Source organism: Zea mays, chromosome 4, assembly GCF_902167145.1.
Source record: "Zea mays cultivar B73 chromosome 4, Zm-B73-REFERENCE-NAM-5.0, whole genome shotgun sequence".
Taxonomy (NCBI): domain Eukaryota; kingdom Viridiplantae; phylum Streptophyta; class Magnoliopsida; order Poales; family Poaceae; genus Zea; species Zea mays.
Window position 1 is genome coordinate 5,448,108 of NC_050099.1, and position 142,188 is coordinate 5,590,295.

Below are 142,188 nucleotides of genomic sequence, written 5' to 3' on the forward strand. Positions count from 1 at the left end.
CCTTAAAGAAATTCTTATGACGAGCTCAAAATGAGTTCGAATTGAGAATCAAAAATATTAGAAGCAACAATAGAACGAAGTTCAAGAATTCACAAATAGAAGGATTTCTTGAGGAAGAGGGCATCAAGCATGAGTTCTCCTCTCCCTACACACCTCAACAAAATGGTGTAGTGGAGAGGAAGAATAGAACTCTTTTGGATATGGCGAGGACCATGCTTGATGAGTACAAGACACCAGATCAGTTTTGGGCGGAGGCGATTAACGCCGTTGCTACTCCATCAACTGACTCTACCTTCACCGAATCCTCAAGAAAACATCATATGAACTCCTCACCGGTAAAAAGCCCAATGTTTCTTATTTTAGAGTTTGTGGGAGCAATTGCTTTATTCTTATTAAGAGAGGTAGAAATTTTAAATTTGCTCCTAAAGCAGTAGAAGGCTTTTTACTTGGTTATGATTCAAACACAAGGGCATATAGAGTCTTCAATAAGTCCACTGGATTAGTTGAAGTTTCTTGTGACATTGTGTTTGATGAGACTAATGGCTCCCAAGTGGAACAAGTTGATCTTGATGAACTAGATAATGAAGAGGCTTCATGCGTCGCGCTAAGGAACATGTCCATTGGAGATGTGTGTCCAAAAGAATCCGAAGAGTCTCCACAAGCACAAGATCAACCATCATCTTCCGTACAAGCATCTCCACCTACTCAAGAAGAGGACATGGCTCAAGAAGAAGAGGATGAAGGGGGAGATGAAGATGATCAAGACAAGGAAGATGATCAAGAGATTCGGGATCAAAGACCGCCACACCCAAGAGTCCATCAAGCAATTCAAAGAGATCACCCCATCAACTCCATACTCGGTGATATACACAAGGGGGTAACCACTAGAACTCGAGTTGCTCATTTCTGTGAACATTACTCTTTCGTGTCCTCTATTGAGCCATACATGATAGAGGATGCACTAAGGGATCCGGATTGGGTGGTGGCAATGCAAGAGGAGCTCAACAAATTCACAAGGAATGAGGTATGACATTTAGTTCCACATCCTAACCAAAATGTTGTAGGTACAAAGTGGGTATTCCGCAACAAACAAGATGAGCATAGTGTGGTGACCAGGAACAAGGCCCGACTTATTGCCAAAAGGTTATTCATAAGTCGAAAGTTTGGATTTTGATGAAACATATGCACCCGTATGCGGACACAGCGCGCTGCCGCCTCCGCGGCACGACTCGCCCAACGCCGAGCCGGCTGCCCGCTTGACCGCCTCTTCCCCTTCCTCGCAAGTGGAGCACCAGAAACCACCACGCCCCTCCCTCTTCCTCTCCCCCACTCACGCTCCCCATTGAGGCATGCTTAATCCAAACTATATTCAAACCTTAAATGTTGGGATTAATTTCGTTTGTCGCATAACAATTGGAAAATTAAAATTTTAAAACCTTATTCAAACCTGTATTTCAGATTTGAATTGAAATTTGGAATAGAAAACGAATTTAGAATGGAAAAAAAAAAGAAAAGAAACTCACCCGGTGCTCTGGCCAGAGTTAATTTTTCTTCTTTTTTTGGAGGGGCTCCCCATGTATCATGTGGCTCGCAATCTACACGCTCAAAAGGTTCAGCCTCTCCTTGTTGACCGACACCTAGCAGCCTCTCCCCATACAGGTTGACGTCTGAATAGCTAAGCGCTATAGGACTTGGTTTAAACTTATATATTATTTGATATTAGAAGTTTTTTTTCTTGTTTCTTTTTAGCTATGAAATGATTCTGGAACACGTACAGATATTTGACGAATTCTGATCTGCTATATGGTATTTTGAAATGTGTAGTTTTCGGTGTGCTTAAAGTTCAACGTCGCATAACATGTATAGTATGACAACGGGATTTTGAATACAAAAGCAAGAGAAGGCCAACTGAGCCACCGATCAATATTTAAAAAGTAAATAAATTGCCTAATAAATTAAGATTAAACTGACGGGAATAAAAAAAACCCATACATAATAGGAGTATAGCTAGCTCTGTCCAACAAGTCGTATCTCTCGCTAGCTAATTAAACCACTTGTTTGGTTTGCTTTTTCTTGGTGAGCCCAGGTGGGAACCTCCTCCGGTTACCCGACGATGACGACGAAGGTTGTTGATCGGCGTAGGCGTAGCCTTTGTTGTAGTAGTCGTTGAGGATGCGGTCCCTCTCCCGCAGGAACCGCGCCTCGGTCTGGTTGATCTCTCTGCAGATGTTGGCGAGGTAGTCGTCGATCTGGCCCATGGGGACGGGGAAGTCGCCCTGGTACGCCAGCTCCTCCGGGGTCAGCAGCTCCTTGGTCCTTCGGCTCAACCTGCGGAAGGCTTCCTCGGGCATGTGCACGGTCTGGTACCGGATCAAGGAGTCGATCTGCTCCTGCGTCATCCGCTGAAGCCGTGGGTTCTTCTTGGCTTCCGCATCCGCGGCCGGTGCCATGGCCTTCTCCTCCTCCTTCCTCTGGGAAGAGCTCGAGCTTGACGACATGGCTGGCTGATTGCAGATGATCTGGATGCAGTCGATCTCTTGGCGATTGGAGCGGTGCTCGGGTCGTAGGGCTTCCCCCTCCTCTCTGCTATATATATGGCGATGGAGGCACAGGCCAGGCCAATGATGGAGGCACTTCTCCCTCCTCTCTGCTATGGCGATGGGGTGCGTGGCTGCAAGGCGACGAGTTCCAGGTCGAAGGTCCGTGTGCGCGATTGCATATATAGGGGCAAGGATGAATCGGAGGACGAAAGGGATATAGCTAGTTCGTTGGGATCCCGATGGCTTCTCCTGGCTTCACGCACGGTGAGTCTGTTGCGACTTGCGAGAGCACCGGGTGAGTTTCTTTTCTTTTCTATTTCTTTTTTTCCATTCTAAATTCCTTTTCTATTCCAAATTTCAATTCAAATCTGAAATACAGGTTTGAAATAAGGTTTTAAAATTTTAATTTCCCAATTGAGATAGATGCGACAAACGAAATTAATCCCAACATTTAAATTTTTAATTTCCCAATTGAGATGCGACAAATGAAATTCATCCCAACATGATACAAAGTTTTTATCTTCGTATATAAAAACGATTCTATTTATTTATTTATTCACCCATTATTAATTAGTTTTAGTAAAGTTTGAATCACAAATCCAAACATAATGCACAAACAATAAATCCAGCATGATGCGTTAATTAAAACTTTTATTTATCCTTTATATGATAAGAAACATGCTTTAGGATAAAACTCAGATCCAAATAAACTTTTATTATTATTATTATTATAAAATAATAAAGCCTATTATTCAGGGTTTACATAAATTGACCTAAAAATCTCTGTCATGGCGCTTAATGGTAGGCAGGCAGGATTTATTCAGTACTATGTACTCAACTAGCTCGTCATCTTATTTGGATTGCTTGGACTTGGTGGCCCCAGGTCGGTGCTTTTTCTTGGTGACCCCAGGTTGGAAGCTCCTCCGATTAATAGTTTCTTTTTTTCCTCATTTTGTCTCTTTAAATTGACTAGAAGTCTCAACTGTTACCATGGAAGTTATTAAGCTGAGAAGTATATGATGGCTTCAAGTCCTAAACAGAAAATTAAAGTTACTATAGAAGTAAATTCAAGTCATCAAAAAATAGAAAAAATATTAAAGAGAAAATATCAAGTAAATTGAATCGTCAATGATGTGTGTGTCAAATTTATGAAGTTACTCTTTAGAGTTTTAGGCCCTGTTTAGCGGGGCTCCGAGTCCTCTAACAATAGCTCTCGCTCTAGCTCCTCTGCAGAGCAACTCTTTCGCAAAACGGCCCCTTGATCTCACCACTTGCTACCTCACTCCACTTCACTCAAAGGCTAGCGCGGCTCAGCTATAGGTGTACATTTAGGCCGGCCCGAAGCACGAAAAAAAACACGGCTCAGACACGGCACGACCCGAAATATTTTAGTGCGGGGCCGGGTTTGGGCCGAGGTCGCGCACTACACCAAAATAAGCAACTTCCGAGAGGCAAATAACTTCCTACGGTTTTTTTTCAAAACCGTAGGACATTAATAATTTCCGAGAGGCGACTAGTGCCTCTCGGAAGTTAAATTAAATTCCGACGGCCGGCCAAGAGTCTCTCGGAAGTTAAGTTAACTTCCGACGGCTGGCCCGTGGCCTCTCGGAAGTTACATATTCAGACGTTGACCGATCGAGGTAGGCCTTAACTTCCGACGGTTTTGTACAGGGCCTCTCGGAAGTTATCATTTTTAGGCTAACGGCGCGCGCCCGTCTCTGTCCGTCTCCCATTTTCCAGCGTCCGCTACGCCGTCATCCGCGCTCCATCGCCGCTCCACCGCCGCCTGCTCGCCGGAACGCGCCGCCGCGCTCCACCGTCGCCTGCTGCGCTCGCCCCACGCGCCGCCTGCTCGCCGGAACGCGCCGCCGCGCTCCACCGCCGCCAGCTGCGCTCGCCCCGCGCGTCCGCCAACTCGGCCGCGCGCCCGCCTGCTCGGCCTGCTCCACCGCCGCCTGATCGGTCGCGCGCCCGCCTGCTCGGCCGCCTCCCCGCCGCTGGGTGCTTAGCCGCCCCACATCCCGTCGTCTCCTGCTCGCCCACCCGGCTCCGCCAGCCGTCGCGGCACGCGTGGCAGCCGTTGTCGTTCCGCCCCGCCCGCTACTCGCCCGGCCCGGCTCCGCCAGTCACCGTCGTCGCTTCAGGTAACTACTTCCGAGTGTTTATATTATATTTTTTATATTAAATATGCTAACTTCCGAGAGTTAACTGTTTTTAAACCGTAGAAAGTTATGTTAATAGGGTTAATTAACTTAATAAGCTAGGTGGTGCATGTAATTGAATTATGTTAGTCTCTTGTTTGTTGCGTGTTAGTAATATTTTTGCAAAATTGTCGTAGTGTTGTGAAACCTATGTGTCGCCCATTCCGGATAGGCACGAGTCACATGATACACATATGACTCGTATTGGTCCGAAATTGTCCCTTTTTTGGACAGCCTGTTAGTGGATGATAGAGCTATGGATTTATGACGATGACGGGTCCGAACAAGATTTCGGTGACATAACCCTGTTGTTCTCTATTGCACTATTTATGGGCATGCAAATGGAGAACAACAGGGTTATGCTGCTGAAATTTCGTTCGGACTCGTTGCTCGTCATAAATCGTTGCTCTATCGGTCACTCATGGGTGGGTTTAGGAACTATCTTTTCCTATAGATGTAGTGACAAGATCGATATGCGTTTAGTACCGGAAAAAATTTATGAATCATGTGTTCTACTATTTTAGAATCAAATATGGTGGGTGAGGGCCGTCGATGGATGTATAAAGGTTGGTGTATGAATGATCCCTCAGCAGATTGGATAAGAAAGACAGAGGATTTTATTGATCGTGCTTTTGCTATATCAAGAACCGGCACGGATGTGCGTTGTCCATGTAGTATGTGTCGGATTTGTAGATGTCAAGACAAGAGAACTCTGTCGGGGCACCTTTGCAAATATGGCTACATGCCTGACTATGAAGTCTGGGTGTATCACGGCGAGGACTTTCCCTGTGAAAATTCGCCGGAAGCCAACAACACTGACGACGTGGAGTACGATAGAATGGACGAGATGCTTGAAGATTTAAGGGAGGATCCTGATTTGGTGTTTCCACCAAATCATGAGGAGCCGCCTCCTCCAGAGGTTAAAAAGTTCTTCGACCTCCTTAAGGCTGCAGAAGAGCCTTTGCACGAACACACAACAGTTTCAGTCCTCGCTTTCGTGACTCGACTTATGGCTATCAAGTCCAAGTTCGTGTTCTCGAACAATTGTTACAACGAGCTCTTGAACTTAATCAGTGAAGTGTTTCCACCAAATCACAAGATGCCGAAAGACGTGTATCAGTGCAGGAAACTGCTCTCTGGTCTAGGTATGGACTATCAGAAAATCGATGTCTGTCCAGATAATTGTATGCTGTTCTGGAAGGATCATGAGAATGATAGTAAAAGTGTCTAAAGTGTGGCAAGTCGAGATATGTAGAGGTTAAAAACGATGATGGTGAAATGGTCACATCAACTGTAGCCCAAAAGCAACTTCGTTATATGCCTCTTGCGCCTCGTGTTAAGCGTTTCTTTCTTTCGAGGAACACAGCTAGGCACATGAGATGGCATAAAGAACGTGAACGAGGGGACACTCATGTGATGACGCACCCGTCTGACAGTGATGCGTGGAAGGCTCTAGATGACTTTGATCCAGAATTTGCTAGTGAAGCGAGAAATATTCGAATTGGGTTGGCGACAGATGGTTTCACACCTTTCAATACGAACGCAACATCATATTCTTGTTGGCCTATATTTGTTATTCCATACAACCTTCCACCTCATCTGTGCATGAAATATGATTACATGTTTCTTTCCCTAATTATTCCTGGTCCAGACCATCCTGGGAAAGGGCTGAATGTGATGATGCAACCCTTGATCGATGATCTCAAAAAGTTATGGAAAGGAGTCGAAGCATACGATTGCTACAAAAACGAGATATTCACACTTCGAGTTCCAGAGTTACAGGGTCAGGCAGTCGGCGTACAGAGGAATGAGGTAACCAATATATTTGTTTTGTAATGTAATATTTGTATGAGTTTGAATAACTAAATTATTAATTTTGATCTATAGGATGAACCTGAAGATGAGGAAGAGACAGAGGAGTGGAGACAAGTGGAAGATGTTGAGGATGTCCAGGGTAGAGAGGTGGAGACAGGGTGGGGTGAATGGCCCAATGATGGAGGGTCAGGAGTTGGGGGAGCTAGTGGGTCAAGGGAAGGGGAAGCTGGTGTTTCAGGAGGAGGTTCTGGAAGCGAGGGAGTTGGAGGGTCTTCACGGGTCCGGAAGCCGCGGAAGACTAGTTGGGTCCCCCCTCCTAAAGAACCAGTTAACAAGGTTGAGATAATCCCGAGTGGAGATGGGTAAGAGCATCTTTGCTTTGTTCTTATGTCTTCCACATTGAGGATAAACAATTATTTTTTGAATTTGACAATTGTGCTTGTGTTGTTAGGGCTTGGCTGGATAGTAGTTTCACCGGCAAAGATCGTGTAAGGCAAGTAAATAAAGTGTTGGGCAATATCTGTCGTATGAGATGGCCTGGATTGGTGATTGAGGATGGTATTGAGGTCCCTATCACAAGATGGGATCAATACGACCTTGCGGTTAACGCGCAACATGGGAATGTGCAAGGTGCAGTTTGGCACGACTTCTGGGTATGTTTATCTATCTTCTTGCCAAGTTATCAGCTCAATTATTGATTCATATTATGGATTCTTGACTATGTTTTTTTCAGAAACATTATAAGTTGCCTGATGGAGATACTCATACCGAGCATGCACACTCCGTGTTCCATAGGAACGCGGTAGATGTTGTTGCGGATATGATGTACTATGTTCGAATCCAGGTGACTAATCAAGCTATGTTGAGTAGTGAAGGACGACATGCAGCCACTAAGAGCGAAGCGTCACAGTATGGACTTTCTATGACTGAGCAAGATTTTCTTTAGGTAATTGATGTTTGTGCTTGTGTTAGAAAAGTTTTTGTTGCTTGTATATGATACAATTACTTGTAAATGAATTGTGTTTCCGTAGCATTCGATTCCATGGATAGCCGCCAATGGTGCTGCTTGGCGTGCCTTATGTCGTTATTGGGCTTCTGATGATTTCAAGGCAAAGTCTATGCGACAAAGTTCCAATCGTGGAACCAAGTCGTATCACAAGTATGGAGGTGATGATCACTTTCGTTTGGCAAAACGAATGGTAAGTGCAATTTATTTCATTTTTTGTTGATTGTAGTTGACTTGCTGTAATTTCTGATTATAATGTTTGTCAAATGTACGTACAGGAAGCTAGCAGTGGTGTAGTGCCCAGTGATGTTCAAGTATACCTGAGGGGGCACAGAGGACCAGATCCTGCAAACCCAGATATGTTGTGTATAGCCAAAAGGCAACAGATCGTCTGGTGAGTGTTTTGAAATGTTTGGTAGATTTTGTTCATATGAAATTTTGTATGTAAGATGACATTGTTCTTTTGTATGCAGGCTGCATATGGTGAGGCGATGTCTAGTCAGCATGGATCGGACTATGACTGGAGGACTGCACCTATTGATCCTCAGGTTGTGTATGCGAGTGGTGGAAAACCCCATGGAAGGTATGGAATCTACATACCTTATCTTGTTTCATCGGTTTAAGTACAATACATTTATTTTGAATCTGTTGTGATGTTACTTGTTTGAAGGTACTCGATGTTCGATAACATCATCGACTCGAGCCAGGTGACGGTTCAGAGAGGAGGTTCGTCGAGGTCTGCTGCTCGTAGCTCCCGTCGCTCTACTCAGGATACTGCAGAAGTTGAGCGACTACGAGAAGAGCTTAGCAACATCAGGAGCGGCAAAGGGTTCAGGAGGAATACTTGAGGCAACATGCTGCACAACAAGAATACTATGCTACTCAGTTTCAACAACAGCAAGCACTGATACAAGTAAGTTCAAAAAGATCTTTCATTTTAAGTTATGTATTGATTTAAAACACTGACATTAATGTGTTCGGCGATTTGATAGCAACTAGCACAAGCCCAAGGGATACAGGTTCCGATGGCCCCCCCCCACCTCCACCTCCCATACATTTTCCTTGGCCTTCACCTCCACCTACCGAACATCAGGTATGCAAATTTTTCATTATTTACTTGTTATATTATGGTGTAACTCCATGAATGTCATTTGTATAGGTATATGAGACCCCTCCAGCTACCTTGCCGGTGCAGCAACAACATGATGGCTTAGACTTTGTCGATGCGTTGTTCGCCAGTGGAGGTAGCGAGCATCACTTTTCGCTGATTCCTGATGTTGATCGACAGTAGTGGACTTCCATTCTATGTTTTTTGTGAGACTTGAAACTTGTGTCTTGTGAGACTATTATGTGGATGTAACTTGTGTCTTGTGAGACTTGAAACTTTATGGACTGTTCTGGCCAGACTATTATGACTTTATATGTGACATGTGGTATATTGTGGCTTTTAAATATATTGTGGTATATTGTGGCTGTCATTTTTGTATATTCTGATATATGTGGCTGTCATTTTGATATATGTGGCTGTTATTTTGATATATGTGGTTGTTAATGTGGTGGATAATGAAAATTAAATTGCATTTTTTGTGCTGGTCATTTTAACTTCCGAGAGTACAACTAAAACGGTCGGAAGTTAGCCTTCACACGGCGTCAGCGCAAAACGAACGGCGTCAAACTTTAACTTCCGAGAGGACCGCTTTGGCTCTCGGAAGTTAGCGTAACTTCCGAGAGGGAACTTTGGCTTTCGGAAGTTAGCGTAACTTCCGAGAGGCTCTTGGAAGTGAGCGTAACTTCCGACTAAAATCTTACGAGAGGATAACTTCCGACGGAATTATCTATCTTCCGACGGTTTATATAACTTCCGAGAGTTTAGCTCTAACTTCCTACGGTTTAGGCCCTAGGAAGTTAAGCATTTTGGTGTAGTGACGGTCCATGGGCGGGCACGAGCACGACCCGTTTAAGGCAGGCACGAGCACGTCTGTAGGAAGCGTTGGAGCCGTGTGGAGTAACCGTCTGTAATTACCAAACATATTACAACATAGCACAGTAATAGTCTGTAAGTACCAAACATGACATGCGGCAATTAGTGTGCATATATTAGTTTATACATGGACGCTGCTTGAATTGCTGCAGTGATCTTTGGAGGCTGAGGTCATGTAGTGTTCAAGGGAAAAGAGTATAACAAAGGTTGTAGACTGGGATTAGGATGTTAAAGGTCAGGGCACTGATAATTCTAGGATACTAGATGGAGGCGTTGACTTTCAGTCTGTCTATGTAGAAGCACACACTTCATGTTACTGAGGCAGCAATTTGAGGCATGGGTGGAAGCAGGTAGAAACACATGCTTCTAGACATGTAAAAAGGCTAGTAATTAAGAGTAAGCAGCTTCAGTGATAGCAAATGTAATTAGGTGCTTTGATTTAAATATAGACACTTTTGGGGTATAGATTAGTTTTTAACTCCTATGTACATGTATTAGAACTTTTGTTAGGAAAATTACTTGCAGACAATATGGAAAAAAGAAGTTCACAAGTCACAGGTGGCACACAACGACGTTAATAATACTATTTTAACTGTAAGTGGAGCAAGTACGGCATTAGCACTATACTAAACTATTAAAACATATTCAACTATAAATTACATCAGTCAACGGATACGTAAACCAGGCATACATGGTATAGAATCGAGGCACGAAATGATCACAACTAAGGGTCTGTTCGGTTGTACCGGAATGAGCCAAGATTTATTCCAGCTCATCAAAATCTATATAAATTAGAGAAATAATCCGGCTAGAAATTAATCCGGAGCTCCAATCCGAAACAACCGAACAGGGCCTAAGTAATCGAGCAGCGACAGCCTAGATAACTTTGTTCCTCCAAAAAAAAAATCTAGTTTCAAGGAATCGGTTTGTCACATAGTCAGATTATGTTGTGTCAAGGGAACCGAGAACATGGTTTGTGTAATTAGGGCATCTCAATTAGATATTTAATTTGTCTAATACAAAAGGCGTTTATATGAATTACAATGTTTTCACAATGCCATTATGCCTGTCGAGAAGATGCAGACGTAAAAAAAACCCTATTTTATAATAAAGATACAGACGTAAAACTGAGTAGTGTGTCTAAACTAAAGATACTATGGGTAAAACTGAGTAGTGTGTCCAAACTAAAGATACAGACGTAAAAAATATTTTATAATAATAAGCAGCAATTCCTCCATCTCTCTTCTACTAACAAATAACAATGCCGCGTTATTTTTTTTTTCTTATTTGGTACCTTGCTTTATCAATGGACATATTGTGTTGGGTTGATGGGAGCGTCCTCTTTCAACTCTCTTTGTAGCTAGGGATGACAATGAAATAGCTCCCCCGTGTCCGTCCCCGTGACGAAAAAATTTCTCTGTGGTGGTCCTCACGTACGTTTGCGAGGGAAATTTCTTCCCTATCTCCATTCCCGTGGGGATAAACCGGACAGAGATTCCCGTACACGTTTAAATTATAATTAAGATATACATTTTTCGTTATTAATGCAAAACATTTTCACTTAAATCATTACGTGTACATCAAAATGAACATACTTGTTCAACGAGTGATCTTTTGACAAAGTAATTATTTATTTATTTTATCATTAAATAGTACGCAAAAATATCGTCACGTACAGGTTTAACGGGTCCCCGTGGAAAAAATGGATGAGAAATGCTTCTTCATCCCTGTTTACCCGTCGCGGGAAGAATTTTCCCGGTTTACCTCCTTATGGGGAAGAAACCTCCCCATCTTCATCCGCTTCATCCGCTAATGAAAGAATTCCCCACGGGAAATCTCGGATCGAGATTATTGCCATCTCTACTTTCTATTCTTTCTATATATTAGAGCATGGAGGAAAGACGCGCAACGAGGCTATCCACATCGCCATTTTTCGTCCGCTTCATCCGCTAATGAAAGAATTCCCCACGGGAAATCTCAGATCGAGATTATTGCCATCTCTACTTTCTATTCTTTCTATATATTAGAGCATGGAGAAAAGACGCGCAACGAGGCTATCCGCATCGCCATTTTTCGTCCCCTCCACCAGATCTCTATTTAACGGACACAATTCAGTGTCAGTTCTTTCGTCAGCTCCAAAGACGCGAAAGTTCGAGACGAAGGCGAACGGGCGACAAAAAAAAAAAGAATACGCCTCTTCATCCGTTGGCATCTCCGTCCCTGCCTCTCTCACCCTCATCATGCCTCCTTCCTCTCGTCATCACCATCGTCATGTCCGTCCCGGGCCCTACTTTATCCGTGGCAACGCAAACCCTACCGGATGCGAGGCGAGTTCGCGAGCTAAAGCGACGCGCGGGCTGGAGTCCCTGAGGGTCTGCCAAAGATGAAATTGAATTTAGCCCGTCACCCAGTTCAATTCACTTGACCAATTTTCAAGGAAAGTGAAAGAAGTTTCAGAACTTCCTCTAGAAATTACTCTGAGCGCCTTTCACTCATCCATATCCACTCTGTTGGACGCACAACATTTCACTTCCTTTGAAACATAAATATTTGATGGGAGACGGGAGGAAATGCCCTTACTGATTTCGATTGAATATACACAACGAATAGCTTGTACAGTACAGATCAAGGCACAAAGAATGTAACAAAGAAAAAAAAATATATACACAAAGAGTCATGTTACAGAGAACGACTCTGGATTTCTAAAATGTTTTTAATTCCTTAACGAAATTCGATTGTTTTTGCTAATTTCTTTGGAGGGAAACATATAACCAATGCCCAGGTATCCTATTCCTAGTAGGAAGTAGTAAAATAGGGTGTCAAACCGCTGACAAAGAAGGTAATGGAGAAAACAAACCAAGTTACACAAAAGCTCCTAGTCGTTGGCTAATTAATGTGGTTCATTCATAACCCTTCTTTGCTGTGCTGTAAGAATAACCTGTGCTGCGCGGGCGACAGTTACTAGTTGTTGTAGATATGGCTCACCAACAAATAGCCACCGAATTCATGCGCAAATGAAGAAGGCAATTCAACACTCACCTGTCCGAGCCACCACCTCCATTCCCTGACCAATCATCCATTGGATCTGTGCCTCTGCCCGTACTCTCTCTCTATCGCCTTTTAAAATTATAATAAAGTGTGACACAACATCTCCAACAGTAAAATATGACACAACATCTCCAACAGTAAAGTATACTATTTTAAAATATAATAAAGTCCAGCTCATAAAAAACAGCTCCAACAATGTTCTATTTTATATTTTTAATAGATCCAAATATACCGCACCTCAGACTAGTGAGGTATTCTTATTTTCTATGTCGTTTTCAACATTTTCTTTCTCGATAATGTAATTTATTTCCTAAAATGCATGATTTAGGGTCTAATTGTTGGAGAGCAATTCATTTTTAAGTGCCCTAAACATTTTAAATAATATACTATTTTATTTTTTAGATAATATTTTAAGTCAGATGCTATTAAGAGCATCTCCAACAATGCCTTAAACTAATGCCTCAAATTGAAATATAGGGCTCTACACAGGAAAAACCATTCCAACAGTGCCTCAATTCAACAAATTTTGTCAAAAACTATAGGGCACCCTCTCAAGTGCCTCAAATATACTACACCGTAGTGGACTGCCCTATAATCTAGATTTAGGGCTTTACTGTCGGAGAGGGGTGTTTTGTTGGTGCCCTAAATTTTATAAAATTTACTTATTTTTAAATTATAAGGCATTTTTATAGGTCACGTTGTTAGAGATGCTCTAAGTGCATCACAATTTTATTCTAGACTAGGGGGGAAAATCATTAGTACATTTCATATTCATCCAAAACACAGAAAATGAGTTGTCCGACGTGGCACGCCACAGCCACACCCATCGCTTCACTCCACCACCTCCTTCCTCCTTTTCCCAGCGCGCATCCATCCACCGCCACCCCGACCTCCCTGCAATAATAATTACGGAGTATAATAATAATAATAAAAAACTCCGAATCCGCCGCGCGCGCCCCGTCCTCGTCGCCGGCGGAGGCGCCCGCCACCGCCCACAGCAGCCTATCGCCGGAGAAGGAACGCCGCGGGGAGCTTTTCCACTGCCATCTCCCGTCTGACCCCTCCGAGATCGGAAGCGGCGGCCATGGCGATCCCGCTCGTGCTCGTCGTGCTCCCGCTCGGCCTCCTCTTCCTCCTGTCCGGCCTCATCGTCAACACCATCCAGGTAATCCCCCCCTCCCCCTCCCTGCCCGCCGGGGCCCAGCTCGATTTGTTTCCCATTTTGGGCGATCGAGGTGACCCGATGCGGCGGCTGAGCATGCAAGATATTCTATTTTGTTTCCTTCCAAGACGTCGCCCTCACCCCGGACATTTTAGTTTGGTCGCTCGATGCTGACGGTCGCGCGTTGTAGGGGCATTCCAGCTGATGTGTGTTTCGATCTTCTTATAAACTCAGACTGTCACGGTTCCCCTCTGTGATGTGATTTCTTTTGGCCCGATGGTTCCAGGCGTATTTTACTCAAAGACGTGTCTTTTTTTTGATGGAAAGTCTCATGCCGATTTGTTAAATTTTCGTAATAATTAACCGCTCTTGTAAATAAAGATGGAGTAATTTACCACTTCCATTTGAATACGGTCAGGAACGGCGCACTACACCAGTATAACTTCCGATTCCGAATCTTATTAAGCTTTCCTTGATCCGTTTGTACTGCGCGTGGAAATTTCAGGCCATCCTATTTGTGACAATAAGGCCCTTTTCCAAGAGCTTGTATCGCCGGATCAACAGGTTCTTGGCCGAGCTGCTGTGGCTCCAGCTTGTCTGGGTGGTGGACTGGTGGGCAGGCGTTAAGGTACAAGCAGATATGACCAGCAGCAAAGCAATTTTATTTTCGCATTTCAGTTCTAGTAGACAGATTGACTTGTGACATATTCTCCTTCGGTATCAGAAATCAAAACTGCATTTGTGCCTGGAAGTTGCAGCATTCTGTTGGTTTCTATATTCAACCTTTCTTGTAGTGTCATATACTCATATGATGCATTTTGAAATGTTCTCCATAGTACTAATGAACAAGCTGAGTTAAATAGCTGATTTCAGTGCTGCACCCTAATTGAATCTGTTATTTTTTCTCTCGATGAATAGTGGCAGTAAACTAGATCAACTACGAAAAAAAAACAAATTCTGATGAGTAACATTTACACATAAATGGCTCGAATGTGCATCAATTGAATTGCAGACCGATGATAATTTTTCTACCTTTTATCAGTAGATCTAAATTAACATACTTCCTAAGCACTTAACGTAAAAACTTTAATGTTTGAGTGACTAGCTAGTTGCCCGTGCATTGCTATGGTTTCTATATATCACTAGTACAATGCTCGTGTGTTGTGCGGTACACCAATCATATTTGATGGTATAGTGCAACAGTTGTACGACACCCGAGGGTCGAGTGACAAGCCAGGGTGATGGATCCAAGCTAGTGTGATGGATTACAAAAAATAAACTTAAAATTAAAGTGAACATATGGCCCACAACCAGATATTAAATTGCATATACTGCACTTTATATTAGCCAAAAGGCTAAGAAAGATATGAGTTAAAAAGGAGACCAACCCCTTTTGTATAGTTTGCTCGGTCGCTCATCCCCCTTCAGCTAACGAGGTGGTACTTTCTGGGAGCGTTGCGTTGTGTATGGTTTCGTGTCATGTTGGGCTTGAGTGTTTTCTTATAGCCTATCTGGGAGGTAACAACCTGGTTGTGAGGCGAGACGTGAGGAGAAAAACATATTTACTCTACGCGCTTCGCGCGTGACGCACGACACACGAAACTCGTGCTTTAAAGGAGTAGAGATATACAGTTTCTGTGTATAACATAAACCAACATGAGCTGCAGTGGTTAGAGACTAGTGCTTTGTTCCTAGAGACCATAGTTCGAATCCCAGTGGGGGTGCCTTTTTGATATTTCGTGATATTTTGCTGAGCATGTGAGAAACTTTGGCAACGCGCGTGGAGGAGGGGAGCGGTTGCATCGAGTGGACGTACCAAGGGAGAAACTTCCGTTTTATATTAGTAGAGATGTTTATGAAGCAAGCATTGATTTTTTCCTTCCTGATCCCAGAATAACTTCAGCTTATGCTCTGCAGGTACAACTACATGCGGATGAGGAAACTTACCGATCAATGGGTAAGGAGCCCTCCATTAATATTTCCATTGTTTGCATTCACCTTCATGCAAGCTTAAGGAAAAAAAGATTGGATTACAAGCTTATCTGAATAATTTCACAGGTAAAGAGCATGCACTCGTCATATCAAATCATCGAAGTGATATTGATTGGCTTATTGGATGGATATTGGCCCAGGTTATCTCCCATCTTCTGTATAGTTGTTAGAGATTTACTTTGCTCACAGTTCATACTGTTTAGATTTATTTGTATTAGCTGATAAATAATATGAGACTCTTGTTTTCTGGTCCATGTGTTCAGCGCTCAGGGTGCCTTGGAAGTACGCTCGCTGTCATGAAGAAGTCATCCAAGTTCCTTCCAGTGAGTTATTAGTTCATATGTATATTTCTGTAACATGTAGTTTTACAATTCATATGCACATTGGAGTTCTATTTGCAGCATAATTAAGCAACATAAACAAATATATTTTGGAGTAGAGACTTGTTTATCTAGTTTCAAAAAATTATAATGCTACATTGCTTTGTCATGTTCTCACTATAATAATTGAGGGCTTTAGCAATAGCACGACGATCATGGGGCAGCAACACACAGTGAGGGGGCTTTTTCGTAAGAACATGGGGGTTCGAGCCCTGATTGGTAGCCTCACACTTGGGAAGTCTTACCATCACCATGCTTTGAGCACCTTCTCAGAAAGTTGCCCAATATGGAGTGATAGGTAGATCTGGAAATAGAATGACAGAGCAAAGACCGCGACAAGTATGATTTTCTGTTGGTAATGAAAACAAAATGAATTTCCATGATTAGTTTCAGTTATGTGGAGCTTTTCTGTGGTAGCTGTTAAGGCCCATTAAGGCCCATATTATTGTCTGCCTATATATATGCTACAGTACCCACGTGGGTAATCATCTCGCCTAATCAAGGTTAGTCACATGGTATCAGAGGAGGTTAGGGTTAGGGTTTAGTCTAAATCCGGCCCTGATCCACTTTTTTGGGCGCCGTCGCGCCGTCGCTGTGCTGCCAATCGCGGCCAGCATCCTGTCCGCCATCGCTGTCCCCGTCCTCGATCCGCCGCCAGGAGATCCGGCCACCTTCCCTGTTCGCCGCCAGGGGCGTGCGGCCTTCCGCCGCCTGGATCCGCCGCCTGGCTGTCCGCCGCCAGGGGTGTTCGCCGCCAGGATCCGCCGCCGCCAGGGCGGATCTCCCCCATCTCAGCGCCGTCCGCCGCCTGGATCCGCCGCCTGGCTGTCCGCGCCAGGGGTGTCCGTCGTCCGCGCTAATCCAAGGGGCAGGGCGTCTTCCACTGCCAGGGGCAGTGCGCCAGGGGCAGGGCTGCTCCCTCTGCTGCCAGGGGCAGTGCGCCAGGGGCAGGGCTCCCTCTGCTGCCAGGGGCAGTGCGCCAGGGGCGGATTTCTATCTCTGCCTGCGCCGTTCTACTGCCTGTGACAAGTTCCGCGGATCCCCGTCTGCTGTCGTTGCACGCAGGGCTGCAGATCCGCTGCTCCCACCGGAAATCTGCACCGACCGCGGATCTGCGACGTCGCTGCTCCTAGGTCTTTGGTCTCAGGTTTCCTATTCTCCTTGATTTTGATTCAATTCAATATGACGACAAATGCTATTGTGGTCAATATCACTCTTGATGGTCAAAATTATCCGGAGTGGGCTTTCTGTGTTGAGACTGCACTTCGGGGACATGGATTACTCTTTCATTTGACTGATGCGGCACCCGTTCTTGCTGATGATCGTCGCAATGCTGCTGATATCAAAACATGGCAGCTTAATGATGGTAAAGTGATGGCTGCTATGGTGAACAGCGTCAAACCGTCTATGATTATGAGTTTATCTAAATTCAAAACTGCTAAAGCCATCTGGTCTCATTTGAAGGAGCGTTTTGTTCAGGACAGTGGTGCTTTATTACACACCCTCATGCAGCAGACACATGTTATTGAGCAAAATGATATGAGTATTGATGAGTACTACTCAGCCTTTGATCGCCTGATGAGTGCTTTGACATCAATGGTGCCTGCTTGTACTACTGATCCATGTCCGGCTCATAAGTTTATTGAGAAGTTCTTCACTTACAGATTTGTTATGGGTGTTCGGGCTGAGTTTGATTCCCTTCGTGCTCGTTTACTTCAGGGCTCTGACACTCTCACTATGGCTAAGGCGTTGTCTGATTTACTTGCTGAAGAGACTCGTCTTAATTCTCTGTCCTCTACTGGTGGTAATCCTCACAGTGTGTTGGCTGCTGCCCAGAAACCTAAGAATATTTTTAAGCCTTGTGATCATTGTGGCAAGACCAATCATCGATCTGAGCTTTGTTTTGTCAAGTTTCCTGAGAACTTGACTGATTTCCGTGCACGACGTGCTGCTCGTGGTCGTGGTCCAGGACCATCTACTAGAGGCTCAGTTGCTGTTGCTGCCACTTCGTCCGCTTGTACTTCATAGTCGGCCTGGGTACTTGATTCAGGAGCCTCCTTTCATGCCACATCTGATCAATCAAAGTTGGCTTCTACTACACCAGTCACAGATGGTGCTTCAGTGCAGACAGCTGATGGTACTGTATGCCACATTACTCATAAGGGCTCTCTTTCTGATTCACACTTTACAGTACCTAATATTTTCTTTGTTCCTGAGCTATCTATGGACCTTCTTTCAGTAGGTCAAATTACGGATCATAATTGCTTTGTCGGGTTTGATGACTCATCTTGTTTTGTACAGGACCTTCGCACAGGGGAAGTGATTGGGACTGGCCGTCGCCGTAAAGCCGCTCCTCGCCTCTACATCTTGGACTCTTTGCGGCTTCCTTCCTTGGCTACATCTCCAGCGCATGTGCTTCCAGCTACCCTTGCTTCTGTTGCGTCTTTTGCCCAGTGGCATCATCGTCTAGGTCATTTGTGTGGATCTAGATTGTCTACTCTAATAAAGTCAGGTTGCTTAGGTCATACTTCGGTTGAGTCTGATTTTCATTGTAAGGGTTGTCATCTTGGAAAACAAATACAACTTCCATATTTTACTAGTGATTCTCATTCTGTTGAACCCTTTGATTTGGTTCACTCTGATATTTGGGGTCCTGCACCTTTTGTGTCAAAAGGTGGATATAAATACTATGTCATTTTCATTGATGATCATTCTCGCTACACTTGGATTTATTTCATGAAACGCCGCTCTGAGCTGATTTCTATTTATAAAACCTTTGCTCGCATGATTCACACTCAATTTTCCACTCATATTAAAACCTTTCGTTCTGATTCTGGTGGTGAATATTTATCTGATAATTTTCGCCAGTTTTTGACTTCAGAGGGTACTCTTGCTCAGCTTTCTTGCCCTGGTGCTCATGCACAGAACGGTGTGGCTGAACGCAAACACCGTCACATTATAGAAACTGCTCGCACTTTGTTGATATCTTCTTTTGTCCCTTCACACTTTTGGGGTGAAGCAGTTTCTACTGCGGTTTACCTAATCAATAGACAACCGTCATCCAAACTCTCTGGCAAAACACCTGGTGAAGTTCTTTTCGGAACTCCTCCACGATATGACCACCTTCGAGTTTTTGGATGTACGTGTTATGTCCTATTATCACCTCGTGAACGTACTAAATTGACTGCTCAATCTGTTGAGTGTGTTTTTCTTGGATACAGCCCTGAACATAAAGGTTATCGGTGTTATGATGCATCTTCTCGTCGCATGCGTATTTCTCGAGATGTGAGCTTTAATGAAAACCGACCCTTCTTTTACAACTCTTCCACTCATTCTTCTTTTTATTCCACAGAGTCTACCTCCTTCATGAGCCTTCCTCCCATTTCTGAAACTTCATCAGTATCACCACCTACTGTTTCTACCCCAGATGTTCTTATTTCCATCACACCACCTTCCACTTCCACACCATCTCAGTCTTACGCTTCCAAACCACCTGTCACTCAGACTTACATTCGTCATCCTCGCTCTACTCCCACGGCCAGTCCTGATGATGACCCTGTTACTGATACTTGTACTAACAATGATGACTCTCATGTTGTTTTTAATCAGGGGTATCATCTTCGTGACCGTGGCAATATTGCAGCTCTAGAACGTTATGGGTTTCCCCGTGCTGGTGCAGTCATTGCTGAACCATCATCTTATAAAGAGGCTTTTGGTATACCTGAGTGGCAGCTTGCTATGACTGATGAATTAAATGCTCTTCATCGCACATGTACATGGGATGTTGTTCCGTTACCTGCTGGTGTTGTACCTATCACGTGCAAATGGGTCTTCAAGGTTAAAACCAAATCTGATGGGTCTATTGAGCGATATAAAGCTCGTCTTGTGGCTAGAGGTTTTCAACAGACTCAGGGTATTGACTATGATGAGACTTTTGCACCTGTGGCCCATCTGACTACTGTCCGAGCTTTACTTGCTGTTGCAGCCTCATCTTCTTGGACTATCTCTCAGATGGATGTCAAAAATGCTTTTCTTCATGGTGATCTACATGAGGTAGTCTATATGCATCCACCTCCTGGGATAGAGGTTCCATCAGGGCATGTATGTCGTCTCCGTCGAGCCTTGTATGGTCTCAAACAAGCTCCTCGTGCTTGGTTTGAGAGATTTGTTTCTGTCATCAAGGCTTGTGGTTTCTATTCTAGTGATCATGATCCTGCATTGTTCATTCATGTTTCTTCGCGAGGACGCACGTTGCTATTACTATATGTTGATGACATGTTGATTACAGGAGATGATCCAGAACATATTGCTCATGTGAAGGCGTATCTGAGTAAGGAATTTCAAATGTCTGACTTGGGGGCCCTCAGTTATTTCTTGGGTATTGAGGTTTTGCAGACTCAAAATGGTACTTATCTTTCTCAGGCCAAGTACATACAAGACCTTCTTGATCGTTCTGGTCTTACTGATACTCGCACTGTTGCCACGCCTATGGATCTTCACTTATCTCTTCGTCCGACTGATGGGACACCGTTAGAGGATCCATCTCGATATAGACATCTTGTTGGCAGCTTAGTTTATCTTACTGTCACTAGGCCAGATATTGCTCATGCGGTTCACATCTTGAGTCAGTTTGTCTCTGCTCCTACATCAGTTCATTATGGGCACTTACTTCGTGTACTTAGATATTTAAGGGGGACAAAAACACAATGTTTATTTTATGACTCAAACTCCCCACTTCAGCTTCATGCTTACTCTGATGCTACCTGGGCCAGTGATCCTACAGATCGTCGTTCCACCACTGGTTACTGTATTCTTCTTGGATCATCCCCTGTTGCTTGGAAATCCAAGAAGCAAGCCGCAGTATCTAGATCTAGTACTGAAGCAGAACTTCGAGCCCTGGCTACTACTACTGCTGAGATTATCTGGATTCGTTGGCTCTTGGCTGATCTAGGCGTTTCTTGTGACTCGCCTACACTTCTTCACTGTGACAACACTGGAGCTATACAAATTTGTCATGATCCAGTGAAGTGTGAACTCACAAAACACATTGGTGTTGATGTCTCATTTACTAGATCTCATTGTCATCAGAAGACCATTGCTCTTCAATATGTGCCCTCAGAATTACAGCTTGCGGATTTCTTCACAAAAGCACAAACTAGGGCACAACATCAGTTTCATCTAATCAAACTCAATGCTTCAAATCCTCCACTTCCGCCTTGAGTTTGACAGGGGGTGTTAAGGCCCATTAAGGCCCATATTATTGTCTGCCTATATATATGCTACAGTACCCACGTGGGTAATCATCTCGCCTAATCAAGGTTAGTCACAGTAGCAGCTAAAAGCTAACATGCCAGTTTGCAGTGTGTGCTGAGTGTGTTTGGGAGGAGCTTCTTTAGCCTCTTCTTTGTACATTTCTCTCTTATAAATGAAATGACACGCAGCTCTCCTGCATTGTGAGAAAAAAGGTCCTGCTTGAATTGATAGAGCCTGTGTTAACTATTACCCTTTCTTCTGACTTCTGTAGTAGATGTTCTGGCACATGATTTGGCATTCTATAAACTGTTTTTGCTTACTTTTGCAGGTCATTGGCTGGTCAATGTGGTTTGCAGAGTACCTCTTTTTGGAGAGGAGCTGGGCCAAGGATGAAAAGACACTAAAGGTAACTCTCCACCTTACCTATATTGGGCATCCTAGTTTTCCTTTTTTTCACATAGTGAGCTTTTTAATTTTGCATACAGTGGGGTCTCCAAAGGTTGAAAGACTTCCCTAGACCATTTTGGCTAGCTCTTTTTGTTGAGGGTACTCGCTTTACTCCAGCAAAGCTTCTCGCAGCTCAGGAGTATGCGGCTTCCCAGGGCTTACCAGCTCCTAGAAATGTACTTATTCCACGTACCAAGGTACTTGCTGTTCCCTCACATGATTCTGACATTTCAAATGTTCAGTATCTTTTCCTATGCTAAACTTCTGTTTTACTGATTTAGCCTACATGAGATATATGTTTCTAATTTTAACTGGGCATACCCCAAAAACTATGCTTTTCACATGAGTTTTCGTTACTGTCTTAGTTCAATCACAAAATTCACCTGTTGAGCATAATATTCGTAATGATTTGTATGAAGTGACTAACTGCCAGCAGTTTTCTGCATCATATATGTGCATGCCTTAACGTAGAAGTAATGACATATGGGGGAAAATGTTTCCATTTTCTTATATATGCAAACTTGAAAGGAAAACTGTAGGCTTCTCTTCTTGTACCCTGTTGACACAGTAACAATCATAAACCTAAATCACTAAGCATGAGGTTCTAACATGACATTTCAGAGTAGGAGATGATTTTATGTAATGCCTCAGTGGTCTGTTAGTGACATTTTTGTATAAAATGGCTACTGAGGAAGTATCATTGTTATCATAGATTTAATCTTATGTATTTCTGATGTCATTTTCACATGTTTTAACAATAAAGTTATGTACTAATACCTCCTGTAAATAAAACTCCAGGGATTTGTATCTGCCGTAAGTATTATGCGAGATTTTGTTCCAGCCATTTACGATACAACTGTAATAGTTCCTAAAGATTCCCCTCAACCAACAATGCTGCGGATTTTGAAAGGGCAATCATCAGTGGTAAGTTTGCTAACTTCATGAATAACTCAAGGTAGACCAAAACAGAAATATACTTGCATCAACTGAACACTGAAATGAAATGAATTTTTCACTACTACTAAAGTGCTTTAAATCAAATTGGCTACAGATAAAATATGGCATGGAATTTCAGTGCCCAACCACTTATTGTTAGGTCAACTAATTTACTACTTTTTTCTCTCTAGATACATGTCCGCATGAAACGTCATGCAATGAGTGAGATGCCAAAATCAGATGATGACGTTTCAAAATGGTGTAAAGACATTTTTGTGGCAAAGGTACTGAACTATATAATGCTATTTTTAGACGTGTTCTAATTGGATCTTGTTGAAAAGTAAAATGCTGCTTATATAGTTTGATCAATTATTTTTTAAGTAGAATTTGCCAAAAATTTTCTTAAAATACTACTTGCCCCACTTTTCATTTCAGGATGCCTTACTGGACAAACATTTGGCAACAGGCACTTTCGATGAGGAGATTAGACCTATCGGCCGCCCAGTGAAATCATTGCTGGTAAAACCCCCACTACAGTTGCATGTTATATAGTCCGCAATGGCATGTCACTGGCTCACTGCCTCGCTGCCAGTGGCAACCTCACAATCTGTAGATGGTCATTGTGTTTGCTCAATAAGGAAAAAAGTTTCTTACTGTCATGGGAAATTGGTGTTTTGTGTAAAGCTTGTTAGAAAACAGGGTTGTGCCAGTGACCCAGGTTACAAAAGGCAAGCAAGTGTCATGTAGAATCTTGATTTTGCCAACTCATGATCTTGCAGAACCAATCAAACAGTATTACGAATTTATCTATTCCCCAGCTTCGCTGGCCATTTTGCCGAGATTGAAAATGCTAAATACAAAGCAAGACATCTGTTTTGAGTGAACCGAAGAGGTCATGGGTTTACATCAGAATGATCGCATATTAGTTTGTGTCCCATACTCAATTGCCAGTTGTAGGGGAGGGTGGTGGTCATGTTTTTGGGGTTATATGAGAGCGCATAAGAGGTCACTGTGCCGGTGCTATATGCCTTATTAGGAGTACTACCGTGTGAAACCTCTGGCAGTTGTTGCATTGCAGCTGGGAGCTCTTCCTTGGTACTTATGGTTGAATCTGTTGCCCATTCCATAGCTCAATGAATCCGTTTTTTTTTGCCGAATGTGCATCCTATAAATGTATTGATATGTCTTCTGGGCTCTGGCCATTGACTTTCTATTCCCACTGATGGAGCAGGTGACCCTGTTTTGGTCGTGCCTCCTGTTGTTTGGTGCCATCGAGTTCTTCAAGTGGACGCAGCTCCTATCGACATGGAGAGGAGTGGCATTCACTGCCGCAGGGATGGCGCTCGTGACAGGGCTCATGCACGTCTTCATCATGTTCTCCCAGGCTGAGCGGTCGAGCTCAGCCAAGGCGGCACGGAACCGGGTCAAGAAGGAATGAAAACGGAGGGTGGAAATGTGATTCTGGGCTCTATTTATGGGCAGCTTTCAAAATGACTCGATTCATATTAATGTATACAGCACCAAATTCCAGACAGAAACAGGATGCTCTGCTCCTCTTGTATTTGTGTGCAGGAAAGAATTTTAGGGAGTTCATTTTTGCCCCCCTCTTTTGGGCAGAGGAACTGTAGGACATGAACTTGATGTTGGTACATTTGCCCTGTAGACATTCTGGAAGCCTTTCAGTAGTTCATTTATCAGTAAAGCTTGCATCTTTCATCCATGTAGTTGTGCACCTTGTCTGTCACTCATCACAATGTTGTTGTGTTCTAACTGTTCTGTGATGAAAAGCAAGGGATACAGTATGTTCAATAAAGCAATAGAAATGTTTTGTGATGAAAAGCAGAGGATATATTGGCGGCACTATTCAAGTAGTAGATGAGAAGAATCCAGAAAGACTCAAAGGTTTCTGGTTCCTATGTGTAATGTTGTGCCTGTCAGAAAAAAGAGAAAAGGGAGCAGCTGCTGCAACGCTTTCCATTGGAAATTCTGATTTCAGATGACAGTGCCCTAGATGCTTACGGATCGTGCCGACATGACGAGACTAATTGGAGGCTCTGCACATGAGAAATCCACATCTGATGCGAAGGATTTGCAATGCTGTCGGCAAATGATTGGAGGCATTTTTGTGGGGGCGAATTGGGATAGGGTGCATTATTAATCTGTTCACTGTAGATAACTCTCATCTTGGATAGTTCGTGTGGTATAATTTCGACGTATCAAATTCAGTCGACAACTCTAAACATATGTGCTAAGAGAAGTTTTCTTTTGAGTAAAATACGTCATCTCCAAACTTGGCTGATCATCGACTAAAATCGGTCTACTCAAACTAGATGTCAATATCGCATGCCACGTTGGAGCGTGTCACACCCGGGTTTTGGGGCACCAAGACCCGAGCGCGAACATAATCACCAGGTGTGCTGGGACCAAATCTCACACATATGATGAATCATGGCACAGGATCGAATGTCACAACTTTACTATATAATAGGAGTTTTATACAAAATAAATAAATAATTACATTATAAGGAGACAACGGTCCAGCAACCCAAAGTTGACTGGGAGACGACGGCCTAGATCTCTCACGAACTCATCGCAGCATCCTCCATGCACCTCATCCTACGGTACCTGTTCTTGACCTGTGGGGGGGTGTGAGACAGCAAGAGTGAGCTCACATACGTTCATCGCTCAACAAGTTGTGGGGAATAATGTGCATGAACTCGCCAAAGGTGGGAGCTCACGTGAAGTGTAAGGCTTACCAAAGAGGATGGTGAGAGCTGAGCATTGCTTTTAAAGTTGGTCAAAATTTTATTAGCAATTACTAAGTATAAGTAAATACCAACCCAATTAAGTAGTAGAACAAAAGTAACAACATCACCTGCGATGCAATGCATATGACAAATTGAATTTAGTTCCATAAGTTAATCATCAGAGAGTCCTGAGCTGCTCATGACCGTGAGCTCGGCTAGTATACCAGTTTTACACTCTGCAGAGGTGGTACCCTTTACCCACAAGTCATGTTACCCATCTGCCAAGGGATCGCGACTTCTCATACACCTCTACCGAGGAGGCGAGGCAGGGTAACACTACGAGGCCTTTACAAAGTTCCACTAGCTTCAGAAAACCCGCTACAGTTTATAGGAAGCTCCAATGCAGGGTTCTTGCCTGACCGCCATCGCAGCAAAATCAGCCAAGGACCTCCCTACACTGACCACTCCCCTACTGCCCTTGCCCCTTTCGGGTAAGGTAGTCCTCCACTAGCTTTCCTAATTAATCAGCCAAGGGCGTCCATAAACCCTTGTGGTGGCACGTGTTTCTCAAGTTAAGCTCTATGTTCCAATTAACATTAATGATCTTTGACATGAACAGTAAATAACAACGGATAACAAAAGTATAATCATGAATAATGTGTATCTCAATGCCCAAAACCACATATAGCACTAGCAAGTACTACCCAAAAAGTTCAGTGGTAAACAAGGCATAAAGATAGACAAACTAGGGTAACCTATTAGGTCCCATCAAAATTAACCTATGCAGATCATTATGATTAATTAGAACATGAGTGGGTAAAAGAAGTGATCAAGGGCACAACTTGCCTGGGACTTGAGATTCCAGGTACCAGGATGATTCTTCAGATCCTCGCGACCTCACTACTAATCGTAGCAATACAAACAAACATGGTATAGGCAAAATAAACATCACACCAAACATAAGAACAAACTACGTAATAATACTCTACGCGTCGCTACGAGATCGTGGGAACGATAATCACTAAATTCGGAGTTACGGTTATGAAGTTAGGGTTTCCTAAAGATACACGTGGTTAAATATAGAATAGATTAAGGGCAACATTTTAACCTATATTTCATGACAAAACAAAGTTACAAGATGATAATAAATGTTATTGTGAGACTAACTGTCGGCGTTTCGAGACCGGGGGGTCCCTAAGCCGACGAGTGAGTGTGCCGCGTGCCCCAGCCCAGATGGGTCGAGCGCGTGGGCGAGCGCGAAGGGGGGAAAGGCGAGGTGGCCGGAGACGGGCGTGAGAGAGGTGGAGATCCCGCGGCCTTCGTGTTCGTCCCGCGCCCAGGTCGGGTGCGCTTGCAGTAGGGGGGTTACAAGAGTCCACGCGGGTGAGGGAAGCGAGCGGCCCCAAGAGAGCGCCTGTCCCGTCCTCGGTCCCGCGCGGCCAACCTTCTCTAAGAAGGCCCTGGTCCTTCCTTTTATAGGCGTAAGGAGAGGATCCAGGTGTACAATGGGGGTGTAGCGGAGTGCTACGTGTCTAGCGGAGGGAGAGCTAGCGCCCTAAGTACATGCCAATGTGGCAGCCGGAGAGATCTTGGCACCCTGCTGGCGTGATGTCGTGGCTGTCGGAGGAGCAACGGAGCTTGGAGGAGGGACAACTGTCGGAGCGGTCGAGTCTTTGCTGACGTCCCCCTGCTCCCGTAAGGGGGCTGAGAGCCGCCGTCGTCACAGGGCACGCGGGGCGCCATCATTGCCTATCTGGCGGAGCTGGCCAGATGGGACACCGGTCTTGTTCTCTGCGGCCCGAGTCGGCTCGGGGTAGGGTGATGATGGCGCTCCCTGTTGACGTGGCGGGCCCGCGCCCGAGGCCGGGCGACGTGGGGGCTCCTCCGAAGCTGGGGTCGAATCTGTCTTCCGTTGCCGAGGCCGAGCCCGAGCCCCTGGGTTGGGCGAGGCGGAGGTCGTTCGGCAGAGGCCAGGGCGGAGTCCGAGCCCTGGGGTCGGGCGAAGCGGAGTTCGTCGTCTTCCGGGTCTTAGCCCGAGTCCGAGCCCTGGGGTCGGGCGGAGCGGAGTTCGCCGTCTTCCGGGTCTTAGCCCGAGTCCGAGCCCTGGGGTCGGGTGGAGCGGAGTTCGCCGTCTTCCGGGTCTTTGCCCGAGTCCGAGCCCTGGGGTCGGGCGGAGCGGAGTTCGCCGTCTTCCGGGTCTTAGCCCGAGTCCGAGCCCTGGGGTCGGGCGGAGCGGAGTTCGCCGTCTTCCGGGTCTTAGCCCGAGTCCGAGCCCTGGGGTCGGGCGGAGCGGAGTTCGCCGTCTTCCGGGTCTTTGCCCGAGTCCGAGCCCTGGGGTCGGGCGGAGCGGAGCTTCCTATGGCGCCTTTGGCAAGGCCTGACTGCCTGTCAGACTCACTCTGTCGAGTGGCACTGCAGTCGGAGTGGCGCAGGCGGCGCTGTCCTTCTGTCAGACCGGTCAGTGGAGCGGCGGAGTGACGGCGGTCACTTCGGCTCTACCGGGGGGCGCGCGTCAGGATAAAGGTGTCAGGCCACCTTTGCGTTAAATGCTCCTGCAACTCGGTCAGTCGGTGCAGCGATTTAGTCAGGGTTGCTTCTTAGCGAAGCCAAGGCCTCGGGCGAGCCGGAGATGTGTCCGCCGTTAAAGGGGGGCCTCGGCCGAGACGGAAGTCCCTCGAGGTCGGCTGCCCTTGTCCGAGGCTAGGCTCGGGCGAAGCGTGATCGAGTCACTTGTATGGACTGATTCCTGACTTAATCGCACCCATCAGGCCTTTGCAGCTTCATGCTGATGGGGGTTACCAGCTGAGAATTAGGCGTCTTGAGGGTACCCCTAATTATGGTCCCCGACAGTAGCCCCCGAGCCTCGAAGGGAGTGTTAGCACTCGCTTGGAGGCTTTCGTCGCACTTTTTTGCAAGGGGACCAGCCTTTCTCGGTTGCATTTTGTTCCGGTGGGTGCGCGCGAGCGCACCCGCCGGGTGTAGCCCCCGAGGCCTCGGAGGAGTGGTTTCACTCCTTCGAGGTCTTAATGCCTTGTGTAATGCTTCGGCTGGTCTGGTTGTTCCCTCATGCGAACAGGCCGTAGCCCGGGTGTACGGTCGGGGCCCAAGCTCTCGGGCTGGTATGTTGACGCTGTCAACGGTTTGGCCGGAGCCGGGTTTGCGAGAGCAGCCCCCGAGCCTCCGCACAGGGCGAGAGGACGATCAGGGACAGACTCGGCTTTTTTACATACGCCCCTACGTCGCCTTTCCGCAAGGAGGAGGGGGGGGAGAGCGCCATGTTACCCTCGATGGGCACCAAACATGGTGTCTCCGGTGAGCTGCAAGCGGGTAATCCGAGTGGACGTCCGTGCCCCGTTCGTTGGGGGTCGGCTAGGGGCCCAGAGGCACGCCCAAAAGTACCTGCGGGTGATCTGCCGGACCCGGTCCCCTGGCGACGGGGTCCGAGGGCTCGATGCCTCCCTCCGATGGGATTCCGTTACAAGATCGCTCCCGCTGGTCTCGGAAATGTCCTAGGGTACCTCGGGAGCGCAGCCCGAGCCTCGGTTATGTATCGAACGTACCCCTGGTCATCCCTCGCTCGGCGTCTGAGGCGACTGTGAACCCTTCGGGGGCCAGCCTTCGAATCCCTGATCAGTAATGGGCGTGGAGCCCGAGTAGCCTGAGGCAGCCATGGAGCCCTTCGGGGGGCTGGCCTTCGAACCCCTGACCAGTAGTGGGTGTCGGGCCCACACGATCTGAGGCGACTGTTGAACCCTTCGGAGGGCCAGCCTTCGAACCTCTGATCAGTAGGGGGGGCTCGGAGCCCGGTTCCTTCACAGAGAAGGATCCTTTTTGGGGTATCCCCCTTTCCCGGTCCCTGTTGCAAGAGATAGAGAAAGAGGAAAAAGGAAAAGGATACGAAATCGAACGACGTGGCGTACCTTTTTTGGCGCGGTTATTACGGCGAAGGCGAAGCGTCGCCCGCTTCTCCTGCCAGAAGCGCCGCCTGTCCCGCCGCGGAGTTAATGCGACGGGGCGAGTGGTTGGCGGGGCGGCCGTTGCGCGTGCGCGAGCCGTTCGAGGGACGGCTATTTCGTTTCACACTTTTTGAATCCCGCGTCCGGTCCGGGCGGAGCGCTGGAAACGGTCTCGCCCTGGTCTTTATATACCCGGGAGAGAGCCTGGTGACGGCTCTTCGCTCCGCTTCCTGCCTCTTTCTTTAGGTTTTCGCAACCCGAGAGGCTTTGACCAGAGAAGAGGAAACCGCCCTTCCTGCCCCTTGCGCCGCCATCCCTTCCGTCTTGGTGATGGCTGACCGGGTGACCATCATCTCCCCGCGCGATCCGTGGCCCTTTTCCACGGTGACGGCGAGCGATCTGGAGGAGCTGGTCGGCGAAGGTTTGCTTCGCCCCCTCACCGACGGGCAGCGACCTGAGTGGATTCCTCCCACGGGCGGAGTCGCTCCATCCCCACCGCCGGGGTACGTCGTGAGCTTCGTCTCCTTCCACGAGCGGGGATTCGGCATGCCGACTGGCCGCTTTATGCGGGCAATCCTGTTCCACTATGGGGTGGAGTTGCACAACCTCACCCCCAATTCCATCTCGCAGGCCGCTATCTTCGTAGCGGTGTGCGAAGGGTATTTGGGGATCGCCCCCCATTGGGATTTGTGGACCCATCTCTTCCTCGCCGAGCCTTTCGCCTTGCCGACGGGGGAGAGGAGGGTCCGTGCAGCGGTGCGGGCCGGCGGCTGCACTCTCTTGCTGAGGCAGTCGCGGGCGTCGCAGTACATTCCTGCCATCCTCGCGTCCTCGAACAAGGGGTGGCAGCGCCGGTGGTTCTACCTCCGGAATGACGGCGAGTTGCTCCCACCGTTCTCCCAGCGAGTAGTCACCGCCGCCACCGACGCCTGGCGTCACGGGACCCCGCACGAGAGACAGAAGAATCTCGAACCCCTTCTCGAGGCCCTGAAGGCGTTGCGGGAGGGGGGACTCACCGCTGCGGGAGTGGTTGCCGCCATCCACCGTCGGAGGGTGCTTCCCTTGGCGGAGCGGCGGCTGCCGCTTTGGGAGATGACCCCGGAGGCCGACTGGGAGGGCTCGCGAATGTCCCCTGATCCTCTTCCCTTCGACGCCCTTCAATGGCGGGTGTCGGCTACGATGGGGAAGCCGGACTCCCACGCCTACTCCCAGCTTCGGATGCGCCCCGACCAGGGGTGCGTAACTCTGGTGAGTGTTCACTTCCTCCTTCTTCATACATCGGGTTGCTCCGGGTTCTTATGATCGGGTTTCTTTCTCCTTTTTTTTAGGAGGTGGGGTGGCACAAGCCCTCCCTGCCACGGGTCCCGGAGGACGCGGTGGACCGAGCAGCGCGGCGGGTCGCCGCGGAGGAGAAGAAGAAAAAGAAAGACGCGGAGAAGGCCCGGGCCCGCGAGCGGAGGCGGGCTCGGGATGCCTTGGAGAAGCGCCGTCGCCAGCAGGAGAGGGAAGGACTCCCGAGGGAGCCGTCACCGGAGACGCCCGACGACGACGATGACGACGATGATGAAGAGGAGGATGACATGGCCGCCCGTCTCGGTCTCAGCCCCGGCTTGGGGTGTGGCCAGGAGCCGTCGAGCCAGCCCCCGAGCGGGCCGACACCGTCAGCCCCCGGAGTCGGGGCGTCGGGGTCCCGGCCCGAGGCACGGGGGCGATCCGAGAGGTCACCTGACCCCTCAGCCGGAGGAGCTGAGGTGGCTCCGGAGGGCCAGGTCAGGGCGTCTGCTCCCCAGGGGCCGCCGCTCGTGCCGGCGGCGCATGGGGGTGACCCTCAAGTCATCGCGGCCGTACCCGGGCAATCTGCTCCCCGGGCGTCCAAAGCAAGGGTGGCGCTGAAGGTGCCGGCGAAGCGGACCTCGGCGACCGTTTTGGGAGCCGGGACCCAAGAAGGCTCCCCCCAGGCGCGGTGGATCATGGCCCGAAGTGGGTGAGTATCTCGGAATGTCTTCGTCTTGGCTTCCCATTCATATGTCTCGGCTGTGATTTTCCCTTTCTCCTTTTTTTTATCCAGCAAGCGAAGCCATGGCCAGACCGACCTGGCACCCCGGAAGGCCCTTAAGACGGCGCCGGACTGCGCAGCCAGCGCCGCTCCGGGTCTTGTCGTTCAGCCGACCCTTTCGCAGGGCGTTCCACCGCAGGGGGCTCGGGCGTCGCCTGTCTCTGGGGAGCGGACTCCCAAGGCTGGCTCTTCTGCCGAGGCGGCCATCGTGATAGGGGAGGCGGCTGACGCCGACGTGGCCCCGAGCCCGCCTGTCGTGTCGGCCACGCCGGCGCCCACCGCTACCGAAGTCGCCGCCATCTCAGTCGGAGAGCGACCGGTTGCTGCCAGCGTCGGGATGGCTGGTGTGACGGCGCCCAGCGTCTCGGAAGAGGCGCGCGTGGACGCGCGATCCGTTTAGCCGGGGGGCAGCCTCATCGTTGTGCGGCAGAGCCCCGAGGCCCGGCGCCAGTTACTCCGATTCCGGACCCGTGGGGCCTCGGATCCCGTCTCCGTTCTCGACGATGAACAGGAGGACCAGTCCTGGGATGAGCTCCGCGAGCGTGCTGAAGCAACGGTGGGGTCGCTCCGGTCGTCGCTGGAGGTTTTCTGCAGGGATGTCCCCAAAATCCTCCAGGTAGCGGTTTCAGGCATACCTTTTTCTTTCCGTGAGCGAGACGTTCGTCGTGATGCCATGTTTCCTTCCTCCAGGATCTGACGGACCGGAGCGCCGCCAAATCGTCATTCATCCACCGCGAGGTCGATGTCTGGGGCTCGCTGCGATCCCTGAGGACCTCGCTTGCCGAGGCTACTGCGCGCCTTTCTCAGCAGGATGCCAAGGTAGCGGACCTCCAGTTGCTCTGCGCTGACCTGAGAGCCGAGGCGGCAGCAGCGCGCGCGGAGGCGCAACGGCAGCGGTCGGAGTTCGCCCAGGTCGTCGAGGAGCGGGACCAATCTCGGGGCCGAGCTGCCGAGGCCGAAGGCCGGGCTGAGACCCTCGCGGCCGACCTAGCCGCAGCCCAGGTCGCGGCCTCGGAGCAGCGTGCCCGAGCCGGAGGTGCGTCTTGGCCGTCCCTGATTCCTGTTCTTGTCGGTTTCCTCTGCTTGCGCTTGAGGTCGTAACTCTGGTTGTTCGCAGAGCTCGAGTCCGCCCTTGACGAGTCCGCCAAGGCGCTCGCCGAGGCGCTTGCCGGAGCTGCCGAGCAGAGGGAGGATGACCTCGCGGCCATGTCCGAGGCCGTCTCGGATGTTTATCGGCTCCTTGGCTTCGGCGACGTCCCTTCAGGAAGCTCCCCCCAAAGCCGCCTTCAGGCCTTGGGCGATCACGCGCGTGGCAGAGTCCGCGAGGCGCTACACCACGACGTCAGGCGGGCCTTCGCCGTGCTCGCTTCCCACTACGTTGTGGACCTGGAGCGGGTTAGTGAGGGGTATTGTCTTCCTGACGAGGACGAAGCTGCCTTGGCGGAAATTCAGCGGCTCGACGCGATCGCCGCGGGTCCGAGCGCGGCGCTGGCGACCACCTTCGAGGCAGAGATCCTTCCCCCTGCGCCGTCGCCGGAAGCCGAGATGGACCTTACCGACGGCGGGGACGGAACTGAGGGCGCGGCTCCTTCCCAAGGCGGCGCCTAACTCTTGTTAGAACAGCTTCTGTTGAATGTGTGTCTTACCGCGGCCGCTGAGGCCTGAACACTTTGTTTTTCTTGCATGAAGTCGTACTCTTCTTTCTTTCAGTCTGCGTGTCGGGCCCAGCTTGTCAATAATGGGGTGGCTTTCCGAGTTGGGTCATTTTTCGTGGCAGGTGATGAGTGAGGCGTCCCTAGCCTGGAGGCATAGGAGTTCCTCGGCTCAGTCGGCCTTGCCACTTACATGTGCCCACGTTCGCTCCTCGGGACCCTGCTTCTGACATAGCCGGGAGAACGCAAAAGCCCCTTTTTGATTGAAAAATTTTGATGCGGAGAAGTACACCCGATCTCGACGCAGAGGGGTTCCCCCTTTTTAGCCCCCGAGGGAGGGTCGGGCTCCGCCGAGGCGAGGCCGACCCTTCCTTGACGGCCGAGGCGCAGAGGCTGCCTGACGGGTCGGACTCAGGCCCGAATATCCAGCGAGTGCTCGGCGACGTCCCTCGGTATGTCGGACATGTCCGAGGGACTTCACGCAAAGACGTCGGCGTTTGCGTGGAGAAAGTCGACGAGCACCGCTTCCTATTTGGGGTCGAGCCCGGGACCGATCCGGATCTGCTTGGAGGCGTCGCCACTGGGGTCGAGAGGGACGGCCTTAACCGTCTCCGCTGGCTCGAAGTTGCCGGCATGACGCTTCACATCTGGCACCTCTTTGGAGAGGTTCTCCAGGTCGGCGATGAGGGCCTCGGCGTACTCCACGCACTCCACGTCGCATTCGAACGCGTGTTTGTACGTGGGGCCGACGGTGATGACCCCGTTGGGGCCCGGCATCTTGAGCTTCAGGTAGGTGTAGTTGGGGACGGCCATGAACTTCGCGTAGCATGGCCTCCCCAGTACCGCGTGGTAGGTTCCTCGGAACCCGACCACCTCGAACGTCAAGGTCTCCCTTCGGAAGTTGGAGGGCGTTCCGAAGCAGACGGGGAGGTCGAGTCGTCCGAGGGGCTGGACGCGCTTCCCTGGGATGATCCCGTGGAAGGGCGCAGCGCCTGCTCGGACGGAGGACAGATCGACGCGCAGGAGCCTGAGGGTCTCGGCGTAGATGATGTTGAGGCAGCTGCCCCCATCCATCAGGACCTTGGTGAGCCTGACGTTGCCGACGATGGGGTCGACGACGAGCGGGTATTTCCCCGGGCTCGGCACGTGGTCGGGGTGGTCAGCCTGGTCAAAGGTGATGGGCTTGTCGGACCAGTCTAGGTAGACTGGCGTCGCCACCTTCACCGAGCAGACCTCCCGGCGCTCTTGCTTGCGATGCCGAGCCGAGGCATTCGCCGCATGCCCACCGTAGATCATGAAGCAGTCGCGGACCTCGGGGTACTCTTCTGCTTGGTGATCTTCCTTCTTGTCATCGTCGTGGGCCCTGCCACCCTCCGCGGGTGGCCCGGCCCTGTGGAAGTGGCGCCGAAGCATGACGCACTCCTCGAGGGTGTGCTTGACGGGCCCCTGATGATAGGGGCACGGCTCCTTGAGCATCTTGTCGAAAAGGTTAGCACCTCCGGGGGGCTTCCGAGGGTTCTTGTACTCGGCGGCGGCGACAAGGTCCGCGTCGGCGGCGGCGCGTTTCGATTGCGACTTCTTCTTGCCTTTCTTCTTGGCGCCGCGCGGAGTAGACGCCTCGGGAGCCTCTTCCGATGGGCGGCCCTGGGGCTGCTTGTCCTTTCGGAAGATAGCCTCGACCGCCTCCTGGCCAGAGGCGAACTTGGTGGCGATGTCCATCAGCTCGCTCGCCCTGGTGGGGGTCTTGCGACCCAACTTGCTCACCAGGTCACGGCAGGTGGTGCCGGTGAGGAACGCGCCGATGACATCCGAGTCGGTGATGTTGGGCAGCTCAGTGCGCTGCTTCGAGAATCGCCGGATGTAGTCCCGGAGCGACTCTCCCGGCTGTTGCCGGCAGCTCCGAAGGTCCCAGGAATTCCCGGGGCGCACGTACGTGCCCTGGAAATTGCCGGCGAAGGCTTGGACCAAGTCGTCCCAGTTGGAGATCTGCCCCGGAGGCAGGTGCTCCAACCAGGCGCGAGCGGTGTCGGAGAGGAACAGGGGAAGGTTACGAATGATGAGGTTGTCGTCGTCCGTTTCACCCAGTTGGCAGGCCAGGCGGTAGTCCGCGAGCCACAGTTCCGGTCTCGTTTCCCCCGAGTACTTCGTGATAGTAGTCGGGGGTCGGAACCGGGTCGGGAATGGCGCCCGTCGGATGGCCCGACTGAAGGCCTGCGGACCGGGTGGTTCGGGCGAGGGACTCCGATCCTCCCCGCTGTCATAGCGTCCCCCACGCCTGGGGTGGTAGCCTCGGCGCACCCTATCGTCGAGGTGAGCCCGACGGTCGCGACGATGGTGCTCGTTGCCGAGGTGGCCCGGGGCCGCAGGCGCGGTGTTGCGCCTGCGCCCGGTGTAGACCGAGGCTTCCCGCATGAATCGGGAAGTCACGGCATGAGGTTCCGAGGGGTATCCCTGCCTTCAGGAGGCAGTGCTCTCGGCCCGTCGGGCCGCAGCGCCTTCCAGGAGATTCTTGAGCTCTCCCTAGATTCGCCGACCCTCGGTGGTTGATGGCTCCGGCATCGCGCGGAGGAGCATCGCTGCGGCTGCCAGGTTCTGACCGACCCCGCTGGATGCGGGCGGCGGCCTGACCCTGACGTCGTTGGCGACGTGGCGCTGGAGACCTTGGGGCAGGTGACGTATTTCTCCGGCCGGGGGTTGGCCCGCCCATACCTGCCCGACGTCCCGACGGATCGGCTCAAGCGCTCCTGCTCCCTCGTCGAGCCTGGCCTGCGCCCCGCGGACTTGCTTGAGCTGTGGGTCGTGACCCCCCGCCGGAACGGGGACCACAGCTAGCTCCCGCGGGATGTCGGCGCGAGGCACCGGCCTAGGAAGATCACCGTCCTCCGGCATGCCAAGATGGTTGCCTTCGGAGGGATCCCCTAGCTCGACGTGGAAACATTCGCGGCTTGGGCCGCAGTCCTCGTCGTCAAGGCTGCGGCTACCGTCGGAACAGTCGGAGAGGCAGTAGTCACATGTGGTCATGAAGTCCCACATGGCACTGGGGTTGCCAAATCCGGAGAAATCCCAACAGATGTCGGGATCGTCATCTTCCTCGGACCCAGAGGGCCCGTAGGTCGAGACGTCCGTCAATCGGTCCCAAGGCGACCGCATACGAAACCCCAGTGGGGTTGCACTCGCCTCAATGAGAGCGCCCGCCAAAGCAAGGTTGCTAGGCGGGTTGAGGCCGAGTCGAAATGACGTAAGATGGGAGTTAGTCAGTACCTTTTGGTCGACGAGGAGCGACGTAGTCACATCGGAGACTGGTTGCACCGTCGTCTCAGGTACGAGGGCGACGTCCTGCAAGCTTTCCGCGAGCGCGCTGGCGTCGTCTTCTTGCTCAGGATCAGCGTGTCGCGGGGGACGGCGCTTGCCTTCGTCTCGAACGCGAGGTCGACGCCCGGCGTGCCTTCCGTCGGGGCGTCGGGGGCGTCGATTCGCTCGACGGCTGACGAAGCGCGGCCTCCCGCTTGGCCTTGGTTGCCCCGCCTCCTCCTCCGTTGGCGGGGGAGAGGACGGAGCGAGCCCGAATGTTGTTCTTCCACCACGCGGGGACGATGTCGTCGATTCCGTCGCCGGCGGGCGGGTTGTCGGCCGCCATTGTCGTTGTCGCGCGGCGGTGGAAGGAGTATCATGTCGTAGCCGCCGTCGAAGGACATGAACTGAAGACTCCCGAAACGGAGCACCGTCCCGGGCCGGAGAGGTTGCTGGAGACTGCCCATCTGGAGCTTGACGGGAAGCTGTTCGTCAGCACGCAGCAGGCCCCTACCTGGTGCGCCAACTGTCGGCGTTTCGAGACCGGGTGGTCCCTAAGCCGACGAGTGAGTGTGCCGCGTGCCCCAGCCCAGATGGGTCGAGCGCGTGGGCGAGCGCGAAGGGGGGAAAGGCGAGGTGGCCGGAGACGGGCGTGAGAGAGGTGGAGATCCCGCGGCCTTCGTGTTCGTCCCGCGCCCAGGTCGGGTGCGCTTGCAGTAGGGGGGTTACAAGCGTCCACGCGGGTGAGGGAAGCGAGCGGCCCCAAGAGAGCACCTGTCCCGTCCTCGGTCCCGCACGACCAACCTTCTCTAAGAAGGCCCTGGTCCTTCCTTTTATAGGCGTAAGGAGAGGATCCAGGTGTACAATGGGGGTGTAGCGGAGTGCTACGTGTCTAGCGGAGGGAGAGCTAGCGCCCTAAGTACATGCCAATGTGGCAGCCGGAGAGATCTTGGCACCCTGCTGGCGTGATGTCGTGGCTGTCGGAGGAGCAACGGAGCTTGGAGGAGGGACAGCTGTCGGAGCGGTCGAGTCTTTGCTGACGTCCCCCTGCTCCCGTAAGGGGGCTGAGAGCCGCCGTCGTCACAGGGCACGCGGGGCGCCATCATTGCCTATCTGGCGGAGCTGGCCAGATGGGACACCGGTCTTGTTCTCTGCGGCCCGAGTCGGCTCGGGGTAGGGTGATGATGGCGCTCCCTGTTGACGTGGCGGGCCCGCGCCCGAGGCCGGGCGACGTGGGGGCTCCTCCGAAGCTGAGGTCGAATCTGTCTTCCGTTGCCGAGGCCGAGCCCGAGCCCCTGGGTCGGGCGAGGCGAAGGTCGTTCGGCAGAGGCCAGGGCGGAGTCCGAGCCCTGGGGTCGGGCGGAGCGGAGTTCGCCGTCTTCTGGGTCTTAGCCCGAGTCCGAGCCCTGGGGTCGGGCGGAGCGGAGTTCGCCGTCTTCCGGGTCTTAGCCCGAGTCCGAGCCCTGGGGTCGGGCGGAGCGGAGTTCGCCGTCTTCCGGGTCTTTGCCCGAGTCCGAGCCCTGGGGTCGGGCGGAGCGGAGTTTCCTATGGCGCCTTTGGCAAGGCCTGACTGCCTGTCAGACTCACTCTGTCGAGTGGCACTGCAGTCGGAGTGGCGCAGGCGGCGCTGTCCTTTTGTTAGACCGGTCAGTGGAGCGGCGGAGTGACGGCGGTCACTTCGGCTCTACCGGGGGGCGCGCGTCAGGATAAAGGTGTCAGGCCACCTTTGCGTTAAATGCTCCTGCAACTCGGTCAGTCGGTGCGGCGATTTAGTCAGGGTTGCTTCTTAGCGAAGCCAAGGCCTCGGGCGAGCCGGAGATGTGTCCGCCGTTAAAGGGGGGCCTCGGGCGAGACGGAAGTCCCTCGAGGTCGGCTGCCCTTGTCCGAGGCTAGGCTCGGGCGAAGCGTGATCGAGTCACTCATATGGACTGATTCCTGACTTAATCGCACCCATCGGGCCTTTGCAGCTTCATGCTGATGGGGGTTACCAGCTGAGAATTAGGCGTCTTGAGGGTACCCCTAATTATGGTCCCCGACACTAATGCAACTAGAATGAATCAAAACGGAGTTACGATTATTGAGTTACGAATTTCTGAAGTTAATTAGCACCTAGAATAGATTAATTCAATTGAACAATTTTATTTCAAGTTTCATGGTTAAACAAAGGTACTAGGTGATAAACAATATTAATACTAAATTATAGAAACGGGAATGGGTCAAATCGGAATAAAATTGAATTAGTTATGAGTAAAACAAGGTTCTAGGATTATTTATATATTAAAAATCATTTTAGAATTAATTTTACCATTAAACATCAATTCCAGGACCGCGCCTGCTATTCCATAGAAGTCCAGGGGTAAAACTATAAATTCCAGGGACTTGAAAGTAATGTATTTCCAAAGCAGACGGACGGCGGGTTTATTTCAATAAATCTCAGGGGCTCTTTAGTAAGATATCCATGGTGAAGGGGTATGGTCGCGGCTGAACCGTTGGATCAGAAATCGTGGGCACAGATTAGATCATGAAGCGGTATGCACCACGGACCGTCGGATCAGACATCAGCGGCCACGATTTTATTAGACTGGATCAACCTACACCCGCCCGATCACAAATCTACGTTCCACGTGAATCCCGACTGAAGCGTTGCGCGCGATCTAATCGCATCCGCACGATCCAGATCGAACGGCGCCCGATCAGCACAGGACACAATCTAATCACATCCACTAGCCACAGATCGGACGGCTGACGCGCTGTCATCCTCCTCCCGCTCCCCACACACGGCGGTGGCGCTGACCCGAGGCCCAGACCTCGCCGGAGCGGCCAAACCCCGTTCTAGCGCCTCGTTACTCGAGCGATTAGGTGCTACGCGAAGCCAAAGGAAGGGTGAACTTGATTGTGGTTTCGGTACCTTGAATTGAGATGGCAATGTCCCCCAATCACGCACCGCAGCGGCACCACGGCGTTACATGACGACCGACGAGCAATCAAGCGTGATTCCGCCACCATCGCGCGCGCAAACCCCCAGGGGAGACCCGACGAGCATCCTCCATGTCCTGCGGTACGCCCCACGGTGGCGCCATAGCTGCAGGGGCCCTCCTCTCCATCTCGCGACAAGGGCCATCGGTGGTGGGCATGGACAGCAGCGGCCGCGGGTCTGGGTTTCGGCAGCCGATAAGGGAAGGGCGCAGGGGAAACACGACGCCTGATTTGTATAGCACGGGGAAAGGAGTCCGCGCGCGAGTAGGCCGAGGTTTCCGGCAAGATTGGTGCGCACCAATTCGATCGGTCGTGGTGAAGAACCCTGGATTTCCGGTGAGTTCTGTTAAATCGGCGCCAAGAAATTCGCCATCTGTTAGCGCTAGAAACGGAGGAGAGATAGGGCGAGAGAATCGCGAGGTTTCGGTAATCTCGGACATGGAATCCGCAGCGTTTGCTGCATCGGTTGCGGGAGGAGATGAAGCTGCTCGCGTAGAGGGGTGGAGCTGCCATGCGGGTCCCACCTAGAAGTGCCCCAACAGGAAAAGAAAAGGAAGAGGAGCAGAGTGGGCTGGCGCGGTGCAAAAGTAGTATTGGGCCGAGGCGCGCAAGAATTCGGCCCAAGGTGAGTATTTCTTTTTTTTCTTTTCTTTATTGTTTCTATTTTCCTTTCTTATTTCAATTTCACATCAAACCAAGTTTTAAATTCTAAATTTCAAATTTATGCACAAGAAAAACTTCACATGATGCACAATTTCTACATAGTATTTCTTCATTTATTTTATTATTATATTAATTAGGTAGTGTTTTCAACATGAAGTACACACACCACATTATAGCAATATATTATTATTTGAGTGTGTAGTCGAATTAAAGGTATATTCAAAAATTCTCCCTTTGTTTTGATAGGAACATTTTTCCAATGTCTAATCTTTATTATGATTTATTTTAACCATCGTTATTTTATTATGATCATTTACCTTTAAAAAGCGTGAATTATAAAGTTTAATTATTTATCAAGGGTACTTTGCTCAGATTTCTTCTACCAATCCCAAATTTAGAATTTGGGTGTTACAGAGCGCAACAATGAAAGTTCGAGAACCTAGATGTTATAGGAATGCTAAGTTCTAGAATATAAGTGATACAATATATCACTCAGTGAAGATCACTAGCGGTGTGCTGTCGGAGTCGCAAGTTGTGGCTGAATTAGAGAGATTGGTCTCAGGCAATTGGAATTGGGTTGTGGAGAAATCTGGTCCGAACTGTTTCAGGACAAAGTTTCCATCGCGAGAGGACTTGGACCATATGTTGGAGTGGGGGTGGTCCAAACAAAACACAATGCGGCCATGAATATTGAAGAACCTGTCGCTGCTAAGATGCCAAAGGCTGTACTTAAAAAAATATGGCTCCAGTTTACGGGTTTACCTTCTGAAATGAAACAGTATTTGTTGATATGGGCTGTTGGATCAATCTTGGGCCGGGGTGACAAAGGCTGTCGATATGAAGTTTACGAACAAGTTTGATGTTTGCCGTCTTCAAGTACTTGTTCTTGATCCGAACCTCATTCCTCAGTTTGTGGATATTGTCATCGGTGACCATTTATATGAGCTGCAATTTCGGGTAGAGGAAAATGTGGACTCTGATAACCCGATTCTGATGGACATGGATGATGAGGGTTTTGGAGATGATGAACCTTATGGTGCTGATGGAAATGGGCCTGTCCCACAGGATAAGGAAGGGGGCACTAGAAAGAAAAATGATTTGGCGAGTAGCTCGACTAGTAAAATTGGTGGCGACGGTCAGAATGGCAGGCGGGTGCTCGAGGCTGTCTTGCAAGAACAATTTGTTCCTGCAGACACTGTCACTCGATCACATGGAGACTAGATCAGTTGTGGTGTGGTGCCGAGGTCGCCCATTTCTAGGGGCTCGACAAGTAACTCTTTGGGTACAGTGAGCAGGGAGACGACTGGGGTCTTGACACCTAAAGCTTCGATGTTGGCTGCTGTCCCGGAGAGTCTTCTTGGCAATGCGGTATCGAAAATAAGAAAAAGGAGAGCAAATTTAAGCACTGGGGATTCTATTGAGCGAGCTACCAAGCTGAAGGCTGCTAGGAACCTGGATAAATCTTTTACTGAAGGTACGCAACATGTTGCACCCTCTTGTTTCTTGCCTAGTGAGAAAATCCTTTCCAACCTTAGACATATCGGTTTCAAATTTTCTGATTGCTCTAGTGACTTACAGAAGTTTGTGGATTTTCTTTCTAACTCTGTAAATTCTTGTGCTTTAGTACCGAGTGACACAAATGTGATAGATAGGGCTATTGCTAAAGAGGAAAAGGAGTTTTATGAGGAGAAGGAATTAGAAAAACTTATGTTAAGCAGCCTGTGTAGTGACATCCTAGAAGAAGTTATGGATACAACCAGTGAGCAGTTTATTCGGGCTCGTACTGCAGTATCTCATAAAAAGAAAAGAAAAGGTAGGAAAAAATCTCGCTCTGTTTCAAAATGAAGGGTGTTTTTTGGAACAGCAATGGGTTTAGAGACCCCAAAAAATTTTGGTTCATTTCAGATTTGTCTAAAGAACTGAACCTCTCTTTTATTGCGATTTCGGAGACAGTACGTAAATCGTTCACCGAACCTTCCCTTCGTAATTTATGTGGAGGTAAAATTTTTTTGTGGCACTATAAACAACCTGAGGGACGCTCTGGTGGTTTGTTATTGGGTGTTGATTTGGACATTTATGATATTGGGGCTATAGAAGAAGGAGATTTTTTTGTTAAATTCACTTTGTGCAATAAAAATGATTGCTTCAAGTGGGCTTTAACATTGGTCTATGGCCCGGCTCAATTAGAAAAAAATGAGATGTTCTTATCTGAAATGGTTCGCATGGGCAACCATGAGACGCTGCCTCTTGTGATTGGTGGTGATTTTAATATCTTAAGATTCTCTAGCGAAAAAAATAAAGACAATTTTGATCATCGATGGCCATTTCTTTTTAATGCCGTTATTGATGGTCTATGTCTTAAGGAACTAGAGATGACTGGTCGCCAATTCACTTGGGCAAATAACCTCGAAAGACCTACGTATGAAAAGTTGGATAGAATCCTGGTAACCACAGAGTGGGATCAAAAATATCCTTTGTCTTCTGTGAGGGCCCTAAGCCGTGACATTTCCGACCATACTCCTCTATTATTGAATTCTGGGGAACAAAACTCTAGTTCCTCCCAACACTCTTTTAAGTTCGAGCTTGGTTGGCTTCTGAGGGACGGGTTCTACGATATGGTTAGAGAAGTTTGGTCATACGAGTCTAGGGGTCAATCACCTATGGAGAATTGGCAAGCTAAAATTAGGAAGCTTAGGCAGCACTTAAGAGGGTGGGCAAAAAATGTAAGTGGGGCGTACAAAAAAGAAAAGAAAGGAATTTTGAACAGTTTGGATGTGTTGGATAAAAAAGCAGAAGTATCTGTTTTGTCAGCACAAGAGCTTGACTTAAAACAATACTTGCAAAGTAGACTTGCAGAATTACTAAGAGAAGAGGAGGTAAAATGGTATCAAAGAGCCAAGACTAAGGGTTTGTTACAAGGTGATGCCAATACAAAATATTTTCACTTAGTGGCAAGTGGTAAACATAGAAAGTCGAGAATTTATCATCTTAAAAATGGGGACCAGGTTATAGAAGGTGATGCACTTTTGAAAGAGCATATCACTTCCTACTATAAAGGTCTTTTTGGTCCACCTGAAGCATCTGGGGCGTCTTTTGACTCGTCTGTAATGGATGATATCCCGCAAGTTTCTCCGGATGAGAATTCATTTCTAACGACAGTGTTTACTGAAAACGACATTAGAGAAGCAATTTTCCAGATGGAACACAATAAGGCCCCGGGGCCAGATGGCTTTCCGGCGGAATTTTATCAGGTGTTCTGGAATGTTATAAAAAATGATTTGTTGGCTTTGTTTGATGCTTTCCATAAGGGGGAGTTACCTCTTTTTAGACTTAATTTTGGCCACATTATTCTCGTGCCTAAAAGTAAAGATGCTATGTCTATTCAACATTATAGACCTATTTGTTTACTAAATGTTAGTTTTAAGATCTTTACCAAAGTACTTACAAATCGAGTATCGGGGGTAGCAAGTAAGGTAATAGGCCCTTCCCACACAGCTTTTATACCAGGCAGGAATATCATGGAAGGGGTAGTGGTTCTACATGAGACTATTCACGAGCTGCGTAGAAAAAAGGATTGTGGGGTGATTTTGAAGCTTGACTTTGAGAAAGCTTATGATAAGATCAAATGGCCTTTTGTACAATAAACATTACGTATGAAAGGTTTTTCCGAAAAGTGGTGTGCCTGGATTAATTCAGTCACAACAAGTGGTCATGTTGGCATTAAAGTGAATGACCATATTGGTGCAAATTTCCAGACTTATAAAGGTTTACGCCAGGGGGACCCTCTTTCTCCTATTTTATTCAATATAGTTGTAGACATGCTTGCTATTTTGGTAAATAGAGCAAAAGAGGAGGGTCAATTCGAAGGACTCATCCCGCATTTAGTGGATGGGGGTTTATCCATTCTGCAATATGCGGATGACACCGTCCTTTTTTTGCAACATGACTTAGCAAAAGCGGCAAATTTAAAGCTCTTATTGATAACTTTCGAACAAGTTTCAGGGTTAAAGATAAATTATCATAAAAGTGAGCTTTTTGGTTTTGGTCTGACTGAGGAGGAAGAAACACTCTATCTCTCTCTATTTAGATGCCAAAAAGGCAGTTTTCCTTTCAGATACTTGGGGATCCCAATGCATTATAGAAAGTTAAGTAATAGTGATTGGAAAACCATAGAGATAAAGTTTGAAAAGAAATTGAGCAGCTGGAAGGGAAAACTTATGTCGGTAGGTGGCCGGTTAGTCTTGATTAATTCTGTTCTCACAAGCTTAGTTATGTTTATGTTGTCTTTTTTTGAAGTGCCTAAGGGTGTACTGGAAAAAATAGACTACTATCGCTCTAGGTTCTTCTGGCAAGGAGATCATCATAAAAAAAGTATAGACTTGCACGTTGGGATATTCTTTGTCAACCTAAAGACCAAGGAGGTCTAGGTATTCAGAACATAGAGGTTCAAAATAAGTGTTTGCTTGGTAAATGGTTATTTAAATTGATTAATGAGGACGGTCTATGGCAGAATTGACTTAGGAACAAATACCTCAAATCTTGTACCTTGTCAAAGGTAGGTAGAAAACCTGGTGACTCTCATTTTTGGTCTGGGCTACTGAAAGTTAAAGACCAATTCTTTGGTCTTGGTTCCTTTATTCTTAAAGATGGGAAGCAGATTAGATTTTGGGAGGACACGTGGACGGGTAAACAACCTCTAATGATGAAATTTCCGTCCTTATATAATATAGCTCGTAAAAAAAGTGATACGGTGGCAAATGTTTTTAATAGGATTCCTCTAAACATCTCTTTCCGCAGAGCGCTGGTGGGTGGTAATCTTTTATGTTGGAATAGATTGGTCTTGAGTATTGCTCATACTCATCTATCCACTGGGAGAGATGAGTTCAAATGGAATTTGTCAACCTCGGGGCTTTTTACGGTTCGTTCGATGTACAATACTCTTATTAATAATCCCAAGATTTTCTATTTCAAACCGCTCTGGAAGATGAAAATACCTCTGAAAATTAAGATCTTTATGTGGTATCTTATTAGAGGTGTAGCTCTCACGAAAGACAATCTAGCTAAGCGTAGATGGCAGGGAAGTACAAAATGTGTGTTTTGTGATTCGAATGAATCTATACAACACTTGTTTTTTAAATGTCATTACGCTAGATTCTTTTGGAGGCTTTTATTTTGGTGTTTTGGTCTAAGTACCCCGAGATCATTTAAACATATTTTTGGATCTTGGTTGCATGGGGTGCACCTCAAAGTTCAAAATCTGATTATTACAGGTGTTGCAGCTTTATGTTGGGCTATCTGGATAAGTCGGAATGACTTAGTGTTTAACAAAACCCCGATGGTTACTTATTTGCAGGTTCTGTTTCGGGCGACCCATTGGCTTAGGTTTTGGGGGATATTTGCAGAGGGTTGAAGACCAGGAGATAATCAAGGAGACGTGTCGACGGATCGAAGTCGCATCTATGCAATTTTTTTCTTATTTTGGTTGGAGTTTTACGAACAGGATTACATAATGAGATTATAGTATGTCTATTGGGTGTCGTGTTTATTTTAATGTTTGTGGTGTAAGATTGCACTCTATGTTGGGAGTGTTGATTTTTTGATGTTACTTTGTTTGTAAGGCTGTACCCTCCTTTCATAGAGGACAAAGCCGGGACCTGGTTTCCATTATCTAAAAAATATATCAAGTTTGTGGACCCAAGTGAGTCCAACATGGCACACCACATCGGCATTCGATTTGAGCAAATTTGATTTTGGATGGCAGGTCAGATCCGACGATCTATTTTTCTAGTTTTAAGAGTTAAGGGACTAAGTGACACATATATGATACCACAATTTTTAGGATGACTGATGTATTTTACTTTTTTTTTCTTTTATTCAGCTAACCGATCGACTTGATGCATGAATGATTCCATAATAAGAACTACATGTTTGTAGTCTTGTGCACACCAGTATTCTCTAGAAAAAAATAGTTGGGCTCAGCTGTCCTCGATCGGGTCAAATTCAACGTACGTACGCACGCACTAGCTCATGAATCATGATCACGGTCCCCCTTATATATGGAACCAGTTTCAAGATCCAAAGAGTTAGAACCAATTCCAAAGCTCTCTGGTCCCCCTGCGTACGTCTCATCGTCTAATGTGTCCTCGACTCGGTTTTGCACTTTTTGCCTTTTTTTTTTCTTCTTTCAAATGCGCCCAATCAGACGATCCTACACTGCACCATATATAATATCCTTTTAAATTTGATCATGTTCTAAGAATGGAATTAGCTAGCAGCCATAGCATATGTTTTTAATCTGGAGATTGTGGGGGCATGGGTGTGTTTATGCATGCATGTATGGTTAATTCGTAGAAGGCCAAAACAAAACATATATATTCTAGTACCATTTGGTAAGGCTTTCTCCAACGGTGCCCGAGAGACCTCCCGTGGCGCAATGGTGTCTATGATCTTCCCCTTCTGCTTGGTTTAAGTACTCTAGTAATGAGCGGCGAGACTAAAGTAGATTGAGATGTATTAAGAGAAGATTTAATCTATTAGAGATTTAAACAACTCTTCGATCCCTCCAAATCACTACAGCCCATGAGTATCTAAACTAGGCCTCCGTCGTTCAACAATACCCTCCCGACCTCCGTCACGAGCGTGTGATGGGAAAATCCCCTCGTGGAGAGGGAGAGCTCTAATCTCTCCATCCCCACTAATTAATTATATTTACTATTAAATTTATATATATTTTTTATTTTAATTAGTATGTAACAATATGTATTATTGTACTACATATATTGTACTAATTATTAAAACTCCAAAAACTAAAGTAAAAAAGTTAAATAGCTCAGCTAAAGAGTAAAGAGGGAGCTGAATATGTGGAATGGTCGGAGAGGAGGTGAAATATGGGAAGAATAGTTGAGAGAGAGGTATTTAAGACTATCTCCAGCAGCTCACCTGTAAACATACTCATATTCAAACTATATTCTACAAACAGTGTAATATACAATGTAAAATAGTGCAAAACAGTGTTTTTAGTGACCATATGAATTGTTGTACATTGCACCTATATGGTCACTAAAAATACTGATTTGATATATTTTACACTGCACATTATACTGTTTGTAGAGTATATTTTGAATATAGATATGTGTATGGATAAGCTGGTGAAGATAGTAATATGAATAGAAAGTACAAATAGGAGGATTTGAGAGTGGGAATGGTTGGAGATAGCATAAGGCTTCTATGACACCCGCTTCTGCACACATTTCACTAGCTTCTAATTTATGAAGGGAGAAATATCCAGCTAGCCTAAATAGTGTATGTTATGTCTCCAACAACTTATCCATTTCATCTCTCATTCCATATTTTAAACTTTAATATGTAAACAGTGCAAGACATCCTACAGTTGTGTTAGGAGGAGCCGAAACGTGGAGAGTTCTACCAAAGGAGGTCATTTTCCAATAAGTGTACTTTTGTCTTGCGCATTCCATTCCATCTTCATGTTGGTGATGTCCTCCTAAGCATCCAACCTTTAACTTCATCATCACCAAATAATGAATAATGGTCATCAACATGTGTAGTTAACCATGCTACCTTGATACCAATGTATGTCTTCATCTGGCTCAATTTATATGAATGGTATGGCCCACTTCATATTTTCCACATGACCATCAAGGTTTATTAGTAGCCTTGCTTGTTATTCACCATTGCCTTAGTTTATCGACATCAAGCCATCTATTCTCACTTCATCACCTCATGGTCCATCATGTATCGTGCCTGATCTGAGCTTCCCTGTGCATGCAACTAAGATGCTTTTTTAGCCTGCCCTCCACCCTGCACTCCACCCTGCAGATGCAGCCCACGCTAATTGCATATAGGTTATCAAACACTAGTTTGTGCTTGGTCAATGCATGTGGAGAACCTGGATGAGCACGCGCAGACAACCAAACACGCTCTATATGCACAAGCCATATCTCCTCCATGGCCTTTAGCCCTTCAAGTCTTGCTCAACCTAGCTTGTGGACTAAACACCTATTCATCTCACGCAAAACTTATTACAGTGCACTCAATCATCAAAACTAAATCGAAACTTTTCTTAGGGATAGACAAACTGTTTGGATTAGACCAAATTTTAGCACATTTTTTAGCATTACAATAACACAAATGAAGATCATACTAAGATTCGAAGTTTTACTAAGTTATATAAAACAAGGGTTGGTTGGCCAGACTGCTTGCCTAGCGGGTTCGAGCCAGACCTATAATAGACCATCAGTCTAGGGTAATTCACTTGGAAAATTCAGCTCAAGATGACCCAACTAGTCTACGTCGTATAGGCTCATAGCATTATTTTCATGCACCAGCAACTCCCATTAGGTTGAACGTGAATAATAACTTTTGACCTAAAATCTAATTTAACCTAAAAATTACTTTAACATTCAAAAACCTACTCCCTCATCCTATAAATAAATTAAATTTTTAGAGTTGTCTAAATCAAACTTTTAAAATCTAAGCAAATTTATACAAGGAAAAGCTAAGATTTATGAAACTAAATTATCATCATCAGCTAAATCATTAAAAACTTATAATATTTTTAGTAGTTTTTTCCATAAATTTTGCCAAACATAAATTAAGATATGTTTTTTTAAAAATGTTTATTTATGGACGGGGTGAGCAACATAACTCGACATGGGCGTGGGAAAAAAAGATATTAGTGGCATTTCCCTTTCTTCACTGGTTCCCCCGGCATACTCTCACTCACTCTCTCCCTCTGTCCCTCCTCGTCGTTCTCCCGTGTCCGCCGTGCACTGTCTGTCTCTGGTGGCGGCGACTGGGCGGCCTCCGCCGCTGCCCTACGCCAGGATCCCAGGCTGCATCTTCCGTACGCCAGGTTTCCAGGCTGCACCCTTCTCTTTCCTTGCTGCTGTGGGAGGTCGAGTACTCGTTGCGAACCCAAGCTATTTGAACTCGGATCTAATCTGATCCAATTAATTGCAAGTGTAGTACACATTTATTTTTCCTACAAAGTTTATTTAACTTTTTGGCAAAAAAAAAGTATTGGGCCATTTGGGTGACATGTGTACACTCATGTCCTTCACTGTGTCCGCCCCTGGTTCTAGCCTCATGGCAGAGCCGTTTCTTGATCTGAGCAGGGGCGAACTGTTTGCAGGAGGAGGGCCTCGCCGCAGGTTGGGTGGGAGGCGGAGATGAGCCGGGGGCGGTCGCCGGAGCCGCTGGATTTCTTCATCTGGACTGTGCAGGTGCTGCGACTTCTATCGTTCTTCGTTCTTAGTTTCAATTTGGTGAGCTATATTGCTATTTGGATGTCGAAATGCATAATTGATCTCCCTGCGAATTTGCTGTGCAACAAATGAAATATGAAGTGTGATGCTCCAATCTTGTGTCACTTGAGCTAATAAGGGAGTGGGAATGTGGGATAGTCATTCTTCAATATATATATATGGCACCTTTTGCCTTAACTTCTAATTTCCTCCAACTACTGAATTTCTTTTGTGGGGTAAGATCATACATTTCTGTTGTTTATACGTTGTTTGTCTTCTACGGTTAGCGTACTGGCCAGGCTTCCCTTTTCATTGTATAAATGGTACAGGAAGTACACAAATCATTTATTTTTACTAAATCTGGTTTCTATGGATCATGCTGGTTGCTGGTCCTTCCCCGAAATTTACTCCCAATTATTGTTTTCATAAAAAAATTAGTGTGCACATTGTATAAGGAAACTAATGAGTGTGAAATAATGTGTACAAAGGCTAAATGGTCTTTCTCTGACAGTAGACCCAGTCTAGATCATTTAGATCCAAGTACAATGAAGTCGGCCGTAACTGTGCTGCAGGATGTAGGGTTATGGTTGGAGGAAATAAATCTTGGAAGCTACCGCCAGGCTTTTGAAGAAAATGGTGTCAATGGAGAGTATCTAGAAAGCCTGTCGGTGTTCACCACTGAGCAGATTCTTCGCTTTATAAGACGATGCCATATGAAATGGGGAGATTTTATCACCCTCTGTAAAGAGTTGAGACGCATCAAAGGTTCGAATTTCTTCTGCTTCTAGTATCGCGCTTCAGAAAGGGTTTGCCTGTGCATATTCCTATTATATTATTTCATTTCAGTCTTCTTTTGAGTTTGCATAACTTCTACCTTGAACAACTGAAATACTATAAAATTCTAGCACCCTAATTTTCAGGCTTATATATCTCTTGAAGCAAAGACATCCCTGCCATGTGGTAGTGAAATATGTGCTCTTCAGTGAGCAACTCCTTTTTGAGAACTTGGACCTCATGCTGGCAACTTAGGGGGGAAAAATTCAGGCTATGGTTTTGGTGACATTTTAACTAATGCTTAGTTATTGTGTGGCAGATGTTATGGTTTAGTCATAGAATGTTTACTGTCATCGTCAATGATGTCAGTAGGTAACATCGTTTCCTTGTCAAGCACCTGCACATGCACAAGTGATTTGATTAGGCATAACTCAGTCACCTGAAATCTAAGATGACCATGACCGTGACATCTCACTGTTCAGTTATGATAGGACAGAAGCAGCACAGTTATAGTGCCACAGCCACACGTCTACCTTGATTTTCTAAAGCTCCAATCTTTTAGGGTGCAACTTGAGGCCAGTAAGTTTAGCACAGTCCAAGGCTAGTATACAAAGTAAAAAAAAGAAGGAAATGCAGTCACCAAATCATTTACTTTGAGAAATAAAAGTAATGGTGCAAGGCAAAAGGGAGATATCATGAAAGAAAGCTACTTGTCTATCTTAATCTGTAAAAGTATGGTTAGTGTTACCAGTCAGATTGCATGCTTATTATCTTTTGTCAAATACTTTTTCCTCCTGGAACCTGAAACGAGTGAGCATGTATTTGGCTCTGCTGCAATCTGATGATAATTGTATAGTATTCTTCTGCCTGACCTGCATCTAAAGTAAAAAACACATGCTTGATTATATCGCTTCGTCTAACTGATCCCAGTCACATTTGCTCGCCAGTTGCCTGCCTGAAAGGGGAGCAGGAGGTCCGCAGGCCGTGGTGGGCGCCGTCATGCCTGTCGGTCGTGTTCACGCGGGTGGCCAGGCACAACCGGCAGTCCCGGGTCGTTTCCTTGAAGCTGGAAGCTTAGCAAGTTAGCAGGCTCGCCCTCAGCCAGTGGAACTGGCAGAGTCCCGCGTCGTCTCCAGATGCTGGAAGCTTAGTAGCAGGCTCGCCGTCAGCCACCTTGCAGTAGCAGGCTCGCCGTCAGCCACCTTGCCTCGCGCCTTGGCGCGCTGCCGCCATCCCCGTCGTTCCAGTGTCGTAGGGCACACGAGCTAGGGCGCCTCTCTCTGTGTACCATATAGCAAGCAGCAATGGGTCTCAGTGTTCTTGAAAGGTGCTCTCGCGTTACAGTCGTCGTGTGTTGGCATGCGTGTGTTTTCGTTGATTTGTTTATTTTCTTCACGTATAGCTAGGGGTTGTGGGTTTGAGTTCGAGATGGTAAGATGTTGTAATGTAGACGATGAATATACGTATGCTTTGCGTGTTGTGCAGATGGCTGCTGTTTAAAATGGCCCCCTTTTTGCTTAGCTACGAGAGAAAAGAGATGGCATTGCTGGGAACAGCAGAGCGTGGATTAAGGATCATGAAGGATCGTGATGCTGATGAAGGTCTATTGCTTTGATTGGGCACAAGGTTGTGGTTCTACAAGATAAAGATCATGATAGATTGTGATGCAGATGCCGGCCTTAGTAAAAAGTTCCTGCTAGTTTCAGCTGCTGGTATTGCTTATCTAGTGAACAAATTATGGTCCCGTTTACATCTCATGGTCTAAGGCCATGTTTGTTTAGCCTTTAGATTATATAATCTAGCTTAATAAGTTGAACACCGGAGGATGTGTTTGGTTGGACGGACAAGTAGAGATAGAAGGGGCGGCCATATTTATTTTATAATGCTTGAATGAGAGTCACGCGAGGTGAGATGAATATCAGATCAATTTTTTTATATAGAACTGTCCTGTTTATTATTATGAAATGTTATCTAGACCAGTTTATTTTAATCTAATAGTTATCCAGCTAATAAATTATTAGCTGGATTGAGTCAGTTAATGAACTAATTATTAGATGTAAGTTATCTAATAATTAGGTGCAGTATTAGTTGAGGACGTTTGAAACCCAACAACTAATTTTTAATAGCTAATTATTATTTTTAGAGGTTCTAAATAGGACCTTAATCTGCTGCCTTAAAGTACCACATGGATACTGCAGTTGAGTTATGTTTGACTGTACAAGAGTCGTCCAAAGCAGCGATAAATGAAGCAAATTTCCTTTTTTTGTCGTGCTTCCTGGCTGATTCGAACTTTTCAAAGTCCATTTTTCTTAAGCTTGGCTAGAAATATTCATATAAAATATTTATTATCCAAAAAAGCCATATATCATGGAAGTCTTTTTTTGGAACCAATTAAGTATTGTTAATAATTCGTGTATAGTATTTTGTATCTAAGATTTTAAGTTGATTAAGGGTCTATTTGGATCCATATGTCAAACAGTCGTGTTTTAAACACGAGGACTGACAAATTGTTTTCATATTAGTCATTTGACCTTACTAATAGATGGTAAAAGCCTGAAACCATCCCCAGCAGGCTCCCTCTCCGTATCCGCATTGACTCATGTCAATTTTAAGAAATCTGCTAGACCAGTGAACAGTGCCCTAGAGCATGCAAAATGGGGATGGAGAGTGTGATGAGGGAGGCATAGGAGTTGGTCTAATAGATAACAAAAAGAAAATAAAAAAAACATCTATTTAGTCAAGACTTGAAACATATTCTAGCTAACTGTTGTCAGTTAATTATTTATCGGCCGACAAACAATTAGCTAGGAGGATCTGACAAGTGCTACAAACCCTTGTAGCTAAAGCTCGAGGCATATAAGATATTTTGGTTTAACAATCCTGTGGTTGCGAAGTCTTTGGTTAATAAGAACGAGTAAATGTAGAGAGACGCCAGCGCGACGGCCGTGTCGTTCACGCTCGTCGTAGCGGACGACGAGATCAAGTCGATCGCGGGCAAGTGAGAACGAGTCCACGGCACGTCGTGGTGCTCGTGCAGGCGGGGGAGACGGGTTGCGAATTGCGATGACGAACCGCCATTATGGCACCCTCTGCGGCCTGCGCGGTCAACGGAACCACTTCCACGCAAAAAAAAGGCAGGCAGATCACACCGCATGGTGGCACGCCATTTTTCCCCCCTATATAAAGCACCAATCTCCTTCCCCGAATTCGGGCACGGAACACATCCATCCCTCGCTCTCTCTCGCGCGCGCGCTCGTGCTCCTTCGTGCTGCTCGCCCCGCCCCCGCCGCCCTGCCCTCCCCACCGTCGTCACCGGCGTGGGGGGAACGACATGGTAAGCGACTCCGACGTCCGCGGCGCGACCCACTACTCTCCTTCGCCTAGCTCGCCAATGATTCTGGTAGTAGTACTAGTATCCACACAAGCTAGCTGATTCTGTTTGGGGGGCAGACTACTTCCAGGCGCCTTGCGGACAGGAAGACAGCCAAGTTCCAGAAGAACATCACGAGGCGGGGTTCCGTGCCGGAAACCGCCGTCAAGAAGGGGAAGGGGAACGGCTACGCTGCCGGCCCCGTAGTGCTCGGCTTCTTCGTCTTCGTCGTCATTGGGTCATGTACGTCATTGGGTCGTTAATTCTCTAAGGCCAGAGAGATGAAGAATTGTACTACTAACACACTTTTGCCTCTCTGCCTCTTTCTTCTGCCTGCCTTGGCAGCGTTGTTCCAGATCATCAGGACCGCGACCAGTGGCGGCATGGCTTGAGAACCCGTCCCCGGTGCAGAGCAGAGAGATCTGTTTGTCGTTTGTACATGCATGCGTCCAGCTAGAATCGAGTTTAATTTCGAACTGAACCGTAATGCAGAACCATGTATGTAAATAAAGTGCTATTAAATGGGTAACTGGATATAGTGCTATATATATACAGTGTTGGAATACAAATACCTTTTTTTCCCCTTACGCGCGGCCTGTACGTGTGCCAGTTTTGCTCGACTGTGTTTGGCTTGTGATGACGACGACGGCTGAAGTTTCATATGGGATTTGAGTCGAAACGGACCCTCGTTTGACTAGTTACGATGAGCAACGAGAGACGGCAAGTTACGTATGGAGACGTGCGCTGGAATAGATTCCAACAAATACTGTGTAAAAGTACTGTCCAAACACCTCTAGTTTAATACTCTAACTAAGTGTTATTAGCTAACTCACTGCTAACAGTTAATTCATTAACAGGCTCAACCTAGCTAATAATTTATTAGCTGGCTAACTATTATCTCTAAAGGTTCCAAACAGTGCCTTACAATTCATTTGTACTATGCTTTTGCAAGTAATTAGATCAACCCCGCCAGACCCCAAAATCTCTTTACGTTCTTCGTAGTAGTTTTTTTTTCCTAATGGATTCTTTAATCAGACCTCCAAATATGATCTATCCCTTTACCTAAATTCTCCATGACGAAAACTAGAGTGATAGGATAGGCTGAACCTTTATTGGAAAGTGAAAACAGTATATAAAATGACTTTTAGTTAAATATACCTTTGTTGATAATAAACTTATGGGGTCCAAATTCTGGTGCAGCTTGCTATCTCATCACATACACTAGAATAATATACACGTACGCATATCCACATGCATCTTGCTGGCCACTCGAGTTATAGAAAGTTGCATTTGTGTGCATCCCACGCCAGCCAAACACTGCCGACGAGCAAAGAAAGCAAATATAATAAAGTCATGGCGGACGAGACAGAGACAGCGGCGCCGCTGCTCCGCTCAGCTCCCCTCGTCGCCGACGCGCCACGCCGGAACAGGTTCGCCTTCGTCTGCGCCACGCTCGCCTCCATGACCACCATCCTGATGGGTTACAGTACGTGAAAAGGAAAAAAAAAATCTCAGTAGTGATCACAGATTCACAGCTTCCTTTCAAGTTTCAATACGATGACATTCACCACCGGACCATGGCCATCCCTGCTTGCTTGCTCCCCGCACAGATCTCGCGCTGATGAGCGGCGCGCAGCTGTTCATCCGGCAGGACCTGGGCCTCTCCGACGTGCAGGTCGAGGTGCTCACGGGGTCCATGAACCTGTTCATGCTCGTGTCCATCCTCGGCGCCGGATGGGCGGCCGACCTTCTGGGCCGCCGTGGCACGCTCGTGCTCGCCAATGCATTCCTCATGGCCGGAGCGCTCGCCATGTCGGCTGGCGGCAGCTACGCCGCGCTCGTGGCCGCGCGCTTCGTCACCAGCGTCGGGGTCGGGTTCGCCCGCGTCGTCGCGCCGGTGTACAACGCCGAGATCTCGCCGGCGTCCACGCGCGGCGTCCTGTCGTCTTTGCTAGATGTACGTATATGTATATATACACGTGCCGGCATCGTTGTGTGGTTCCGCCGAGTTCCGTTCCTACCCTCTTTTCAGCTGCCTTTATTTGTGGCCGATGCACGTCCGTATGCCGGCCATCTTGCAGATGTTTATCAACGTCGGCATCTTGCTTAGCTACGTGTCGAACTACGCGTTCGCCGGCCTGCCAGTGCACACCGGCTGGCGCGTCATGTTCGCCGTCGGCGCGCTGCCACCGGTGTTCCTGGCCGCGGGGGTACTTGCCATGCCAGAGTCGCCGCGGTGGCTGGTGATGCGCGGGCGCTACGGGGAAGCGCGCGCCGTGCTCTTGCGCACCACCCCAGCTGAGGCCGACCTCCGACTCCAGGAGATCAAGGAAGCCGTCGAGGCGCCGCGGGCACCTGCTGACAGCGGCGGCGGCGGCGGCGTTGGCGTGTGGAAGGAGATGCTGTGGCGGCCGACGAAAACGGTGCGCCGGATCCTCGTCTGCGCGATCGGCGTGCTGTTCTTCCAGCAAGCCTCCGGCATCGACGCCATCGTGCTGTACAGCCCGCTGGTGTTCCAGAAGTCCGGCATGTCGTCGAACAGCGCCATCCTCGGGGCAACCGTCGCCGTGGGAGTGGTGAAGACATGCTTCATCCTCGTGGCGACGCTCCTGTCCGACTGCGTCGGCCGGCGCCCCCTCCTCCTCGCCAGCGCCGCCGGCTCTGCGGCGACGCTGGCCTCTGTGGCCCTGACGCTCTGCGTCGGCAGCACGTCCACGGTAAGCACTGCGGCGTGCGTCGCGTCGGTGCTGGCCTTCGTGGCCGCGTTCTCGGTTGGGTTCGGGCCGCTGGCGCCGACGTACAGCTCGGAGATCATTCCGCTGCGGCTGCGCGCGCAGGGCACCGGCCTTGGCACGGCAGTGAACCGGCTGACGTGTGCATTGGTGACCATGACTTTCATCTCGCTCGCCGACTGGCTCACCATGCCGGGGTGCTTCTTCCTGTATGCTGGTGTGGCAGCAGCCGCGTTCGTGTTCGTGTACTTGGAGCTGCCAGAGACTAGTGGGCGGAGCTTGGAGGATATGCACGAGCTCTTCGCCGCCAAGTGATCATAGTCCCCCTCTCTCTCTCTCTCTGCCTAAATTGGACAGTGAACTGAACTGAGGTCTTGTGTTTATTAATTGATTTGAGGTATGATTATTCAACTTCAACCTAGAAGCGGTCGGCTTGCCTCTATACATTAATTTGAGTAAAATGCCGTCTCCAGACTACGCGAGGTGGGTGCTGGAACTTCCTCAATCAGATGTGGATGTGGTGTACCATATTAGAGTCATTTGAGTCTTATAACTCGACAAGTTGTATCACTTGGGTCCTAGAACTTGATATGCTATGTTAATTAGGTTCTTAAACTTGACATGTTGTATCACTTAAGTCTCTAAACTTTTATGAGTATGATCCAACGTGGCACATCACGTCTCGACATCGGATTTAAGCAAACCTAGTTTTGGACAGTTTGTATAGACCGACCAAATTATAGGATCCGTTCTCCTGGCTTTGAATTAGAGGACCCTGTAACACAAGGTACCAAATTGCATTTTACTTAAACATTTGCATCATGAGTGAACACAACCTTTACAAAACAGTAAATGTGGATGGACCCATAAGGCCATAATTAATGTGTTTGTTGAAGCATGACTTTCGCACTGATGTTTGTAGTTGGCCATTGCTTGGAGTTAATAAATAATCCCTCTGTTTGGCCGACCAAGTGGGTCATATTTAGGTTGGCTTTACAATCCTCTTATTCCTCTATCTATGTGACTTTAAACACTAGTCAGTTGTTGTGGAGTTTTAATTAACATATCTCGTGGTTTGTGACCCACTGTGACGATTGGGTGCTCAAAGTTGCCTTTTAACTTTACAGGGCTTCAAGCATTGATAAATTTACTGCTTCATACAAAATTTCAATATGAACCAATGAACAGAATTTCGCTCTAAAATGCTACATACTTGTGAATAGGGAACTGATCGACAGCAATTTTCCTTGACACAAGAACTTACAAATAGGATGCATACTAGTATAATGTCCGTGCATTATTGTGACGACACATAAATATTCTATAAAATATTAGGACACAATGCTTACATGAAAACAAATAATATATATTATCATCGATCTTAATTTTTCAAAAATTCTTTGACAACAACCAATATAAAACTAAACTAGATTATAAATTCCGTCAACATTGTATATACAGAGGACCGAATTTAAGTGATGTTTTTGTAGATGGAGAAGATATATAGATGATAAAATCTTTTAGAGAGTGTTGTAGAGGATGAGAAATATTATTTTTGATGGTGAGATTTAGGAAATATTGTTGGAGACAGTTTAAGATGGCCAGACTAATTGGCCTTCTAGAAAACCTTATGTGACATGTTTTGAGAGACGGTAGCACCTGGAGTGGAGTGTGACTGCTGACTGCAGACCGACATCCATGGCCCTGAAGCGTGGATCAGAGGCAGCAGAGGTGACCTTATGGATAATAGTTGTCAGTTTGTTTGGAAGCCATCAATTCCTCACGTCTGGCCGCTGTCTATACTGGGGTTAGACCACGACTGGGCCCCACACGTCAGCGGCAGCTGGTTGGCAACGTCCTTAAACGTCACGGCAGAGGATCCTTTCCTCTAGATATTAAAATTGAAAGAGACGATGCAGGCATATCACAAGGAGAACTGACCCGGCCGGCTTCGTTTGAGGTTTGGTCCATCTTTTTTCTATTGGTTTTCTCAGTGTGGGTTGTTTCCTGACATTGCCTTCTGTCAATATCTGGGTGTTAAGTTGCCCTATAGTACCATAAGAGATCTAGCTAATACTCCCTCCGTTTCTTTTTATTTGTCGCTGGATAGTGTAATTTTGCACTATCCAGCGACAAATAAAAAGAAACGGAGAGAGTAACACAATAAAACTGAGGAAGAGAGAACTACCAGTCCATGACCCATGAATAAGGGAACCTTCTGTTTCATAAAGATTAGAAGCTCCAAACTTCTGAAGCTGTTCTTTCCCCCCGAAAGCAAGGTAGGAAGGAGATCACCTTGCACACACTTGCATGCCTTGCCTTTGACTTAATTTGTGGCTGGGCTCTTTCATGTTATTTTGGAAAGCTAAAGCAACTAATTAACTTCCATGATCATCAGCTTGTGTGGTATTATGTCTCCGATATGATCCTGTGCAGGTTAAGCAGTTACAACTAGTAGTAAGAGTATTTTGTGTTGTTTAGACTCTGATCACTCAGTGGGCAAGTAAGCCTTAAGTTAATTTGTTTCAGTAGCATAGTCAATGTACATAAAATAACTCCACATATTGTGATTATTTACTAGAAAACACTTCCAGTTTAATTTGGAATGCGATTTACTTGGTCGTTTGGGATTTACTGGGAATTAACTAATGCTTTATTTAAATAGTTGTGTCCACGCAGGTACCATACCCACGATTATTACCACTGGCTTCGTACATCAGGATGGATGAACAAGAAGGTCTTGCTGCTTCAAGAAGTTTGATTGTCCATCCACGCCCCTAAACCATGCATCTATATGGAAGCCTTTTTCTTTTCTGTGTGGGTACATAGCTTTAGAAAGGAAAAGCTGCAGTCTCACTCTCGCTATTTATTCTTCCAACGCTCGATTCTTCCTGTCTCTACTCTTCCTCCCCTTTCTTCTCCTCCATGTCTCGAGGGCTCAGAAGATTATATATTAACCATCTATATGGATGCAGAATATATACGAAACAACAGTACTCTTCTCTTTATTACTCACTCCATCCGAATTTATAATTTGTTTGACTTTTTTTTCAACATCGCTGAAAACTATTGATGACCAAAGTTTGAGAAGGTTTGTGGGATCTTAATTACTCAAAAGGTTATTTTTATGGTTCAAGGTCGCCAAGATATTTGACAAAACTTTATCAATCTTTTAGCACAACCTCCACATACAATTTTTATGATTTTCTGATTTCGTTTGTTTTTTATATAATTTAAAAACAATTGAACCATAAGTTCGTGATCATGTTTTGTGAACATGGTTTTCTGATTATGAGAAGATGTTATTAACTTTCTAAACTTAGGAATTAAAAAACAAATTTTTTTTAGCTTTCTATATAGACTCAACTTTTCTGATCTTTTGTCTTTCAAAGCTGAAAAAAAATCTACTCATTTGTCTTAGCTTCTGGCTTTTCACACTAAAAAGTTGTGCAGAAACAAATAGGACCGTAGGTGACATGATCAGGAACAGAACCCTGGCGTGCTGATGTCCTCTGCTGCTGCGTGGGAATAACTGCAGCTAGCAAGGCTGGAAAAGTGCGAGCTTTTTTTCTTTCTTTCTGGGTCTGCCTGCCTCTGAATGAATGAATAAATTGGCAATAAGTTAAGTGGAGAATGCATGGCATGCGCTAGTCTTTTTTATTTGTCTATTTACTTCAATGCAACTCCTCAACACCAAGTGTGCAGGTAGGGATGGCGATGCTACTGCTAGTGGCACACCAACACCATCATCAAGTACTAATGCTCCACCTGCAGCAGCACAACCACAATCAGGTATAGACAATGTCATTGTGGAAGATGATGATACTGTTATTGTTGGGACGAAGAGGAAGCTGAAATCTGATGTTTGGCTAGAGTTTGAACAAGTAACTGTTGGTGGTAAATTAAAAGCTCAATGTAATTGGTGTAAAAAGCAATTAGTTGGAGATAGTAAAGCCGGTACAACTCATTTGCGTAGTCATCTTGGAAGTTGTCAATCACGGCAAGTTAGAAAAGGATTAAAGCAAGCAACCTTGAAGTTGAGTAAGGATGAGCATGGAGCAATAATAGTTGATAAGTATGTTTTTGATCAACAAGTTGCTAGGAAAGAACTCGCAATAATGATATGTGTCCACGAGTATCCACTTTCAATGGTTGATCATGTTGGTTTTAGGAGATTTTGTGCAGCTCTACAACCACTTTTCAAAACAATGTCTAGGAACACTATTAAAAAGGACATTTTAGATATGTATGAGGTGCAGAGGAGTTCTATGATCAATTTCTTCCAAAAGTGTCAATCTCGGATTGCTGTAACTACTGATATGTGGACAGCAAATCATCAAAAAAAAGGATATATGTCGGTTACGGTACATTTCATCGATGATGAATGGAAGCTGAAATCATTTCTTTTGAGGTAACTGTTATTTGTAGTTCATCTTTGTGGTTAAATTCTAGTTTCTTTGGTGCTTACATTTATTACTATTGTTGTAGGTTCATATATGTGCCCGCTCCACATACAGGAGAAATTATAAGTGATGTTCTTTACGAAGTCTTACAAGATTGGCAAATTGAGAAGAAAGTCTCGACAGTGACTCTTGACAACTGCACCACTAATGATAATTTGATGTGCTGCATGCAAGATAAGTTGCCTCTTTCCTCTCTCATGCTAGATGGAAAATTGTTACAAATGCGTTGTGTTGCACACATCATAAATCTTATAGTCAAAGATGGAATGAGTGTTATGGATGAGGGTATTGAAAGGGTGCGTGATAGTGTTGGATTTTGGTGTGCCACGCCAAAAAGACATGAGCGTTTTGAACGCACAGCAACACAAATGAATGTTAAATATGAGAGAAGGATAGCTCTCGATTGTAAGACTAGATGGAATTCAACCTACATTATGCTTAGCACCGCACTTGATTATCAAGTAGTGTTTGATCGCCTAGCAAGTAAAGAAAAGCTTTGTGCTCCTTTTAAGCCAACCATAGAGGATTGGGAATTTGCTAAAGAGCTTTGTGGTAGGCTTAGGATGTTCTTTGATGCAACTGAGCTATTATCAGGAACCAATTATGTGACAGCAAATTTGTTTTTCCCGAAAATATGTGGAATTTTTTTGGCTATTGAGAAATGGAGAACTAGTGCTATCCCAAAGGTAGAACAAATGTCTTCCTTGATGAAAGACAAATTCAAAAAGTACTGGTCAGATGTGCATGGCCTTATGGAATTAGCTACAGTTTTGGATCCTAGGTTTAAATTGAAATTCATGAAGGCTTTCTTTACCACCATTTATGGGGAAGAGAGTTCAATCACAAGTAGTGAGTTGTCTAGGGTTCGGAGTTTGTTGTATGAGCTTGTCTTGGAGTACCAAGATCCTAAGGAGGGTGTGGCAACAACTGATGGTGTATGTACTAAAAATGTTGCCGTTAATGAAGGTGATGACCTTATGCTTGGCATATTTGATAAGTTCATGTCAGAGGAACCAGAAACATCTTCAACCTATATGCGCACTGAGTTAGATTTGTATTTGGAAGAGCCAACACTTCCAAGAACTCAAGAGCTTGACATTATTTCTTGGTGGCAACATGCGGGAATTAAATACCCAACTCTTAGAAAAATTGCTCGGGATATCATGGCAATTCCGGTTACAACAGTGGCATCAGAATCTGTTTTTAGTACTGGAGGGAGGGTAATTAGCCCACATCGAAGTAGACTTGCTCCAAAAACAGTTGAAGGCTTGATGTGTATGCAAGCTTGGTCTCGTGCAGACATGATAGGTGATCAATCTTGTTTTATAAATGCACTAACAACTTGTTTGGAGGATGAAGAGGAACAAATGGTAATAGTGGTTTTGTTAACATTTATTTTTCTTTGCTTTGTTTGACTGAATACTTATATTTACTTGTACATTTCACTACTTGTCAGGATGAACCAAATTGTTGATATGTTGAATGCTCTATAGGTTGATGACTTGATGTTCAACAAAGGTAATACTTATATTTTTGAATCATTTTTTTGCTTTGAGCAGTAGCAGCACTGCTGTCTGCTGCACGCCTGAGCCCTGAGCAGCCAGCCGGTGACTTAGTGAGCCAGCAACCAGTAGCAGCACTGCTGCACGCCTGAACAGTAGCAGCACTGCTGCACGCCTGCACTGGGCCACTGGCGCACTGCAGCTGAGCTAATTGCCTAATTCCATGTGTAATGTGTTGCTGCAGTGCACTGCTCTATGTGTTGCTGTCCAACAGTCCAAGACCAAGACATGTGTTGCTGACTTGCTGTTGCTGTCCAAAGAAAAACATGTGTTGCTGTCCAAGTTGCTGTCCAAACTCCAAAGAAAATCCTTGCTGTCCAAAGAGATGAAGCCTAAAATATCATTGTTGTAATGCTGTTTTTGTTCTTTGCTGGCTTGCTGCCCAACAGTCCAAGTTTGTGTAATAAGAGACCTTTCCTGTTTTGTTGAATTGAATACTTTAAAGTTTGGTTCAAGTGTAAACTCTATATACTCATATATTGCTTGCAGCTTGCTCCTGTAACAATAATCAGATTTATTATGTCTTGTTTTTTTGTTCTACCTTATCATTTGTCAACCATGTGTTTTATTTGTGTGGAGTGTAATTATACCCGCGGGTATCCGATACCCGCCCGATACCCGATGGGTACGGGCACGGGTACAAAATCCTACCCGCGGGTATAGTTGCGGGCGGGTATGAGTAATACCCGCGGGTATTGTCACGGGCGGGTATTTACCATACCCGATCCGAACCCGACCCATTGTCATCCCTATGTGCAGGAGATATGAGTAGAGGTGGTAACATGCTCTAAATTTTAAGCTGTAAAATTTAAGAATCGAATCTGATTAAGGTCGAGCTTTATTTTATTTATTCTTGAACTAAATTTATTAAAGACTCTAGTAACAATATGTGAAGAAATATTTAAATCGTAATCCATTAGCACCCCTAGACATCGAAACGGAGCAGGACGAAGGAGGGAATAAAGTATAAAATAAGGTGACTTGATCAAGTAATGCCATTATTGGAACACACGCATGCATCAAGCAGATATCAATCAGCTCGATCTCATCTATATATATACATGACACTTGGCTCCAACATCCCAGCAGCGCGCACCTAGCTGCTGACCACCACCAACACGCGCGCGGTCAGGACAGGAGGACAATGGCGGGCAGCGAGTCGTCAATGGAGTACCAGCTGAAGAAGTACCTACTGCTGCTGGCCACGCTGGTTGCGACGGTGACCTACGCGGCGGGACTGAACCCGCCGGGGGGCTCGTGGCTGGAGGACGACAGAGCGGCGGGAGAGCTGGCCGGCGACTCCATCCTCCGGGACACTAACTACGTGCGCTACATCATCTTCTACTGCTTCAACGCCGTCTCCTTCGCCGCGTCGCTCGTGGTCAGCCTGCTCCTCCTGCTGCTGCACAGGGACGCCGCGGCGAGCCTGCTCAAGCTCACGCGGGCGGTGATGGTCGTCGACCTGCTCGCCCTCATGGGCGCCTACGCCGCCGGCACCAGCCACGACCGGTTCACCACCGTCTGCGCCTCCGTCCTCGTCATCGCCACCGCCGTCTACGTGATCGTCGCCGTCCCGAGGTTCAGCATCAGCACCAGCGCCAGCGCCCAAACGGAACAGCCGCAGCCACCGTCGCCCGGCGACCTGGAGAAGCACGAGATCCTGATGGTGCTCGCCGTCTTCGTCGCCACCGTCGCCTACGTCGCCGGGCTCAACCCGCCCGGGGGATTCTGGCGGACCACCCTGCTGGACGCCAACGGCCGACTCCGCCACACCGCCGGCGACCCGGTGCTCCAGGCGCTCCACCCCATCCGCTACAAGTTCTTCTTCTTCAGCAACTCCACCGCCTTCATCGCGTCCCTGCTGGCCATCACCTTCACCGTGCACTACGAGAAGCTCAAGCTCAAGTCCATCAGGGTCCCCCTCTATGGCCTCGTCGTCGTGGCCATCTTGGGCATCGGGGGCGCCTACGCCGCCGGCAGCTGCAGGGACAGCAAGCACACCATCTACGTTCTCTGCCTAGTCGTCGCAGTCCTTCTCTGCATCTTCCTCCAGTGGTTTCTTGTGGGCTCCGCTTTCCAGCTTCCTTGCTATGGCACTGGTCCAACTACCAGGTACACGCACTATTTACACGTCCCTGCAGACTTCTTTTCCGTTGTAGATTACAGTATTAATTATTGGTTAAAATCACATTTCGAAATATATTCAAGTGAACAATCTAATATACAATAATAATGCATGGTCAAACAGTTTACCCCCTATAAAATACTGTACATTAATTAGTGCTATATATTCAAGTGAACGCATTTTGGTTATTTCATCATGAACAACTAGAAGTGAATCATCTCGATATATAACCATATATTGGTCAAAACTGCCAAGAAGTATGCAACTCTACAAATTTACCATATGAAAAGGTAAAAATCACGAGTATCTGCAACCATGCAACCATTATGGTGTTGTTCGGTTTACATATTTGTAACGTAATGGATAATCGATAACGTTAAATTATGTTTGTTTAAGTTTAACCGTAATCAGATTCCACACTAGAAATTGATAGTTGCCTATTCAAACTTGTTACCGCTAGTACTCGAGTGCGAATCATACCATTGCCATTTATGTTACATTTCATAAATCAAACAACACCTGAATGTTTTGTACCTCTCGGCTCCGTTGTAGTTCCCACCCCTTTGCCTCTTTGACCTTCAGGGCATGTATGCCTTGAAATGTGTCTTCGGTTGTGTCTAGGGGTGAATTTATAAAATTGTATGACAGGCACATCTTTTGACGAAGACATATGTTTTAGCTCTATGCTCAAGATAAAAACATAACTAATTGGTAGATTGAATTTATTGAGTACTATAATCGGTGCAATGAATCTTAGGCACCGTTTGGTTTAGGGTGACTAAAGTTTAATGATAAAACTTTAGTTACTTTTAGTCCCTAAAAAATCAAACATAGTGATTAAAATAGGGTGACTAAACTTTAGTTGTCTAGTCACAAGGAGTGACTGAAAGGAACTAAAAGTATTTTTTTTCCACCCTAAAGTATTTTTTACACGTTCCTATAGGGCTGACCAGCATGCATGCCTTCCCTAGCGTTCATACACGCACGTGTGCATGCATTCATTAAAGGTAATACCGTCATTATTCATACTAATTAATGCTCTTTAGTCAAGTTTAGTCACTAGAATCGAAGAGGTTACTTTAGTGACTAAACTTTAGCATGTTTTATGCTTGGAGTAACGTGTAAGAGGTTCAGGGTTATACGTGCCCTTAGGTATTAGGCTAGCTCCAGCAAAAGACTCTAAAGGGTTCTGTACCATAAATATAGAGGATCAAATGGTCCTCTATGCTTTTCAGCAACGTCCTCTAAACGGTCCTCTAAATTTAGAGGACGCTGCTGGATTCTTTATATATAGAGTTTCTCTAAACGGTCCTCTATCTATTTAAATATTTTAAATAACCGGTTTAGCAAAACTAAAATATGTACAATACATTTGAGAGTATGACAAATACATATGTACAAAAATAAAAAATAAAAAATGTCCCTAATATAGATATTTGAGTATAGAGGACGTGATTTAGAGGACGTTGTTGGAGATGAAGGAGATATAGATGATAGAATCTTTTAGAGGAGACTGTAAAGGACGGATAAAGATGATGGATATAGAGGACGTTGCTGGAGACAGACTTACATCTTGTCTGGAGTAGAGTCCTTGAGACACATATATACATTTATGTCACTGGCTGACTGCATTAATTTCACTAGCTACTGTCTTGCATAATAAAACATTTTACTTCTAATTTGGAGCTCTCATCAGCTCAAGGTCTGTTATTAGGGCCACACACAAGTATTAGGCCTTGTTTGGTTATTTCAATTCCATGTGGACTGAAGTGGATTGAATGGGATTGAGATGTATTTTGACTTACTATGGATTTAAACTGACTCGATCCCACCCAATCCATATGGTTTAATAGCAAAACGAACAAGCCCTTAAGAAGGTCTTAATATGACATGATTAATTTTGATCACCAAGGCAAGATAGTTATTCTAGACTACAGCAACTGAACTAGCAATATTATTTGTGCATTGTTAGGAAGGGTAGTGGCAAAGGTATAGACGACGACGATGATCTGGACAAGATTCGTGAATTCATTCAGCTGCTTGTCATTCTTGCGGCGACCGTTGCCTACCAAGCCGGTGTCGATCCGCCAGGGGGCGTCTGGGCAGAGAACGGGGAAGGCCACAGCGCAGGGGACCCAATATTCCTGACGACGCATCCAGGGCGGTTCAAGGTCTTCTTCTACTTCAACTCGGCGGCCTTCGTGGCATCCCTGGTCATCATGGTGATGCTGCAGAACGAGTTCCTCGTCAGGCGCCACGCGCTGGAGGCGGTGATGATACTGGATCTGTTTTGCCTCATAGGCGCGTACGCTGCCGGGAGCTGCAGGGACACCAGCACCTCCATCTACATGCTCGCCATGGCTGGCGGTGTCCTTGTCTACGTGGTCATCCACATCGTCTTCTTCACGCTAGACCCCAACAGAGAAAAGGATAACAACAAGGCCGATGATGAAGGAAACGCCACGAACAGTGAGCAAGAGAAGAAGAGAAAGAAGGATCGGCTAGAGAAGAAGCGTGAGGTGCTGCTGCTCCTTGCGATCCTGGCTGCGACACTGACCTACCAGGCCGGGCTGACCCCGCCCGGCGGCTTGTGGGAGAACGACAGGTTTGGGCACCGCGCCGGCTTCCCCGTCCTCCAGGACAAGTACCCTCGCCGCTACAAGGCATTCCTCTACTGCAACACGGCGAGCTTCATGGCATCCGTGGCCCTCATCGTGCTCCTTCTCAACCCTAACCTGTACGGGCCAGGCATCAATTGCTACGCGCTCTTTGTCTGCATGGTGGCGGGCATGTTCAGCCTCATCGGCGCCTACGCTGCTGGAAGCTCCCTGCACCTGCGGACCTCCATCGTCCTCTTACTGCTGGTTCTTGCGGTTTTTGCGGCCGTGTTATACGTGACCATCAAGCACCGTCGTCACGCCAGGGAAAACAAAGATTCATCATCACCTGCTGATCGTCAAGAACAAAAACCCAGGAAACCCTCGGGAGCGGCGGCCATGTACCTGATGCTGGTAGGAATACTGGCCGCGAGCGTCACCTACCTGACGGGCCTGAAGCCGCCCGGTGGCCTGTGGATGGAGGACGACGGCGACGGGCACTCCGCTGGGAACCCGGTGCTCTACGACATCGACAAGCACCGGTACAACGCCTTCTTCTACAACAACTCCGTCTCTTTCATGGCCTCCGTCACTGTCATCGTGCTGCTGCTTCCGAGGATGCTGCGCGACAATGACGACGAGAGGAACAAGCGGCCCCTTTGGCCGATGCACACTGCCATGTTCCTCGGCATGCTCGCGCTCCTCGGAGCCTACGCGGCTGGCAGCGCTCGGGACTGGTGCACGTCCAAGAACGTCATCCTGCTCCTCCTGCCTATAGTGGGCTTCGTTGCACTCCTCTTCTTCTGGAAGAAAGGGAAAGCAAGTGAGGGCACCCAGCATGGCCAGAGTGCACGCCTACCTAGCAGTACATGACTTGAAGCAAACACAACAGACGTGCCACAACTTTTGTTTCTGTAGGAGTCATCAGTTTGCTCCAATATGCCAATTTGTATTAATTCCTTATTATTGCTGCGTATATATCTCACAATACTGAATACAGAACTTAATTTGCATATCTTATTATATGTACCAAAACATCACATATATATCAAGTTATATATTTGTTGATATACATATATATGTATGTATCATCTGTTGTGTAAATGGTATTATTCATGGGCTTGCGAGAATGAAAGAACATGTATAAAAATTAGCCGTCCGCGTCTGGCTGTCAGCTATAGACGGCTGTTGACGGTCCTTGGCCGAACATCACCCTTCGCCGAGTGTCTGGATATGCCGAGTGTACTACCCTCGGTAAAGGCCGTCGATACCAAGAGTCATCTTTTATCGAGGGTGGCACTCGGTAAAGCCGTCTTTGCCGAGTGTCCGACAAAAGACACTCGACAAAGAGTCTGTTTCCAGTAGTGCACATCCAAATAGAGGCTAACAGATGGACTAAGAGGTCTGTTTGTTTGTGGCACATTATAATCCCAAACAAACATGCTCTAAGTTTTTAGCGAAACTTTTAACTAGCCAACTAGCTGACAAACTCTAGCTAACTAAATTTTAGCCATCCAAACAGACCCCACGTATCATCCCACAAGACTGATTTCAGCTAATTTGTAGCTAAAATGATGGGCTGCAATATATCTTTCATCGTCTCCCCGCGCGCTTGCCGGAGCGTCGTGTTGTTCCCGTCCTCACTCGATCCCCCCACCTTCAGCTTCCACAACACGGAGCAGAGTCGAGCTAGTGGCATTCATGTCAGCGAGCAAGGGTCCCTCCCTCATGTCGTTTTAGGTGATAATCACTCTTAATTAATCTCGTAATCTAATGGACAACCGAAAAGGTAACCCGGTGCTAATCACGATTCACGCCACCACCGAACTCCATGGCTTGTATGATTTGTCCTCTTTCATAGGATCGATGTTCATATCCTTCGATTCGATCCCCTTTTCCTGATGCAACAATTTGCATCCCAAATAATTCTGCAGCTTGCGAGCTGACAGTGACACACACTGAGATCCGAATCCGATGATGCATCCAGCCAGTGACTAGGCCACTGTCTCAGTCGTCCTCGCCAGCGACCAGCGTCAAGCCAAGAAACCCAAGCCATGGGCACTACGGAGCACCATGGCGCCGCCGATGTCATCGCCGAGCCGCTCCTACCCTCGCCCGCCGTGGAGATGGAGCCTTCATCTGCGCCACCGCCCCTGCCACGCCGGAACATGTTCGCCTTCATCTGCGCCACGCTCGCCTCAATGACCACCATCCTCATGGGCTACAGTACGTACACGGCAGCTCGTCGTTTCTGCTACTCTCGTCTCGTATAGTCGTACGTACGTGCTTCATCGTCGTTCGTGACAACAGCATCCGGCCATGTGTGAGCAGCGTGGCACCAGGACTGGAGTTTGAAGAGGTGGGCCGTCCAAGTGACAAAGAGGATGAAGCTGGGCCAAAGAAAGGAGGAAGAATTCGCAAGCCAAGTGTCCGAGTGAGCGGGCCTGACTGGGTGACGGCCTAGAGGTCGTGTGTTGCAGCCAAGCGTGGTGTGATGGTGTGTGGCCTTCTCAGGCGTGTAAGCGAGGGGAGATAAGTATCTGGGAAGAGAGAGCAGAGGGTATCAAGAAAAGTGTAACAGAATTCTGTTTTCCCACCTAATACCAAACCACCTCTGCTCCCCGTTCTCCTCTGTTGCTTTTCTATCTTGTTCATCTGCTATTCTTTACCTTCCTGAGTTTGGACGATTACATTTGGTATCAGATTCTCGATCTTGGCCGTCTTCGCGCTGGAGCCCGTTAACCACGAGCACTTCACCCGTCTTCAGCAGCGACTTGGAGCAATGGATGTCAACACCAAGCTGATCGTTGATGAGTTGGAGAAACGGTTCTCGGCGATGGATCAGAAGTGGGAGAAAAAGTTCACGGAGTTGGCTTCATCCCGTGATGAGCGCATCGCCGCGCTGGAAGCCGTCGGGACCGAGCTGTCCGCGTGGAAGCCGAAGGTGGAGGCGGCTATGGAAGATGTCAAGTTGGAGGTCCGCAAGTTGAACAAGTTGTGGGATCGCGCATCGATGGAGCCGATGGTCGAGCCGGCGTTGCTGCAGAAACCTGGGGCCATCCCTTCTCGACAGCTGATTGGATCGGCAAACGATGGTATGATCGACCATCGCGATGACACGGCGTTCAGGGATTCAACTTTTGGATCGGTGCTCACCTACGTACCGGAACCGGCGAAGGGTAATCATCAGTTTACTTTTCCGCCTGTATCGCCTGGTATTCAGGATCCGAACCCTATGTATGATGTGCCCAGGGGGAGGCATGGGGATTCTGCGTTCAGTTCCTTAGGCAAGTTACCTAAGCTGCCTTTCCCAGCTTTTGAGGGTGATAATCCCAGGTTGTGGATATCTCAGTGTGAATCATATTTTGAGATGTATCAGGTGGATCCCGCTGTCTGGATTCGGGTTATATCTATGCATCTATCACCTACGGTAGCTTGTTGGTTTCAGGCGATTCAGAGAAGATATGTGGAGCTGCGTTGGCCCTTGTTCTGCAAGCTGCTGATGGATCGTTTTGGTAGGGACCAACACCAAGCATTATTAAGGCAACTGTTCAGGATTAGGCAAACTGGGTCAGTTGAGGAGTATATTACTCGTTTCTCCACATTGATGGACCAGTTGTCTGCATATGAGGCAATGACAGACCCCTTGTATTTTACGACAAGATTTGTGGAGGGTTTGCGTGAGGATGTTCGGGCAGTGGTGATGGTGCAACGTCCGGTGGACTTGGACACCGCGTGCACGCTGGCACTGCTGCAGGAGGAGGTATCTGAACCGGTGCGACGCAAGGAATGGCCGAGGGGTGGTCCGACAGGCTCGGCCGCCGGCCGCTCCTCATCGCCAGCGCCGCTGGCATCGCTGCCACGCTCACGTCGCTGGGCATCACGCTGTGCTTCGGCGCCGGCGAGACGACACCCGCGGTGACGGCGGCGTGCGTCGCGTCGGTGCTAGCGTTCGTCACCGCGTTCTCCATCGGCCTCGGCCCGCTGGCGCCGACCTACAGCGCGGAGATCCTGCCGCTGCAGCTGCGCGCGCAGGGCATGAGCCTTGGCATCGCGGCGAACCGGGTCACCTGCAGCATCATCAGCATGACGTTCATCTCGCTTGCCAACAGCATCACCATGGCCGGGTGCTTCTTCCTGTATGCCAGCACGGCTGTGGCAGCGGGGGTGTTCGTCTACGTGCGGCTGCCGGAGACCAAAGGCCGAAGTTTGGAGGACATCGGCGTTCTCTTCGCCAAGTGATTTACAAGGATATGCGATTGGTATTCATGGTTTGTCAAATTCAGAAATCGTAATCCAACCAATAGGTTAATTTCAACATGCATGCTTTTAAATAACTGACAACTTTCTTGTGTGCCTCATAAGAAACTGTGATGTGATTGCCGCTCGCAAAAGGGGATTTCACTAGTGAACGGGGATGCCCGCTGCGGAGGAGGACAGTTGCATGTCGGCGTTAAGGATGTCCATATCTTGTCCTCAAGACTAGTGAATAGTGATGGTAATATGTGCCTGTTTTTTGGTTAGCACAAACATAACCCGAAATTAGGAGCCCAAATCACGACCCAGCACGATGTTATATGAGCCGAACTAGCACAGAAGGGTTAGGTCATGCCTTAATTTTTAGCCTGTCGAGGTCCGGCATGGCCCCACGCATGGGCTAGGCTTAGACCGATCTGGCACGAAAAAGTGTTTGATTTCTTTACTTTTAGTAAGCTATGGAATTTATGTGATTGTGATATTTGAACTTTACATATGGGTTGGCCTTAGGCCCACACAGTCTAACGTGTTTTAGGACCGGGCTAGACCATTGTTTTTATTCGTTAGGCCGGCATGACACTGACCCAAAAAAATTGGTATTTTTAGGCACGAATCTATTTGATCTGAAGCACAATGGGTTCAACCCGGTCCAATTCCCATCACTATTCCAGACATGTTTTAAAATACTCAAGAGATGGTGTAATGAGACTATCCCTCCTAAGGATCGGAGACATGAGAACTTTCCCGACCCTGACTAGGGGAGAGACATAGCTCTAGATGAACTCGGAGCTACCCGACGGCCCAACAGCCCTTCGAGACATTTGGGCATTATGAGATCCAGGACATCTAGCGCTATGAATAGGGATGGCAACGGGTACATACTCTTCGGGTAGTGTCATTCCATACCTGTACCCATCAAAAAAATTCTACCTGTCTGAAAGGAAAATGGCCTCAACTATTTCCTGTAATCGATTTTGGTGTTTGACGACCATCACAAACCTTATGGACTAACTAGTTTGCCTAGTTGATATTTTTCTCAGGTGCATAAAGTTCATATACACATACAAATAAAATGACCTTGGGGCAAATTCTACAAGGTTGGAGCAAAACGGACTTGTTGTAGCCTCAGGCGCACCAGACCGTCCGGTGCCCAGGCTGGAGCATTCCGCGAACTAGCTGCTCTCGGGATTTCTCAGCGCTCGTCCACTAAAAATCACCGGACTGTCCGGTGTGCCACCGGACTGTACAGTGAGACCACGAGCAAAAGTCATCTTCGTCCAACAGTCGACTGCGGTTGATTGCGTGGCAGTCTGCAGCGCCAGAAGTCAGAAGACAGTCTATGACAACAGGTCGCACCGGACTGTCCGGTGTGCCACCGGATTGTCCGGTGCACCAAAAGGACAAAATTCTTCAACGGTTGGCTGACGTGGCACGCACCGGACAGTGAACAGTATTGTGTCCGATGCGCCACCAGACTATTCGGTGTGCCCATCGACAGAGAAGTCAGCCAACGGCTAGAATAGTGGTTGGGGCTATAACCCACTCTCTTCATTCAATACAAGAGCAAAGAATAATGCACTCCAAAGATGCATTCAAAGCCTCAAATTCTCTCCAAGTGCCAAAATCAAGTCAAGTGATCTTAAGTGTTTAGTGACCTGAGAGAGGGCGATTTGTGTTCCAATTGTTGCTCTCGTTGCTTGGTTGCTTTCTTCTTCTCCTTCTAAACTCTAAGTGATTTGTAAAGCAAGTAAGAGAAACCTAATTGTGTAGTGATCCTTGCGGGGTCTAAGTGACCTGTGAGATTAAGGAGAAGCACTCAACCGGTCTAGGTGAACGATTGAGAGAGGGAAAGGGTTGAAATAGACCCGGCCTTTGTAACCTCCTCAACGAGGAGTATGTTATTTGGAACCGAACCTCGGAAAACAAATCTCCATGTCCACTTGTGTTGATCTTCACCATTCGATTTGTTTCTTCCCTCTCCTCTCTCTAAAGTTCTCTTGCTCACATTGTTTTGAGTTTGCTCCCAAAGTTATTCGTATTGATTGAGCAACTCATAGCAAGAGGAACTATCTTCCGCACTCCAAATTCACTATTATTTATTTCTAAACCCTAACCCTGGGTGAAGTGCGTGTTCAAAGTTTATAATTTTCAGGTTGCGACTATTCACGCCCCCCTCTAGGCGACTTTCACCGTCGAGTTACCCCTATATGCTCGCAGGTATAAAATCTTACTCATACCCATACCCGCGCGGATAATTTTACCCGTCGGGTAACCCGTACCTGTTAGGAAAGTCTTAAATTTCAATATATTAATCGCTCAAAATATTAAATAAACATAAAAAACAAGTTCAACTTCACATATAACAAATCATATGATTACATAACTTGGTAGCTAGACAAATGATAACTAGAGAAGAGTTTTATTTTAGCTAAGATGGGCTCTATTAGATGGTTATAGTGGTATTGATGTGGGTATATTTTACCTATGGGTAGACGGGTATGGGTAGTACTAACCCGTACCTGTACCCGTCTACCCAACAGGTAGGGGTTCTTGCCCATTAACATACCCACGAGTAGAGAAATCATCACGTACCCGCCTTCATATCGGGTAAAACCCGTCGGGTAGTCAGGTTTTGGGTATCCATTGTCGTCTCTAGCTATGGAACCTATAATGACAAAATATTCTACGTCCATATGGACTGTGCCCTAGAGTTTTGGCTAAAGATTAGGGGGTGCTTGGTTCATGACTAACTATATCACACTTTATCCAAGGTTAATCGTTCAAATTGAAGAACTAATTATAGATAGAAAAGTTAGGAAAGTGTGGCAAGCAGCGAGCCAAACATGCCTTAGTTCCCATAGGCTCTCCTCTGTCTCGATGAACTCTTGAGGCTAAGATTGATTCCAACGGTTCTTGCTCCTAAATCCTTCTATTAGTACTTTCTATTCCTATTTAAGTACCTCTTTTCTTTCCTTATTTCACCTCCTCTCTGACTATTCCCCCTATTCAACTCCCTCTATATATTTTAACAAAGCAATTGGACTTTTCTACATATGTTTTAAAGTTCCAAAAAAATACTACAATATTTGTAGTACCATAATACATATTATTATCAAGTAATTAAACTTGAAATAGATTAATTTCGCAGTTACAAACACTTATTAAAAAAGGGATATTAGAGGTCCCTATAGAAAGGGGAATTTCCTTCTCTCTCCATTAAGAGGGACATGGAGGGGCACCATTGGATGCTCTAAGGGAGCCACTGTACATGCCAAAATTGCCTAGGTGATTAAGTCTTGGGGTATCATTGGAGGTCGTCTAAGTCCTCGAGCCTCCTTGTGCCTTATGGAATTTATAAAATTATAAGTCTAAGTTAGGGATGGCAACGTGCACATTTTACCCGTGTGCCCGCGGGTAAAAACCCTATAGGGTGCGGGTTTGGGTGTGAGTTTGTACCCTTGGGTACGGGTACGGGTTTGATTCTCACCCCGACGGGTTTTTTCTCGTGGCCCGCAAACCCGCAAACCCGCGCGCGTGTGTATATATATATATGTATATATGTATGTATATGTATATATATATATGTATGTATATGTATATATATATGTATGTATATATATATGTATGTATGTATATATATATATGTATGTGTATGTATGTATATATATGTATATATATATAATATGACAACTTGTGGGTATTGTGCCCGCGAGTGTACCCGCGGGTGCCATAAACCTGTGGGTAGCGGGTTTGGGTAACATACGCTACCCGTCGCGGGTAGCGGGTGCGGGTACGGGTTTAACATTAATCTCGCGGGTAAGGGTTTGTAATCTCTATACCCGCGGGTTTTAAACCCGTTGCCATCCCTAGTCTAAGTCCACAAGACCTTTTGTGTCGAGGGCACTATAAGTCTAAGCCCTAGAGGCCTCTCATGCCCTGAGATTATAAGGTTACGGGTTCTTGGGCAGTCCATCCCTTGAGCACCAACACCACTTAGCCACTTGGGGCCCTCTATTGGCCCTGAAGCCCCTAAAGACTCGTACTTCATGTGTTGTCAGAACATGGGTCCTTTAGGCCAATGACCCCCGATAAAATGAAGGACTTAGAACGGTTAGGTGTAATCTTGTCGCAAAGATAGAAAGATGTAATAGAGACAATAGAACCCCGAGAAAGAGGACCCACATCTAAAGGCATGCAAACTATTACTCAATGTTATACTAATGGATAATTCTTGGATATAGCTTATTAAATATGTGTTGGGTGACATTACAAGCCTAACAAGGATGTTGTTGCCACCATAGAGGTTGTAGGGTACTCAAGGCTACTATATGTTGAGTGCATCAACCTTATAGCCACATGTGTGCATGCAAAGTGTAATAAAGAACAAAAGGATACAATGGTTACCAACTACATCGTACCAAAGGACATGGTACCTGACCCCCATAGATGTGACATGTTTATAGGTATGGCGACTGCCTTGGAAGGATATCCTTGACAATATGCCACAACCAGGCGATGGGCCCCGGTACGACTCCAAAACTAATATAAGATCGAAGTTGTTGGGTTTAGAAGGAACCACCCTAGGTCAATGTGACAACTATCCTTTCTTACACTATAAAGGGTATGTGTAGAGTAACATTTTTAGGTGAATTCAGAATCACATCCCATTAGATTCTGACTGATTGACCCTATGCGAACTAATTAGGGCCGAAAACGAGCTAAGCCGAGCTCAGCTTAGCTTGGTCGCATTGCGAGCTCGGAGATCAGGTTCGGCTCGAGATCGTTCAGGCTCGCGAGGCACCACACTAAATCTAACTTAGAGTATAAATTGTATATTTTCATTATATAAAAAATAAAAATATGTATCCAAAATCCATGAACATATTTTAAACTATATCTAGCATTAGGTCCATAAAACAATAAGAAAATAAATCAATAACATAGTAATGTAATAGTGTCACAACATAGCACTACATGATCTGGCTGGCTCGTGAGCCGGTTCGGGCTAGCTCCGGCTTGGCTCGCATTTGAGCGAGCTATAAAAGTAGGCTCGACTCAGGCTCATTCAGGCTCGCGAGCTTCTCCGAGCCAAGCTGAGCCTGAGCGAGATCGAGCCAGCTCGCAAGCCTCGAGCTTTTTTCCAACCCTAGAACTAATACAATTAGAACTGCATAGTCTTGGACTAAGAATTGTTCTAGTAGGGAGGCATAAAGGTGGATTAGGACTAATAGGTTAGAAGTCCACCATAACCTAGATATGAGGGGAATATAGAAGGTTCTTGATGTTCGCTCGTATTTGAGCCATAAATTGTTTCCTCCTTTATGTTTATCGATCGGTAAGCAGTAAGAGGATGCAGGGTATTACGCACACTGTGGTCTGAATCTCTCTAACCACCCATGTGTTGGCTCCTGGTCATGCCGAGGTCCAATACGACCATCAACCTTATGTCGTGCCCCCTCCTATCTCTCTTGTTGTACTCTAGTATTGTTATGAAATGACATCAAATGAAATAGTGTTGGGTTAATCTCAATCCGAACTCGATGAGAGGGCTGGGCCCGATTCTATCCCTCGTGACCTTATTAGGGCACAACAACCTATTGGTTGTGGTCCATCTTCACACCGCGAACATAAAACAAGACGAGGCCGACACACGAACCATTGTCAATCGGTACCTTCTCGTCCCCATAAACCTAGGTTTAACGAGGTCTGATCTATTCTAAAGAGCTTAATAAGTAAAAGCGTCGCTGCCACCGCTTTATTGACTTGACACTGACTACTAGAGTCTATAATATCACATATGCCGTTATCCTCCTCCAAATCTTCGGTCTTAAAATATTAACTCTTAAGGCTAGTCTGTCAACTATATTTTTAGAAGAGATTCTCATTCTATCAAAGAAAAATAAATTAATTCTCTTTGGAAAAATAGTGTTATCAAACTCGCCCTTAGTTTTTCTTGTTCAGCGCCTCCGTGTAGACTGTAGAGTCAACAGAATCCAAATGGCTCGAGCCGTGGAGCGCCACCGAGAAACCGGAGGAGGACACACGTCGTGACCAGCCGACACAAAAGTCGTTGTCAATAGCAACAGTAGCGCATGAGAACGATCCACCGAGGAATTAAGCCAGTGAGAACAGATCCATGAAATATATAGCACGTGAGCCTACTCTAACAACGACGACTTTCCCATGCTGTAAGCATCAAGCCATTCAACTCTGTCACACCGGTTTTTAAATGTAGTCGCTTTTTTTGCAGGCATGTGGTCAACATCTTGGCACGGGCCACGCGGAACAGTATAATTTTGCCAATTATTTGCTTAGATTGTCACCAATTAATGCCCTCTAAACCGAGTCTTTCCTATCTATTCCATTTGTTTTAATACTTTAGAAAATGGATTAAATAAAACTAACATACGTATACGGCATTTGATAGTATAATAAATATGCCCATATAAAAGTTTAGAGTAGAATACATCTTTTTTATATGAGTCTCTAATATACGCAGTGAGGAACAAGATATAGAGAGAAATCTTTTATAGAATACTCTGTCACACCACCACCACCACCTCTTTGGTATGGGTCTTCACCACCGGGCACCCGCCAGTGGCAGACGTAGGACGAGAATTTATGAGGGGTCAAAAAACTAGGTGACAAAATCAAGCAAGACTAAAAAACTAGTATTGCATATAATCCAAATTTCATATCAATACACGATATATGTTAAAAGAAGAAAACTATATAAACAAAAGAAGCAAACATGCTGTTAAGTTCTTGCTGACCGAATCAAAACCATACGTACTTATCTATATCCTTGAACGGCGAGGGCACCGGAAAGGGTCGGTGTCAGACGGACTCTCCGATGTGAAGCTAAGGCTTGCTGGTTCACCAAGCTGGTCGGCCGCTTGGATGGGTCGCACTGTCTGGACGAGCGAGATCGGGTCTGCTAGACGTGTCGGCGTCGTGACGATGATAGGTAGGGTGAGGGTGTCAGGAGGGTTTGGGGTCGAGTGGTAACGCGCGCCAGGAAGGAGGCAATGACAGGCGGCATCGAGACGGACTGGCTCGAACGACATCAGATAGAATAGGGACAAACAGATAGATGTGAGGACCGGACCATGAAGAAGGAAGAAAGTCGGGAGCATTAGACCGATCTATTGAGAAGATTGGGACAAGGCTGATTTAGTCCACCTAAAACTTCATTTTTTCTTCTATATTTAACATTAAAATGAACATTAGGTGTAGAAGATTTTACAAAAATTGAGGGGGGCATGGCCACCTTTGCCCCCCTATAGATCCGCACCCTGGTATCGGTATCGACTCATCGTGAGACCCTACCAAACGGTAAAAAATAGCTTCTCGTCGAGAGCCCTTTAAAAGTTTGAGACGTTTTTTTGTTGGGAGCCAGACACCAAACACCAAGTTTCTATCGGCTTGCCCTATATTTTTCCCATACACAATTTGAAATGAATTGTAAAATGATTCTGACTCCTCCAAAAAAGCCAATGAGTCATACCCTGTCAAAAGGGGTGGAAGATTGTTTGCAGCAACGTCCTCTAAATTTTATCCTCTAAAAAATATTCTCTATTCTTTACAGCACACTTTAAAAGATTATGTCATCTATATTTTCGTTATCTCAAGCAACGTCTCCCTAAATTTGGTCCTCGCTATATCTATATAGTGTTACTAGATTTGGCAATACATATCCAATTTTCATTGGACGCTTAAGAAACATTTCATATGTTGCAGGATTAAAATACGCTACACAATACATACTGATTATTTTGGTGAAAATAAGAATATTACATATTTAGGAAAATAATGTACCAGAAAATAAAAAATCCTATCTATCCTACAAAAATGAAATAATTACATTTTGTACCAGCCAGGGGTCCACGATTTCCACGCTACACGCCACGCACAGTGCCGACTGCCGAGGTACGTGAGGACCAGAAGCACGGCATGATTGAACAGTGGATATCGGTCGTCGTCTGTGTCGGCCAGGATGAAGGACCCCGTTCCGAAGGTATACGTCCGTTATATTTAGGGTACAGAGTATGTAACAGCTCCCTGTCGTAAAGGCTCCTGTAGTCCTGTTCGCTATATTTACCAGTTCACGTCGTCTTGTAAGGTTTTAACAAGCGAACGCTAAAACGTCAGTTAAACTTTAGAGTGCGCTCGTCGTCCAGTAGATCTAGCGGACGAGCTTCCACCCGCTATCACTGTTCTGTCCGTCTTTCTTCCGTGTGTGTATACATCGTGGACAGAGCATGGGCATGGATTTGCCAGCGGCATTCGACACTGGCGTCGTGTCGCGGGCACGACAGAGCTTGGCATGGAGTCGGCGTTGGCTTTCAACGACGTCGTCGCGTCGCGAGCGTGGGCATAGCTTGCACATGGAGTCGACGACGGCAGTTAGACGGGGGCGACAACTACGAGCACGGGCAGAGCATGGACATGGAGTCGACGGTGGCCAGCGCTGCGTCGCAGGCGTGGGCAAGCTGCCCGCCGGTGGCTATCGAGGCCAACCGCTACATCAACATGCTACGAGCCACGACGCTGGGAAGATGTTCGATGGAATGTTGAAGCCAACGTCGTTCTGATTTTTTTTTTCCTTTTTTAATAATTGCTAATTCGTGTCCAGTATGCCAGTGAAGCAAATCATTTATTTAATCAACAGTTGTTGTTTAATAAAAAGCAGAAATTATATTAATTAAGTTTTTATGTTAGAGGATAAGATATAGAGAATAGATTTTAGAGAATTCTGCTGGAGATAGAGAAGATATAGAGAACATAATTTTTAGAGTGTGATGTAAATGACAGAAAATATTCTGTTAGATGATGAAATTTAGAGAATATTGCTGGAGACAGTCTTACTACTAGTTGGAGTCCAAGTACAAGGTCACCTTCTTCACTGCACTGTTGTGAAGGAAGTCAGCGGCCTTCCTTTCCTTTCCCAATGGCACATAAAGGAGCGTACAGGGAGCGTTGCTGGAGAGAGTCTCACATTCTCTATCATATATTTACTCTCTAAATAATGACATTACCGATTTACCGTACAAAACAGTATTTTGTAAAAGGCAAACACTATAAATTCGTCGGCCGGCCTGTGCCGACGGGAAACCAAGCCGAGTAACTACGCCGGGCGCCATGGCACAGGCTGCTGTAGGCAGCAACGATGGCACTGAGGCGCCACTCCTTCCCTCGTCGGCGGGCGGGCCGACGCCGCCGCCAGCAGGAGCACCGCGCCGGAACCGGTTCGCCTTCGTCTGCGCCACGCTCGCGTCCGTCACCACCATGCTTCATGGCTACAGTACGTGATGCGAGTGTGCTCTCGTCGCGTGCGCTGCTTCTCCGATCCATATCCATCCATGGATGGAGATGTCTTACAAACTATACCCCATCCCCATGCAGACCTGACGCTGATGAGCGGCGCGGAGCTGTTCATGCGGGAGGACGTGGGGCTCACGGACGCCGAGGTCGAGGTGCTGGCGGGGTCCATGAACGTCTTCATGCTCGCGTCCACCCTCGCCGCCGGCTGGGTAGCGGACCACCTGGGCCGCCGCCGCACCCTCGTGCTCGCCAACGCCTTCCTCATGGCCGGCGCGCTGGCCATGTCGCTCGGCACCAGCTTCGCCGCGCTCATGGCGGCTCGCTTCGTCACCAGCCTCGGCTCCGGGCTGGCCCGCGTCGTCGCCCCCGTGTACAACGCCGAGATATCGCCGGCGTCCACGCGTGGCGCCCTCTCATCCATGCTTGACGTACGTACGTACGCCCATCCGTCGGTCTGCTGCATTTTGGTTTTGGACCACGTCACAGTCACACTGACATGACGTGCAGCTGGTTCCATTGATTAAAGAGCTCGCTTCCGTCGTCTTTAACTAATTGATGAAAAGGACGGTTTCATCAACAACGTACTGCAGGTATTCGTCAACGTCGGCATCCTGCTCAGCTACGTGTCCAACTACGCCTTCTCCGGCCTGCCGGTGCACCTCGGGTGGCGCGCCATGTACGCGGTCGGCGTGGTCCCGCCCGTGTTCATCGCCGCCGGGGTGCTCCTCGTCATGCCGGAGTCGCCGCGGTGGCTCGCGATGCGCGGCCGCCAAAGCGACGCGCGCGCGGTGCTCCTGCGCACGCTGGACACACCGGCCGAGGCCGACCTCTGGCTCGGGGAGATCAAGCGAGCCGTCGCGGACGCCGAGCCGCCGCCACCGCCCGCTGGGCGCGGTGCCGGTGCCAGTGTCAGTATCTGGAAGCAGCTGCTCGTCCGGCCGTCCACAAACGTGCGGCGGATCCTCACGTGCGTTCTCGGGCTGCACTTCTTCGTGCAGGCGTCGGGCGTCGACGCCATCCTCCTCTACAGCCCGTTGATTTTCAGGGCGGTCGGCATGGCGTCCGACTCCGCCATCCTCGGCGCCACCGTGGCCATGGGCGCGGTCAAGTCGTGCTTCATCCTGGTGGGCATGCTCTTCACCGACCGCCTCGGCCGGCGCCCGCTACTCCTCGCTAGCACCGCGGGCGTTGCCGTGACCGCGACCGCCCTCGCCGTGACTCTGTACGTAGGCACGAGCACGACGACATCGACTTCACCGGCGACGACCGCGGCGTGCCTGGCGTCGGTGCTGGCCGTCGTGGCCACGTACTCCGTCGGGTACGGGTCGGTAGTGTCGGCGTACAGCGCGGAGGTCTTGCCGCTGCGGCTCCGCGCGCAGGGCTCCAGCCTGGCCATGGCAGTGAACAAGCTCATGGCCGGGGTGGTGAGCATGACGTTCATCTCGCTCGCCGACGCGATCACCATGCCTGGCTGCTTCTTCCTCTACGCTGCCGTGACGGCGGCTGCGTTTGTGTTCGTGTACACGCGGCTGCCGGAGACCAAGGGCCGGAGCTTGGAGGACATGGAAGTGCTTTTCCACAAATAGTTTAGTATCTTAGATCTGTCCGTTAGATCATCAATGGTGATAATAGTAGTAGTTTGATATTGATATCCATATGCTATCATCATAGCTCAGTTCCTGCTACTCGGCTCGTTGGACCATCACGGAAAGCTCAAATTTATATTTCTAGCTTTGAGCAACACAAAACTGCTTAGGGTTCACACTAATGCCAATGTCATCAAAGATTGTTCAATAGTAAATATACTGTATATGTAATGTAAAGATCGATAGTTCAAGGTTAAATCATGAGAGACAAGAATTTATACATGTTTATGATTAGAGATGGTCAAACGGGCCGCCCGGCCTGGCCCGAGCCCGATGAAGTCCGACCTGTTTTGGATCTGGTCCGCCAGTCATGATTAGAAAATCGGGCCGAGCCGTCTGAGCCCGCGGGCTCGATTTCCTGTCTGAGCCCAGCCCGCAATGGGCCTAAACGAGCCGGGCTGGCCCGTTTAGCACGAAAAAAGCGGTCCGAAAAGCGGGCTGGTAAGCACGTTTTAATGCAATAAACGGGCTTAGAGGTAAACGGGCTAGCCCACCGTGCCTAGTTTTCTGTACGAGCCCGGCCCGTTTATTCGTGCCAGGTCGGCTCGGGCCCGCATAAAACCGAATCGTGTTGAGCTCGGATCGAAACCAAACAATGGACTTGGTGTCGAACTCGCGGGTCTCGTGCTTATTAGTCATCTATATTTATGATCTTACTATGATTGGCGAGTGGCGACTGCATCTTCCTCCCGCGCCGCCTCTGCGCACAACCTCCCGCTTCTCCCTCGTGCTCACTGCGATGGGCGATCTGGGCGCCTTCGTCGACCCCGCTGCGCGCCAGCGCCACCACCTCTCGCCGGAGCTCGCGGCGCAGCCGTCGGTGTCGTGCCGCCCCCGCTCGACCTGGCCTCCGCCGACGCATTGTTCGGGTACCGCCTCCTCTCGCCGTCGCTTAATTTGGCCCCCAGCAGCGTACCCACTAGCGCGCCTACCTTCGCCCAGCGCCGGCGCACACCGCACGCGCTACCTGTAAAAACGAATGCTGACCGGAGTACAGAAGATTAGTTGTTACATGCCTGCACCAAAGCTCCACGAGCACTCTCTCCCGCTCAGGGAAGCGATGACGCCTGATGTTTGAATCACTAATAATTCTAGAAAGAACTCTCACAGGAGGATCGTCACTCCTAAAAAAATATAGTTGTTCCTATCTTCCCAAATCCCCCTCCCCCCGCCTGATGTGTTGGAAAATTAATAGTGATTAAGATTAATTATTAAATACAGCATAAAACAAAAAATCCAGATCTACTGGCATATAATATTCACGACATTAAAACAGAACAGATCTGAACTAACTCAACAAGATTAACGTATAAAAGAATAATCGACAATGGATCTAACCATAAGGCCGTCATCGCAATAAACTGAAAATGCAGATTTACTCGCAGCGATTTCCACGAGTGTTGAAGAAGAACCCGAACGGACGTGCGCGAAGCACTTCCCAGAAACCTGATTCGCCGGCACCTGCACGTGCATGTTGTCAAAACGCCGACGGTGGTTCGGAGACACTGCTCTCACTTGATCTGCTGCACGGCACACGAAGGGACAGCAGGGCAGAGAAGCGACGGCGCAGAGAATTGAGAAGAAGATGATGAGTCGGTTGCTATTCCCATATGTCCTCTGACTGAAGGGCGTCTACCCTTTATAGACGGGTCGCCGCAACCGTGTTAGCAGTAGTAGGAGGAGAAGGTAGATGGGGTTTTAGGAAGAACAGAGAAGGGAGACGAAGGACAGAGGGATGTTATTTCTTAGAGTTTCTGTTCATCCATAAAACCTCCGAGCCAGTAGTCGGACCAGGTTAAGTACATCACACACACGCCAGCCGCTGCGTACCAGCAGGTCTACACCCACTCGGGCCCATATACGCGCCTGTTGGGCCGACGCACACGACGAGTTGCCGCATCCTGCTTGCTTGGACCATTCGGTATTGCGCCATCTTGCTGTTGTAGCGGCTGGGACATCTCCTCCATTGGCGAGTTGGTAACATTCCCTGGCCCTTCGAAGCCTGCTTGTCCCCAAGCAGGGGCCAAAGGAAAGCTTTGACGAAGAGCTTCTTGATCTTCCCATGTAGCGAGGTCAGGCGGGAGGCCAGACCATTCCACCAGGACCTGCTGAACCAGCCGGTTGCCCTTGGATAATCCTCGAGTCTGGAGTACTCGGACAGGAACGCGGAGCTCCGGCAAGGATGGTGGAAGCGAGGAAGAAGCCACCCCTTTGAAACCTGCAGCAAGTTTTAGTTGTGATACATGCACTACAGGGTGTTGAAAGGGAAATAGGCTTTAAACCTTTTCCTAAATGATTTTGGTGGTTGAATGACCAACACAACTAATTGGACTAACTAGTTTGCTCTAGATCATATATTCTACAGGTGTCAAAGATTCAACATAAAACCAATAAAAAGAACAAGACAAGGGTCAAGAGAAAGGAGCAAAAAGAAACCGAAGTGCTCCCTGGTCGGGCGCACCGGACTGTCCGGTGTGCCACCGGACAGTGTCCGGTGCACCAGGGAAGATTGCCTTCAAACTCTTCGCCTTCGGGTTTCTCAGGCGCAGCCCACTATAATTCACCGGACTGTCCGGTGCTCCACCGGACAGTGTCCGGTGCACCAGGGAAGATTGCCTTCAAACTCTTCGCCTTCGGGTTTCTCAGGCGCAGCCCACTATAATTCACCGGACTGTCCGGTGCTCCACCGGACAGTGTCCGGTGCTCCAGAGTGAAGCGGCTCCGAACTGGCCAGCTTCGGGAAAATCCAGGGCCGGCGCGCTATAATTCACCGGACTGTCCGGTGTACACCGGACAGTGTCCGGTGCTCCAACGGAACGCGGCCTCAGGAACTCGGCAGCCTCGGGATTTCACGAAGACTGCTCCGCTATAATTCACCGGACTGTCCGGTGTTGCACCGGACTGTCCGGTGTGCCAGCGGAGCAACGACTACTTCGCGCCAACGGTCGACTCTGACAATGAACAGTACACGCGGCAGAAGTCAGAGCAGAGGATCAGAGAGGCACCGGACTGTCCGGTGTGCACCGGACTGTCCGGTGCCACATGAGGACAAAGCCTCCAACGGTCGACCAGCTCAAATCTCAACGGATAGGATGACGTGGCTGGCGCACCGGACATGTCCGGTGTGCACCGGACTGTCCGGTGCGCCCATCGCCAGCAGCTTCTCCAACGGCTACAAAATTGGATGGTGGCTATAAATACCACCCCAACCGGCCACTTCAAGGGGTGGGAGTCCAAGCAACATTCCAAGTCATCTAGTTGACATATTCAAGCCCTCCCAACCACCTATATTCATTGATACATCCTATACACAAGATCTAGCCCACTACAACCAACACAAGTGCCACAAAAGAGAGAGTGAGCAAATTGAGAGCTACTCAATTGAGTTTAGCCCTAGTGCCTTGTGAGATACATTGAGAGATAGTGTGTGCTTCATCCTTGTGTTCATTTGTGCGTGGAGTTTTGACTCCCATTCAAACTTCCTCCAAAGTGTTGGAGGCTTGTAAAAGCTAGCAAGAGACACCAAAGATTGTGGTGGTCCTTGTGGATCGAGAGTGATCCTTGAGAAGAAGAAGAGCTCGCCGATCCTTGTGTGATCGGGAGAGAGGGAAAGGGTTGGAAAAGACCCGTCCTTAAGTGGACTCCTCAACGGGAACTAGGCCTTCGAGGGCCGAACCTCGGTAAAACAAATCACCCGTGTTCATTGTGCTTTTACTTGTGATTTGTTTGCTTTCCCTTACTCTAAGTTCTCTTGCACTATTCTTTGCTCATATCATTTGGTGTTGTTTCAAGTTAACCTCTCATTTAAGTGTAGCAACACTCCGCAAGAAAGAACTTGAGTTAGTGCTCTTTTCATCTAAGATTTCTTGCTTTATTTTCATAGACTTATTAGTTGTATTTATTTATCACTTCCACATTATTTGAAAGCTATAATCTTTATTAGCAAGAACTTAGTTTTTATACTCTGATAATTATTCATCTTGTTCTAACCACTAATCAAAGGATCTAGTTGGGGGATAAAGTTTTAATTTTCAGGTTTCGCCTATCCAGCCCCCCCTCTAGGCGACTATCAATTGGTATCGGAGCTAGGCACTTCATCTTGAGTCTAACAACTCGAAGTGATGGCTCGTAAAAGATCCCAAAAGAACAAGAAGACATCTTCCAAGGAAAACACGGAGGTAACTCTTGAAATATTACTTTCCGATTGTTCTAATTATGATTCATGGTCTACTAGAGCTATAAATGCCTTTAGAACCGTAGATCCACAATTAGAACAAATTTTAGACAAGAGTATTATCCCCCCTAACTATGCTAGGGAAAATGTTTCCGATGAAGACCAAAGATGTATTCGCTTAAACTATCTAGCTTTTGACATCTTAGTTAATTCTCTTAGCAAGGAAGATTATCATGCCCTCATAATAAATCATTATGAACATATCCCTGATGCGCATGATATTTGGACTAGAATTAGACGTAAATTTGATGAGTCCAAACATGATAGTTCATTTTGTGTCTCTACTTCCTTTGGTATTTGTAATACTAACCCTTGCAAGGAAGAAGAAGAGAATGAACGATGGAGACCAAACGATGAATCCACCTCTCCAAAAGGTTTGTCTTCCCATTTCGATTCACACATGTGTTTTGTGGCTAATGAAAATGATAGCGGAAGCACAAATGAGGATGAGGAGGAAGAAAGAAGCTTTGTGCATCTCTACGCTCGCCTAAGCCAAGAAGATAAGGCGGTCATGCTCAAACTTCTAGAAAGAGCGAGAGAGCAAAGCGAAGCTCGTCAAAGGCTAGAAGATATTCTCTCCATAAAGATGCAACACTTTGACGAGTTGACTAAAGAACATGAGGAGCTAAAGTGCTCTCATGTTGATTTGGTCCAAAGGTATGAAACTATTTCAATTGAGCAAGATAACGCTTTACATTGTATCGCTCAATTAGTAAATAGGAATACCTTGCTTAAGGACCAAGTAGAAAAGCTAAAAGTTGAAAATCTAGCTTTTCAAGATAAATATGATATGCTTCTATGTTCTCATGAAAATCTTATGGATGATCATATCATATTAAACATTGCTCATGAGGTTGTGATAGAGAACTTAAAATCCCAACAACCTCATTCGTGCACATGTATTCAAATTGATACTATATTACCATGTGCTAATGCTTGTTGTTTGTCAACAAGCAAATCTTCCTTTGAGCTACAATTTGCAGGAACAAATGATGATTCATATCAAAAGCTCAAAGAAGAAAATGAGAGGCTAAAGAAGAGCTTGACACAACTAAAAGGGAAATGCATTGCCCAACCTTCTCAAGATAACCGTGATCACATGGTGAAGAAGCTTGAGACGGGAACAACCGTGGCATGCACTACATCCCTTGAAGAAAATGTCAAGGATTTGAGGATTGCCATGAGGAGGGAACAAGATATGAAATTCAACACCTCCTCCAAAAGCCTCAACCACGCCTCCACAAAAGGTAACATCCAAGGCAATGATCAAGCCACACTTCACATTAAGAGGTGTAGTGATTGCTTTGAAGAAGGGCACTTGATTAGGTCCTGTCCCTATATTAATGGCTTGATTATTAACAAGGATGATAGACTTTGTTTTAAATGCTCCAAGAAGGGACACTTGCTTAGATCTTGTCCCCATTCAAAACAAAAAGGCATAGGGTTAGAAAAGAAAGTTTTTACTAACCATGTAGCAGGCAACAAACAAGGAAAGAAGAAAACGCCAAATCTTGGAAAGCGCCTTTGCTACACATGCCGTAAGAAGGGACATCAATGCAAGGATTGTCCCATTGGTAACAATTTCACTCCTAACTTGTCAATTAATTCTCATGTAACTAGGCAACCCAAAATTGCAACTTGTGCTAGAAAGGTAATGAGTTTACCTAACGCTAGCACAAAGGACACTTGGGTTCCTAGATCTTTGTTTACTAACCTTAACGGATCCATCAAGCGATGGGTACCAAAATGTGCTTGACAAGCTTTGTAGGAGAAGGAGATGGTATGAACCTTTGGAGTGCTTGAGGGAGTTAATTCAATTCTTATCAACTCAAGCTATCAATCTTCAAATGATCTACATATTCAAGATTGACCCAAGGTTACTTCAGTTTATCGTATTCAAAACTCATATCATCTCGGGAAGATATTAATGTTGTAGGAAATAAAGAATCATCATGTGCGGAATATCAAAGCCTACAACATGGAGGAAAGTCAAGGGATGGTAACATTTATATTCTTAAGTGCAATTATCTTAATTTGTCATGTGTCTTGTGTAGTCACATAGAAATAGAAAGCACTTAAGGATGTTTTAAAATTATGTCATCATTCTTTGAAGAAATTCCTCTCATATGGTAGATTGTGTATTTATCAAATTCTATATTATGACAATCTACATGCTTTAAATTATTGCCATGTTCTAGATATAGAGAGATACTTCATGTCCTTAAAAGAATAAGGTGTCATGTAAGGAATTCAAATACTTAGGACACTTATAAAAGGAAAATTCTCTCTACAGCTAGAAAAGTGAGACTAATGTTTTTATCTAAGTAATGTAAGTAGTCTCACTTGTAGAGAATAAGTTTCTCTATGGAAATGCGTATCTCATCATGTCTAGGAAATTCTATCCAATAATTCATGTTGTATCTCTTATTGCTTAATTGGATATGATTCTTCTACATTTATCGCTCTCCATGTCATGAATTAGATTTATTCCCTTAAGTCTCAAGAATTTAACCATGCTTGTTTTATGAGTTAAAACTAGGCATACTTCATGGAATAATATAGTTCATATTATAAAGTTTCCATGCTTTAGTAATTCACCTTTTCATTCCCTATCAAAATGATTACTAAATGGAAACTAGTGCTTGTGTTGCTACTAACATTTCTCTTAAGTTCAAATTATGAAAATCTACAAGAAAGAAAGTGCACAAGCCTCATGGGTTGATCTTCACCCAAAGGAAGAAAGGTAAAAGCAAAGGTATGGGAACTCATTTTCTTAAGTTTGGTTCCCATCTCAATGGGTATTTAATCTAAATTATCATATTCTACCCTTGTGAGGAATAGATTCGCTATTGGACCGAAATTAACTAAGTGTGCTTTCAAATATCATTTTCTTAATGCTCATGTCCATTAGAATCTATTTAATGCCTTTGCGATATCTATATATATGTTATCATATTGTTTTACTTCCAAGTAATGATTAACTAAATTCAATATGATAAAGTAAAATCTCCAATGATTATTAAAAAGCTTAAAAGGTGCTCTCTCATATTTCTCAAATGAAATGCACTAATGTTAAGGATTTTACTTCATGTCTGTGTGACTTATGAATGATGAACTGTCTATATTTTCTATCTAAAGAAATCATCTTTTATCATATAGTCCCTTGTGCTATTAACATGTCTCTTGAGTATTTTCAATGAGCTTGGAAGGAAAAAGAGACAACTACAAAGGGAGGACACTCAAATGAAAAAGGAAGAACATCAAGGACAATAACACCTACTTAGACAATAAGGTCTTCACAACAATCGATGGTGTGGTTGTAAGCATTCCAAATCCTTTTCATTATGGAACTACTAGGCTTAAGTTGATTATTGCAAATTTTATAAGCCTCGATCAAGGTGTGTAATGGGTCTCCCTTTGTGTCTTTAAAGGTGAATGCATCGAAATCAATTCTTTCAATTACTTGATGCATATCTTTAGGGGGAGTTCATTCTTATATTTTGATTATGTTGAGTCTATTGCTTTATCTTAATAATTTCATATAGTCTCTTGCATGAGAATAATGTTTCTCTTATAGTATGCTACTTCACATCAATCCAACTTGTTAAAATAATGTCGCTTGTATCAAGGATTGTTGCTTTCATTTCTAAAGTAGCATGCTTATTGGATTCTCCTATTTTTGAGCTTGATTGTAAATCTAATGCCTATGTTGTTCTCTTGATCGCATCGATTGGTTGATCATTGAACAACTTCAATTATCACTGATACTTCTTAGTGCCTCATGTAATTTCAATTTGATTTCAATTGGTAAATTTTAATTGACATCTATCTTGATATGCACTAAAGAAAAAGGAGAATTCATGATTCGTTTATACAATTTGTGATCCACTTAATATATGTTAACCATGACTTAGAAAAGATCACTAGTTGTAAGAACTCTCTCTTGTGCAAAATATTTTCACACATTGTCATTGAGCATAGGTCTTAAGCAAAACAAGACTAAGGACAAAAGCACAATGAAGAGAGCGTCTACAAGTAAAGGTACAAAACGGGTAAAACTTATTCCTATCATTTACATATGTACCTAAGAGAAAGCATGTCCTTTGCATTTATCCCTGCTTCATATCTAGTTTAACTTCTCAAAAATTCATTCATGCTTTAATGCAACTTTGTTGAAACTAGATGAAGTGATTTAATTGTCAAAGAGCTTAAAGCTTAACCTTGTAACGAGGATAAGCTGCCTTTGTTCCAAAGGTGGATGGTCCTTAAGCCTCTTTGTAATCCTTAAGGGAAAATGCTTGAAATGTTTACAACATGCTTTCATAAGTGCATAAACTGTCTTGAGCATCACACATATACTATGACACAATGCACTTCACTTTCTCTATGATCATGCTTAATTAATATATCCTTTTGATCATACCTCTTTATGTCAATGACTAATGTGCTTTCAAGTTATCTCTATGATTAAGTCGTAGATTGAAAGGGAAATGGAGTCTTCGGCGAAGACAAGGCTTCCACTTAACTCTTTGGTATTATCTACCCTTCGCCATCACTCCATACTATCTCTCCACATTGGTATAATCTTTCACTCATATGTTATTTACCAAAGGGGGAGACAACTTATAGAATGGGCTCTGATGACTCCGTTTTTGGCGATTCATGCCAAAGGGGGAGAGAGTATTAGCCCAAAGCAAAAGGACCGCACCACCACCAATTTCAAAAACAAAAACTTAGTCTTTCAAAGAGAAATTTTCAATTGGTGTCCTATTATGTTCAAGAAGGGGGAGAACGTAGTATTTCAAAAATGATATATCAAAACCCTCTTGAACACTAAGAGGTGGATCTCATTTAGGGGGAGTTTTGTTAAGTCAAAGGAAAAGCATTTGAAACAGGGGGAGAAAATTTCAAATCTTGAAAATGCTTTGTAAACTCTTATTCATTTACCTTTGACTATTCGCAAAAGAACTTTGAAAAGATTTACAAAAGATTTTGCAAAAACAAAACATGTGGTGCAAGCTTGGTCCAAAATGTTAAAAACAAAGAAAACCATTCATGCATATCTTATGAAATCAATATTGGTTTAATTCCAAGCAATCTTTGCACTTACCGTAGGCAAACTAGTTCAATTATGCTCTTATATTTTTGCTTTGGTTTGTGTTGGCATCAATCACCAAAAAGGGGGAGATTGAAAGGGAAATAGGCTTTAAACCTTTTCCTAAATGATTTTGGTGGTTGAATGACCAACACAACTAATTGGACTAACTAGTTTGCTCTAGATCATATATTCTACATGTGTCAAAGATTCAACATAAAACCAATAAAAAGAACAAGACAAGGGTCAAGAGAAAGGAGCAAAAAGAAACCGAAGTGCTCCCTGGTCGGGCGCACCGGACTGTCCGGTGTGCCACCGGACAGTGTCCGGTGCACCACCGGACAGTGTCCGGTGCACCAGGGAAGATTGCCTTCAAACTCTTCGCCTTCGGGTTTCTCAGGCGCAGCCCACTATAATTCACCGGACTGTCCGGTGCTCCACCGGACAGTGTCCGGTGCACCAGGGAAGATTGCCTTCAAACTCTTCGCCTTCGGGTTTCTCAGGCGCAGCCCACTATAATTCACCGGACTGTCCAGTGCTCCACCGGACAGTGTCCGGTGCTCTAGAGTGAAGCGGCTCCGAACTGGCCAGCTTCGGGAAAATCCAGGGCCGGCGCGCTATAATTCACCGGACTGTCCGGTGTACACCGGACAGTGTCCGGTGCTCCAACGGAACGCGGCCTCAGGAACTCGGCAGCCTCGGGATTTCACGAAGACTGCTCCGCTATAATTCACCGGACTGTCCGGTGTTGCACCGGACTGTCCGGTGTGCCAGCGGAGCAACGACTACTTCGCGCCAACGGTCGACTCTGACAATGAACAGTACACACGGCAGAAGTTAGAGCAGAGGATCAGAGAGGCACCGGACTGTCCGGTGCCACATGAGGACAAAGCCTCCAACGGTCGACCAGCTCAAATCTCAACGGATAGGATGACGTGGCTGGCGCACCGGACATGTCCGGTGTGCACCGGACTGTCCGGTGCGCCCATCGCCAGCAGCTTCTCCAACGGCTACAAAATTGGATGGTGGCTATAAATACCACCCCAACCGGCCACTTCAAGGGGTGGGAGTCCAAGCAACATTCCAAGTCATCTAGTTGACATATTCAAGCCCTCCCAACCACCTATATTCATTGATACATCCTATACACAAGATCTAGCCCACTACAACCAACACAAGTGCCACAAAAGAGAGAGTGAGCAAATTGAGAGCTACTCAATTGAGTTTAGCCCTAGTGCCTTGTGAGATACATTGAGAGATAGTGTGTGCTTCATCCTTGTGTTCATTTGTGCGTGGAGTTTTGACTCCCATTCAAACTTCCTCCAAAGTGTTGGAGGCTTGTAAAAGCTAGCAAGAGACACCAAAGATTGTGGTGGTCCTTGTGGATCGAGAGTGATCCTTGAGAAGAAGAAGAGCTCGCCGATCCTTGTGTGATCGGGAGAGAGGGAAAGGGTTGGAAAAGACCCGTCCTTAAGTGGACTCCTCAACGGGGACTAGGCCTTCGAGGGCCGAACCTCGGTAAAACAAATCACCCGTGTTCATTGTGCTTTTACTTGTGATTTGTTTGCTTTCCCTTACTCTAAGTTCTCTTGCACTATTCTTTGCTCATATCATTTGGTGTTGTTTCAAGTTAACCTCTCATTTAAGTGTAGCAACACTCCGCAAGAAAGAACTTGAGTTAGTGCTCTTTTCATCTAAGATTTCTTGCTTTATTTTCATAGACTTATTAGTTGTATTTATTTATCACTTCCACATTATTTGAAAGCTATAATCTTTATTAGCAAGAACTTAGTTTTTATACTCCGATAATTATTCATCTTGTTCTAACCACTAATCAAAGGATCTAGTTGGGGGATAAAGTTTTAATTTTCAGGTTTCGCCTATCCACCCCCCCCCTCTAGGCGACTATCAGGTGTATACGACTGTTATCAGGAAGCTGCAAGTGGTAGGCCACAGCTCCCACACGACCAGTGACTAGATATGGTCCGAAGTACTTGAAGCTCAATTTATGGTGAGAGCGCGGCATGACAGATGATTGAGCATAAGGTTGGAGTTTCAAGTAGACCCAATCCCCCACTGCAAATGAATGTTCAGATCTGTGCTGATCTGCCTGCTTCTTCATGCGGGCTTGAGCGCGCACCAGGTGTTGATGTACAAGCTCTTGCATCAAGGATCGCTCTTGCAACCAATCCGAGAGCTGAGCTGGTATTGTATTGTTGACAGAAATGCCCAAAGTGCGAGGCTGGCGACCGTACAATACTTCAAAGGGGGAACGACCCAAGGCGGAGTGAAGGCTTGTGTTATACCAGTACTCGGCCACCGGTAACCAATCTTTCCATTTTGTGGGACAAGCATTGGCGAAACAACAGAGATAGGTCTCTAAGCACTGGTTAACCCGCTCAGTTTGTCCGTCTGTCTGAGGGTGATAGGAGGAGCTCAACTTCAATTCAATCCCTGCTAATCCAAACAGATGCTGCCAAAATTGGCTAGTGTACACCGGGTCTCGATCAGATATTATCACCGAGGGCAGCCCATGCAACTTGTAAATGTTGGACAGGAAGGCTTGAGCTACAGACCGAGCTGTGTAAGGGTGACTGAGAGGAAGGAAGTGGCCATACTTTGTGAATTTGTCCACCACGACCAAAATGCAGTCCACATGCTGCGACCGGGGTAAGCCTTCAATGAAGTCCATGGATATCGTGTCCCAAGCCGAGGGTGGCACAGTGTCACACCCGGTTCCAGGGGGTAGAACCGAGCGCATAGCATATGTGTGCCAGGATCCATTTCCACACATATGTTGACGTCACAAGTGTAATATATCAAAAGACAATGCAATAAAGGCGTAAAGAGAGTAGAATACTTTATTACATCATCTGAATCATTGTATCTTTAACAAGTATCACATCAAAGTAAAGCGGAATATAAATAACAGGGGCAATCTCCCACAGGAAGATGACCGGCGCATCGTTAGTGAAAGGGAATTAGGCTTACACCTAGTTCCTAAATAATTTTGGTGATTGAATTGCCCAACACAAATCTTTAGACTAACTAGTTTGCCCAAGTGTATAGATTATACAGGTGTAAAAGGTTCACACTCAACCAATAAAAAGACCAAGTTTTGGATTCAAGGGGCAACCGAGGGCACCCCTGGTCTGGCGCACCGGACTGTCCGGTGCGCCACCGGACAGTGAACAGTACCTGTCCGGTGCACCAGGGGACTCAGACTCAAACTCTTCGCCTTCGGGAATTCTCGGAAGCCGGCGCGCTATAATTCACCGGACTGTCCGGTGTGCACCGGACATGTCCGGTGCTCCAAGGAAGCGCGGTCTCCGGAACTCGCCAGCCTCGGGTTCGGGTGGCAGCCGCTCCGCTAAAATTCACCGGACTGTCCGGTGTGCACCGGACTGTCCGGTGTACCAGCGGAGCAACGGCTCTCTTCGGCGCCAACGGCTCCCTGCGCTGCATTTAATGCGCGCGCAGCGCGCACAGACGTCAGGAACGCCCATGCCGGTGCACCGGACATCAAACAGTGCATGTCCGGTGTGCACCGGACTCCCAGGCGGGCCCACAAGTCAGAAGCTCCAACGGTCAGAATCCAACGGCAGTGATGACGTGGCAGGGGCACCGGACTGTCCGGTGTGCACCGGACTGTCCGGTGCGCCATCGTGCAGACGCCTCCAGCCAACGGTCAAGTTTGGTGGTTGGGGCTATAAATACCCCAACCACCCCACCATTCATTGCATCCAAGTTTTCCACTTCTCAACCACTTACAAGAGCTAGGCATTCAATTCTAGACACATTCAAAGAGATCAAATCCTCTCCAATTCCACACAAAACCCTAGTGACTAGTGAGAGTGATTTGCCGTGTTCATTTGAGCTCTTGCGCTTGGATTGCTTCTTTTCTTTCTCACTTGTTCTTGTGATCAAAACTCCATTGTAATCAAGGCAAGAGGCATCAATTGTGTGGTGGCCCTTGCGGGGAAGTTTTGTTCCCGGCTTTGATTTGAGAAGAGAAGCTCACTCGGTCCGAGGGACCGTTTGAGAGAGGGAAGGGTTGAAAGAGACCCGGCCTTTGTGGCCTCCTCAACGGGGAGTAGGTTTGAGAGAACCGAACCTCGGTAAAACAAATCCGTGTGTCACACTTCATTATTTGCTTGCGATTTGTTTTGCGCCCTCTCTCGCGGACTCGTTTATATTTCTAACGCTAACCCGGCTTGTAGTTGTGTTTATATTTGTAAATTTCAGTTTCGCCCTATTCACCCCCCCTCTAGGCGACTATCAATTGGTATCAGAGCCCGGTGCTTCATTAGAGCCTAACCGCTCGAAGTGATGTCGGGAGATCACGCCAAGAAGGAGGTAGAGACCGGCGAAAAGCCTACTACAAGCCAAGGGAGCACTTCATCGGAAGAGTCCCGCACTAAAAGGAGGGAGAAGAAGAAGAGCTCCTCCAACAAAGGGAAGGAGAAGAAATCTTCTTCTCACCACAAAGAGAAGAAGGAAAAAGCTTCTTCCCACAAGCCGCACCGGAAAGGCGACAAGCACAAGAGGATGAGGAAGGTGGTCTACTACGAGACCGACACTTCATCAACATCGACCTCCGACTCCGATGCGCCCTCCGTCACTTCCAAGCGCCAAGAGCGCAAGAAGTATAGTAAGATCCCCCTACGCTACCCTCGCATTTCCAAACATACACCTTTACTTTCCGTCCCATTAGGCAAACCACCAACTTTTGATGGTGAAGATTACGCTAGGTGGAGCGATTTAATGCGATTTCATCTAACCTCGCTCCACAAAAGCATATGGGATGTTGTTGAGTTTGGCGCGCAGGTACCATCCGTAGGGGATGAGGACTATGATGAGGATGAGGTGGCCCAAATCGAGCACTTCAATTCTCAAGCAACAACAATACTCCTCGCCTCTCTAAGTAAAGAGGAGTACAACAAAGTACAAGGGTTGAAGAGCGCCAAGGAGATTTGGGATGTACTCAAAACCGCGCACGAGGGAGACGAGCTCACCAAGATCACCAAGCGGGAAACGATCGAGGGGGAGCTCGGTCGGTTCCGGCTTCACAAAGGAGAGGAGCCACAACACATGTACAACCGGCTCAAGACTTTGGTGAACCAAGTGCGCAACCTCGGGAGCAAGAAGTGGGACGATCACGAAGTGGTAAATGTTATTTTAAGATCTCTCATTTTTCTTAATCCCACTCAAGTTCAATTGATTCGTGGTAATCCTAGATATACTAAAATGACCCCCGAGGAAGTTATCGGGCATTTTGTAAGTTTTGAGTGCATGATAGAAGGCTCGAGGAAAATCAACGAGCTTGACGACTCATCCGAAGCCCAACCCGTTGCATTCAAGGCAACGGAGGAGAAGAAGGAGGAGGCTACACCAAGTCGACAACCAATCGACGCCTCCAAGCTCGACAATGAGGAAATGGCGCTCGTCATCAAGAGCTTCCGCCAAATCCTCAAACAAAGGAGGGGGAAAGACTACAAGTCCCGCTCTAAGAAGGTTTGCTACAAGTGTGGTAAGCCCGGTCATTTTATTGCTAAATGTCCTATATCTAGTGACAGTGACCGAGGTGACGACAAGAAGGGGAGAAGAAAGGAAAAGAAGAGGTACTACAAGAAGAAGGGCGGCGATGCCCATGTTTGTCGCGAGTGGGACTCCGACGAGAGCTCAAGCGACTCCTCCGACGACGAGGACGCCGCCAACATCGCCGTCACCAAGGGACTTCTCTTCCCCAACGTCGGCCACAAGTGCCTCATGGCAAAGGACGGCAAAAAGAAGGTTAAATCTAAATCCTCCACTAAATATGAATCCTCTAGTGATGACAATGCTAGTGATGAGGAAGATAATTTGCGTTCCCTTTTTGCCAACCTTAACATAGCTCAAAAAGAAAAATTAAATGAATTGGTTAGTGCTATTCATGAAAAGGATGACCTTTTGGATTCCCAAGAGGATTGTCTAATTAAAGAAAACAAAAAACATGTTAAGGTTAAAAAGGCTTATGCTCTAGAAGTAGAAAAATGTGAAAAATTATCTAGTGAGCTAAGCACTTGCCGTGAGATAATTGACAACCTTAGAAATGAAAATGCTATTTTAAGTGCTAAGGTTGATTCACATGTTTGTAATAGTTCAAATCCCAATCTTAGAGATGATAATGTTGACTTGCTTGCTAAGATTGATGATTTGAATGTATCTCTTGCTAGCCTTAGATTAGAGAATGAAAGTTTAATTGCTAAGGCTAAAGATTTTGATGTTTGCAAAAATACAATTTCCGATCTTAGGGATAAAAATGATATTCTCCATGCTAAGATTGTTGAACTTAATTCTTGCAAACCCTCTACATCTATTGTTGAGCATGTATCTATTTGTACTAGATGTAGAGATGTTGATGTTGATGCTATTCATGATCATATGGCTTTAATTAAACAACAAAATGATCATATAGCAAAATTAGATGCTAAAATTGCCGAGCACAACCTAGAAAATGAAAAATTTAAATTTGCTCGTAGCATGCTTTATAATGGGAGACGCCCAGGCATTAAGGATGGCATTGGCTTCCAAAGGGGGGACAATGTCAAAATTAGTGCCCCTCCTAAGAGATTGTCCAACTTTGTTAAGGGCAAAGCTCCCATGCCTCAGGACAACGAGGGTTACATTTTATACCCTGCCGGTTATCCCGAGGACAAAATTAGGAAAATTCATTTTAGGAAGTCTCACTCTGGCCCTAATCATGCTTTTATGTATAAGGGTGAGACATCTAGTTCTAGGCAACCAACCCGTGCCAAGTTGCCTAAGAAGAAGATTCCCAATGCATCAAATGAACATAGCATTTCATTTAAAACTTTTGATGCATCTTATGTGCTTACTAGCAAATCCGGCAAGGTAGTTGCCAAATTTGTTGGGGGCAAACACAAGGGCTCCAAGACTTGTGTTTGGGTACCCAAAGTTCTTGTTTCTAATGCCAAAGGACCCAAAACCGTTTGGGTACCTAAAGTCAAGAACTAAAATTGTTTTGTAGGTTTATGCATCCGGGGGCTCAAGTTGGATACTCGACAGCGGGTGCACAAACCACATGACCGGGGAGAAAAGGATGTTCTCCTCATATGAGAAAAACCAAGATCCCCAACAAGCTATCACATTCGGGGATGGAAATCAAGGTTTGGTCAAAGGACTTGGTAAAATTGCTATATCTCCTCACCATTCTATTTCCAATGTTTTTCTTGTTGATTCTTTAGATTACAACTTGCTTTCTGTTTCCCAATTATGTCAAATGGGCTACAACTGTCTTTTTACTGATGTAGGTGTCACTGTCTTTAGAAGAAGTGATGATTCAATAGCATTTAAGGGTGTGTTAGAGGGTCAGCTATACTTAGTAGATTTTGATAGAGCTGAACTTGACACATGCTTAATTGCTAAGACTAACATGGGTTGGCTCTGACACCGCCGACTAGCCCATGTTGGGATGAAGAATCTTCATAAACTTCTAAAGGGAGAGCACATTTTAGGATTAACAAACGTTCATTTTGAGAAAGACAGGATTTGTAGCGCATGCCAAGCAGGGAAGCAAGTTGGAGTCCATCATCCACACAAGAACATCATGACGACCGACAGGCCACTTGAGCTACTCCACATGGATCTATTCGGCCCGATTGCTTACATAAGCATCGGCGGGAGTAAGTATTGTCTTGTTGTTGTGGATGATTATTCTCGCTTCACTTGGGTATTCTTTTTACAGGAAAAATCTCAAACCCAAGAGACCTTAAAGGGATTCTTGAGACGGGCTCAAAATGAGTTCGGATTAAGAATCAAGAAAATAAGAAGCGACAACGGGACGGAGTTCAAGAACTCTCAAATTGAAGGCTTTCTTGAGGAGGAGGGCATCAGGCATGAGTTCTCCTCTCCCTACACGCCACAACAAAATGGTGTAGTGGAAAGGAAGAATCGAACTCTATTGGACATGGCAAGAACCATGCTTGATGAGTACAAGACACCGGACCGGTTTTGGGCCGAAGCGGTCAACACCGCCTGCTACGCCATCAACCGGTTATATCTTCACCGAATCCTCAAGAAGACATCCTATGAACTCCTAACTGGTAAAAAGCCCAACATTTCATACTTTAGAGTTTTTGGTAGCAAATGCTTTATTCTTGTTAAAAGAGGTAGAAAATCTAAATTTGCACCTAAAACTGTAGAAGGCTTTTTACTAGGATATGACTCAAACACAAGGGCATATAGAGTCTTTAACAAGTCCACTGGACTAGTTGAAGTCTCATGTGACGTTGTGTTTGATGAAACTAACGGCTCTCAAGTAGAGCAAGTTGATCTTGATGAGATAGGTGAAGAACAGGCTCCATGCATAGCACTAAGGAACATGTCCATTGGGGATGTGTGTCCTAAGGAATCCGAAGAGCCTCCACAGGCACAAGATCAACCATCCTCCTCCACGCAAGCATCTCCACCAACTCAAAATGAGGATGAAGCTCAAGTTGATGAAGAAGAAGATCAATCAAATGAGCCACCTCAAGATGACGGCAATGATCAAGGGGGAGATGCAAATGATCAAGACAAGGAGGATGAAGAGCAAAGGCCGCCACACCCAAGAGTCCACCAAGCAATACAACGAGATCACCCCGTCGACACTATCCTCGGAGACATTCATAAGGGGGTAACTACTAGATCTCGGGTTGCTCATTTTTGTGAACATTACTCTTTTGTTTCCTCTATTGAGCCACACAGGGTAGAGGAAGCTCTCCAAGATTCGGATTGGGTGGTGGCGATGCAAGAGGAGCTCAACAACTTCACTAGAAATGAGGTATGGCATTTAGTTCCACGTCCTAACCAAAATGTTGTAGGAACCAAATGGGTCTTCCGCAACAAGCAAGATGAGCATGGTGTGGTGACAAGGAACAAAGCTCGACTCGTGGCCAAAGGGTATTCACAAGTCGAAGGTTTGGATTTCGGTGAAACCTATGCACCCGTAGCTAGGCTTGAGTCAATTCGCATATTATTAGCCTATGCTACTTACCATGGCTTTAAGCTTTATCAAATGGATGTGAAAAGTGCTTTCCTCAATGGACCAATCAAGGAAGAGGTCTATGTTGAGCAACCTCCCGGCTTTGAAGACAGTGAGTATCCTAACCATGTTTATAGGCTCTCTAAGGCGCTTTATGGGCTCAAGCAAGCCCCAAGAGCATGGTATGAATGCCTTAGAGATTTCCTTATTGCTAATGGATTCAAAGTCGGAAAGGCCGATCCTACACTCTTTACTAAAACTCTTGAGAATGACTTGTTTGTATGCCAAATTTATGTTGATGATATTATATTTGGGTCTACTAACGAGTCTACATGTGAAGAGTTTAGTAGGATCATGACACAGAAATTCGAGATGTCGATGATGGGGGAGTTGAAGTATTTTCTAGGATTCCAAGTCAAGCAACTCCAAGAAGGCACCTTCATTAGCCAAACGAAGTACACTCAAGACATTCTAACCAAGTTTGGGATGAAGGATGCCAAACCCATCAAGACACCCATGGGAACTAATGGGCATCTCGACCTCGACACGGGAGGTATATTGAAAGGGAATTGGAGTCTTCGGCGAAGAAAAAGGCTTCCACTCCGCAACTCATACTTCGCCATCACTCCGAGCAACTCTCTACTCTTTGGGGGAGAAATGAGCATCAAAGAAAAGAACTTCATCCTTGGGGGAGAGAGTAAAAGCTCAAAAGCAAAAGGAACGGACTTCATCTTTGGTATAATCTTAACTCATTCATTTATGACCAAAGAGGAAGAAAAACACTAACGAGGGCTCTAATGATTCCGTATTTGGCGATTCATGCCAAAAAGGGGGAGAAATGAGCCCAAAGCAAAAGGACCGCACCACCACCACCAAATTCAAAAACTTAGTGCTTTCCAAAAGTATTTATCAATGGATATCCTATTGTGTTCAAAAGGGGGAGAAAGTAGTATTTCAAAAATAGTATATCAAAACCCTCTTGAACACTAAGAGGTGGATCTCTTTTAGGGGGAGTTTTTTTGTTTAGTCAAAGGAAAAGCATTTGAAACAGGGGGAGAAAATTTCAAATCTTGAAAAATGCTTTGCAAACTCTTATTCATTTACCTTTGACTATTTGCAAAAGATCTTTGAAATGAATTTACAAAAGGATTTGCAAAAACAAAACATGTGGTGCAAACGTGGTCCAAAATGCTAAATAAGAAAGGAACATTCCTTGCATATCTTGTAAGTAGTTATATTAGCTTAATTCCAAGCAACCTTTACACTTACATTATGCAAACTAGTTTAATTATGCACTTCTCTATTTGCTTTGGTTTGTGTTGGCATCAATCACCAAAAAGGGGGAGATTGAAAGGGAATTAGGCTTACACCTAGTTCCTAAATAATTTTGGTGATTGAATTGCCCAACACAAATCTTTAGACTAACTAGTTTGCCCAAGTGTATAGATTATACAGGTGTAAAAGGTTCACACTCAGCCAATAAAAAGACCAAGTTTTGGATTCAAGGGGCAACCGAGGGCACCCCTGGTCTGGCGCACCGGACTGTCCGGTGCGCCACCGGACAGTGAACAGTACCTGTCCGGTGCACCAGGGGACTCAGACTCAAACTCTTCGCCTTCGGGAATTCTCGGAAGCCGGCGCGCTATAATTCACCGGACTGTCCGGTGTGCACCGGACATGTCCGGTGCTCCAAGGAAGCGCGGTCTCCGGAACTCGCCAGCCTCGGGTTCGGGTGGCAGCCGCTCCGCTAAAATTCACCGGACTGTCCGGTGTGCACCGGACTGTCCGGTGTGCACCGGACTGTCCGGTGTACCAGCGGAGCAACGGCTCTCTTCGGCGCCAACGGCTCCCTGCGCTGCATTTAATGCGCGCGCAGCGCGCACAGACGTCAGGAACGCCCATGCCGGTGCACCGGACATCAAACAGTGCATGTCCGGTGTGCACCGGACTCCCAGGCGGGCCCACAAGTCAGAAGCTCCAACGGTCAGAATCCAACGGCAGTGATGACGTGGCAGGGGCACCGGACTGTCCGGTGTGCACCGGACTGTCCGGTGCGCCATCGTGCAGACGCCTCCAGCCAACGGTCAAGTTTGGTGGTTGGGGCTATAAATACCCCAACCACCCCACCATTCATTGCATCCAAGTTTTCCACTTCTCAACCACTTACAAGAGCTAGGCATTCAATTCTAGACACATTCAAAGAGATCAAATCCTCTCCAATTCCACACAAAACCCTAGTGACTAGTGAGAGTGATTTGCCGTGTTCATTTGAGCTCTTGCGCTTGGATTGCTTCTTTTCTTTCTCACTTGTTCTTGTGATCAAAACTCCATTGTAATCAAGGCAAGAGGCATCAATTGTGTGGTGGCCCTTGCGGGGAAGTTTTGTTCCCGGCTTTGATTTGAGAAGAGAAGCTCACTCGGTCCGAGGGACCGTTTGAGAGAGGGAAGGGTTGAAAGAGACCCGGCCTTTGTGGCCTCCTCAACGGGGAGTAGGTTTGAGAGAACCGAACCTCGGTAAAACAAATCCGTGTGTCACACTTCATTATTTGCTTGCGATTTGTTTTGCGCCCTCTCTCGCGGACTCGTTTATATTTCTAACGCTAACCCGGCTTGTAGTTGTGTTTATATTTGTAAATTTCAGTTTCGCCCTATTCACCCCCCCTCTAGGCGACTATCAGTTAGACTTAGAATTCCTCGTCGTCAAAAACTCCATCAAAGTCTCCAGCATCACCCTCTGATCAAAATAAGCAAGGGTGAGCTCACTTATGGTCGGAGCTCAGCAAGTGGGGGAAAAACTAATGCAGGTATAACAAGGTGAGGCTAAGGTTGAGCAGTAAGCATTTTAGTTGGTCAACATTTTATTAACAACACCTGTCTTACTAATAAGTGTGAATCCCAAATATCCCATTTAAACAAAGGAATATGAGTATAACAAAAACACTTAAGTGAAACCACTTAAGCAAATTATTGGCAGATCATCGGATCTCAATTTAATTCCATCTTCAAGTTCAATTATCATGTGAGGAGTCCAGGTCGCTCATAACCGGGAGCACGGCTGATATATCAGTTTTACACTCTGCAGAGGTGGTACAACTTTACCCACAAGCCATGTATCCCATCTAGCCCGGGTTGATCGGACCCTTAGACACTGCCGAGGTGAATGGCTAGGGATCCATTATGAGGTTTTCACAAAATACCTTAATACGAAGCAACCCGCTAAGGTTTCTAAGACGATGGTGGTGGCCCCCTGGGTGAAGTACCTTAGCCAAGAATACGACCCCATGTTAACGTGGGCTGCCAGCACCTACCGCTCCCCCTCTTGCCCATCTTTCAGGTAAGGTTGCTAGGCACTAAGCATATAGAGCTATTTACCAAAGCCAGAGCCATGATAGCACTCGTGGTTGCACTGTTATCCTGGGTGGTCACTCCATGTTCCAATTAACTTGTAATAAAGTTATCTTTAACCATCGGGTTAATGTCATAATTGCAAATTAACATTTTTGGAACATTAAAACCAATTCAAGAGTGACATTAAGAATCATTAAGTTGAGCTGTAGCATGAATCTTACACAGCTTAATTATTTTCCCAGGTTAAACAAGGAATACAAGTAGTAAATCTAGGAAATCCTTAATTAGGTTATCACATCAAATTATGCAATATATCAAAAAGTAAACATTATTATATGCAATGAATAGGTACAAACAGAGTATGCAGAGGGAGAATCCACTTGCCTTGCTCAAAAGCGTCTTGCGGGTCGTCCTCGAACGTATTCGAATCGCCTACCGCACAATCGGCTTCTAATAGAGTCGCATAGCGCACATACAAAAATAAAACATAAACCAATAAATAAACATGCACCATTTTATAGACATACACCATTACATGCACATTAACACGTCGCACTAATCACATCTTAATTACGTACTAATCACGTAAATACTTATTAATTCAATTATAGCTATTAATGTGAGTCCTAATGGTGAATTTATGGGTGGGTGCAATAAACACAGTTTTAACTAGTATTAATATATTTTAACATCATCAATGAAATAATTATCGTCTTTAATACTAATAAATAAATTAATACACTTTTATCCTTTTTATTTCTACTTCAAATTATTTAGTATAGCAAAAATGAATTTAACATTGTAAAAATCCTTATAAACTACTAATTGAACATTTTCCAACGCAAGTGAGGTTATTTTGACATAAACTAGTATTTTGCTTACTCTAAAAATTTAAGTGCTCAATTTGCGAACATGTTTATTTGACTAACAAAAATCTATTTTCCATCCTACTAATGATATTTTCTTCTTTCTTTCTAAAAGAAAATATTAATAAAATAACCTAGTGATAAATCATCTAAAAATCATATATTGATTATATGACATGAGTTCTATACCATTTTCTAAATCCATTAAAATGAACCTATGACTATAATTCTTCAAATAGTTTCTAAAGTTTATTGTGACCAAATTTGACTACAAAGTTTCTTATCTAGTATTTTTATCACCAACATGTGACTACTAAATTTTTCGTCATCTTTCTCTCTACTCCAAAAATCAACACATCGACTAACATGAACAATCACAGTGTACTAATAATCGCATATATCTACCAAAAATTCTATAGCGCAGATACACATGTATTTGGATCACACATGTTCATATTATAACAAACTAAATATACAATTCATGAATCGAATCAAAAGTAATTTGAAAATACACAAATTAATTTGGGGTTGTCTTCCACCTTGGGTTCTCGCTTGCGCAGGGAAATGGAGATGGCTCGACAAGGAGGTCAATCGAGTAAGAGAAGCGGGCAGGGGTCCTCGACGTCGGGCGGGCTCCGGTGAACTCCGGCGAGCAGGGCGCGTGGTGGCGAGCTCCGGCGACGAAAATGGTGCGGTGGCACAGTGCGAGTGGGTGCTGGCGGGCAAGAAACAAGAGTGAGCAGGGAAGAAGAAGAGTGTGGCTGCGGGCTTTATAGGAGATGGGGAGGGGGAAGATTTAGAGCCGAAATCAACTCCAATGATGCCAATTGCTGCACTGAAATCGTCCACCAGAAACTGCCACTTTCAATCTCCATTAACGACGGCTTTACGACTGCAGAAATTGCCGCTGTTAAGAAAACGACAGGTGAGTGCGTTAATGGAGGGAGGATGACGGTCGGACACGGTAGCCACGCACGGGCTGAAGCGGGAGGCGAGAGGACGGGTAGGCAAGGGGCCGGACGGATGGCTCCAGGCGGCGGCGCAGGAGAACTAGCTCCCAGGCTGCCTCGTTTTAGCGTGAAAGGAGAAAGGTGAAGGAGGATAGAAAGTACTAGTGGGACCCACTTGTCATGTCAATGAGAGGAGGTTCACAAGCAAGGCATGGTAAAATCCAACGCAGGATGAGGAGGTCCGATCGTCCATTTTTTTTTTAAATTTCGAAATTCATTCCCCTTATTTTAAAAACATTAGATTATTCAAAAAGAACTATATTTTAAATATTCCAAAAAGTATAATAAATCTAATAACAATATTTTATTAAATAATATATATTATAAATAAGCTTCTAGGCAATTTTTTTATTATTTAAGTAAATAGAGCTTCACAAAGAGAATAAATTAAAATAAAGGTGTTGCAATTCATTAACAAACAAAGAAATCATGCACCGATAATGAATGCATTCAAACACTTGATAAATTTTTAATTTACTCTCTACTTAGTTTAGCAACTAATAATGTATTATTTTAATTGATGGATTTGAGGTGTTACAAAACCTACCCCTCTTAAAAGAATCTCGTCCTCGAGATTAAGAAACTTTCGAGAATAACTGGGGAAATTCTGCTCTGAGTTCATCCTATCTTTCCCAAGTGGCCTCATCTTCCGAATGATGACTCCACTGAACTTTGCACATGTTAATGACTTTACTCCGTGTAATTCTGCGAGATGTTTCCAGAATTCTGACCGGGTACTCCGAATAGGTCAAATCCTCATTAACATTCAATTCTTCCATGGGTAACTGTTCTTCTGGTACTCTTAAGCACTTCTTGAGTTGTGATACGTGAAATACGTCATGCACATCTGATAATCTATCGGGTAGCTCTAACTGATAGGCTACTTCACCTTTTCTTTCCAAAATCTTGAATGGGCCGATATAGCGAGGTGATAATTTTCCCTTAACCTTAAACCTTTTCATCCCTCTCATCGGTGAAACTTTAAGGTAGACAAAGTCTCCTACTTCAAACATCAACTCTCTTCTTCTATTATCAGCATAGCTTTTCTGTCTTGACTGTGTTGTCTTCAAGTTTTCTTTGATAATCTGCACTTGTTTTTCCGCCTCTTGGAGAATTTCTGGGCCAAATACTTGACTTTCTCCAGTCTGGTTCCAATAAAGCGGTATTCTACACTTTCGTCCGTAAAGTGCTTCAAACGGTGCCATTTTGAGACTGGCTTGATAACTGTTGTTATATGAAAATTCTGCATAAGGCAAACTTTTATCCCAGCTTCTACCATGCTTTAGAGCGCAAGCTCTTAGCATATCTTCTAACACTTGGTTTGTCCTTTCTGTTTTCCCATCCGTCTGCGGATGATAAGCTGAACTAAAATTTAGCTTGGTATCCATGGACTCATGTAGTCTTTTCCAAAAGCGCGAGGTAAACTGGGTTCCTCGATCTGATACGATCTTCTTCGGTACTCCATGCAGACAAACAATCCTCGACATATACAATTCTGCTAACTGGGCTCCTGAATAAGTTGTCTTCACAGGTATAAAGTGTACCACTTTAGTCAACCTATCTACTATGACCCATATTGAATCATAGCCATCCCGAGTACGGGGTAGTCCAACTATGAAATCCATACTGATTTCTTCCCATTTCCATTCAGGTACCTTGAGAGGTTGTAGTAATCCTGCTGGTCTTTGGTGTTCGGCTTTAACTCGCTGACACACGTCACATAATGCAACATGAGTAGCAACATCTCTTTTCAAACCGTACCACCAATACTTTTCCTTGAGATCCTGGTACATCTTTGTACTTCCAGGGTGAATAGAGTAAGCTGAATCATGAGCTTCTCTCAAAATAAGTTGGCGCAAGTGCTCGATTTCGGGTACACAGATTCTCTTCTTAAACCATAATGTGACTTGTTCATCTTCCATGAAATCTGGGGCTTTTCCCAAACTAATTTGCGTCTTAATTTCTTTGATTTTCTCATCAGACTCTTGTCCTTTACGAATCTCTTCTTCCAAAGTAGACTCAACTTCCATAACTGTTGCTTCTACATTATTGATCATACCAAGGTTGAGTTGTTCCATTTCCCAGCACAATTCCTGTGACATCAAATGAGTAGTGATGTTGTTCACTTGACCCTTACGGCTCAAAGCATCAGCTACTACATTTGCTTTTCTGGGGTGATATTGTATTTCCAAATCATAGTCCTTAATCAACTCAAGCCATCTTCTTTGTCTGAGGTTGAGTTCTTTCTGAGTGAATATATATTTCAGGCTTTTGTGATCCGTGAAGATTCTGCACTTGTTTCCAATCATATAGTGCCTCCAAATCTTCAAAGCATGCACTACGGCAGCTAGTTCCAAATCATGCGTAGGATAATTCTTCTCATGTTTCCTCAACTGCCTTGAAGCATAAGCTATCACTTTTCCTTCTTGCATTAGCACACATCCAAGTCCAAGGTGTGATACATCGCAATACACATCAAATCCCTTGTGGATGTCTGGCATTACCAATATTGGTGCAGTGGTTAACCTTTTCTTGAGTTCTTCAAAACAATTCTGACAAGCTTCATCCCACTTGAACTCTTTACCTTTCTCCAGTAGAGAGGTAAGTGGCTTCACTAACTTGGAAAAACCTTCAATAAATCTTCTATAGTATCCTGCCAATCCAAGAAAACTTCTGATCTTGGACGCTTCCTTTGGTTGCTTCCAATCTAATATCTCACTTATCTTTCCTGGGTCCACTTTAATTCCACCATCGGTAACAATATGCCCTAAGAAAGCAACTTCTTTCAACCAAAAATCACACTTCGAGAATTTTGCGTACAGTTGGTTGTCACGAAGCTTTTGTAGGACTAGCCTTAGATGATCTTCGTGTGCTTCTTCATTCGGAGAATATATCAGTATGTCGTCAATGAATACGACCACAAACTGATCCAAATATTCCATGAATACTTTATTCATCAAGTTCATAAAGTATGCTGGTGCATTAGTCAGTCCAAACGACATGACCAAAAACTCATATAATCCATATCTCGTCGTGAAGGCTGTCTTCGGTACATCTTCTGCTCGAATCTTTAACTGGTGATATCCTGATCTCAGATCTATCTTCGAGAATATCTTAGCTCCCTTCATTTGATCGAATAAATCTTCAATCCGAGGTAACGGGTATTTATTCTTGATGGTTACTTCATTCAAACTTCTATAATCCACACACATTCTCCTCGAACCATCTTTCTTGTTCACAAATAGCACTGGGGCTCCCCAAGGGGATGAACTTGGGCGAATGAAACCTTTTTCTAGTAATTCTTCTATTTGTTTCTTCAGTTCTACTAAATCTTTAACATCCATTCTATAAGGTCTTTTCGAGATAGGTGCGGTTCCGGGTAATAATTCAATAGAAAACTCTATATCACGGTCAGGTGGCATACCTCGTAATTCCTCCGGAAATACGTCTGGGTATTCGCACACTACTTTGATATTTTCCAAGGGCTTTTCTTCCAAGTGATTGATCACTGTCTTCCCTTTTTCATCTGTTGACTTGTCTATGTTAACTTGGATTCTTTCACCTTGAGGACTTGTCAACATAATTGTTCCGCTGGCACACTGTATCACTCCATCACAACTTTTCAACCAGTTGCATCCAAGAATCACATCAATCCCGTTGGATCCTAGGACCACTGGATCGACTATAAAATCTATTCCTTGAATCTTGATATTAACATGAGGGCATGAGTGTGTGGCCTTCATGTCACCTCCCGGTGAACTAATGTGTAATATCCTCTTCAGAGGGTACTTAGGTATGTTATGTTTTTCCACAAATGACTCAGTTATAAATGAATGTGATGCACCAGAGTCAAATAAAACCGATGCAGGTATGGAGTTAACAAGGAACATATACCATACACTATGTCGGCATCCTCAGGCACTGATTCCGCAGTGACGTGATTGACCCTCCCTCGGCTCTGGTTCTGCGGAGTCTTGTTCTGAGCAGATCCACGAGCGGGGGTGTTCTGGTCATTCCTCTGATTATTGCCTTTCTGGGGTATCTGCTGGTTGCGCCTTGGGCAGTTGTTGGCATAGTGGCCTAGTTCACCGCACTTGAAACATCCATTGGGTTGGACAGGTGCGTTGTTTCTGGCCTGCGTGTTGTTGGTGCCACCTTGACGGTTCTGTGAATTTCCACCAGACCTCTGGTTGGTCTGGGAGTTGCTCCTTTGCTGATTCTGGTTTTGATTACTTCTCTGGCTTTGCTGTCCAGAGCGTTGCACTTGATAATTATTTCCACCCTGATTTCCAGAGCGGAACTGTGAACCTTGAGCATTGTTTGGCCGGGTGTTCCTGCTGGACTGACCTTGAAATTTTCTTTTATGGTCAGATAATTCCTTCCTTTTACTCTCAAGGCCAATTGCCTTGTTCTGGAGTGTCTGGAAGTTGGGGAAAGTGTGACTCTGAAGTTGGTAGTTCAGAGGTCCAATCAACCCTTCCAGGAAACGCTCTTGGCGCTTCTCATCAGTGTCCACTTCTTCTGGTGCGTAGCGTGAAAGCTGAGTGAAGCGATCACGATACTCACTGACAAACATATTCCCTTGAGTAAGGGAAAGGAACTCTTTCTTCTTCAGCTTCATAATTCCAGAGGGGATGTGATGAGCGTGGAAGTTCTCTTGGAACTCCTGCCAGGTTATGGTATCAGCGTTGGGATGTGCCGCTGTGAAGGCATCCCACCAATCGGACGCAACTCCCTCGAGTCTTCCCGAGGCGTACAAGACCTTCTCCCGGTCGTTGCACTGAGTTATGTCCAGCTTCTTTCCAATGACTTTGAGCCAGTCATCGGCATCAAGAGGATCAACCGCATGAGAAAATGTCGGCGGGTGATGACTCATGAAATCCCAGTGTTTATCTCTGGCCGGGGGTGCATACTGCTGCTGCTGGGGTTGCTGATTCTGTTGGTTCTGTTGTAATTGCTGAACAGCCGCAGTGATTCCTTGCAGAATCTGCATCTGGGCAGCGATGAATTGTTCCATGTTGGGGTTCGGTGGTGGTGGTGGTATTTGTTGACCATGCTGATTCCTGTTATTGTTTGGTCCTGAACGGACGTTCACCATCTGATTGGTTAGATAGTGAAATCCTTAGAAGGGTGAGGAGTAGAAAAGATTCTAGAGGGGAATATCTTAAGTTTAAAATTTTATATGTTCTTATGGCCATCATTCCATAAGACCATTGCACTCAAGCAAAAATCCAAATCAAACATTGCAAACATCACCATCACATTGTTGTTATTATTATAGTATAACATTGTTTTATCTTCTACTGCGTCTAGCTTATTTCAATAAATTATCCTATCAACCTAAAGGAGTATGGTGATAGACTTAGGGGTTCCATAACAAAGCCTTCCAAAAAGAATGAGGATAAGGCAGAGAAAGTTGTTTCTTCTTCATCATCCAAAGGCGGGGTAGAGGGTGCTGGCTGATCTTGAGCAACATAGGCGATACTTTTGTAAGCAGTTCTTCTGATAGCAACCTTCCGATAGACGAGAGAAAATCAGACTAGAAGAGTTGAATATAAAGGAGTTGAGTTTTAAGATAAAATAAGTTTTTTTATGGAGGAAAATAACTCAAGTTTTGAAAGACTAACTAGGCTTTCCATTTCTAACTAGTCTAACGACCTAGGGTCAGCATAGCTTTGATACCACTTCTGTCACACCCGGTTCCAGGGGGTAGAACCGAGCGCATAGCATATGTGTGCCAGGATCCATTTCCACACATATGTTGACGTCACAAGTGTAATATATCAAAAGACAATGCAATAAAGGCGTAAAGAGAGTAGAATACTTTATTACATCATCTGAATCATTGTATCTTTAACAAGTATCACATCAAAGTAAAGCGGAATATAAATAACAGGGGCAATCTCCCACAGGAAGATGACCGGCGCATCGTTAGACTTAGAATTCCTCGTCGTCAAAAACTCCATCAAAGTCTCCAGCATCACCCTCTGATCAAAATAAGCAAGGGTGAGCTCACTTATGGTCGGAGCTCAGCAAGTGGGGGAAAAACTAATGCAGGTATAACAAGGTGAGGCTAAGGTTGAGCAGTAAGCATTTTAGTTGGTCAACATTTTATTAACAACACCTGTCTTACTAATAAGTGTGAATCCCAAATATCCCATTTAAACAAAGGAATATGAGTATAACAAAAACACTTAAGTGAAACCACTTAAGCAAATTATTGGCAGATCATCGGATCTCAATTTAATTCCATCTTCAAGTTCAATTATCATGTGAGGAGTCCAGGTCGCTCATAACCGGGAGCACGGCTGATATATCAGTTTTACACTCTGCAGAGGTGGTACAACTTTACCCACAAGCCATGTATCCCATCTAGCCCGGGTTGATCGGACCCTTAGACACTGCCGAGGTGAATGGCTAGGGATCCATTATGAGGTTTTCACAAAATACCTTAATACGAAGCAACCCGCTAAGGTTTCTAAGACGATGGTGGTGGCCCCCTGGGTGAAGTACCTTAGCCAAGAATACGACCCCATGTTAACGTGGGCTGCCAGCACCTACCGCTCCCCCTCTTGCCCATCTTTCAGGTAAGGTTGCTAGGCACTAAGCATATAGAGCTATTTACCAAAGCCAGAGCCATGATAGCACTCGTGGTTGCACTGTTATCCTGGGTGGTCACTCCATGTTCCAATTAACTTGTAATAAAGTTATCTTTAACCATCGGGTTAATGTCATAATTGCAAATTAACATTTTTGGAACATTAAAACCAATTCAAGAGTGACATTAAGAATCATTAAGTTGAGCTGTAGCATGAATCTTACACAGCTTAATTATTTTCCCAGGTTAAACAAGGAATACAAGTAGTAAATCTAGGAAATCCTTAATTAGGTTATCCCATCAAATTATGCAATATATCAAAAAGTAAACATTATTATATGCAATGAATAGGTACAAACAGAGTATGCAGAGGGAGAATCCACTTGCCTTGCTCAAAAGCGTCTTGCGGGTCGTCCTCGAACGTATTCGAATCGCCTACCGCACAATCGGCTTCTAATAGAGTCGCATAGCGCACATACAAAAATAAAACATAAACCAATAAATAAACATGCACCATTTTATAGACATACACCATTACATGCACATTAACACGTCGCACTAATCACATCTTAATTACGTACTAATCACGTAAATACTTATTAATTCAATTATAGCTATTAATGTGAGTCCTAATGGTGAATTTATGGGTGGGTGCAATAAACACAGTTTTAACTAGTATTAATATATTTTAACATCATCAATGAAATAATTATCGTCTTTAATACTAATAAATAAATTAATACACTTTTATCCTTTTTATTTCTACTTCAAATTATTTAGTATAGCAAAAATGAATTTAACATTGTAAAAATCCTTATAAACTACTAATTGAACATTTTCCAACGCAAGTGAGGTTATTTTGACATAAACTAGTATTTTGCTTACTCTAAAAATTTAAGTGCTCAATTTGCGAACATGTTTATTTGACTAACAAAAATCTATTTTCCATCCTACTAATGATATTTTCTTCTTTCTTTCTAAAAGAAAATATTAATAAAATAACCTAGTGATAAATCATCTAAAAATCATATATTGATTATATGACATGAGTTCTATACCATTTTCTAAATCCATTAAAATGAACCTATGACTATAATTCTTCAAATAGTTTCTAAAGTTTATTGTGACCAAATTTGACTACAAAGTTTCTTATCTAGTATTTTTATCACCAACATGTGACTACTAAATTTTTCGTCATCTTTCTCTCTACTCCAAAAATCAACACATCGACTAACATGAACAATCACAGTGTACTAATAATCGCATATATCTACCAAAAATTCTATAGCGCAGATACACATGTATTTGGATCACACATGTTCATATTATAACAAACTAAATATACAATTCATGAATCGAATCAAAAGTAATTTGAAAATACACAAATTAATTTGGGGTTGTCTTCCACCTTGGGTTCTCGCTTGCGCAGGGAAATGGAGATGGCTCGACAAGGAGGTCAATCGAGTAAGAGAAGCGGGCAGGGGTCCTCGACGTCGGGCGGGCTCCGGTGAACTCCGGCGAGCAGGGCGCGTGGTGGCGAGCTCCGGCGACGAAAATGGTGCGGTGGCACAGTGCGAGTGGGTGCTGGCGGGCAAGAAACAAGAGTGAGCAGGGAAGAAGAAGAGTGTGGCTGCGGGCTTTATAGGAGATGGGGAGGGGGAAGATTTAGAGCCGAAATCAACTCCAATGATGCCAATTGCTGCACTGAAATCGTCCACCAGAAACTGCCACTTTCAATCTCCATTAACGACGGCTTTACGACTGCAGAAATTGCCGCTGTTAAGAAAACGACAGGTGAGTGCGTTAATGGAGGGAGGATGACGGTCGGACACGGTAGCCACGCACGGGCTGAAGCGGGAGGCGAGAGGACGGGTAGGCAAGGGGCCGGACGGATGGCTCCAGGCGGCGGCGCAGGAGAACTAGCTCCCAGGCTGCCTCGTTTTAGCGTGAAAGGAGAAAGGTGAAGGAGGATAGAAAGTACTAGTGGGACCCACTTGTCATGTCAATGAGAGGAGGTTCACAAGCAAGGCATGGTAAAATCCAACGCAGGATGAGGAGGTCCGATCGTCCATTTTTTTTTTAAATTTCGAAATTCATTCCCCTTATTTTAAAAAACATTAGATTATTCAAAAAGAACTATATTTTAAATATTCCAAAAAGTATAATAAATCTAATAACAATATTTTATTAAATAATATATATTATAAATAAGCTTCTAGGCAATTTTTTTATTATTTAAGTAAATAGAGCTTCACAAAGAGAATAAATTAAAATAAAGGTGTTGCAATTCATTAACAAACAAAGAAATCATGCACCGATAATGAATGCATTCAAACACTTGATAAATTTTTAATTTACTCTCTACTTAGTTTAGCAACTAATAATGTATTATTTTAATTGATGGATTTGAGGTGTTACACACAGGAAGCGGTTGCAGCAACCCGGGATAAGCAGCTCGATCTGGCTTTGCTTGCAGACAGACCTGACATTCCTGCACGAACTTCTGCACAAAGGGCTTCAACTTAGTCCAGGCAAAGAGTTTTTTCACACGGCTGTATGTCACTGGTATGCCAGAATGTCCGCCCAATGGGGAACTGTGTAAAGCTTCGACAATGCGGTGCTGCAGATGTGTGTCCTCACCCACCCAAATGCGTTCCTTGTATCGGAGTAGACCATCATGCAGGGTAAAATTGGGTACAGCCGCTGGGTCAACAGCCAATTTAGAGATGAGGGAAAGTGCTTGTTTATCTTGGTGATAACTATCTTGGACGGCAACCAGCCATTGAGGAACAATAACGGAGACGGCTTGACATTCTGCAAAACTATGCCGTGACAGGGCGTCAGCAGCACGGTTGTCAGAGCCACTTCTGTACTGGATGCGGTAATTCAAGCCCAAAAGTTTGGTGAAGACTTTGTGTTGCCAGGGCGTGTGCAGGCGCTGCTCGTTAAGCTGAGTAAGGCTTTTGTGGTCCGTGAGGATTGTGAATTCGCCATGTTGGAGGTAGGAACGCCACTGCTGGACTGCGACAATAATCGCCATGTATTCCTTTTCATAAGTGGAGAGACCACGGGTCTTAGGGCCCAAAGCCTTGCTGAGGAATGCAACTGGGTGCCCATGCTGCATCAATACAGCTCCAATACCGACTGCACTGGCGTCCGTTTCCACTGTGAAGGGAGAAGCAAAATCTGGTAATGATAACACAGGAGCCGACGTAAGAGCTTGCTTGAGGGTGGAAAAGGCGGTGTCATGCTCAGATGTCCAAATGAAGTGCACACCTTTCTTCAATAACTGTGTGAGAGGCTGACAGATAACCCCGAAGTGGCGAATAAATTTTCTATAATAACCGGCCAGACCCAAAAAACTGCGCAGATCCTTAAGTGAACATGGTACGGGCCAGGAGGAATTGCCTGAATTTTACCCGGGTCTGTAGCCACTCCATCTTTACTGACCACGTGGCCTAAGTAGGAGACACTGGACTGAGCGAAGGAACATTTGGATCGCTTGACTTTCCACTGATCCTGAGCGAGCAAACTGAAGACCTGATGCAAGTGCTGCACATGACTCTCCAAGGAATCACTATACACCAGTATGTCGTCAAAGAACACCAAGGCACACTTGCGCAATAATGGAGACAAGGTGTGGTTCATAGCCCGTTGGAAGGTGCCAGGAGCTCCTGTGAGTCCAAATGCCATGACGCGAAACTTGTAGTGGCCCATGTGCGTCTGGAAGGCTGTTTTGTGCTCCTCACCGGCCTTGAGCAACACTTGGTGGAATCCAGCCCGGAGGTCCAAAATGGAGAAATAGGAGGCTCCAAACAATTCATCTAGCAACTCATCAATAATAGGAACTGGGTATTTTGACTTCACCGTGAGGGCATTGAGGTGCCTGTAATCCACACAGAAGCGCCATGTATTGTCCTTCTTGCGCACTAGCAGGACCGGTGAGGAAAAGGAACTGGAACTGTGCTGAATCAAACCTTGGCGTAACATATCAGCCACCTGAGTCTCTATTTCATCCTTCATTGTTGGTGAGAAACGGTAAGGCCGGATATTAACTGGGCGAGCGCCTGCGATGAGTGGAATATGGTGATCACAAAATCGGCTTGGCGGCAGAGACTTAGGTTCAGCGAACAGGAAGTCAAATTCATGTAGGAGGTGTTGAATTGCCTCTGGAACTGATGAATCATGGGCTATCTGCAGCTGGAATATTTCAGACTGGTCCGGAGCTGTGTGTCGTAACTCCAACAGGGATGCAGACGGTGTTGTTGGCTGGACTCCTTGAAGAAGCGCAGATTTGCCCAGATGTGAGAGGGATATCCACTTGTGTTTCCAGTCCACATACATTGGGCTACAGCTTTCAAGCCAGTCCATGCCGATGATGGCATCATAACAAGGTATAGGAAGAAGCTTAAATGATGAAGTAAACGAGAGCCCCTGACAAGTCCACTCTGCATTTGTTAATTCAGCCGTACACTGCAACTTGTTGCCATTAGCCACTGTTACTGACAATGGTTGAGCCAATTGATTCACCCCTGTGAGAGAGCTTGCCAGTGACGTGTTAAGAAAACAATGAGAGCTGCCAGAATCTAGTAACATCAACAATTCCTGGCCGAACAGCGAACCCGATAACCGGAAGGTGGACCGAGAGGACTTGGAGGACACAGCTTCAGTAGAAAGCAGTATCATGAACTGTTCTGATGTATCTTGAAATTCAGCCTCTGGTTCCTGGGACTCTGGAGTGAGTAGATCCCAAAGTTCCTGCATCACATGCAACTGGATAGTGGGAGAGCACTTGTGGCCTTTAACCCATTTGTCAGCACAGTATTGACAGAGACCTCGTGCCCGACGGTAAGCGCGGAGGGACGCAACCTTACTGTCAGACGACGAAGGATCTGAAACCATTGAAGTAGGTCTGTCAGAAGCTTGTGGAGAATGTTTGTCCCAATCCTGATATGATGATGTCTTCGTTGGAGTCTTGTAAGACAAGTGGGCATCACCGCGACGGACCTCACGAGGGCGAGACGCCTCCGCCTCCTCCTGCAACAAGGCCAGCGCACAGGCAGTATCCAAAGTACTAGGACGTTGGACTAAAATTACAGATTTAATGTCGTCGCGTAAGCCATCGATAAATCGCATGGTATAGTAAAGGGGATCTGTGGTATGTTCATAGGTTACTAACAGATCAACCAATTCACTAAAACGATCGACGTAGTCTTGCACGGTGGAGGTCTGTCGGATATGAAAAAGTTTGCGAATCACCAGTTCGTGCTGTTCGCGACCGAATCGGTCTTGAACCAAACGACAGAACTGAACCCACGACAGAGAAGGCAGGCGGGGTTCCACTGATTGGAGCCAGCGGCCAGCTGCCCCTTCAAAATACATGGTGGCAACTTTGACCCAGACCATCTCCTCTGTGGCATACATTTCAAAGTATTTTTCGCAACGTCGTTGCCATAACTTGGGACTGGAGCCATCAAACGTGGGGAATGTAAGTTTGGGCAACCCGCCACCATGTTTGTTTAGAGCCCCTCTGAGATCTACGTCGCCCCCGCCGAACCCATTTGGTTGAGCAAACGAAAATGTTGGAGAAGGGGGGACGCCACATACCCGTGACCGGGTAGCGGCCATCGGCAGTTGGATGCCGAAGTCCACTATCCCGGAGGTAGCTGTCGAAGCCGTGTCCGAATCTAGGGCCATCAGTGTAGTCGACGGCAGCAGGTGGGTGCCCCGGACCCGATCCAGTGGAGGCGAACGCGCCCGGAGTTCCGAGGATGCTGGGCGACGCAGCAAGGGAACCGGGGGAACCAAGGACACCTGGCATGGTGGCGCCGCCGACGCGCGCTCCGTGGGACCACTGAGCATCCATCTTGGCGATCTCGGCGCGCATCCAGTCCATGTTCGACTGGAGCGAGTCGATGGAAGAGTCAACTCGAGGACGCCAAAAGTCGAACATCTGCATCGCGGACTCGAGAGCAGCGATGCGGTTGCCAGTCTCCACTTCGAAGTGGTGCAGACGCCCTTCTGTAGCGGCATCCGAGGCTGTGAGATGGGCCTCCACATCGGCGCGGAGGGCAGTGGAAAATTCGGTGACGGATCTGGCTGCATCCGTCGCCGTGTTCTCCAGGACGGACACCCGCGACTCCCACTTGCTATCCATGGACTGGATACGCTTGTCCAGCTCGGCAAGCAGGGAGCGGGTCTGGTTCTCCAGAGCAAGGGTAAGGGCCGAATCTGAGGTAGATGGCGGCGCCATGGGCGGAGGAAGATCGACTGAATCTGATACCAGGTTGTTAGCAGTAGTAGGAGGAGAAGGTAGATGGGGTTTTAGGAAGAACAGAGAAGGGAGACGAAGGACAGAGGGATGTTATTTCTTAGAGTTTTTGTTCATCCATAAAACCTCCCAGCCAGTAGTCGGACCAGGTTAAGTACATCACACACACGCCAGCCGCTGCGTACCAGCAGGTCTACACCCACTCGGGCCCATATACGCGCCTGTTGGGCCGACGCACACGACGAGTTGCCGCATCCTGCTTGCTTGGACCATTCGGTATTGCGCCATCTTGCTGTTGTAGCGGCTGGGACATCTCCTCCATTGGCGAGTTGGTAACAAACCGCTTGATTCGATCTTCTATATTCCAGAAACCGCCCTCTGGAATATCTCTACGTGCAATCACCAGAGATCTCGCATGTACCGTGCGTGTCCATTACTGTTGGATGACGTGGCAGTTTAGGTGTGATATTTGACAACCAAATAAATAAAAGGCAAAAATTAAACTCTCGTTCAGAACATGTCACGACCGCGATAAATAACGCGAAAAAAATGTGAAACGTAAGCGAGCGCGCTTGTGTGGCAGTCTTCATAGCACTTTATTTGTCTCATGTGAAAAGTAGGAAACACTCTCATATATAAGCTAGTTCTCTCCTATTAAAATGGACGATATGAGACTAAAGTCACTTGTTATCTCTACACACTACATTGGCTTTCTTATTGAATTGGGTCATACACTAGTGAACCCAATTCCAATATGATGCACGGATCAGCTGAGGGATCGAGTCATTGGAGGCAGAAGAAGAACCAGGCTTCGAAGCCGTCAACCTGAATTCCCATACACCGCCATAGCTCACTGATCTGCTTGTCGCACTCCACAAAAATATCCTCGCGCACATCTAGAGTCTGTTATTATGTGTTATCTAAGTAGGTTCTCCCGAGTGTTCAGCTTGTTCAGCCTGAAGACATTGGAAGACCAGGCTGAAATGATGCCACCAGACGCCCCCGAGGAGGGGGAGACAGAATATTGGTCAAGATAACGGGGGAGGAAAGAATAAATCTTGCTTAGTAGGTGGGGATCATCTAACTTCGTCTCCTGAAGGAGAAGGAGCACGACACCAGGATTGATACAAAGTAGATTAGAGAGGACATTATCACACTTGGAGGCATCCCCAAGCCCACCAACATTCCAAAAAACAGACAGAGAAGCTCTTACTCATTTATTTATAGAAAACATCACCATACAGGCAGCGAATAGAGAGTTTTAGAGCAAGTTTGGGAATCACAAAACCGGAGGGACTTGAAAGAGCTAAAATCCCCTCCTTATTCAAATTGAATAAGGAGATGATTTTAACTCCTCCAATCCCTCCGATTTTTAGACTCTCAAATTAGCCCTTAATAGCCCGAGCAGACGAGGAAGCTCTCACGGGGTAGCCACCTGAACAGGGACACAACACCATAGGGCAGCACTTGCCGTAAACATACTAGGTAGACATCTCTTGGATACCATTTGTTTGAGACTCTTTATTTAGAGCTCCTAGTTTTCTCTCTAGGTAGACATCTATTGAGACGATGGATCTGCAGCGATTTTGTATTGTCGACTGTGATCTGAAAGTTTAATCTGAGTAAGGGTCACCGATACGGCCACAACATTTGTTTACATCTACATCTTAGTTTTACATACTTGCTGAGGTCTGGAGTTGTTTTTGGTCATTTGTTCTTCCCTTCTCCCCTCTTGTGTTTATGGTGGAAAACATTTGATTCTTTTCTCTCTAGCCGATCCCCTAGTCCCCATGCTATATTGGTTTGTGCCTTGGTTTGATCATATGACGAGCCACAAGTGCACCATCCAATCACCATCTATCATGACCCCGACCATCATGTCCACATGATGGAGACACATCGCTCGGCTAGTGTTCTCTACCCCGACGATCGGCTAATGCTCACTGTCAATGCTACACCAACTCCCTCACTTATCCCCTCCTCTTTTCGTGCTGCTCTCGGCGATCCCAACTGATGTCGTGCTATGGAGGAGTATGTGGCCCTGTAAACCAACAACACTTAGCACCAACGTGATTACCGGCAAGTGGATCTTCTGCCATAAGCTCACCTCTAATGGCTCGCTCGATCACTACATGATTCGTTGGGTCCTTTGGTGCTTTACTCAGTGTCCCAGAGTGGACTACGATGAGACCTCCAGGGTTGTTGTCAATTTTACCACCATTTGGGTCGTCCTCTCCCTCGCTCTCTCTGGACTAGGCGGTCCACCAGATAGATGCCAAGAATGTCTTCCTCCACGACACTCTGACCGAGATGATGTACTGTAGCCAGTCCACCGGCTTCATCAACTCCACTCACCCGGATCTAGTCTATAGGATGAATTTCTCTCTGTATGGCCTTAAGTAGGCCCCAAGAGCCTGGTACGGTCGCTTCGCCTCCCACTTGGTCTCCCTTAGTTTCGTCGATGCCAAGTCGGACATGTCCCTGTTCATCCATTGATAAAACGATGACACTATCTACCTCCTCTACATCGACAACATCGTGCTTACGGCACCTAGTGTCGCCCTTCTCCAGCACATGATTGCTACCCTTCATCGCGAGTTCGCGATGAAGGACCTAGGTCCTCTCCACCACTTTCTCAGGATCACCATCGATGATGTTTGCGTTCTCTGCGTCCTGACCACATCGCAGTTCGTCGACATCTTCACCAGGGAGCTTCTATCGAGTGTCTTCACTGAGTTCCGATACAATCTCAACATCTGTACATGATAGAGTTCTGACTGCGGAGGATGTTAGACTACTATTAGAGCTTAGTTAGGATTTTGATGTATTTCCCTGATTGCCCCTATTATAATGGGCTTCAGCCCACCTAACTCTTCTATATAATATACTCCCAAGTCCCAACACAAGATTAGGGTCAGGTTTTCTCTCGTTCGACCAAATAGTCCTTTATAAGTTCAAGCATACAGACAAATAGATCTACTCCAAACTAAACGTCGTTTATATAAACTTTGTGTCATATGTGCTACCCTTCTAATTCAGTATACGTGTCGTATTGCTGGAGCGAGGTAACAATTCCAATAAGTCTCTACACACCTTATCATTGAGCTAGCAACTAAATCTCCATATAGACTATATCATCAGTCTAGAATTAATTTCTCTACATGCATGTTCAAAATAACACAGTTATTAACACAGTACTAGTAGAATAATGGACAAATTGCTGTCCTTTGATGCATGGGGTGGTGTCTTCCGTTTCTGTCTTTAATGTAGCCTAGCATATGTACCCTAGATATGGGCTCCCACTGGCCACACCACACCCACCACCAACTCATACGATCCCTTTGTTTTTGATTGCTTGATTGAGCTAGTACAACAACTGTTTGGTTGAGCATCGCATTATTACCATATACTTTGCGTCGAAATAAAATGAAATAATTAGTTTTAAGACAACATTTATTTTTGTTTCGAAACGATGTATATATAGTACTTGTTTCTCATCCTTAATCTACATTGAAACATGCTAATACACCTTATAATGTGTTAATCATCTGCTGATAGCATCATCCCCTGGCTTGTATCGTCCTGGCTATGGATAAAAGGAATATATTATAATATATTCCTCGCTTCTGGAGAAGCAGGCTCGCTGCCAGCTTTGTTTTGCACGTGGGGAGAGCGGAGAGCCAGTGGATTTGCCGCAGGACTGAGGCGTTGTTGTAGACCACGCATCTTTACTCCTTGCACCAGTCAGTCGTACGTTATTTGCCAAGGCGCGTAGATCTGTCTCTCAATTTCTCGTCTATGAGCCAATACATAAATGGATCATAAAAACCACTCTAGTCCACATAGTATTCATCCGTTCTTTTTTATTTATCATGTTTTATTTACAAATAAACTAGCCGTTAATAAATATTCGAGAATGAAGTTATAGTACCACACATAACACGTTGCTCCATATAGTACCACCTTGCTCGCTAGCTAAAAAGGAGAAGTCACTGAGAAAAGTTATAAAAAAGAGTCAGCTTCCTCAATTCATATCTTTCTATATTTTTAGTTAAGATAAAGTATAATATTTATATTTATCAGCTTAATAATATTTTATATGATCATATATTCATTTTACTATTATTTTTTATTTTTTTTATAGGTACTCTATCCGTTCTAAAATAGTATTTGTTTTAGCTTTTGATTTTTATATCTATATGAAATGGATGATAAACCTAAACACATATACAAAACATATTCAATCAAATATTTGTATGAATGCTCTAATTTTCTAAAACACGTTTTATTTTGGGACGTAGCACGTGGAGATCGATCAAGCTTCACTTCGTCCGCGAGCGTGTCGCCATCGGCGATGTTTGCGTTCTCTGCGTCCCGACCACACCGCAGTTCGTCGTCATCTTCACCAGGGAGCTTCTATCGAGTGCCTTCACTGAGTTCCGATACAATCTCAATATATGTACATGATAGAGTTCTGACCGCGGAGGATGTTAGACTACTATTAGGGCTTAATTAGGATTTTGATGTATTTCTCTGATTGCCCCTATTATAATGGGCTTCATGTTTTCTCTCGTTCGATCGACCAAATAGTCCTTTATAAATCCAAGCATACAGACAAATAGATCTACTCCAAACTAAACGTCGTTTATATAAACTTTGTGTTATATGTGCTACCCTTCTAATTTAGTATACGTGTCGTATCGCTGGAACGAGGTAACAATTCCAATAAGTCTCTACACACCTTATCATTGAGCTAGCAACTAAATCTCCATATAGACTATATCATCAGGCTAGAATTAATTTCTCTACATGCATGTTCAAAATAACACATTTATTAACACAGTACTAGTAGAATAATGGACAAATTGCTGTCCTTTGATGTGGTGGTCTTCTGCTCCTGTCTTTAATGTGCCCTAGCATGTACCCTAGATCTGGGCTCCCATTGGCCACACCACACCCACCACCAACTCATACGATCCTCTTTATTTTTGAATGCTTGATTGAGCTAGTACAACAACTGTTTGGTTGAGCATCGTCGCATTATTACCATATAATTTGCGTCGAAATAAAATGAAATAATAAGTTTTTAAGCCAACATTTATTTTTGTTTCGAAACGATGTATATATAGTACCTGTTTCTCAGCCTTAATCTACTTTGAAACGTGTGCTAATACACTTTATCATGTGTTAATCATCTGCTGATAGCATCATCCCCTGGCTTGTATCGTCCTGGCTATGGAGAAAGGAATATATTATTATCCTCGTTTCTGGAGAAGCAGGCTCGCTGCCACCTTTGCTTTGCACGTGGCTTTGCAGGACTGAGGCGTTGTTGTAGACCACGCATCTTTACTCGCACGGTTGCACCAGTCAGTCGTACGTTATTTGCCAAGGCCCAAGGCGCGTAGATCTGTCTCTCAATTTCTCGTCTATGAGCCACTACATATATGTACCATAAAAAACCACTCTAGTCCACATAGTATTCATCCATTCTTTTTTATTTATCACGTTTTATTTAAAAATAAACTAGCCATTAATAAATATTCAAGAGCAGAGTTAGGGCCTGTTTGGCATGGCTCCAGAGCAAAACTCCAAGGAGGAGCTGACCAGAGCATGCCAAACACTCTAACTCCAGAGTTGTAAACTCTATGGAGTTTTTGGAGCTACAGTACAATTTTTTGGAGTACCTCTTTTGCTGCTCTGAAAACTCCAAAAAAGCAACCTAGTCATGGAGTTTTGAGTTATTTACCCGCCATTGCCACTGGTTATGAGAAACAATCTAAACTCTGGAGCAGAGCTGCTCCACCCAGAGTTTTAGAGTAGAGCTGCTCTGGGGTGGAGCAGAGCCATGCCAAACACACCCTTAGTACCACACATAACACGTTGCTCCATATATTACCACCTTGCTCGCTAGCTAAAAAGGAGAAGTCACTGAGAAAAGTTAAAAAAAAAGAGTCATCTTCCTTAATTCATATCTTTCTATATTTTTAGTTAAGATAAAGTATAATATTTATATTTATCAGCTTAATAATATCTTATATGACCATATATTCATTTTAATATTATTTTTTATTTTTTTATAGGTACTCTATCCGTTCTAAAATAGTATTCGTTTTAGCTCTTGGTTTTTATATCTATATAAAATGGATGATGAACCTAAACACATATACAAAACATATTCAATTAAATATTTGTATGAATGCTCTAATTTTCTAAAACACGTTTTATTTTGGGACAGAGCATCAAATATGATTGAATGCGGTTGCAACGCTATGGGTAGTGTGTCTACTCTATATATCACCGAGCGAGCGAGCGAGCTAGTGATCACAATCTTTCTTGTACCACTAAGCTAGTGGCCACAACTCGTTGGCAACGAGGAAGCAGCAAGCCGAGAAGCTACGCCGCGCCGCCGCCATATATGGCACAGGCTGCCGGCACCGCCGATGCCACTGATGAGGCTCCACTGCTGCTGGCCTCGTCGGCGGCGGGGTCGACGCCGTCGCCGCCAGGTTCAGCACCGCGCCGGAACAGGTTCGCCTTCGTCTGCGCCACGCTCGCCTCCGTCACCACCATGCTACATGGCTACAGTACGTATATATATACGTCGTTGCACTGCAAGTTACCTTACCATGCACCATGCATCCAATTAATCACGAAGAGAGATCGATGTGCTAAACTCATGCTTCCGACCGATCCATATATACGTGCCCTGCAGACCTGACGCTGATGAGCGGCGCGGAGCTGTTCATGCGGGAGGACGTGGGGCTCACCGACGGCGAGGTCGAGGTGCTGGCGGGGTCCATGAACGTGTTCATGCTCGCGTCCATCCTCGCCGCCGGCTGGGTGGCCGACCACCTGGGCCGCCGCCGCACCCTCGTGCTCGCCAACGCCTTCCTCATGGCCGGCGCGCTCGCCATGTCGCTCGGCACCAGCTTCGCCGCGCTCATGGCGGCGCGCTTCGTCACCAGCGTCGGCTCCGGGTTCGCGCGCGTCGTCGCCCCCGTGTACAACGCCGAGATATCGCAGGCGGCCACGCGTGGCGTCCTCTCATCCATGCTCGACGTACGTACGTACGTATGCAGTTTGGATACATCGACCATGATTGATTTGTTGCCACCGTGACCGTATCGGAGCTCCATCGCTTTCGTCGTCGACATCTTTACTCTGTAGTGATCAACAAGGCGATCTCATTTCATCCGTGCAGATATTCATCAACGTCGGCATCCTGCTCAGCTACGTGTCCAACTACGCGTTCGCGGGCCTCCCGGTGCACATCGGGTGGCGTCTCATGTACGCCATCGGCGTCATCCCGCCCGTGCTCATCGCCGCCGGGGTGCTCGTCATCATGCCAGAGTCACCGCGGTGGCTCGCGATGCAGGGCCGCCACGCCGACGCGCGCGCGGTGCTGTTGCGCACGTCGGACAGCCCGGCAGACGCCGACTTCCGGCTCGGGGAGATCAAGCGAGCCGCCGACGCGCCGTCGCCCGCTGCTGCGGCGCGCCACGGTGGCGGCGGTGTCTGGAGGGAGCTCTTCGTCCGGCCATCCACCACAACCACGAGCGTGCGGCGCGTCCTCGGCTGCGTCCTCGGGCTGCAGTTCTTCGTGCAGGCGTCCGGCGTCGACGCCATCCTCCTCTACAGCCCGCTGGTCTTCAAGGCGGTCGGCGTGGCGTCCACCTCCGCCGTGCTCGGCGCCACCGTGTCCATCGGAGCCGTCAAGACGTGCTTCGTCCTCGTCGCCATGCTCTTCACCGACCGCCTCGGCCGGCGCCCGCTCCTCCTCGCCAGCACCGCCGGCGTCGCCGTGACCGCGACCGCCCTCGCCGTGACGCTGTGCGTGGGCACGGCGTCGCCGGCGACGGCCGCGGCGTGCCTGGCGTCCGTGCTGGCCTTCGTGGCCGCGTACTCCATCGGCTACGGGTCCGTGGTGTCGACGTACAGCGCGGAGGTCTTGCCGCTACGGCTGCGCGCGCAGGGCTCCAGCCTGGGCGTGGCCGTGAACAGGCTCACGTGCGGCCGTGCGGGGTGGTCAGCATGACGTTCATCTCGCTCGCCGACGCCATCACCATGCCCGGGTGCTTCTTCCTCTACGCTGCGGTGACGGCGGCTGCGTTTGTGTTCGTGTACACGCGGCTGCCGGAGACCAAGGGCCGGAGCCTAGAAGACATGGAAGTGCTCTTCCGCAAGTGAGGGTGGCCGGTGGCCACGTATAGTTGCCATTAGCACAAGGTCGCGTTCGGCAGAGTTAGTAGAAATTATCCACAATTACCAGCAGATTTGGAACTCCGGTCCCGCGCGCTCGTCGGTCGCAGCTACCCCCACGGTCCCACCTAGAGATCTCAACATCAGATTTGAACACCATATACTACCCATACCTATGAAGTTATATATATCTATCTCTATTTCCGTACGCATACCGGCATCAGGTCTCAATCCCCAATAAAAAAAGCATGATCATACTATATTTTATATATCATTAACAGTCACAAAACACCCAACAACAATACATCACAAATAAATCTGACATCTAACAAGAAAACATTATTTAACCAACATGCAAATCAACAAAAAAAACAAAGTCAGACGTGCATGGGTGGAGTGGACGGGTGGTGGCTAACCGTCTGGTGCACACTAAATTTTACTGGGTAAATATTACTCATGGGTAATCGGGTTTGGGTTCTGCTTTCCCGTATCCATATCCACGTATCCAATAAGGAAGAATTTGTTCCAAATCTAAACTTATGGGGATTAAAATCTTTCCGTACCCTACCCTAATAGAGGAACTCTCCATAAGTTACCAGTTATCGGATCCCCATTTACACCTCTAGTCCCACCCCACCTGCGTTGGCGGGCGAAGACTAGGCCTCAAGCACCCACGCCATGCTCGTGCCGCCGCCGTACGTAAGTTTAAGAACGTCAGGGTGGCATTATGGGCGACGTACTTAATAGATTACTAGCCAGTTGCCCATACTTACTATAGTTGTTATAGGTATTGAGATATTTATTCAGATATAATTATTATTTATTTCTAAACACTAAGGTATTTGTGGTCAGATGATTAGCCCCAAATTTCTTAAGCAGGGTGGCATGGGTTTAAGTGCTCGCTTTGCACTTTTCTTTGTGTGATGCGGTAGCTGCGCGAGCGGGGTCGGGTGCTGGACGGCACAGTAGCTGAGGTCCACAGGTCAGTAGCTAAGAGAGTGTTGTGTGGGGGGCTGGGTGTGGGGCCCACAGGGCACGGTGTCGAGGCGGGGCGTGTGGGGCGAGAGAACCAGTCGGGGCACGTGAAGCAGGCCTAGAGTGTTTGCGTGGAGGGCGAAGCCATGGTAGCACTAGTCGCCTGCATTAAGTTCTTAATAGAATAGTATAGAAGAACGTCGGCATGTACATCGGCTCTGTGAGGCCGACATTCTTAACTGATGTAACACCCGAAAATCTTATGGTAGTGTTTTATAAGAAGTTTCTCCAGAAGATTTGAGATAACGATTCCTTCCTTTATAAAGAATATGTCATAAATTAAATAAATGATAATGGTAAGTTCTGATACTCAAGACTTAGATCCAAAACTTAACTAAATATTGAGGCAACAAACAAAATAGAAAGTCTTTCAATCCATTTGCTAAACTAGTTTTTTCCTCTCATAAAACTATATGATTAGAAATACTTTAAAATACTTAAAATAAGATTACCCTTGATTAGATATTAACCTCTCCTAAAATTAAATAGGTAATGAATATTAATTCACTTTCTAATAAACTATACACACAAGGTGATAATTTATTAAGATATATCATTTAGATGTATGCACTACATATTTAAAAGCATTTGCATAAATAAGATAGTAAATAGATAAAACATTTAATATGCATCATGTTGGTATTCTACTTGTGCATCTCTGAGTTTGACATTCATGCTTTGATTAAACTTAAAAGTTGGTTGAACACTAAATCCTAAAAATAGAAAACAAAATAAAAACAAAAAAGAAAAGAGAGGAAACCTTCCTCTCGGCCCAATCTCTACCTCGGTCCACTCCATCCGTGTATATCAACCCAGCCGCTCCCCCGCACCCACTCACTGGCAACGTGGACCTGCGCGTCAGCCACCTAGTCCTCATCTGCATGCACTTGGTCACCGACTAGTGGGGCCCAATTGTCAGCTCCCTTCTCCCCATCCCAGTCGCAAGCTCGTAACAGAACGCCGACTTTCGTGCGGCGTTTGTGGAAGTTCGTTGCAGTCCGGCCATCCTCCCTTGGCTCGTATTTGGCCCCTGCGGTGTATAAAAGCTCGGGCTCTGCGACCTCCGTTGACCATAGACTAATTGCCCGAACCACCATCGCGCTGCAGAGAAAGATGAGGTGAACCCGTGGCCCAACTCTCGGGGTTAGTCTAGAAGGGTTCGCGGAGTACCGGAGAATGGAGTTGGTGCCTCGCCGTGGACCGGATCTATTGCTACATGATCGACGGTAACATGCCTTCCCTGGTGTCCACAATCCTCCCCTCTTCGTGTAGCATCCGTTGGTTCATGGATTAGGGTGTCGGGGCATCGGTCGTGGCCTCGCCGGCGGACTGCGCCGCCGCGGTTGGTCCGCCTCGCCCGAGCCCGCTGCCCTTGGTCATGCTCCGCCCGAGCCCACTATTCTCGGATGCGCTCCGCCCGAGCCTTTGCCGCTCGCGCCTCGCGTCGCCCGAGCCCGCAGCCTCGACCGTGTTGCCCGAGCCTGCTGCCTCGGCCGTGCCGCCCGAGCTCCTGCGCTCGCGCTCCATCTCGCCTGAGCCCACTTCGCCCGAGCCTCTGCCATGCTCCGCCTCGCCCGAGCCCCTGCAATTTCAATAGTGAATCCAACGGCCCAGATAGGTCTATACCCCTTCGGCCAAACAGTTTTGCAAAAGAGCCCCTTTGTTTTATCAGAATGAACCTGTCGTCCCTTATAATTATAAGACTCTTACAATAAGGTCCCTGATTTTTACAAAACCACCCCTGAAGTTAATTTTATGCATAAAAAGGTATATAAAAATGGATAAAGACTTAGATAATTCATAACTTGATTATTTTAACTCTGATTTGATCCATTCCAGTAGCACTAAATTCATATTAATATTGTTTGTCATCTAGTAATCTTATTTTGTTATAAAGCATAGGTTAAAATTATGCACTTAATTTATTTTATATCTCACACTTAATTCTTCAGAAAATCATAACTCTTTAACCGTAACCCTGAATGTAGTGGTTCTCGAAACCACGATCTCGTAGCATCGCGTAGAATATTCTTACGTTGTTTGTTCTCATATTTGGTGTACTATTATTTTTATGTACTTCTTGTCTATTTGTATGTATCGCTACGAATAGCAGTGAGGTCACGAGAATGTGAAGATTGACTTGGTACCTAAAATCTCGAGTCTAAGGCAGGTTGTGCCCTTGATCACTTTTCTCTATCTAATAATGTTCCTATTAATCACTTTGATATGTTATCACACCCGGTTTTAGAAGATAAACCGAATATGAACCATGTACGTGCCAGGATCAGAAATTCACGTACACAGCGATTACATAAATGACTCATCATAGCACAATGCTTCGAATAACAATAAAGAGTAAGTAATAATCTTACAGACTAGAGCCATTTACATAATATAAATCAAAGTACACAGAATAGAAACGTAGCCAACGTAAATAAACCTACCACAGGCACCTAACTGGGCGAGGTCGCTAGCCTAATCCTCGAACTCGTCGACGTCTTGGAACTCCTAGAGATCTACCTCGACACCTTCTTTACCTGAGCATAGATTGCACCAAAGGCAACCTGGTGTTTTGTGAAAGCAAGGGTGAGTACACATCAACGTAATCAGTAAATGTCCCGTTTGGCTATAGTGGACTAGCTTTATGTGGGGTTAAGATCAAGCAGTTGCTTTTAGTTGATCAGGTAATTATTACTAGTAGAGAGCCAGGTTTTAACATTAACCCAAGTTGTTAACCCAAAAGTACTCTTTCCAAACGGAAAGAATACCAGAAACCATAAGCATAATCATAATCATAAAAACCATCATTATCCTCATCATCATCTATAAACAAAACATCTCCGGTCAATGTGTCTCTAATTAATGGAGCTCCCTTGGCCGCTCATAACCGCGAGCACGACTGATATATCAGTTTCATAACACTCTGCAGAGGTTACACACTTTACCCACAAGTCGTGATTCCCTCTCAAGCCCGGGCTTGCAAGACCCTTATTCACTCCCAAGGTGAATGGCCAGGGATTCACTATGAAGCCTTTACAAAGATTCCCTGAGGCTGTAGCCGCCCGTTAGGTTTCCTAAATGCACCGCACTCCTCCCCAAGGGGCGAACCAACCTTGGCAGAGCGAGCCGCATACACCGAGCCCCATTAACGGCACGACGGCGAAGCGAACTACACCACAGTTCCTCTAATTATTCAGCTAAGGGCGTCCCATTGCACCCTCATGGTTGCACTGTTTTCCCGGGCGGTCATCCAACGAACAGGTCCTTACGGAGAGGCACTCGAGAAATCGCTCGAGCCCCCTAAAGTATCACCAGTCCAACATCATAATAATAATGACAACATCGTATCATAAGTGTTCACATCATGTTCATTGATTAAAGTAAAGCAATAACATGAATCTAACCATAGTAACTCAAAAGGTAATCAAGGACAAGGTCAATAGAAAGCTAGTAAATCCTTAGGTTGTTCATAGTATGCGGACAATGAATTATAAAGTAAATGGGACATAATGGGTCAGAGAACACTTGTCTTCACCAAACAGATGCTCAGGGTCTTCATTCTCATAGAGCTCAGAGAGCTTGATCACTTGGCCGTCGAAGATTGACCGTCGATTCCTTGAAGCTTGGAGATGGATCGCACTCTATTCGCAACGCGAAGCGAAGATGACAGACAGAAGCAAGCAAACACATATATGCATAAGAACATTACACCATACAAATACAAACATAATAAAACATGCAAAACGAAATAGAGCGCGTTACTACGGTCACGCGAGGAAAAAGAAACGCGACGATCGAGGCTACGGTCGAGAAGTTATCGCGTCTACACTAAACGAGTATTAATCATAACATTTAGTTTGATCTGATTATATTAATCAATATTTATTTAAAATGAAATAGAGCTATCGCACAGTTTTAATTAGCTAACCACACTAACAATTCTTAGTTAAATAAGTAATTTAAATAACATCAGCGACTCTAAGCGGGACAGATTAGCGGAGCGAGACGAAATACGTAACGCGTGAAACAGCACGACCGCACGCGACCTAGCGCGCGCACCACGCGCGGCAAGCGCAGACAACGTGACGACGACGAACCCAACACGACAGCGTGCAAACGACGTGTGAACACACGCGACATAGCACGCTGACGACACACGAAACAGCGCGAATGATGCGCGAATCAGCACACGACTACGAGCCCAACACGCACGAACAGCACGCAGACAGCACCTACGGCACGCGAGAATTACTAATAATCATCGCGTTTGTACTATATAAATATTTTTCACAAAACATTTGAGGTGGCATTAATCATGTTAATCGGTATTTTCAAAGCGCCAATTAAAATTGTAAGTTAGGCTTAACTAGATTTCTATTTTAATAATTATCAACTAACTAAATAATTAACGAAAGCCTGTGTCACGACAAAATAATGCTACTAACACGCGGGGTAGACGAACGGGTTCAGAGGGGTAGACGGGCGTTGTCTACGGGTAGAAGAACGTCGTCTTGGGGTAGACGGATGTCGTCGGGACTCCGACGACACGCTGCATGTACGCGAAACAACACGCACAACAGCGTGCGACACGCGCGCGAACAGCGCGATGACGCGCAAACGATGCCATGCAAACAACACGCGACAACGCACGCGACGTGCATGAATCACTAACAAATATCATGTTTATATTAAGTATATTGATTCAAAAGCATTTCGATCAGAATAATCACATAAACAGGTATTTATCGCACGCATCGATAGAATTAACACTTAGTCCCGATTGGTTTACTACTCGGTAATCATCGTTTAATTACGTAAATTAATTAACGCGAGTGATTCTAGCCGAGATAGTTTATTGCCGCGCGACATGACACGCAGCCCGTTGAACAAGGTGCGCGGAACGGCGCACACGACAGCGCACGTCGACACGTGTGAACGACACGTACGATGCGCGCGAACGGTATGCGTCGATTTAAACGCGCTACGCGAATATTGATTATAATATTATATTCGACTGAGCCATATTAGCGAGCAATTATTGTAAGCACCAATAAAATCATTACTTAACTTTGATTGTGTTGTTACTCGAATAATCACCGTTTTAATATGTAGTTAATTAGTACGAGCAATTTTAGGTGGAGTGGTTTACTGAAGCGCGATGAGACGCGCATTGCACGAGGGCGATGTGCGCGCTGCGAGAACATGGTTTGGGGTTTTTCGTGCATGCGCAGGCCGGCGAACGCGTCACGTGGGAAGCCCTACGCATGGCAAACTTCGGCCGAGGACACGACGACACGACCACGAACCGGTGCTGCGCGACACGCAAGGGCACGAGTGTCACACCCGGTTTTAGAAGGCAAACCGAATGCGAACCATGTACGTGCCAGGATCAGCAATTCACGTACACAGCAGTTACATAACATGGACATCATCACACAGTGCTCAAATAGTATTAACAAGGGAAATAATAGTCGATTACATCATATGTCTGAGACATCCACATAGTCTTTACAATAATAAAAGTGCGGAAAAGAAACGTAGATAAATGTGGCCTTCACAGGCAGCCGACTGGGGGTTGCCGCTAACCCACGCCTAGAACTCGTCGAAGTCTTGGAACTCCTGGAAATCTCCTTCCACGGCTTCATCTTCTCCTGAGCGGTGGTTGCAATGCTGACAACCTGGGGATGGGGGGGTTTGGTGTGTAGAGCAAGGGTGAGTACACATCAACATACTCAGCAAGTGTCCTGTTTGGCTGTAGTGGACTAGCTTTATGTGGGGGTAAGTCAAGCAGTTGCTTTTAGTTGGTCAGAGTTATTATTACTAGTAGAGAAAGCCAAGTTTTAGAGTTAACCCACGTTATTAACCCAAACATACTCCTTTCCAAACGGAAAGAGTACCACTTACCATTACCAGAGTCAAAACCAAGAACCATCAATCTCATTGCCACCTGCAAATCTGAACATCTCTGATCAAGTACCACTAATCACTGGAGCTCCCTTGGCCGCTCATAACCACGAGCACGGCTGATATATCAGTTTCATAACACTCTACAGAGGTTGTGCACTTTACCCACAAGCCGTGATTCCCTTTCTGTCTGGAGAGAGCTACTCCCCATTGACCACTACCTAGGTGATCCAGCAGGGCATCACTATGTAGCCTTTACAAAGATTCCCCGAGGCTGTAGCCGCCCGTTAGTGTAACACCCTGAATTTGGGGGTATAAAATTTCTTTTCTAATATCCACCAAATTCAGGTGTTACTCTCTCAATTCTTCGCTTTCCTTTCTCTTTTTCCTAAAAATGGAGAATTATTTTGTTTTATAATAGCGTAAACCTAGTGGAATGAGCCCTAGAGGCACTTTGGTTGTTGCATTCATGCTGTTGCATGGTGTTTCTAAGTGCAAAATGTGTTTGAAACATGTTAACATATCTTATAGAAGCGCTCGGTAAATTTTCATATTTTTCAGAATATTTTTCTATTTTCCGGAAACCAAAATCTATTTATTTGAGGACCTTAAAAATGTTTTTAGAAATTCTAACTATGTTTTTTGAGTTCATTAGGTGCCAAAACATTTATAGGAATTTTTCTAGAATTTTTGAAAGCATATATAATATTTTGAGCACAAAATATGGATTTCTAGGCTTTTTCGAATTTTAAAAATGGTAAAATCCGAATTTTAACCGAATTTTTATCTCGTCCGAACCCTAGATATATATACATGTCCGGCTTCATCTCGTCGAGCCCGTTCCAGAACACAAAACGGTTCATCCAAATCCAATCCCTAGCTCCCGGTATTGCCCGCCGAAGTTCGGGGCGGTTCCAACTCCGGCGACAACTCCGGCGAGCAATTACTCCCAATCCGTGCATCGTCTGCCGAATCCGAGGGTACCGCTGCGTTCGTCTCATCGAGGGCTTCGTCGCAGCGTGTTCGGTTCGTCGATTGGATCCTTGAATCTCCGGCAATCGATGGATTTCCTCTCGGCTCCGGCGAGGGTCTTCTTCCCCGGTGAGAAACCTCCATTGTTGCACCTAGGGTTTCTTCGTTTTCCCATCCGTGCAGAGCCTCTCTCACTCTCCCCTCACCTTCCCCGGCGGCGGTACCTCTCCCCCTCTGTTTCCCCTCCCCGACGGTGCCCCTTTCCCCCTCCCCGGCGGTGGCGGCGGTGGCCGGCGATGGCGCCCGTGCTCCAACGCCCCGCGCGCGCGCCCCTCCCCGGCAGCGAGGGCCGCGCCCCATGTGCCCCGTGCGGCCGCGCCCGCCCCCGACCAGCCCGACCCGACCTCCCCTGCGCAGCCCCCTCCCCTTCCTCTTCTCTCTCTTCCATGGATGGGAGGAAGAAGATGAAGAGAGAAAGAAGATGGCAATTCTGTAAATTTAGTCCGCGCGAATTACAGTATGGTTTAAAACATTCATAACTTTTGCGTTTTAAACCCGATTCGATCCATTCAAGTTGCGTTAGATTTGTATTAAAATTATCTTAATTTAGAAATATTTATCCTATTTTTTCACATTTTATTTAATTTAGTTAAACGTTTGTTTAACCAGTGGCTACTAAAACAACGTTTCAATTTAAAAACCTAATTTAGGAATTCGATTCGTGCATTTATAATTAGTCACCAATATGATTAATCTTAACTGAAATGTTACTTATTAATAATTGTTTAGTGTAATCACGTTGTCATTTATTTATTAGTTTCGCATGTCGGTCCACGCGTACCGTGCGCGTGCTGCGGTGCTGTTTCGCGCATGTCGTTTGCAAGTGTCGCACGTGTTGTTCGTACGCGTTGTCGTGTGCCGTTCGCGTGTGTCGCGCGCCTTGCCGCATGCCGTTCGCGCGTATCGCGCGTTGTCCGCGTGCTAAGTCGTTTGTGTCCGCGCGTTGCGCACATCGTGTTTGCACGTCGTGCGTCGTTAATTCGTCTCGCTTAGAATCACTCATATTCATTAAGTTACTTGCTTAACTGTCAACTATTAAAATAGTAAGTTAGTCAAAACTAAGTAGTAGTATTAATTTACATTTGATTAATATCAATTAATATAATTATGTTGAATTAGATGTTCTAATTAGTACTTGTTTAACGTAAACGTGCTAACCCCTCGACCGTAGCTTCGTCTATCATGGTTCTTTTTCTCGCGTAACCGTAGAAGCGCTCTCTATTTTTTATTGCTCGCTTTTATAACATTTTATCTTGTATGGTGTAATGTTCTTATGCATATGTATATGTTTGTTTGCTTGTGCCTGTTCGTCTTCGCTTCGCGTTGCGATTAGATCGCGATTCGTTTCTGAGCTTCGAGGAATCGATGGACAAGCTTCGGCGACCAAATGACCCAGCTCTTCGAGTTCTACGAAGCTGAAGACCCTGAGCATCTGTTTGGTGAAGGCAAGTGTCCTCTGACCTATTATGTCCCATTTACTTTATAATTCATCAACCCGCATACCATGAACAACCTAAGGATTGACTAGCTTTCTATTTACCTTATCCTTGACTACCTTTTTGGGTTACTATGGTTAGATTCATGCTATTGCTTTACTTTAATCAATAAACATGATGTGAACACTTATGATACGATTTTGCCTCTATGATTATGATGTTGGGCTGGTGATACTTTAGGGGGCTCGAGCGGTTTCTCGAGTGCCTCTCCGTAAGGACCTGTTCGTTGGATGACCGCCCGGGAAAATAGTGCAACCATGAGGGTGGAGTGGGACGCCCTTAGCTGAATAATTAGAGGAACCGGGGTGTAGTTCGCTTAGCCGTCGTGCCGTCAATGGGGCTCGGTGTATGCGGCTCGCTCTGCCAAGGTTGATTTGTCCCTTGGGGAGGAGTGCGGTACATTTAGGAAACCTAACGGGCGGCTACAGCCCCGGGGAATCTTTGTAAAGGCTTCGTAGTGAATCCCTGGCCATTCACCTCGGGAGTGAATAAGGGTCTTGCAAGCCCGGGCTAGAGAGGGAATCACGGCTTGTGGGTAAAGTGCACAACCTCTGCAGAGTGTTATGAAACTGATATATCAGCCGTGCTCGCGGTTATGAGCGGCCAAGGGAGCTCCATTGATTAGATGATACTTGATTAGAGATGGTTTGTTTTCAGATGATGATGAGGAGGATGGTTATGATTATGCTTATGGTAAGTGGTATTCTTTCCGTTTGGAAAGGGTACTTTGGGTTAATAACTTGGGTTAATGCTAAAACCTGGCTTTCTACTAGTAATAATAACCTGACCAACTAAGAGCAACTGCTTGACTTAACCCCACATAAAGCTAGTCCACTTTAGCCAAACAGGATATTTGTTGAGTACGTTGATGTGTACTCACCCTTGCTTTCACAAAACACCAGGTTGCCTTTGGTGCAATCTATGCTCAGGTAAAGAAGAAGGCGTCGAGGTGGATCTCCAGGAGTTCCAGGACGTCTATGAGTTCGAGGATTAGGCTAGCGACCTCCCCTAGTGAGCTGCCTGTGGTGGGTTGTTTACGTTGGCTACGTTTCGATTTTGTGTACTTTGATTTATATTATGTAAATGGCTCTAGTCTGTAATATTATTACTTACTCTTTATTGTAATTCGAAGCATTGTGCTATGATGAGTCATTTATGTAATCGCTGTGTACGTGAATTACTAATCCTGGCACGTACATGGTTCGCATTCGGTTTACCTTCTAAAACCGGGTGTGACATAAGTGGTATCAAAGCCGTGCTGACTGTAGGACCGCTGACCTAGAGTACCATTGGCCGTTTTAAGGACTTATTGATTATTACTTCATCTCATCCTTGATTCTGCTTCAAAATATTAGTCACCTCGACTAATTCTATGTTGTGCTCTTATATGCCCCTTTGCCAAAAAGTATTTTATTCTAGTATGGTCTATATTTCTCTCAATCTATTAGATCTGATCTGATCTTGTGCTTGCGACATCTTTGTAGATGCCCCCTGACCATAGCCTTTAGTCTTTTGGGACTCTTTCCTCATCCATTATTAAATTGCTACCATTTGACCATCTCTATTTCATTTTGTTATTGACATGCTCATATCCTTGCATTTTTAATACTCGTACCCCTTAATCTAAAGTACTTACCCTTGTACCTCTATTGCCTATTTAAACAGTTTAGTTTATGTGTCCATGACCTTCTTGTCTTCTGAGATCATTTCTTATTCTGTTGTTAAGTCGCTATCTTTCGGCAATTTATATGCCCTTGGTCTTAGTATGCTCATATCCTTGGAATCTTGCATACTCTTATATTCTTATGTACGCTTATTTTCATACCCCAATGACTGTTCAAAACATTTCAGCTTACATGCTCTTGACCACCCTTGTTTCTCAATGATCCATGAGCATTCATCTTATTTCGCACATCCTTGGTGATCCCGTCAATTCCTCGTAACTTCCTTCGGTAATGAATTTTTTACTTCAACTCTTTTGTCGGAACCTCACTTATCTTATCCTTGATTGTTTTCTTCACCTTACCATTTGGTGAGTCTTGCCTTGACTCTGTCCATGGATTATGCTTTTCATCCTTATCACATTTACCCTTATCACCTCTATATCTTACCTTGATGTTTATCTTATACTGGCCCTTTAAAATATCCTCTTTTCCTTCTCAATCTGAGCGTTGTACTTTACCTACTTTTCCCTTGGTCGTATCCTCTTCCTCAGCGCTTGTGAGTCTTCAACTCCATCCTTTGTTGTGCCTCTGTTTAGCGTTGCCTTGACCTTTTCGATCTCTCAATCTTACCTTGGTAATTACGCTATGTCCGTTATCTAAAACCTCCAATCTCCCACCTTAGTTCAAGCGTGGTCTCTTACTTATCTCACCCATGGTTATATCCTATACTTTACCTCTTGCAAGACTTATCTTATTTCTATTCTTGATTGTACCTAGATTCCTGGTTTTTTTATGCACATTTACCTCTTCCTTTATATCCTTGCCTATTATCACCTTTGACCCTTGACCTCTCTCCATATTTACCATGATGTTTACCTATTTTTTAGCCTCACTTATTCCATTTCAATCCGAGAGTGTTGTTTTCCCTATCCCGCTCTGGTTCGTTTCCTTTCCCTTTGCCGCTTTGCAAGTCATGTCTTACCTTAACTTCATCCTTTATTGAGTTTTTTTTGATATCGTACTTACCTTTGTAATCTGTAGATCTTGCCTTGATACTTATCTTAGGTCTGCTTGTTGAAATCCCCTCTTTTCTATCTCAATTCGAGAGATATGTTTTACTTATCTCACCCTTGACTATATCCTCTTCTTTACCGTGTGTAGGCCTAGACTTAACTCCATCTGTTATTGTATTTGTACCACTTGCTCTTCTATGCCTTTATCTTTTCTCTTACACCCTTGTTCGTTATCGCCTTTGGCCCTTGCGATATTTATGTCTTCTACCTAAATGTTACCTTAAACTTATCCTTTAAATCCTCCCCTTTCTTTCAACCCAGTTTGAGAGTTGCGAGTTACCAACCTCTCCCTTGATTTCTTTTCACTTCTTGTCGCCTTACAAGTTTTGTTTCAATTCCATCCTTTGCTATGTGTTTTATTTGCTATCACCACCTCCTTGTCATCCATCGATCTTGCCTTGATACTCATCTTTATTCTGGCTCTTTAAAATCTCCTCTCTTCCACATCAATTGGAGAGTGGCTGTTTACCTATCTGCCCCTTGGACATACCTCCTACTTTTTCATCTGCAGGTCTTGTCTTAACTCCATCCTTTGTGGTACTTATATCCTTGGTTATTATGCGCATTTACCTCCTCTCCTACATCCTTGTCCGTTATCACCTTTAAACCCTCGTGATATCTATGCCCTTGCCCTCATGCTTACTTTGAACCTACCTTTAAAGCCTGCTCTTTTTCATCGCTGTTTGAGGATAATGCCTCACCTTCTTAACCATTGATTGCTTCCCCTTCTTTGATGCCTCACAAGTTTTGTCTAAAATACATCCTTGGTTGTGTTTGTCTGTTATCACCTTAACCCTTGTCATCCCTTGATCTTTACCATGATGCTTATCTTGCACCTGCATTTTAAAGCCTCGTCTCCCATTTCATTTCAAGAGTGATGTCTTGCCTATCCCGCTCTTGTTCATTCCCTTTTTCCTCTGTCGCGTTGCAAGTCTTGTCCTAACTCTATCTTTTGGTGTGTTTTTGCCTTTCACCTCCCTTACCTTTGTAATCTCTAGATCTTTCCATGATGTTATCTTATACCTACCTTTTGAAATATCATCTTTTCCATCTCGATTTGAGAATGGTGTTTTACCTATCCTGACCTTGGTTGCATTCTCTCCCTTGTCAGTTACAATCATTGCTTTAGCTCCATCCTTTATTATGCTCATGCCCCTACCCTCCATGTCTTATTATTCCCCTTGCCTTTTGTTGGCCTTAGAGGAAAGACCACCATTTAATTAAAAGGAACGTATAGCAACGAGATGTTTGTTGATGTGTGCTCATGATGTTTGTCCTTCTGCTATGGCTGATTTGCTTCTTTGAAATGAGTGTTGATGTGTTGTGGCCCTTGGTCCGCAATGGAATCTGTTTACTAGGTGAGTGCCATAGAGTTAGGTAGTTGGGTTCTCCCCTTGCTCTCTCTAATCTGTCTATACTTACCTTTTCTCGTTATTCTTTCCTCTTGCACCTGTACTTTTGGCAACCTCCAACTCCTCCAAATCAGTCAAGATCAGAGTCGGCAGCATCTTCACCAAGTGCATATCAACGCTCCTGTTAAGGGGGTTAGCCGCTAACCCCAATGAAGACAATGCGATCAACATCAACCAACAAGATCAGAGTGGCGCAGCGAAAGCGTGTGTGCGTCCTAACCCACAGGTCTAGGAGATCCTCAAGAATTGCATCAATCGGTCTCAAGCATCTGATGGTCAAAGCAACCAATCCACAAGTCAAGCCGGCGGAGTCAAAGTTGAGTTAGAAGCTATGAAAGACTAATGAACCAATCTCATTTTCTTGCTAGCCTCTTCTTGAATCTCGAGGACGAGATTCTGTTAAGGGGGTTAGGTTTGTAACACCCTGAATTTGGGGGTATAAAATTTCTTTTCTAATATCCACCAAATTCAGGTGTTACTCTCTCAATTCTTCGCTTTCCTTTCTCTTTTTCCTAAAAATGGAGAATTATTTTGTTTTATAATAGCGTAAACCTAGTGGAATGAGCCCTAAAGGCACTTTGGTTGTTGCATTCATGCCGTTGCATGGTGTTTCTAAGTGCAAAATGTGTTTGAAACATGTTAACATATCTTATAGAAGCGCTCGATAAATTTTCATATTTTTCGGAATATTTTTCTATTTTATCGAAACCAAAATCTATTTATTTGAGGACCTTAAAAATGTTTTTAGAAATTCTAACTATGTTTTTTGAGTTCATTAGGTGCCAAAACATTTATAGGAATTTTTCTAGAATTTTTGAAAGCATATATAATATTTTGAGCACAAAATATGGATTTCTAGGCTTTTTCGAATTTTAAAAATGGTAAAATCCGAATTTTAACCGAATTTTTATCTCGTCCGAACCCTAGATATATATACATGTCCGGCTTCATCTCGTCGAGCCCGTTCCAGAACACAAAACGGTTCATCCAAATCCAATCCCTAGCTCCCGGTATTGCCCGCCGAAGTTCGGGGCGGTTCCAACTCCGGCGACAACTCCGGCGAGCAATTACTCCCAATCCGTGCATCGTCTGCCGAATCCGAGGGTACCGCTGCGTTCGTCTCTTCGAGGGCTTCGTCGCAGCGCGTTCGGTTCGTCGATTGGATCCCCGAATCTCCGGCAATCGACGGATTTCCTCTCGGCTCCGGCGAGGGTCTTCTTCCCCGGTGAGAAACCTCCATTGTTGCACCTAGGGTTTCTTCGTTTCTTCGTTTTCCCGTCCGTGCAGAGCCTCTCCCACTCTCCCCTCACCTTCCCCGGCGGCGGTACCTCTCCCCCCTCTGTTTCCCCTCCCCGACGGCGCCCCTTTCCCCCTCCCCGGCGGTGGCGGCGGTGGCCGGCGATGGCGCCCGTGCTCCAACGCCGCGCCCCTCCCCGGCAGCGAGGGCTGCGCCCCATGTGCCCCGTGCGGCCGCGCCCGCCCCCGACCAGCCCGACCCGACCTCCCCTGCGCAGCCCCCTCCCCTTCCTCTTCTCTCTCTCTTCCATGGATGGGAGGAAGAAGATGAAGAGAGAAAGAAGATGGCAATTCTGTAAATTTAGTCCGCGCGAATTACAGTATGGTTTAAAACATTCATAACTTTTGCGTTTTAAACCCGATTCGATCCATTCAAGTTGCGTTAGATTTGTATTAAAATTATCTTAATTTAGAA

The 142,188-nt window shown here is 46.1% G+C and overlaps 8 protein-coding genes and 2 pseudogenes across 14 annotated transcripts; 9 read left to right on the forward strand and 1 right to left on the reverse strand.

The window, feature by feature from the left end:
• The first annotated feature begins 2,577 nt into the window (after positions 1 to 2,577).
• LOC103625764 (uncharacterized) lies at positions 2,578 to 9,040 on the forward strand. Its single transcript, XM_020552432.1, has 11 exons — positions 2,578 to 2,835; positions 6,393 to 6,553; positions 6,629 to 6,918; positions 7,008 to 7,209; positions 7,290 to 7,502; positions 7,588 to 7,755; positions 7,841 to 7,956; positions 8,036 to 8,145; positions 8,233 to 8,475; positions 8,555 to 8,655; positions 8,722 to 9,040. Exons 1-5 carry the CDS (start codon positions 2,595 to 2,597, stop codon positions 7,500 to 7,502), a joined length of 1,107 nt encoding a protein of 368 aa, XP_020408021.1. The 5' UTR covers positions 2,578 to 2,594; the 3' UTR covers positions 7,588 to 7,755; positions 7,841 to 7,956; positions 8,036 to 8,145; positions 8,233 to 8,475; positions 8,555 to 8,655; positions 8,722 to 9,040.
• Positions 9,041 to 13,386: 4,346 nt separating this feature from the next.
• On the forward strand, positions 13,387 to 24,570 carry LOC100282234 (1-acyl-sn-glycerol-3-phosphate acyltransferase PLS1). The gene is made up of 11 exons (NM_001155146.2): positions 13,387 to 13,756; positions 14,259 to 14,381; positions 15,671 to 15,710; positions 15,812 to 15,885; positions 16,009 to 16,068; positions 21,707 to 21,784; positions 21,864 to 22,022; positions 22,624 to 22,749; positions 22,953 to 23,045; positions 23,197 to 23,280; positions 23,993 to 24,570. The coding sequence occupies exons 1-11, from the start codon at positions 13,676 to 13,678 to the stop codon at positions 24,197 to 24,199; spliced, it is 1,125 nt and encodes a 374-aa protein (NP_001148618.2). The 5' UTR covers positions 13,387 to 13,675; the 3' UTR covers positions 24,200 to 24,570.
• Positions 14,954 to 15,121, reverse strand: LOC111591478 (uncharacterized; annotated as a pseudogene).
• On the forward strand, positions 16,307 to 21,453 carry LOC118476858 (uncharacterized). The gene has a single exon (XM_035967166.1). The coding sequence runs from the start codon at positions 17,308 to 17,310 to the stop codon at positions 18,151 to 18,153; it is 846 nt and encodes a 281-aa protein (XP_035823059.1). The 5' UTR covers positions 16,307 to 17,307; the 3' UTR covers positions 18,154 to 21,453.
• Positions 24,571 to 48,759: 24,189 nt separating the features above from the next.
• On the forward strand, positions 48,760 to 51,772 carry LOC100193026 (uncharacterized). Of its 5 annotated transcripts, NM_001366988.1 has the most exons (5): positions 48,837 to 48,974; positions 49,254 to 49,344; positions 49,938 to 50,130; positions 51,087 to 51,296; positions 51,326 to 51,623. In NM_001366988.1, exons 2-4 carry the CDS (start codon positions 49,291 to 49,293, stop codon positions 51,215 to 51,217), a joined length of 378 nt encoding a protein of 125 aa, NP_001353917.1. In that variant the 5' UTR covers positions 48,837 to 48,974; positions 49,254 to 49,290; the 3' UTR covers positions 51,218 to 51,296; positions 51,326 to 51,623. The 5 variants fall into 5 exon arrangements, with proteins under 5 accessions (XP_035822536.1, NP_001353916.1, XP_035822537.1 ...); XM_035966643.1 differs by having other exon boundaries at positions 48,760 to 48,974; positions 51,087 to 51,692; NM_001366987.1 differs by lacking the exons at positions 51,087 to 51,296; positions 51,326 to 51,623 and adding an exon at positions 51,625 to 51,772 and having other exon boundaries at positions 48,783 to 48,974.
• A 1,478-nt stretch (positions 51,773 to 53,250) lies between these two features.
• On the forward strand, positions 53,251 to 54,096 carry LOC103652748 (probable stress-associated endoplasmic reticulum protein). The gene is made up of 3 exons (XM_020552434.3): positions 53,251 to 53,473; positions 53,590 to 53,752; positions 53,855 to 54,096. Exons 1-3 carry the CDS (start codon positions 53,471 to 53,473, stop codon positions 53,899 to 53,901), a joined length of 213 nt encoding a protein of 70 aa, XP_020408023.1. The 5' UTR covers positions 53,251 to 53,470; the 3' UTR covers positions 53,902 to 54,096.
• A 570-nt stretch (positions 54,097 to 54,666) lies between these two features.
• On the forward strand, positions 54,667 to 56,914 carry LOC100193068 (Putative polyol transporter 1). Of its 2 annotated transcripts, none has more exons than XM_020551274.1 (3): positions 54,667 to 54,939; positions 55,120 to 55,466; positions 55,591 to 56,914. In XM_020551274.1, exons 2-3 carry the CDS (start codon positions 55,131 to 55,133, stop codon positions 56,554 to 56,556), a joined length of 1,302 nt encoding a protein of 433 aa, XP_020406863.1. In that variant the 5' UTR covers positions 54,667 to 54,939; positions 55,120 to 55,130; the 3' UTR covers positions 56,557 to 56,914. The 2 variants fall into 2 exon arrangements, with proteins under 2 accessions (XP_020406863.1, NP_001131706.1); NM_001138234.1 differs by having other exon boundaries at positions 54,834 to 54,995; positions 55,591 to 56,656.
• Positions 56,915 to 63,354: 6,440 nt separating this feature from the next.
• LOC103652749 (Embryogenesis transmembrane protein-like) lies at positions 63,355 to 68,060 on the forward strand. Its single transcript, XM_008679718.3, has 2 exons — positions 63,355 to 64,378; positions 66,364 to 68,060. The coding sequence occupies exons 1-2, from the start codon at positions 63,411 to 63,413 to the stop codon at positions 67,859 to 67,861; spliced, it is 2,466 nt and encodes an 821-aa protein (XP_008677940.1). The 5' UTR covers positions 63,355 to 63,410; the 3' UTR covers positions 67,862 to 68,060.
• A 561-nt stretch (positions 68,061 to 68,621) lies between these two features.
• Positions 68,622 to 82,441, forward strand: LOC103652750 (polyol transporter 5). The gene is made up of 3 exons (XM_008679720.2): positions 68,622 to 69,214; positions 80,651 to 80,997; positions 81,160 to 82,441. The coding sequence occupies exons 1-3, from the start codon at positions 69,043 to 69,045 to the stop codon at positions 82,153 to 82,155; spliced, it is 1,515 nt and encodes a 504-aa protein (XP_008677942.1). The 5' UTR covers positions 68,622 to 69,042; the 3' UTR covers positions 82,156 to 82,441.
• A 42,466-nt stretch (positions 82,442 to 124,907) lies between these two features.
• LOC103652752 (polyol transporter 5-like) lies at positions 124,908 to 127,071 on the forward strand (annotated as a pseudogene). Its single transcript, XR_565051.4, has 3 exons — positions 124,908 to 125,246; positions 125,375 to 125,721; positions 125,864 to 127,071. The product of XR_565051.4 is annotated as a polyol transporter 5-like (transcript).
• Positions 127,072 to 142,188: the final 15,117 nt, after the last annotated feature.

Coding starts and splice junctions, on each gene's coding strand:
- LOC103625764 (XM_020552432.1), top strand. CDS start 2,595: ATGGCGATGGAGGCACAGGCCAGGCCAATGATGGAGGCACTTCTCCCT. Junction 2,836..6,392: donor GCGACTTGCGAGAGCACCGG/GTGAGTTTCTTT, acceptor TTCCTGGTCCAG/ACCATCCTGGGAAAGGGCTG. Junction 7,210..7,289: donor CAGTTTGGCACGACTTCTGG/GTATGTTTATCT, acceptor TGTTTTTTTCAG/AAACATTATAAGTTGCCTGA.
- LOC100282234 (NM_001155146.2), top strand. CDS start 13,676: ATGGCGATCCCGCTCGTGCTCGTCGTGCTCCCGCTCGGCCTCCTCTTC. Junction 23,046..23,196: donor AAGACATTTTTGTGGCAAAG/GTACTGAACTAT, acceptor TTTTCATTTCAG/GATGCCTTACTGGACAAACA. Junction 23,281..23,992: donor GCCCAGTGAAATCATTGCTG/GTAAAACCCCCA, acceptor CTGATGGAGCAG/GTGACCCTGTTTTGGTCGTG.
- LOC118476858 (XM_035967166.1), top strand. CDS start 17,308: ATGACGACAAATGCTATTGTGGTCAATATCACTCTTGATGGTCAAAAT.
- LOC100193026 (XM_035966643.1), top strand. CDS start 49,291: ATGAGCCGGGGGCGGTCGCCGGAGCCGCTGGATTTCTTCATCTGGACT. Junction 49,345..49,937: donor TCTTCATCTGGACTGTGCAG/GTGCTGCGACTT, acceptor ACTGTGCTGCAG/GATGTAGGGTTATGGTTGGA. Junction 50,131..51,086: donor AGAGTTGAGACGCATCAAAG/GTTCGAATTTCT, acceptor TTTGCTCGCCAG/TTGCCTGCCTGAAAGGGGAG.
- LOC103652748 (XM_020552434.3), top strand. Junction 53,753..53,854: donor CTTCGTCGTCATTGGGTCAT/GTACGTCATTGG, acceptor CTGCCTTGGCAG/CGTTGTTCCAGATCATCAGG.
- LOC100193068 (NM_001138234.1), top strand. CDS start 54,863: ATGGCGGACGAGACAGAGACAGCGGCGCCGCTGCTCCGCTCAGCTCCC. Junction 54,996..55,119: donor CACCATCCTGATGGGTTACA/GTACGTGAAAAG, acceptor CTCCCCGCACAG/ATCTCGCGCTGATGAGCGGC. Junction 55,467..55,590: donor TCCTGTCGTCTTTGCTAGAT/GTACGTATATGT, acceptor GCCATCTTGCAG/ATGTTTATCAACGTCGGCAT.
- LOC103652749 (XM_008679718.3), top strand. CDS start 63,411: ATGGCGGGCAGCGAGTCGTCAATGGAGTACCAGCTGAAGAAGTACCTA. Junction 64,379..66,363: donor GGCACTGGTCCAACTACCAG/GTACACGCACTA, acceptor GTGCATTGTTAG/GAAGGGTAGTGGCAAAGGTA.
- LOC103652750 (XM_008679720.2), top strand. CDS start 69,043: ATGGGCACTACGGAGCACCATGGCGCCGCCGATGTCATCGCCGAGCCG. Junction 69,215..80,650: donor CACCATCCTCATGGGCTACA/GTACGTACACGG, acceptor ATCCCCATGCAG/ACCTGACGCTGATGAGCGGC. Junction 80,998..81,159: donor CCCTCTCATCCATGCTTGAC/GTACGTACGTAC, acceptor AACGTACTGCAG/GTATTCGTCAACGTCGGCAT.